Source organism: Rhinolophus ferrumequinum, chromosome 6, assembly GCF_004115265.2.
Source record: "Rhinolophus ferrumequinum isolate MPI-CBG mRhiFer1 chromosome 6, mRhiFer1_v1.p, whole genome shotgun sequence".
Taxonomy (NCBI): Eukaryota; Metazoa; Chordata; class Mammalia; order Chiroptera; family Rhinolophidae; genus Rhinolophus; species Rhinolophus ferrumequinum.
The window spans coordinates 15,204,068-15,348,246 of NC_046289.1; the positions used below are offsets into that span (position 1 = coordinate 15,204,068).

The window sequence follows — 144,179 nt, forward strand, 5'->3', positions numbered from 1 at the left end:
TCATGGGTAGCATCTATACCTTCATTTCTGTCAAAAAATGGCCAGTCCTCATCAAAGTATTGCTAAATGCCTTGGTGAAAGAAATACCTCTGGATTCTCTTAGGAGATTAATTAGAGGTTAAAGTGAGTCATATGATAGATAAATTGCTCCAATATTCCTCTCCTCCCAAGTCTCAGATTCTACAATATGCCAAGGAATTCTTGCATTTCAATTTAGTTTGGCATTAACCATCATTGAGTTCAGGTTTCAGTCAACCAATCCAACAAGCAGTTACAATAACTCTGGGCTGTTTGAGCAAGCACATTAGAGGCATAATCTGGCAGTTGCACCCACAGTGGTTAATTTGGACCAATGTTTATGATTTTTCCTATTTGGTACAGTTCCCTTCAAATCCACTGCCACACATATCCCCCAGGTTTCTGCTGATGAAAAACCAACAAACTCTTGACATTTTTTTTATGTCTTAGCATTTTCCTCCTGGTTCACACTTTGACCTCTACTCAGCCCACATTATAATTCAGCAATAAACAAGATCAGACACTGTGTACCATTTTTTGCCAACAGCAGCCCTGCAGCTATAAGATATAAAAGATTTCAGGAAACAGTCATGGATGCTCCCTGGGCCTCTGAATTGCCTTGAGCAAAATATTTAAAACCTTGAGCTTGTTGTTTTCTTTCTCTACACTCTTCAGTTTAGTCAGAATGAGTTAACCTACCCCACAATTATTATATTTATATTCCCATCATAAAATTCTATTGAAGCAATCACAATCCACCAAAACCTTGCTTTAATAGGTATTTCATTTCAGGTGGCCTCAGGTAACTATTTCAGTAGCTGACATTTTTTTTTCATTGCTATCCAAGAATTACCAGTGTTACATTATGCACTACTAATCTGAGTGTCTCTCTCTCTCTCTCTCTCTCTCTTTTAAATAACTATTTTATTCGTGTGCTTTTTAAAATTAAATTTATTGAGGGTGACATTGGTTAGTAAAGTTATATAGGTTTAAAATGTACTTTTCTATACTAAATCATCTATGTATTGCATTATGTGCTCACCATCCAAATTCAGTTCTCCTTCCATCACCATATATTTGAACCCCTTTACCCTCATGTACCACCTCCCCTCCCCACTTGGCCCTCTGGTAACCACTAAACTATTGTCTGCGTCTATGAGTTTTTGTTCATTTGTTTGTTCGTCTTGTTCCTTTGTTGTTTTCAGTTTTATATCCCACATATGGGTGAAATCATATGATACTTGACTTTTTCTGTCTGACTTATTTTGCTTACATGATAATCTCAAAATCTATCCATGTTGTCGCAAATGGCAGTATTTCATCTTTCTTCTGGCCGGGTAATATTCCATTGTGTATATATATATATATACCACATCTTCTTTATCCAATCATCTATCAAAGGACATTTTGGTTGTTTCTATGTCTTGGCCACTGTGAATAATGCTGCAATGAACATCAGGTTCCTCTTTCATACTCAACTACATTAGGCAACAAATAACCAAATTCATATCCTTGAGTAAAGAGACCTACCCCCAGTTTGGGTACCAAATACTTTATCTAACAAGATAAAATGCAAAAACAAAAGGAAATTATTCCAGTTATTCTAAGCAAGAAGAGATTTAATTCAAATATTAGGTTGCTCAAAATCAGTGAAATGGCTAAGGGAGGAGAATCTGGGACCACTCCTAACCTTGTGTGTGCAAGGACATTCTGTTGCAGCCTTTATCCAGATCAAGGCTCTCCAGCTCCTGCCTCTTGACCCCAGTGAAGTTAGTGACCAGACACTAGAATACTGATGGTGGCTCCCTTGCCTGGCTGCCTTTTATATTTAAGCCCAAACATTAATAGGCATCCACTTCACTTCTGCCTTGGAAATTTTGCACACATGCATATAATTGGCAGAACCTAATTCACATGTGGAAACCCACATGCAAAGAGGTCTGGCCAATGTGGTTGATTCCTTCCAGAAAGAAGGGTCTATAGAAGGAAGTAGGAATACCAAACACCAACTAGGCTTTGTCTAAAAAGTTGACTCTCACAGCTTGCCACTCTAGCATTCAATACTGGGTTCACTTTTTTTGTTCTTGGAGGTTGTTACGTTTCTAAAAGCCCTCTCTACTGTTACTTTCCACTTTAGTGGGTTTTAGCAGAAATAAGTCATAGACTAAATACATTGTGGGAGGAATTAGAATACTGCTTACCCACACTATGAAGAACTGCACTAGATTTCATACATGCTATACATACATTTAAGCTCATTTAGTACTTACACCAAATCTACAAGGAAATTATGGCTACAGTTTAAGCAACTTACCCAAGGTCCAGTGACTAGTAAAAAGCCAGGTCAGGGTTTCCACACAGACCCACATCTGTTCTGTACTGCAGAAAACCCTAAGATAAGATCTGTACTTTAAAAACGTTTATGCTCTCAAGCTATTCGTTAGAGAGAATAGGAGGTGGCTTTTAACATTGTGTTTGCCAGGTAGTCTGAGGACTTTCTTATGTTCTCATCAAGAGGCTAAATCTTTTTGCAGAGACACTAGACTCTAATAAAAAAGATTGAGCCTGACCAGTGAGAATTCAGCACATGTATATAGACATAATAATATTCACAAAGCACAATTATTAAAAACTCAGAAATTTATAGTAGCAATGGTTCTGTAATGCAGACACCTAATGAGAAAAATTATTATTATTATTATTATTATTGTTATTATCATTATTAATGAATTCTGTCTCTTCTTATTTTCCTCTGGAGAGAAGGAAGTCAGTGGCTTTCTCAAGGATTAAAAAAAAACTCTCACGATATCTAATACTTGCTATATGAGTCTATACTTTGGTGACTACATTTACTTCCCAAGGGAAGCTGGGACGTGATCTGCATTACAAACTAGTAATCACATGATTCTAAATGTAGTCAGTAGATTGGTCGGGTCATTAGTCCACTGAGTGCTTTGCTATCCTGACAATAAACAATTTGGGGAATTAAGTGCTCAGATTGCTCATTTCCAGATTGCCTTGGCTTTAGCTGCAGAATGGACCAACAGAAGCTCACAGCAGAGTAGGCACGAGTTAGGGAGTTAGCAAATAACAATAACTGAAAGAAAATCTACAAGTGAAGCAATATGCTACACCTGATTTGAAATCCTAAGCCTTGTATTTGAATCTTCCTCTATCACTTCCTGTCAGATCTTTGCTAGTCCTTTCAGGGGGCTTAAACCTATTCATTTTTAAAATGGGTGATGAATTTAAGGCCAGCAAAAGTGTCTATAAATATAAACTCCATCAACGCACACGCTAATCCTCACCAAAATCATAAGAGCAATTCAGAAGCTATCCAACAGGATTGAGACATATCATTCACGGCTACCCTTCTTTGGGCACATTAAAAAGTAAAGGAGCCGATAGAATCAGAAGTCTCGGACTTACTGGTGGGGCCCCTCAGCGACATGCATTATCAAAAGTAAATTTGGCATCTTGAATATCTGGTGGCCTTACTATTCATCCTCTTTTCGCCCACGTGGGGTAAACTGCATTCGAGAAAAGCTGCTTATTTAGAAACCATAAACCACTTCAGAAAGAGAATTCAATTCTCTTTCACGCCTGTCAAGATTTTTGTCGACTAAACAAGAAGGCATGCTCATAAACAACTTGCCATCTGGTTAACTGCATTTGTCAAGGAGTATTAGGGCTGGCAGAAGGGAACAGGGCCACAGTGAATGGGAGTCCCAAATTTCAGCCAATGCTTGAGAAATTCTGTAGGATCCTGCAGCAATAGTTAAAATAACTGGATCATGAGAGACAATTGTTCCAGAATAGACACTGCCCGCTCTGGAAGTGCTTTTGGCTTTATTTCAGCTTTTATCTATCCACAGGAGACACTTGTCCTACCACATGAATCATTTTGAGTGCTTTTTTCTTAGACATTTTTATTTTCATATAGAGTTGATATACTTGGTTTCACTTGGCTTCAAAGAACTAAATGTTAACTTTTATTTTTTTGTACTTCAGATTTTTTTTTTTAATTTTTATGTTTAGGATATATTGTGGTTATTTCTTTAGAAATTTGACAATAATCAGAGAAGGGGGAAGGTTAACACAGGTTAACCAAAATGGGTTTGCCATAAACATGCAGCAAAATTTAGGCTTCACACATGTTCTTGTATGTCATTCAAATTTATAGAATTCTGCAGTCAGAGGTTATAACATGAAATTTACTTCACTTTGTTCAATAGTTGGGGAAAACTTGGGGTTCAGTCTTTCCTTTTCACATACTTATAGTCCGATCTTTGGGGAAATTTAAGACAGCCTTGAGCAGAAATTCTGTGTAGGCTTTGGCAGATTGGGTTCCCAAGGAAGCAGACTCTGAGACAGAAATTAGCAGGCAAGAGGCTTACTAAGGAGGGCTCTTGCAATGAACACCTGTGAAAGGGATGGGAAGGAAGAAGAGGATAGAGGGAAAAGTGAAGCATGATGATGTCTCAAAAGAAGCCTAAACTGAGCCTGCCGACTATTTGTGGGGTGCCATGACCATTCAGAGCTGATCCAAGTTGGGGTAAGATATCCAGGCCTTCATCCCACCCCACAGCAGCAGTCATCATATAAGGATATATCGTGGTTACATAGGAAGAGGACAGAACCTTGGTGAATACTGTCAGTTCAGCCTCAAGCTTTCCTCAATAGCACAAGAGCACTTCCTGGAATGCTAACCACATAGGCAAAGTTTGCTGTCCTGGTACTGCCTCCACATTTGGGATCTTTTCTGGTGGCCATCCATCCTCATGGCCTGCACTCCAAACTCTTCCATTTCTCCTTTCTCTACCCACACTCAATTTTCTGTTGTTCCATCTTCTACTGGTAATTGTTATATTGGATAAGACACAAATTCTCAGCTCTCATCATAATGGCTAGTAAACTTCACTTGAAACTCTAGGTAACATGTACACATTTTGGTAATGAGACCCAGAATCAAAGGTATGAAGACACTGGTGGGAATTTGAAGCCTCGTGAAGGGAATTTGAAGAGCAAAGAGTAAGGACAATAAGGAATTCAAGCTCCTTTTAAATGACATAATTATGTGGGTTCATACAGTTAGCCCTACTATTAGTAATCATGAAAAAGTTGTAACAGTGTGTGCCTCACCAGCTCGTCCAGAGACAGAAGAAGCTCAAGAGGAAACTACTATGTTTTAAATCTTAAGTTAAGTCAAGCAACAGATGAGCATTCCCAAAGTATGGCAGGATTGGTGGAGCCACGCTCTAGGCTACATCATTCCTGGTCACGCGAAGCAGCATCACCCTCTGAGGATCTCGTGAAAGAGCAGACGGAGAGATGTTTGTACACATTACAGGCGGACAGGAAAGTGATAGAAAAGGAAAGAGATGGGAATGACAGCAAGAAATTGGGTGGAGGTAAGACAGCTAAGCAATGGCTGTGCGCTAGGCACTGTAATGGTAACTGTGAATTAATTCTCACACCAACACTATGGCAGGTGTTTTTATTACATCATATTGAAGATAAGAAACCAAATATTAAAGGTGTTAGTTATTTAGCTAGGAAACACAGCTGGTAAGTGAATAAGCCAATATTTAACTCCAAAGGCAAGGCTATTTCCACCAGCCCATATATCCTAGGCATTCTTGAATAATTTTTAATAATAGCAGTTCAACTTTCTAGTCCTTGGACAGTTCATAGTTTAAACTAATTGTTAATGCTTTTGATAACATCTTGATTAGATGTAATTATTTTTTCATATTTTCTAAACTAAACCTGATTATTGAAATCATATTTATGCCAAAAATGACTTATATGTTTAAATGTATTTATTCATATACCTGCAAAACATGTTGTTTATTTTTCTCTAAAAATGTATGTCACACCACAATTAACTTGCCAGCACTTTGATCAGTTCTCTGTAAAACTTGTTTTTTATTTTGTCTCTGTTGTTTTGTTTTGTTTTAGTTGTTTATTTTGTATAAACATTTTATTTATGTTTTTCTCTCTTCTTTATGATAGATAGTTATTTACTTTCAATTTACTTTCTAAAAAAAACTCACTTTATAGTAATTCTTTCATTAGTTAAAGCTTTCTTTATTAAAGTAAATTATTTCAAAAACAACTCTCTGAAGTTTTGAATTTTCCTCACTCTAGAAAAATAGTTAAGATTATTAAGAATGTGTTTTTACCCCAGGAGACTTCACCTTTGATTTACTTGTATTTAAGCAGTATTAGGGATATTCCTGAACTGCCAGGTAGAATTTTAATGTTTAAAAAAACATTAAATAATTTCATGACATATACTTTGATAAATTCCCTTTAAAATGCTATTTTGGTCTTTTATAGAAGTAGCATAATACTTAATTAACTTTAAAAAATAATTATTGTACTAATTTGGTTACATTTTATTAAATTCCCTTTAAAGAATTAATTAACTTTTAACATTTTCATAACAAAGAGTTAGTGAAAGACTGCCATACATAACAGTTTGTAAAAGAGGTGAATAGATAATGATACCTCAATCTGAGTTCCAATGAGCATTTTCTACTACACAATTAAAAGCCATTCATTTAAAATATCAATCATTGGACTGTTGTAAATTATTGGAAAGTCTGCATTATATACACATCTTTAATAAAACTGTTTCATTATTAAATTCAGGTATATCATGTAAGCACATGAAGCTATTATTAACTGGCAGGGATACTTAGGCAACAATTTTAAGACTAAACATTTTGCAATTAACATCCATTGTTATCTGTTAAGTAGTAATTTTGTAAATGCTTTGAAGGTCCTGGAAAGAAGTATTTTCTAATTATCCTAAAAACTTGTCCCTTATTTATTTAAGACCAAAATTGTATACTTTTTCAAGGTCCAATGATAAGAAGTGTCAGAGTCAAGAGTTGAAATCTGTTCTCTTTCATCAAAAATAAGCCACATTTAGCATTTTCCTGGATATTCTTTTCATAATTCCTTTTCTGTTGACTAAAGTTTAATAGCTAATGCATACAAGGCCTATAAAAATAGAAGATGCATTCGATATTTTAAGGAACAATTTTGCTTTATAAAATTGTTATTGTAGGGAAATCTATCTTTGATACGTTTTATAGAAATAATGTTTTATAAATATGTCTACCTAGTAATATGGCTTGAATTTCCCTAGTTTGAGGGAAAGGTAATTGAGTTAATAAGAATGAGTTTTGTTTCACTTGCTTGTCTTTCTATTCATTTGCAATTTTTCAGCCATAATGGATTTAAATGAATCACATTCACTGTACTGAACACTTGACATAAATTATCCCACTGACTTCTCAGGAGTATTAGTATTCCATTTTACATATGAGGAAACTGAGGCTTAGGCACATTCAATAATAGCACACAGGTACAAAGTGGGAGTTCTTTACCATTCCACACATCCTGCTTTTAATGAATAGGCATGTTGCTTCCCAAACATCGCCTTTATTGGTGCTATAACTTACGGAGAACATGTCAGTCTTTATAATAAAGTCAATGAAATTAAGTGTTTGAATGCTTTCTCTTTTCTATCCCATACACATCATCCTGAAATTTATAAGAACATAAGAACATAGGACATAAGTCAGCCCAAGTTACTAAAGCTAAACTTCATGGAAAATTAACAAGGATGAAATAGAATTTAAAGTCCAAAAGAACTTAAGAAATCAACCGAACTCCTATGCTTTGGGCTAGAAGAAACAAGCCAGAGAGATGAATGGTTTTATCCAAGATCCAAGGGAGACATGAGGTATGTAGCCCAACTTTTTGGACATTAATTCCATATAATATCAGAAAGCAGCTGACATCTATTGAGCATTTGGTATTGGTGAGGCCCTATGCTGTATTGTTTTCGCTGAGGTAAGTTTTGTAATTTCCTTTGTACAGGTGAGGAAAAATTGAAGCAAAAATATGCCCAAGGCTGAAGGTTAGAATGGAGCAAAAATGAATCCAACTCTAGACAACTTTGAACTCAGAATCAAAGGAATTTATCATGTTTCAATAATTTAGTTCCTCATCCAATGAGCTACATAGAAACGGCCATTCTCAGATGGGAGTGACCTCCATTCCAAAGCAATTGGTTTCTTCTTACTTCAGATACACCAGTGGAGAATACTATATTCCACCTATGAGAGCTAATATGTAAAGTATTTAACAATACAAACATCTAGGGGCCAACTTTTCAAAACAGACACTGGCCCAAATGAATAGTAATTGGTTATGGACCACGGGAATGCCAGTAGTGATTTCTAACTACCCTGAAACCAATTAAACTCTGCAGACAAGGACTAGAAGAGAAAGGATATTTCCCCACTACCATTCAAATATCTGATATTCTGCATTTATTGAGCAAGAATAAAAAGGGAAATAATGTTAATATAGACCCAGTGAGGGAGGTGCTTTGAGGCTATTTTACCTACCAGCAACAGAAAGTGTACAAAAGGGGGAAACACAACACTACCCAGCTGAAGAGGATGCGTGCCTCTTAATTACAGCTAGATTACAAGATTAAGAATGGTATCGATTGTAAAAAGTGACTGCATGACAGCTGGTAGACTATTACATCTGCATTGCAGAGCCATTAAAATGCTCTTCCATTTGGTAGCTACGATCCCCACTATCTGTCAACCAAATGTGGATGTACATCGTATGTTTGGTCATGTAGAATGAAATAAAACTATGTCATTTAACAGAGAACTCTGAAACAAAGTTACTATCTTGATTTTAAAATGTTTTCCGTTTCCTAATGTCTTCTGAACACTCCTTCTCAGGACCATTTGATACTCACAGTCCCTGAATAAATGTTCAGCAATAACCACACCTGTATGTGCTCGGCAGATCAGAGAGGAAACATACTACACCACAAAGGAGTCTATTATCTTCCTCTTCAATAATGCTGTTCAGTGGTGTCATGCGGGATGTCATGGCAGGTGGCCTGCGGGGTCTCTAGTCCCGCTCCGCACATAAGAACACAGGACATGGTGAGGCCAAAAAGGAACACCCACGGAGCCATAGGTAGGGGAGACCACTATAGTCTCGCTGGTGGCTGGGTTGGAGACACAGGAAGCAAACATCTGCCATCACCCCAATAATGGGTCTTCCTGCACCAGTCTCGCTTGCTAGCTGCAATTGCCGTGCTAACTGCAATCCGCTCTTGCCAGCCACCATCCTCTTGCTAGCCCCCATTTTTTGCTAGCGTAGCCACAGCAGTTATATTAGTGGCCAATGGCTCACTGGTTACAGCTGACGGCCAACTAGCCACAGCTGATGGCCATCCAATCACAGTTAATGGCCATTTACTACCTGAGCCAGCACCTTTCCATGTGAGGGCAAGAGCCTGGAAACTGCACTCCTGGCTCTGTCCCTACAAATGGTCTCACTTACTTGGACAGAGGGCCTGGTATTATTCTGCGTTAACCTGTGATTCCTCACTTTCCGCAATGTTTCCAGAAACAGAGAATAGGGAAAATGGAAAACTCCCTGTAAGACTTGTATGGGAAATGGTTGTACAGGTATGTGGAATTGGAGATGCAAATTACCTTTAAATAGATGATCCTTTGTCACGCAGGGACCCTGGTCCGGCTCCCACTCTTGGCAGGTGGACACAGAGTATCATGAAGCCAAAAAGGAACACCAACGGAGCCATAGGTAGGGGAGTCACCACTATAATCTCACTGGCAGCTGGGTTGGAGACACAGGAAGCAGGAGCCACATGATCTGCGACCTGCCGTCCGCTTCTCTGCCAACCAACCCACTCCACTCGTTAGCTGCAATCCGCACTTGCTAGCTCAGCCACGGTAGTTATATTAGTGGGTAATGGCTACCTGGTTACAGCTGATGGCCAACTTGTCACAGCTGATGGCCATTAACCACCCGAGCCAGCACCTTTCCACATGAGGCAGAGAGCCTGGAAACTGCTCTCTGGGGCTCTGTCCCCACATCTTTACATATAATTCTGATCTTAATATGCAAGAAGTTTGTTTTCCTCACATAAAGTTGGCAGTGTGTCACCCTGTGCCTGTGAGTTGGGTTTGGCTGAAAAATATATGGTGCTTGATTTTATAAATTCAGTCACAGCTACTGTGTTAACTGTTCTACATGCCTTCAATTCTGACAACCACTATATGTTACACTTCACTGTCTCCATTTACAGCAAAATAATCCAATGCCTATAAACTATAGATTATTAACAATGCCAATTGGCAGGTCAATGGCAAAGGCACGTTCCCAAAATAAGTCAGCCTGAGTTGTCTGACTTCTTCATAACCACCACTCTCCACAGCCTCCCTCTTTATAGGATTATCCTTTCTAGAAGAGAACTATTTATTTTCATGGTAATCACCAAGATAATACAATCTGAACCTTTAAATGATGTGTGCCATATTTTAGACATAGGATATGACACAGTGAATGACTGTCCCTTTTGATATTGCTGATAGAAACAAACAAAAAATAATAATCTGCCACCGCTTTTACATGTGAAGAATTCATTTTGACGAGCAACCTGTCAAAATGTTTTACTTTGACTTTGTGTCTACCCATACTTTTCATGATAATGACATTTTGTTGCAAGACAATTCTTTATTTCTTTATATGCCTGGCTCAGGGCTTTGAGATTGTCTGTAAAATGTGAAAAGGATGTTCTTCAAGTCATTTAAATAGCTCTCTCAGCTTCCCTTGTGGGTGTAGACATGTCTTGATTCCCTCTAAAGCTTTCGAATCAGATTATTGTGTGGCCAGCAAATAATCACAGAAATAAAAGTTCTGGAAAAAATAGCAATGGGTAAACCAAAAGATTTTAAAGAAAATATACATGTTCTGCTGCTTCTTGTAAAATGCATATTGTGGTGTTTGAGCAAGGCCTGTTCCACATAATTCAGAATTCCGCAGCTCTCTCTGAGGCTTATTTTTAAGTCATCCAGCCACAGGGACAAAGTAGCTGTTATTTGAGCTGCTGCTCTGGGTGGGTGGAGACCTCACCCCACAAGGAGCCTGATATCACTGCAGGGCCTCATGTGCTCCATTCATACTGTCTCTAAAAGCAGGTATTGGGCATCTGCCAGGGACTGGATACCATATTCAGCTTTGAATGAAACACAACAATTGATAGAATGTGTGCTCTGTCTCAAGCGGTGTCAGAGAACAGCCATGAAACAGACCCATGAAAACATGTAACATAGAGGTGCTATAAATAGAAGTATTTTAAAGTTAAACTGCACCGGAGGAGTCAGATGGTTGACAGGTGTGATTCAAGAAGCTTTCTCAGCCAGGTTGTGGGGGAGGTATTTGAGTTGTATCTTGAAGGAGGAACATGCCAGGCAAAGGGCAAAGTGAATGTCATAGAATGAAAAGACCTTGAGCAGAATTACAGTCTGAGAAGCTTGAGATCTCTTGGAGATGATAGACTGAAAGCTTTTTGTTTGTCTATTCATTTTAAATATATATCTAAGATAGAGCACATATGACTGAGGAAATACTGGTAAGGAATGCCAGGGAGAATGTGTCGTATGGCGTACACTCGTATGTCACACGAGGAGATTGATTTGTGTCTTGAAAATACGACGATGCCATAGTCAGGTATGCTTTTTAGGTTACCTTTGTCCCACGGTGGGTAGTAAAGGTTGAAGTGGGAACAGACTAGAGGAAGGGTCTTAACCATGTCTGAGTTAGGAAACATAGAAGCAAATGTATGTGAGAGAGCGCGAAAGTGCTGGAGCTAGGATGACTGGCTGATTATCTAAATACTGGAGCGTAAGTATTCAAAGGTAAAGAGGGAGGAATAGCCTAGACCTTGGGTTGAATACCAGCAGCCTCTTGGAAGGACTTTTGATGATGTACAGTTTACTTTCCTGGAAAAGTCTTATTCAGCACCAAAACTAACCAGGTTTCCGCAAATATTTGCTCAATAAAAACAAAACTAACAAAGGCCCATACTACCCAAACCAGAGAGTTTGGCAGACTCTGAGCCAGCACAGTTTCATATTCGATTAGGAAAAGATTGACACAATATGGAGGTTTAATATGTCATTGAAATGATAAGAATCCCCCTCAGGGTATATTGAACTATATTTTCATCTAGTTTAGACTACATATAAGGAAAATGGACAAATGCAATCATCAGTCGGTATGTGTCTGCTAAAATGACATCTGGTTTGGAATATAACATTAAAAATGTTTTATCCTTAACTTTCTGTATAACTAATGAAAATAAAGCTTGTATAATATTCTCTAAAGTACACATTCTTTATTTGTGCTACAAAAAAAAAAGTGTAAGTGCAGAAATCAGTCTGCTAATGCCCTAATAGATTCTGACATATGCGCTTCTTCAGCAGGATCTACAAAATACTTAGAGCAACCTCTCAAGTATAAAAATATTCATTACTAAAAATAACCTGACTCAAGTCCTTTTAATAGTTCTCTTAGCTGACCCTATGGGTGTAGACATATCTGGATTCCATCTGAAGCTTTCAAATCAGATAAATGTGCAGCCATCAAATAATCACAAAAACAGAATTTCTATTACAAAATGGGAATGGCTGACCAAGGGATTTTAAACACATAAATATGTTGAGGTTTATAAAAATATTACCTTGGTTTGTGACAGTAATTAATCTATGCATCTGGAGTGAAGTTATGATATATCCATCATCAAAAAATCTTAAGCCATTGATTAAGAATTTGTCCTAAAGGCTAATCAGCCTTAAGTCAAGTCAATTTATTAATAGGCAAGAAAACAGCTAAGAATCCATGTTGTCATGCTTGGGGTTAATTCCTGACTCTGTCATTTACAGGGTTTGTGATTATGGACCAATCATTTCACTTCTCAGGAAGCTGAGTTTGAAAATCTGAAAAATTAAGAGAGTGCACCTTACAAGATCAAAGACAAAATGCAATCAAGTGTATCAAAAAGCATTTGGAATACAGTCTTACATACACATAAGTGCTCAGCAATTGTCAGGTGCCATTATTATTATTTTAGATTGATTCCTATTCTTGTGCATAATGGAAATTTAAGAGGTTGCCTGTGTAATTACCAAATACAATTCTTAAATTTTCAATTACTTGGTATAAATTTGAAACTTTAATTCAAATTGAGTTCTGATTTTATCAACGCACTGTGATGGCTTCATCTATTAAACACCAAGATCATCTAATATATACAACAGATGCATCATCAAATTTACCAACACGTAAGTATGTCTCTTTTGTCACCTTAGATACTCTGTTGAGTTTAATGAGAACATGTTAAGTCATTACATGGGCTCTGAGACTCTAGAATGTGTTAGAACACGAGTTTATTACACAATCTGTAAACTTCTTAGCAGTGGAATCCTATTTTTCTCTGAATCCCTAGTAGACCATAAGATCATCCTCTGTAGAAACTGGATGAGGAGGAAATACATTGATACAAAGAAACAAATTTCTTCAGGAACACTGTAGAGTAGAAAGTATGCTTGAGCTGGCTAAGACTGTATTTTATTCATCTATGAGACCTCTGAACTCAGCTCACTGCCTGGAACAGAGTAGGAGTTTAATAAACTTCTTTGAATGAATGTTATTCCTTGACTAAGGGTCTGGTCTTTATAGAATAAGGTTTGTAACTCTTGGCAAAAGTAACAAAAAAATACACGGACATTATTTTACATGAGTTCTCCCAAATGTAATATGAATCACCTGTTACCACTGTCTTTCATAGTGAATTTTCCAACAGAGATTCTACAAATAATTAATACTAGTTAACTGAAACGTCATGATTTTATTTCCTGATTCAATCTCTGTCAAATATATTATTAGTGAAATGGCCAAGAGGGGCTAGAAAAAGGGGTTTCTGGAAAATCATGAGATTAATCCAGAGTTGAACTTGAATTGATACATTTTCATGAGTGTTCTTTAAAAGTATGGGTGGATGACCTATAAAAAATTCTGAGTTTGAAAAAGACCATAAGAATTCTTGAGGAAAATTGACATTTAAAACCAAGAGTGTATATTATGAAATAGGAAACAAAGACTATTCTGATTAGATAACTACATTGGTATTTATATCCTAAACATATATTTCACAAATACAAAATAACATGCTCAATGTATGTGTGTTATACTTAAAAGATATCATAGGAATAAACAATTTAGTGGGGACATGAAGATTTCATATAACTCCCTCACAGGAAAAGGATCAAATGGCCTTAAAACACCAAAGTTGTCTTCAAGGTAAGAGAAAATGAAAAATCCTTCATGCTTATCATCCTCCTGCATCATCAGGAGGATCTCTCATTTCTCTTTCACACTTAAGAGTATTGCCTATAACCCAATAAACTTACTCAGATAAACACAATGTGGTTTTCTTTTAAAATAAGCCTTTACTGAATATATCAACAAGGTACTGTATAGTGTAGAGTGAAATTTGTAGTTAACAACGTGTGCGACATGGTAGGTCTCAGAGGATGTGTAATGCAGAATCTTCCAGCCCCTTGCAGTCCCTTGTCAGCGAGAACGCACTAAACACAAACCAGAAGCAAATCAACATATGGTTTAAACAGTAACAAATCATTAGGATTAACTTTCAGTGAAGATATACTGGTCCTATGAGGGACACACAGTGGCAATGCTTTCTTCACCTTGCCTTGAAAAGGTTTCAGTCTTACATCCCATAGATATCTTTACAAATGTCCCAGCGTGTGTGTGTGTGTGTGTGTGTGTGTGTGCACATGCACGTGTTTTATTTTATACTAGTTTAAAAACGTCTGTTGCGATGGCCTTGCTTTGTGCTCTTCTGGTGAGTGTGCTGCTAGAAAAACAAAAACTTTAGCAAAATAATCTGAATTGTGTGTTATAACAACAGTATCATATGTGTACAAAAGTTTCTCCCCACAATCAGTGGCAAGCATCCCCCATCGCCAACAATTGTAATTCGACCTTCTCGAAGAAATTAGAGAAGGAGGTAAGCTACAGCTTCCTACATGAGCATTTTGACTTTAAAAAAAAAAAAATAAGAGCATTGGCAAGATTCGACAAGACTAAGAACTAGAACGGGTTCTTTTTGTTTGTTTTATGTATGTATGTATCTCTTTCCCATTTGGGCACTCTTTTCTGCTTTGCTTTCCCACGCAGCTGGAAATGTAAGTCATGAGCAAAACCATTCTTCTCACGTTCTAAAAGCAAAACTTAATGTCTCCTTGTTCTAGGTTAGAGAAAAATGCTATAAGCAAAGACATCAATGGAAATGAACCACTTCACTGTCAAAAGTTGCAATCGCCTCTGCAGCTAAGGTTGGTTGGTCAAGGCCACCTCTGTCCCCTGTGGGTTACAACAATATCGCCTTTTGTTGAGAATGGATGCTCTGCGGACAATATGAAGAGCGTGTCCTCCTCAGTGGGGAAGGAAATTCTGACTTCTGTGAAATGACTAAGACCTTTAAGGTCTGCGCTAGTAGGAAATGGAGCAATAATATTAGCTACTTCATTACTACCTTTTACCAGACTGGTCACATTACATGTCTTTTTGTTTTTAACCTCAGGGAAAAAAATGTCTAATATATTTTAACCAATATCCAGAAAATTAGAAATCGCACTGTTTCTCACAGGGTAGAATGTTTTCCACTTGTTACACAAGGACAATAGGCACGGGAACACACTCTTTGTCTCTCCCTGCGATTGTCCCCTGTGATGGGCCACTAACGCATTTGATGGTTTTGAGGAAAGCCCAGGGTCTGTCCATGATGGAACACATCTTTCCAAACAAGTAGGTATAAATGACAGCCCTGGGTATGAATAACGGTCAATAATATGTGTGATCATGGCTATGCCTTTTCCTCTTAGAATTTCCTCTGCAGTGGTCACATACTGTCTCAGAGGTCACCTCATTTGGTCAGCATCAAGTTCTTTATAAACCAGTGAGGATGGCTTTGTTCATGCTCTTGGCCTGCACCTTCAACCTTGACTCCTGACCTCAAAATAAATAGTAATGCCAGCAAGAAAGGCCCAAAGACAGTGCAGATGTATTAACAAAAGTCATTCTCATGACTACAAATGTCAATCAAAACATAATCCACCACTGATGGTTGTTCAGTGATTTTCCTAAGACACATCAGACATTACAAATCCCAGAATGTGCTTTTTATCCTGGTGTAGGTGAGAGCCTCGGGGATGCTATGACAAATGGGGGATTTTCATTTTAGCCATCTTTGTCATGTTGTGCACAAGATCAAACTAAAGTGTGTAACTAGATTCTACCTCTTTAGGAACACCTTCTAGCAAAGGAACCTCTTCAGATCACCCTAACCATTTCACATGACTAGATCCCCGTGGTCCCACTTAAGTCCCAAATAGTTCTGTGAATCCCACAAAACATTTAGAAACCTCCCCAACCTTGATCTTCTTGGCTTAGAGCAAAGATATTTCAGCAACCAAGTATCCTACTAGGGGTTATACACAGAACACTAATAAATGAGAAAAGCTATTTTGTGGATAAAAGTGGGGAGAAAACTGTCAAAAATCAGAGTACCATCATTTGAACACTTAGTTTTATCTATACAGCCCAGGGGAAGAGGACAGTGGAAGGGAATTATCCCGTTAAATACACAAAACCCCATGTCATTGTCCTGAATTTTAGATGGCTTACTGATACACTGATCACCTTCATGGATTGCCTTATCCCTTCACTATGTGGACCCAGCTTTAAAAAAGCAAAGGCCAAAACTAACTAGCTAATAGACTAAAATGGAAATCAAAATCACTGTAGAATTAATTCAAATTAATTCATAGCTAATTTCAGCTCAACTGACTGCACAGTTTCAATTCTTGTGTCTACAACATTATATCCTCAGTTATATTTCCTGCTTATTCTGAGGGACAAGGGAGATTAAAACATATAAGCTGGGGCTATATTATTAAGGAAAATAAAGCTCTTACTATAAAGAAAAACTTGCATAGCGTTTCATACCTAAACTTTTACAAAGAAGACAAATCACAGTTCTATTTTGTTGAGAGAGAGAGAGAGAGAGAGAGAGAGAGAGAGAGAACAAAACGACTGTGACATTAACTTCATGAGCCCCTAAAATAATGTCCAATGGTAAAGGAAATAGGCAACACAGAGTGAAATGTCTAAATTTGATGTTGAAAAGAATTCAAGGGTGTCTTTTTTAGATAATGTATGTAATCTATAGCCCTTCTACATCTCAGGGATGAAAAGGAATAAATTATATATGCTTTCCGAAGATTGGCATTGCTTCAAAAATATTTGGAATAAAGCAGGGACTTCCCTCTCTTCTCTCTGCCCTTTGCTCTGTGTCCACTCTGCCAAGACGAGGGCAACAAACCCTGGCTCTCTCACTTGGTCATTTTTCATCTGGTATCCTGTTATTATAAGATCAATGATCCCTCCACAATTCCCAAAGAAAAGGAACATCCAAGATTGAAAAGGAATAAATGAAATTTCAAAATTAGGACAGGATCAAAGTCAGTCCAAGGTGGAAACTCAATATTGCTCTTAAAACAAACAAACAAACAAACAAAAACATTATTTCGGCCAGCTTTGATGTGTCCTTACAGGATTATTACCAGTGAAAATTAGTATACATTTTAAAGTATGTAAATGTAGATAGGTATTTTGTGCAACCAAGACTGGCATCTGTAATTTTCTTTCAAATTTTGAGCAGAAGGGGGGAGAAAAAACAAATGAAGCATAACACAGCTAATTATGAAAATATATGTGAGGTGATTGGAAGACAAGAATTTGCGAGGGAATAAAGGTATTAATTCAAGCTATTTCAACATGATACTAACAAAGGCAGTTGACATAGTATAGTAGAACCACTGATCACTTGCTTTTGTCTAAATGGTATCAATAATTTTTAAATAATAAGTGGTTTTAGTATATTGCAAACATTAATCCCTTGTCGGTCTAAACATCATGTTGACATAGCTGCAATGAAGCTACCCAAATAATTCTCATTATCAAAAATAATTCCATTCAATATAATCTTCCCATTATTTTATTAGCCTCTTCTAAAAAAAAGTATTCTAGAATATATCTCTGTTGAAGGTGATTCAACCTGACATATACTTTGAACAGTAACGCTTTTAAAGGGAGTTTTCTTGCTGGGACATCATTCCTGTCCCGGAAGATGACTAAAATCAGACCCACATTTCTAACTCTGTTATCACATAGGGCTGGGGAAACATGAGGAATGATTTTTAAGTTCCCAGTCGGAAAGCCAACACCCAGGTTTAAGGGTCTTTTCAAAGCTCATGCCATTTTCTTGATTCTGTCAGGTTGGGTTAATTTATCTCACAGGAACTGACTTCCTTGTGATGCTTTCTCCATTTCCTGTTTTGGGTCAAGTCAGGGTAAACTACCTCCTTTCTTATATTTTGGAATTTTTAACTTTTCTTCCAGATCAGGAAGTATAGAAATAGCATGAAGATATCTGGGCCATTTCTTGTTTGAACCCTATTATTTATCCTACCTTGATGAGTCCATTTTAATCCGCCCTCTCAACTTACTACCAGCTCTAGGAAAGGAATTTTTTCTGACAGCTTCGACAGCAAAGTGGTTAGTGGGCATCATAAGGAAGAATCACTCGTTCTTTTGCCTTGGCGTTGGGTTCTCTTTGTACAACCCTGTACAGTACTTCAGCAACTATTTTTTTTTTAAGATTTAAAAAGCAAAGAGTTACAAAACTGTTTGTAATTAACTTGAAATAGAAAAGATAGCACTTTTTTTAAATCCCATTATATAGTACACCGTATAAATTACAGAGTATTCAAATGCACAAATGCATCTGTGTAACATTTATCAAATGTAATTTGCGTGTCTTTACGTGCACACACGTGTGTGTTCTCCAGAGTGTTACTGTCCACCTTGACAACGCTGGACCTCGGGCTGTCACGTATGGCAGTGCTCCAGGTCTGGCACACTGCTGTTGCAGTATCGCATGTTATTGGGGATATGGCAGTCTGTGTAATTAATGCCCCCGTTCGGGGTGTAAATGGGCTGCAGTCTGAAATCTCCTTTAAGGAGCTGATCGTTATTTAAAGAGACGATCTGAAAGCTGGTTTCTGTCATCTCCAGGATGGAATTGTCCTTCTTCGTGCCTGCCTCGCAGTAGTCATCTTTCCGCCGGCCTCGGTTGTATTTCCACTTCTGGGAGGTGTAGCGCCCCTTTTTGTGCATGTGCCAGCAAAAGACGCTGAGCAAGACCACGAGCACAAATATCACTGCACCCCCGATCAGGCCCGCCAGCAGAAAGGGGGAGCCCATGCTGTGGGAAGTCGTCTGCTCGTGGCTGGAAGCCGTGTTGCTGCCATTGTTCAAATAGGAGGCATGGGTGGTGGCCTCAGAACAAATGGTATCTTCTACAGCTCGGTAGTTAAAAGCATCCAGTGGCACTAAACAAATTCGATAGGTGGATCTGGGCTCCAAATTGACCAGGCTCAAATGTTGCTTCTCACCACTGAGTATGCGTTCCTGAACGATGCCCCCTACTAAACTGTGGCCCATTTTCACCCATGTGAGTTTGTATGCCATCACAGTAAAAAGAGAGAGCCAACTGACTTGAATGGACGTGTCATTCACAAAATGGATAGACAATTGGATCCGTTCGGAAATAGGTGGGGTCACTCTCTCTCTACCATCCCAGTCAGGAATCGTGGGAAGTTTCGAGGTGGTAGGCGTTGGAGGCGGATAGCTTCTGCTAGGGGTTGGGACAGAGAGTGTGGGAGGCTGAGATGTTGGAGAAGCTGTACTTGGGGCTGGGGTGAAGAGAGGCAGGCCAGGGGTCGTGGTGGGACATGACAAAAGATTCATATTCAACTCCCTGACAGCCATCCCCCGGACTTGTTCAGGACCTTGGCACATGAAACCTCGCACGTTGAGAGATGAAGGGATGTATTTGAGCCATTCTGTGACCCACTTAATACTGCAGTCACAAAACCAAGGGTTATTCCGAGCAGTGAGCTGCTTTAGGTTGGAGAGATTATCGAAGACCCCTTGCGTCAACATGCGCAGTTGGTTGTTGGATATATCCAGCCGTTCCAGCTTACGGAGATTTGAGAAGGCCGTCAAAGGGATGTGGTTGATCTGGTTGTCCTGCAGACAGAGGCGGATCAGATGCGTACCTGGGAGGTCAGGTGGGGGGTGGGAGAGTGAATTCCTCACGATTGAAAATTCCTTGAGCTTGGTAAGATGGCTGAAGGTGCCCTCAGCAATGCCCTTGTTGGTCAGGAGGTTCCCGTCCACAATCAGACGCTCCAAGCTCGTGAGGTTCTGAAAGGCCATGTCTGATATGACAGCAATTCTATTTTCATCCACTCTCAGTTCTTGCAAGTCCACAGGAAGCCCAACAGGCACACTGCTCAGGTGATTCTTGGATAGAAACAACAACTTGAGGCTAATAGCCTCCCGGAAGGCCCCGTCTTCCACCCCCACTGTGGATATAGAATTGTCATCCAGGTGTAGCTCCTCGAGCTTCAAGAGCTGGGCCAGGGCTGCTCGTGAAATGGTCTGAATATTGTTTTCCTGCAAATGGAGAACTCGGACGTTCTTGGGAAGGTTCATGGGGAACTCATCCAGTTGGTTGCCGTAAAGGTAGACCGTGTGCACCGACTGTACGTTGTGCAGTTCTGCAGGAAATCCAGCATTATTAATTTGGTTGTTGTGGAGGTAGAGTACGGTTACGCCCTCCGGGATCCCAAGAGGCACTGAGGTCAAGCTTCGCTCGTTACAGTAGACAAAGTTCTTGTCGCAGCGACACACGCTGGGGCAAGCCAGGAGTTTGGACACTTGTGAGTAGAGCCCCAGGGAAATGACAAGCCAAGATTTCAGGAAAAAAGCCCCATGGCTGGGCCACTGTGTGGTCTGTAGGCCCATTTCTGATGTACAGAAAGAAAATACAATGTGGTGTGGAAAAGAAAAAAGAAAAAAAAATAGATAGCAAAACCAAAATGACTGGATGAGGTTCTGTCAAAGTCCAGAACTCCAACTAGAGGAAAAGTCCCGAAGGCCCACGGTAAAGAATCTTCCTGTGGTCTCTGGTCTTATCAGCCTGTATTGCTCTCCTTGTTATTGTCCTCCATGTGCCAAAAAAAAAAAAAAATATATATATATATATATATATATTCAATAGAGAGAATTTTCCACACGGGCAATGAATGAAGCCAAGTTATCAGTGGTCAACAGGGACCCAGCTGGGCACGCAGAACTCCCTTCTTCTATTGTAGGTCAGGTCAGTGTTGATCAGCCTATGAACTTCTTGGTTTAGCTCAATGTGCAATCTGTTGTAGAAAGTAGAAAGAAAAGAGTCAGTTCAGGGCAGTAATGGAAGGAGTGCTGATCTGACTGTTCACCTTTCAAGAACCATGTGACTGGGTCTAAATGACCAGAGGCATGTGATTTGTGTTAAGTGATACTTTAAGTTTAGTTGAAAAGGTATTCAAGAAATGAAAATGACTCAATTACCTTCAAAAGAAAACCGTACTGTTACCTCTCACTATCAGTGATCCTATTGTGAATTTTACAATCCCAATCAGTACTTTCTCTTATGTATGCATTTGCATAACCAAATAGACAGGCGCACCAGGCACATTGCTGAATCAATCCACTGAATCAAACAATGATGATCACCCAAAAATCCAACTGGTTGCAGTCTTGTGTCAAGATGAAACAAGTGACTTAATGTCTAATAAAATTTAAGGGAAAAAAATGTGAAACACTTCCCAGTTATAAATTAACAAATACAAAATAGGGGCTGACAAAGTCATTTCAAAGACACACCCCTTTAATCTGACACTGACTAAGCAGTATAAACTTAATGCACAGAAAAAAGCATGTGTGAAAGCAGAGAGAAGACTTCCCCCCCCCACGTTTTGCTTCCTCTCATCTTCATCTTCCTCCAAAATAGCTTACACTCCAGTTACCAAATAGAATAACCAAATTGCAGTCCATCCCGTATTTCCACTTATCCCCTCTTTCGGGACCTCCAGGTACACATGAGATACACCGATGTGGTCCCTTTGAGAGTTGCCAAGCTCATGACTGGGAATACATTGTTTTTCGACAACACAACCTTTCTCCTATCTGTGAGTTTCTTCTGCTTTTAAAGAAGGACTTGCAGCAAACTTTGAAATGATAGAAAACATAGTTGGGGAAGTAAAGGCAACCCACAGACAGTAATCGTGCCTTCTTGCTCCAGAACGTGTTCCATCTGTTTTTAGATTAAAGAGGTAAAGAAGTTAATTGAAAGGTGCCAGATTTGATTTTCCTACAAAATAAGCTAACATGATAGGACATGGCAAGCTACGAGTCTCTTAATTCTCACCAATACCTAGAGATTGAAATAACTTATATCTAAAAGCACAGAGGAACTATTTGAAACTGTCCCCTTAACTATCTTTAGAAACATAATTTAAAAAGAGAAAAAAAAAATTAAGTGTCAAGGATATTTTAAATTTGTTCTATAAAATATTGTGAACCATCTAAAAAAATGCCTTTGATAACCAGACATGGTAAAATCCATTTTTTATTATTCAGAAACCTTAAAGGGGGGGCAGTCTCTTACCAGGAAAAAAACAGATACATGTGATACTTTATAATAATCAAGCATTATCTGTTAGACTTACAAATGTATGGTTTGTCACCGACCAGGAGCCATCCCCTTTGGTAAAATCCCTGTATGTAATTTATAATACAACCAAGGGAGGTATAGGAAAAACAGGTGAAATGCCATCAGCTTGATGCCATCCATAGCTTTCAAAGTTTCACACCATCTCAATATTCCTAGTAGCTTGCTACTCAGGTGTGACCCCTGGGCCGGCAGCATAAGCTTGACCTCGGAAGTTGTTGGAAACCCAGAATCTTCATGTTAGTGAGAGCCTAGGGTGTGCACATTAAAATTTGAGAAGCACTACTCTAAACAGTGCCATTTTATTTGATCACTGAAATGTTCTAATTAATGTGAAATGTGTGTAAGAGCATGTCAAATGACTCTTTTGTGAGGAAAAAGGCATATAAGGCATACAAATCACTTTTGTCTCTAAGAAATAGTCTCAAATCATGTATGTCAATGACATCTTATAGGTGGAGCAGTGCTATGACTATGTATGTCCGTTGGCCTCAGTGGACTCTTGAAAAATGTTTGAATGACAAGCACTGATGTCTGGTAGGAGCTTCAAGAGCTGTTTGTAATCAGAGGAGCCCATTTTTATAAAACATGATTTATTTGAGAACAAAAAACTGTCTGATGCTATTCCCATTCACTCTTCAAAAGAGGGAGGAGAGTGTGACCAAAAGAATAGAACTTAATACATTTTTTAGTATTCCACAGTAATCTTCAAAGTGTGATGGTAGCACAAAGGGAACAGAATTAGCTGTTCTGGGGGGAAAACAGCTGTTCCAGGTTCTCTAAGTGCCTAAGTAAAAATAATAGATGTTTAACTGTGTTTACACGCCAAGTTTTAGGGCCTAGAAAACAGTAAACCAATACTTGAGGACGACAGAATTGACTTGGAAAGTTAGTCAGCTGGCAACTTCAAGGCAATAATCATTGGAAGTTAACAAAGTGTCAGGGAGGGACCTGGGGACTCGACATATCCAAACTGTCAATTTTCCACTTGCCTGAGATGTGTCCTGTGGAGGAGGAGAGAGAAAGGCCCATCAGCCACCCCTCTGTCCCAGGTAGTCCTTATCCCCTTGCAGGTGTATTTTACTTAGGAGTGGTTCCTTTATAGTTATGTAATAAAAGGCTGTGGTCCTGAAGAAAGCTCCTCATAGGATTCCATGGGCCAAACTGTCACTGTTTATCCACCTTCATAGGAAAAAAGTCCCATCTAGATCACAGTTGGGTTGATCAGCTACGTGACAAGTGCAATTTCTTCCTTGCTTCCTTCCCCTCCTTCTTTTTCTTTTTTTTTACAAAATATATTCTGTTCCTTTTCTTAAAGTTAGGTATGCCCCCCCATACCTTTTTACATTCGTTGTACTTGTAAAAATATTTTAAAATATATGTATGTATATTTGTTTGTGCACAGAAAATATTTACAAATACGAGTCGATTACAGAAAGTTGGACAATTATGAATGAAAACCAACTCTCAGAGTTTTCTTTGAGCTTTCTTTGGGAACCCCACAAAATAATTGTGCATGGTAGATTTGTTCTCATCCTTGGATCAACAGCAACCTCTATATTATGTCAACCAATATATTGTATCTTTCTTCAAATTATTGCTAGATGGGCGGGAGGGGTGGGGGGTGGGGGGGAGGGTGAGGGGATTGGAGGGCAGTCGGTGACCACAGGATGGCCATGGGTTTGAAAATTAATCTGGGGAACGTAATTTAGTGGTTACCAGAGGGTAAGGGGGTTGGGGGGTGAGAGATGAGGGTGAGGGGGATCAAATGTATGGTGATGGAAGGGGAACTGACTCTGGGTGGTGAACACACAGTGTAATTTATGGATGATGTGATACAGAATTGCACACCTGAAATCTATGTAATTTTACTAATTGTCACCCCAATAAATTTAAAAAATAAAATTAAAAAACAAACAAACAAAAAATTAGTGCAAGTGTAAAATTATAAACACATAGGGAAAAAAAACATTTTTAAATTTCAGTATTCACAATGTCCTCTGTATTTTCAGCTCTAATTCCTACTGCATACTGAGGGCAGATATCCTTTTATACCTTAAGCTGAAAACTGTATTTAGAGAGAAAGTAGTATAGTGTAATTGTCAAAAGCCTGAGCCCTGAGTTCTCATCCTACCTCTGACACTTGGTTAACTGTAGGATTTTAGGTAAATTACTTAAACTTTTAAGTCTTAGTCTCCTCATATAAGAAATGAGGATAATGATAGATCCTAATTCACAACACTCTTGAGAGGATTAAGTAGGATAATATTTGTGAAAAGCTTATATGGTGTCTGACACACGGCAAGAATGTGATAATTATAAACTGTTATTCTCTGTGTACCTGTTACTGTTCGTAATATCCAAAGAGGTGAATCCCAACATGTAGAGCAAGAATAAAATCACCATTGACCTGCCAAGTTCTGTGCACTTTCACCTACCTCAGGATGTTTCAACCTCAGCACTATTGACATTGTGGGCCCAATAATTCCTTTGTTGTGGGGCTGCCATGAGCACCCAAACATATCTGCAGACATTGCCATATGAGGTCTGACACTTAAGTTCGTGAACTCATCTTAGAAAAAGTGCTACATACCTAATTGCTGAATATCACTACGGTCACCTTCAAAGTACTCCCCTTGGGAAGCTATGCACCAATGCCAGTGCCTAGTCCACCCTTCAAAGCAATTTTGGAGCTCTTTTTCTGGAATGGCCATCAGAGCTGTCATCGTATGATGCTTGATATCCTGAATATCATCCAAATGTCTTCGTTTCAATATTTCCTTTATCTTTGGGTAAAGAAAGAAGTCATTGGGGGCGAAATCAAGTGAGTAGGGAGGGTGTTCCAATACAGGTATTTGTTTACTGGCTAAAAAACTCCCTCACAGACAGTGTCCTATGAGCTGGTGCATTGTCGTGACGCAAGAGCTTTGAATTGTTGGCAAAAACTTCAGGTCTTCTAACTTTTTCATGCAGCCTTTTCAGCACTTCCAAGTAGTAAACTTGGTTAACTGTTTGTCCAGTTGGTACAAATTCATAATGAATAAAAAAGGTTAGCAACATCATTGCAACAAGTTCGCGAACTTAATTATCAGACCTCGTATATGTCCCCTGGGATGGCAAAACCTCCCCCAAGTTGAAAGCCAGGGACCTGTACCGTCTCCTAAGTACCTTAGAAGGTTAACATTATTATTCTGATTTTATAGAGAACATTGCAGATAAATTTCTAATAAACAGAACCTAAAAATGCTCCTTGCGACGGACACCAGAAAAGCATGAAAATGCAATGTTTTTCATTCATTTATTCAACCTGTATTTTTTGGGCACTAGAATGAGGACACAGTCTTTTGCGGAGCTGATGTGATTTTTGGGCTTCGTGAGGCTTAGTTTCGAGAGGGGAGATAAATGACTAAGCAGGGGATTATGGTACTGTGTGAAACGCTTTTAGTCCACCGGGTATCAGGAAAAAAGCTAAGGGGAAGCACTGTCTACGTGATGATCTGAAGGACAAGAAAGTGCAAGCCCAGGAAGAGATCCAAGAAGCTCTGCACAAAGATCCAAGCTGGATGTGATGTGGATCAAGATGCGAAACCCAGCTCAGCCGAGAGAAGGAACTAAACTTTGACTGCACAGGACTTGCCCCCGTCTGCTTTGCACTGAGGTAGTCCTTCCTGTTCCTAGTAAATAATAAACAAACCTATGTTTCAAAATAATTAGCCATTTCATTTGTAAGTCCCTAACTGTTGGGAATAAAAAGATTTTACTTTACAAGATGAATTTCAAATATTAAGAGCAAAAGTTTTTGTTGTTGTTGTTGTTGTTGTTGTTTTTCTTTCTTTCCTATTTGTTTCAATGCTGCATTGAATACATTTCCCCTGCAGGAAACTGGAGATTATGAAGAATGGCTTAATGGAAGGTGCTCGGTAAAAATAGAAATTTTCATTTAAAAGCTGAAAACACAGTTTGAAAAGCCTGAGTGTAAGTCAACATGTAAGAAACGCTTTTTGGAGACAGCGAGACCCTGGCCCTGCCAGTCTGTTCAAGATGACAGGACCAGCAGAGGTTATTCCAGGCTACTTTACTTTAACTCTTTTCATAGGAAACAAGACTCAAAGCACAAATCATGTAAAGGCTTTTTGCAAAGTGTTTCTCTCCTAGTACTTCCTAAGAAGGGGTGTTTTTTTTTTTTTTTGTGTGTGTGTGTGTGTGTGTGTGTGTGTGTTGTTGTTGTTTTTTTTTAATTAATTCCAGGAGCTCGTATTGCAGGAGTGCTTAGTAAACTCAGACTATAAAAACCATAGTATAGAAAATCGGAACTGTCAATAAGCATGCCTGGTTGCATAATATAATGATACTAGGACAAAACTAATAAAACCTTAATGTTTTCAGCATTGGCTAGATTGTGACAAGACAGCACATTGTATGAAGTGACACAAATGAGAAAGCTAACATGAAGAGGGGTTCTCCTACAAAAGTATTCTGGGGTACATCCCACTTAGAGCTTCTGGAGTTAGGCAGTTCATGCTTAAAATCCGACACACACAGGTGCAGGATCCATAAGCCTAAGTTTACTACAAATATCTTTATTACAATCTGGAAACACTAAAGCAATTTATAGATCTTGTACACATTTCCACATTCCTGAAGATAGGTTATAAATACTGTTCGTACAACAATCAGGAGAGTTGAATGGTTAGCTGGCCAAGATGTGGGGATTCGCAAAGGAATTTGGGGGGAAACATAAAAGTAGACACCCCCTAACTTGAAACCGTTTTTCCATCTCATTCACTGAAACTCAACCAAGCCCCTTAAAGTTTCTCATTAGTCAAATATTTTTTCTTTGCTAAAACAAAGAGAGAAAGAAGGGAAGAGAGAAGGAGGTAAGGAAAGAAAGGAAACACTTTAACAGTTGACAATTTCCTGGCTCCAGTCCGTCTAGAATTGAAAACATTAAAATTGAACTTACAAAAAAAAAAAAAGCTATTCTCCTGGCAAGCATAAAGCTCTCTAACACATTTGAAGAGTTGTTCTCACAAGATTTCCAATGCAGTTGGTTCAAATAATAGGGATAAGTTTAGAACAAGCAACTAGTGTTACAAACTCAAATGCATAACCTTTGAAGACACGTTCATTACTGCCACAGACTGCTCTCAATTTCTTAATCCACCGGGGAGCTTGCACTGACCATCCCTTGGGTCCATTAAAATCTGCATAATTTAGGACTGCCAAACTGGGCCTTCAGGGTGTTCAATACACCCAGTGGTGGGCAGACACTAATAGAGAAGAATTTTATTAAGACAGCACCAACAGAATTAAAGAAAAAAGTGGATGGTCCACAAAGGATGAACTCCCTACAGCTCACATCTATATACTTTCAGTACATTTCGAAGGGTTCATTGAAGTTCACTCATTCATTGTTCAGACAAACAGATACGGAACACCTCACGTTTCAGGCATAGAAAATAGCTGATTTATAAACTCTTATTTTGGGGAGAGATCTTTCCCACCATCTCATGCAGTGATTCCCCCAAACCCAAGGGTAGTCCAAAGCACCAGGGGAAGGTGATTAAAAAAAGAAGGTTTCTAGGTCCCACCCTTGCAGATTCTGATCCGACAGGTCTGCAAAGAAGGCTGGCATGTACATTTTGTCAGCTTTCCCCATTTCTGTCTGTTGATCAGCCACTTTAAGTTTCGACTACCCACGCACTCACTATCAGGAATTGCTTTCAGAGCATTGAGACAACGGGTCCTTCTCTCTCTGGGGTCAAACCAACATGTGGGAGGTGGCGTGGTGGCATGGTGGTGTATACAGAGCAAAGAATTTAGCTTTGACCTCAGCTCAGCCACTCATAGATGGCATGACTACGGGCACCTGAGTTGACCTTTCTGAACCTCACTTTATTTTGTCTCAAGAGAGGATAGTAAGTCGTGCTTACAAAATTGTTGGGAAGACAAGATAATGCATGTTGAGTTACTAAGAGTGCCACGTAGTGATTAAATACGTTCCATACACTGATTTAAGAGAGGTGGAGATGGTGCAGTGAGCATGAGCTGGGATCTGGGGACAGGTGTCCTGAACATCTTTCTCACTTACAAGCTGTGCTAACTTGGGAAATAACACCTTCCTGTGCCCCAGATAACTCACATGTAAGTAGAGAAAAGGACGTATTAATCACTTGTGGATGTTGTAGGACTACAAATCACTTAGAATATTATCTAACACATAGAAAACAGAAACTCATTGTGTGCTGGTCATTCCTATTATTAGCTATCATTAGCTTAACAACAACAATGGAATACTACTCAGCCATAAAAAAAAAGAATGAAATCATGCATTTCCGACAACATGGATGGACTGTGAAGGTATTAAGTTAAGGAAATAAGTCAGAGAAAGACACCTACAACATGTTTTTACTCATAGGTGGAATTTAAAACAAAACACAAACAAATTCATGGAGACAGAGAACACTGGTGGTTATCAGAAGGGAGGAGGGTTGAAGGAGAAAAAAATGGGTGGAGTCAACTGTATGGAGAAAGACGGTAAATAGAATTTTAGTGATGATCAGTTTGTAGTGAACACAGATGTCAAATTACATGTTATAACCCTGAAAGTTATATAATATTATATACCAATTTTACTGCAGTAAAGAAAATAAGAATAACAAATAATGAAAAGTCTCCTGCTCCAGGCAGCTTTTGTCCCTAAATTTGGTAGAGTCTCGGTTCTTTTGAATCCATCAAATTTCACTTTCCTCTAACTTTCATTCATTAGTTTGATCACAATTTCTTTCCTTTGGAGATACACACATACAACTTCCCAGCCATCAATCCTGCAAATATGTGGACACATTTATTGGCTTTCTGTGATCTTTTCCTTTCCTGTGCAAATGTCCCATTTCTTTAATTTCCTCCAGACTCTTGGCAATTCTGATGCCTTCACTGGTAACACTTTCTTGATACATATGGCCCAGAACGGAAAACAAGACTCACAATGTAGTCTGATCAGCACTAAGGACAGCCTAGCATATACTTGGGGAATGACCTCTCCCTGCTATGGAGCTAATTACTAAAACGGTAACTATGGCATGGCCCCTTGTGTTGAGTACAAATTCATTTCAGATCAAATAACTCTTTGCACAAAGCTCTTTACAATTCCAAAAGCATTTTAATATTTCATTTCATTCAATCTCATAACAACCAACAGGAAACATGTATATCGACTTTGAATGAAGTCCATAGAGATAAAGCAATTTGCCTGAAGCCGTGTAGATAGTTTGGATAGAAGATGGTATTGTACATTTTCCATAAGAAAATACTGGCTTTGGGTATGATTTTTTATGAATGGTATTAAAACCAACATCAACTTCTCTGAAAAATGAAAGTTCCCCCTACTGCTTCAATTTACAAAACTAGCAATAGCCTAGTACTTGAAACAGGTAACACTTCCAAGCTAGACCGGTGCATAGGTAAAGGATAATTAGCCAGGGACCTGCGATCCACTCTCCTCACGTTATGACAAGGCTCCGGGAGTAGAAAACCAAGGGGCTGCCCAGCTGATGAGCAGCATTGAGGTGCCAAGAATTGAGGGTGTTTGAAAGACTTGACAGCTACTTACAGGATGGTAGCTAGACAGACAACAAAGCCTCCTTGCCTACTGCAGTGTCAAAGAGTCCCAGATCAGTTGCCATCACATTGTACAGCTTGGGAAGGTCTTTATGTGGGGCCGCTGTGGGAAAAGCTATTGCAGGTGAAAATAATTGCCAACTGCCCAACACACGACCTCTTTATGCATACGCATTGTTTGGGATGAGGTGCCGTAGGTATCATGAGTTCCATGAATTCCATGGGGAAAAAGAAATCCATAGAAAGTGGAATCAGTAACCCACCAAACAGTAAATTTAAGGAAAATCTTGCTAGAACTCTTTTTTCTCTACAAAAGACAAGATCCATGCAATCCCGTAAGAGCACTTAACTCCAGAAAGCCTGAAAGGTTTCTTCTTCCATCATCGACCCTATAATTCAAATTTGCAGAGCTCATTCCAGCATTCACCTGGAATGGGGAGGAGATAAGTCAATTTCCATCATCCCTTTTTCCCGCCCTTTCCTTTTTGGAAGGCAACCTATGCTGGGATAGAATAAGAGATTTGAGCACAATGTTTATACAATTTTGACAACTCAAAAGAAGGAATAAGCAGATAATTATACTCATTATTCATTCCTAGGCTCCTGTACGTTTCCAACTTGAGTTCAGATGCAGATAAATATTCAAATATCTATTGAGCATTAGCCACTGCTAGTATTGTGAAATATGTACAGAGCTATAAAGAATAATATTTTATTATACCTAATTTACAAATGAGGAAATGACCTTGGAGAAATGTGTGACTTACTCAAGTTCCAATAGTAGCAAATCCTAGAGATAGAATTGCAACTCAGTTTTCCTGGTTTAAAAAAATCAGTGCCCTTCCCTCTCCTTTTCAGTTTAGACTTTACAATCTATCATTTCAAAAATTCTGCCAACACCCAAGATTCCCTGACCTTCTGTTCTTTCATTGCACCCATTCAACCAACCGCTCACCCAATCACAAGCTCCATCTCCCCAGTGCCTGCCTGAGTTTCAGATTCCCACTACAGAAAGTCATCTAACAGACTAGGTCTACCTTAAACCAGAAATCATCTATCTAAAGTGAGACCTCACCCCATCTAGCAATCCTTTTATACTTCTCTGGAAAAACCCCTCCCCTATTCTGCTCAAAGATGGCTTCAATCTTCACTTTCCTTAGACCTCCAAACCTTTTCCCCTCACTCTCAGCAGAAAACCTGATTTGAATATGCAGTGAACTAGAAGACATGAGACAGGATCGCCCATGTCTTTCTGTTGTGAAACATATGAGTCCACCTTCATTCTTACCTACTTTCTTTTCCTTAAACGTTGACCATATCATGTCTTCCTTGGAACCCTTGCCCTACAGGCCTCTCTAGAACATAATTCCTTATCTTTTCCTTCCCTTTGTGTGTATGCAACTTCTGACTGTCAAACTTTTCAACATTCTCCAGTATTTTTCCTTTAAAAAAATAAAAATCACCTTGACCAAAATCCTCCCCACCCCAGCTGTTGTCGTATTTCTCTCCTGACTTTTAGCCGAATTCCTAAAATGAATAGTCCATCATAAATGTCTGTTCTCTCACCTCCCACCCATCTCTCATCATCACACTCCACACTGCTTCCTGCCTGACTTTCCCACAAGCATCTCTCCCTGATGTCAACAGTCAGCCCCAGGTTGCTAAATCCAAAAGGCTCTGCCTGTCTCCCTCCTACTTGATCTCACAGCATCATTTCGACTTGTTGTGCATGCCCTTCTAGAAACATTCTCAGTCCTTGGTTACCATGACACCAGTGTCTACTGGTTTTCTTCCAATTCCTCCTTCTATTTCCTATTCTTCAGGCTCTCCTTCTTTAATTCTAGCCACTCAGTGTGAATCCAGTAAGCTCAGGTCTAGGTATTGGTATTCTTTGCTCTCCATAGGATATGGAATTCAAGCCTTAAGCTTAAATTATCATCTCTATGCAAATGAATCATATATGTAAATCTCCATCCTACACTGTACTTTTAATTCCTTATCTTGACTTGCTTCAGTACTTCAAGATCACTTACAACAGAGGTATCAAAACTGCGGCCCGTAGGCCAACTGCAGTCCACAATACATTGTTAACTGGCCCACAGCAAATTCCAAAAATATATTTAGTTTACTTAAATAAACTGGGGGGGGGGGGGCAATAAGTACTTCACCTCGAGTGAGGGGCCCGGCTGTTTGTGTATTTTACTGCATATGGTCCTTGGTGAAAAACGTTGAAAACAGTTTGGGCACTCCTAACTTAACAATTTAGCATTTATAATTTTAGATACTTTTTAAGAAAAAGACTCATATGCATTGACTCATAATAAAGCAATGTATTTTTATACTCTTATTACCCCCAAAGAAGGAATGAGTGCTCCAGGTGAAGGAGCTTCTCCAAGGCCAATCAGAAGATAAGTGACAGGCATGGGATTTGAACTTGGGCATGGATGGAGAGCCTTGCTCCTAACTCATGTCCTGCCTCCCTGTAAGCTACACGCAGCCAGAGATGAGTCTGCTTTTGCTCACTATTGTTTCCTCAGAGATGAGAGAAGCACGTGGCGGAGATTCAAGAAGTGTTTGTGGAATAAACGAACGGAGCAAAGAACGACCTTCACATGATGACTTTGTTTGAAGAGACCGTCTGTAGAAACGCTCCAGCATCTTCAGTGCGAGGTCTCTCAAGGAATCAATCACCAAGATAATATTTCAGAACAGGCTTTAAGGGGTTTAAGCTACAATATCCTACCCGAAGAGATTGAGGTATAGATAGATGAATGAAGTGTCCCCAAACACAAAGAAGCTCGATGACCTTACAAAAAAGGGCGTAGAACATGCAGCTAGAAAGTAATTGCAATTACGACAGCACTAGACTTGTTTTACAAAAATAACATCAAATTATGTATTCTCATTGACTGACAGCACTACTGAAATAGGGTCAGTCTGACCCACTGTTACCAACTTCATCTGATGAACGGCAAGTCTGATCACACTAGATACCTAACAGTTCAGTTCCATGCTGCTTATGACCTGACTGCAGGTAAGTCTTTAGGACCTACCATATAAAAATATAGATATTTCTCCTGTAACACCGATGACTTATAAATATTTCCATAAGTTCAGTGTGACAGTTCAACTGTGCTTTAATTGCACACCACTTTACCATTCCACAGAGTTAGAATCAATACAAAATAGGCCAACATCTTTGAGAGATATAAAAACACTTATGAAAAAAATAAACTGACTCCCTAAATATAAACATGGCCTATTTTCCCACCAAAATATTGTACCATCTATGTAATATGCATAATGAAACAGAAAATCGGATGTCTCCTTCACAAGGAGAATACAGATTTCAGTCAGCGATATTGATTAGCACATAGAGTGAAATTACATAGTGTGTATTACCAGGTGAGTTATCTGGTTTTGAGTCTAAAAAATGAAAAATTCATTGCTTATGCCTATTTTGGTATCATAGGGACAGTTCTGAATGTAAATGGTGTAAAAATTCCTCACTGAATAAATAGGTTTTACAATGCACCTTCTCGTCTTCAGAGTACCTGTCATGCTGAAGTGTCAGGCTATGTTCAGGCGACTATTTCTGGATTTAGGGGATGAGCAGGGACAGGAAACAGAATAAAGATGATCATTTCTTTTCCTTGACCCTCTCCTTCTCTCAAGGACATTTCTCCACCCTGAAACATGATCAGATGTGGGTTAAGATAAAAATCAAGTGATTTCCAAGACATGAAATAAAACCACAGATGACAAACCTCAGCATCATACCCAGGTAGCTACAAAGAGCACATAGGGGGTAATTGAAAAGAAAATAGTAACAAATACAATAGATTTTAAAAGCTACCTTAAAAAAAAAATCTATGCTGGTGGCTTTTCTCATTTGAATAAATTTTGAGATATGTCTCCCAAACACAAAAGAATTTAAACATATAAGGAGATCCTTTCAGAGGTTTATATACAGTCAGGGCACTGTTTTCATTTATGGACATTGCAGGTTTCCAAATTTACCAGAAAACAAGAAGATATTTTCTTAAGTGTATTTTGTTTCTAAAAAAGAGCTCTTGCAAAAAAAAAAAAAAGAAGAAGGAAAAAAAGGAAGAGACATAACTTCTTTTTCTTTTTGTTTTGAGTAGATTTTTGAGTTTTATTGAAATCTTACATGAACAAGTAATTTAAAATATAATCCCATCAGAGAACAAATCATCACGGCTTTAATGTTTAAGCCAAATAAATTTTGTAAGGGAGATTTCAAAATGGTGGGAAGTTATAACAATTTAAAAACAGTTAACCTGCTTCTAGGAATGCAAAACATACAATCATAGGTTATTTTCAATACAAGAAAACTTAAAGTTGTTTGCTTTAATTTCTTAAAACTACTAAGACAAAGCACTAGCTTGTATTTTTATTTACAGCATACTCCATACTCCTCTGTAATCTATCTCAAATCCAAAAAAATGAAACTGTCCAAAACCAAAGGTTCTGCAAAATCATGATTTAACAGTGTGCTCAGCTTGTTTTGAAGCTAAAATGATGCCTGAAATGATAAAAGCATTGTAACCCCCAGGAAAGCAAACTATAGTCTTACTCAGTCCATTCCACCCAGGCCAACGTGCACATAGCTGCCACCAGAGGGAGGCAACACAGCTAAAAAATGGCCCCAGTGAAAGAGAGAGAGGGAGAGAGAGGGAAAGAGAGGGAGAGAGGAGTCACATGAGAAGCTAGTTTTGACTGATTTTTCATCTTTGTCTCAGTTACTTGATGGTTGTCCGGAAAACAGTTCTAATCTTTACTTGCAAATAAAATTTAAAAACTGAAGTATGAGTGTGATGTGAAATTTGGGATGATAAGCAGATTTAAAATACTGAGATTGATAAGGGGAGGACCATCTGTTCGAAATCAGATCACATTACTCATCCTTCCTTAGCTACACCCTCACAATCAACTGCAGTGCAAGGACCCCAGTCCTCAGGAGTACTGTGGTGTGTCTAACAAGGTTCATCTTCTAAAATACTACGTGGAAATGGCAGGTCTGCTCTCGAAACACTCAAGTAATAGGGCAAGGAAGAAGACACATGACTGGGCAGACACTTAACGTGATGTGGATTACCAGTGGGCCGCGTCTCCTCCAACACCTTTCTACCAGTTTCCTGACAATTAAAATTTTATAATGATGAACCAGTCCCTGTGGATAAAATGCTACCCTCTCTAGACAGGCCAATATTCTTGGCAGACATTCTAAATCACGAAGTGTATCAGACCATTTCCAAAAGCCAGTGTGGCTGAATGGCTAGGTTACTCTGTGCCCGATACCGTGCAAGACCCTTGTGATGCAAGGTGAACAAGGCAAAGTCTCTATAGTCAGGAAGGTGGTATGTTTAAAAACCAAGACAGAAAAAAACGATCAAATAAAAACTACAAACCGGAAGTTAGAAAAAAATAAGATGGTGAGCCATGTCATGAAGGACCTATCAAAGGGTCCTGAAGAATATTGGGAGGCTGTGGATATGGGTTTGGATATGGTGGTCATGGATCTTGGAGAATGGGATTCCCAAAGAATGAGGAATCATTACGGATGGGGGACCCCGGACAAGGGAGGGCACTGCATGGGAGGACAGCGGCTAACACAATAGGCTGAGTAATAGCAGACACAAAGGGGGAAGGGAAGAAGAGTCGGATTTCTTCCAAGAACTGAAAGACCAATGTGGCTGGAGACATTCTGTGAGGAATGGGGTGACTGGAGGAAGACCAAGGTTTCTGTTGGGCCTGGACAAGCAAAGCCTTGTGGTTTTGGCAAGCCATTCTTATTCTTAGGGCAATAGAAAGCCTACGATCAATGGGCCAGAGCAAGGAGAGTATGGTGAGGGGAGGTGAAGATCAAAAGGGATGACCTGAATCCATACAGCAAGATGTTGAAAGAACATTTGGGGGAGAGAAAAGAATGATGACGGAGAACGGGACATTTTATCAAGAAAAGGAGCTTGGGGAGGAAAAGCAAGGTCCGAACTACTCCTGTCAGAATTTTCTCTTCAAGTGTCGTGTTTCAGAAAGCCTCCCAAATGTACCCCCCAGCACACACATTTTTTTCCAGCTGTCGCAAATTCTCTTTAGAAATAGATGATGTGTGAATAATAAACAAATGCAAGAAATACAGTTTTTACTAAACAAGAACTTTGATGACAAAGTGAGATACCCATGCTAGGTAAAGACAGCCATGTAATTAATTTGAAGGGTCTCGCCCCTTCTGTGAGCAGGGACGCCTGCCACCCTGCTTAGCATAATGTCCCTTCCATTGGGAAAGGCGCAGACCACCCGCTGTTCCCTAGCAAGTAAATTGGACCCTACCTATAAATTATTCTATGTGGTGAAGAAAAGCATTGGCTTTTTTTCTTTTTTTCTTTTCTGAAGCTATAAGCACAGGCTGGCAAACCACCATAGATAATTTGAAAAAGCAGCTTTCAGTGACCCTAGTGACAAAAACATTGCTAGGGCAGTCCAGGGATTGTTGGGGCTGCATCATTCATGAGTGGCTGTGTTGTGTCCCCTGAGCACAGGGATGGGGGCTGCTGTCCAGGCTGTGGCAGGTGAGGGTGGGCCCCCCTCGAGGGGTGCAGGAGCTCGTGCAGTCTCTGCTTCTGTCTGAAACCCGCTCACACACTTTAAGACTAAAGTCTCCTCACAAGCAGTGAAATGGTCTTTTGGGGAAACTCATGGGTATGGAAACTGGGTATTTAGGGTCAAGACTTAATGACGTGAATTCCCACCTGAAACAGCTGCCTCCCTTAGCTACCTTTGGGTGTCGCTAAGCCCTGACCCTGGTGTTTCCTCAGAATGTTCTGTCCCTCTGACTCTCTTGCTCACTCTTCAGGGAAGTTAGAGAATGGGGAAAAAAAAAATCTCAAAACTTATGGGAGTTCCTGAAGGAGCTGAAACTAACCACAGTACCACCGTCAGATCTGCAACCCACCCCCTCCCATCAGGGCAAGGTGTGCACAGGGTCAGGGGCGTGACTGTGGGAGCGTGGATGGCCCCGTCTCTGTGATGATCTGAGTAACCAGGTTCCAGTGTTTCCTGCCCCAAACCTTCTCCCAGTGCCTGTGTGGGCTTCTCCACTGGGCCTGTCCTCCTGTGGTTCTGACACCTCTAGCCCATTTATCTGGGGACGGGAGAGTGCAGATCAGGTGTGTGTCGTGCAAGGCCCTAAACTTAGGGTTCAGGAAGGAACCCCTGGGGGAAGAGAAGAGGCTGGGAACTAGTTCTCTCTGTACTGCCACTTTCCACGCAGATCTTGGTAGAGTTTGAGAATTCTAAAGTCAAACCTGCCTGGCCTTCCAGGACATTCTGAAAAGCAGATCAGTTATAGGCTAACTATGCACACTTTTAAAATAATTTGTTAATAAGATTTAAAACTTTTGAAAGATTAGAGCTGTGGTGGGCCTTGTCAGGTCTGCTAATGGCAGTGACTCTTCACCTGACGACTTACTGAATAAATAGAAACAGCACCATGAAATTTTATCTCCTAAGCATATCTCCAGGGTGAAAGAAATATAAAAATTTTAAGAAACGTATTAATAACACAAGTATTGGTAGAATTGCTAATTTAAGAAACATAGCAAAAAATCATTCATTCATTCATTCATTCATTGTTGAGTGCCCACTACATGACAGGTTTTTATAGACTGAACTGTGCCCCCCAAAACTTATCAGTTGAAGTCCTAGTCCCCAATACCTCAGAATGTGACCCTACGTGAAGATGGGGTCTCTAGTGTCAAGTTAAAATGATGCATTAGGGTAGGCCCTAATCCAATATGACTGGTGTCCTTCTAAAAATACAGAAATACACTCACTTCAGTAGTTCATCATAGAATGGAAAAGAAAGATATGCCACAACTAAATGTAAGACAAAGTGATTAAGAAGCAGCTCACTTACATCCAACTCTCGTAGCAGGACTGAAAAGCAGACTTGTTTGTAAACTGAAGGAAAGACTTTCTTCTGAATGCCTACTTGGAAGCTAAGTTCAGCTTCCAGACTTCCCAAAAGTATTTCTTATTCTTGGGGCTGAAAACCTTCTATCCCCAGGTAAGGTGGTCAAACCTCCAGTGTTTCCAAGAATCCATCTACCCCTTACTTTTCAGGCCAATGAATAATGACTTCACACTTTCAATGACAATCCACTAACAAAAAATGAAAATTGCTAGGTGGTTATTAAGAAAAGTATTAATAAGAACAAAAGCATTAATTAGAACAACTTCTCAGACTCATTTTTAAAATCACTGATGTGCTTCAATTCTTCACAGAGTCCTCCACTTCAGTAACTCCCAAATCTAGGCATCTGTCTCAGAGGGAAGCATCCATGGGAGAAGGGAACAGACTCCCAGGTGAAAGCTTACCCCAACCCCATACTATAATGAGTCAAGCCCACTCTAACTAACATAGCCCCCTGATATCTTGGGTTGGGGAGAACACTACCACCTGAAATACAATAGATTGTGCATTCTCAGTGAGGGCGTAGCACCCCCAGGGGAATAAAAATCAGGACTTGGGGAAAGAAGGAGAACACCTTAGATATGAGAGTTGACAGCCCTCCAAGTGGTCACGGTACATAAAGAGATATGCAGTATTATTTATGGTATTAAAATGTCATAAGTGAAGGGGATCTTTGGGGAATAAAAAGCAACCTCTTTAGAAGGGGCCAAGGAGGAAAAGAAGTTTGAGAAACGCTGCCATAGCCTACCAAGCACAGCAGTGAGGATAATAGCTAACATGTGCTGAGTGCCGTGTGACATTGTGAAACGCACAATGTCACATGCTTGAGATCTGCCAACTCATTTAATTCTCATGGCAGCCTTCAGAGAGAGGTATTATTATTATTATCATCATTATCATTATTATATTACCATTTTAGTGTTGTAGAAACTGAATCATAAAGTGTCTAAGTCATTTTCTCAAGATTACACAGCTTAGATATATAGTAGCCGGCATACATAGGCAGCAGTAAGGTCTTTACCAATACTCCACCTGATCAATATATGAGAAAGTACTGTGTTCTAGCAGCTACGCAGGGTTTCTTCTAGCACCTTCACACATGTTCTTGACTGTCGAACTCTATGCCTACCAAAAGCTCCAAACCATATTATGCCAGTCATGCTTTTATACTGTAATTATATCATGAGAACAAATATTTTGTCAAGTAATGAAATTAGAGTACAAAAAGGGAGTAATTCATATGGAAAACCTAGTTGAATGGCTTAGAAAAACATTGATGGCAAGTCAGTTAAATTTGCTGGCAAATTGGGTGGGGAATGGACAAGGCAGCCTCTTAAAGATCCATTAGGATTCTACATGCAAATTACTCTCCAAGTGTTGAAATGTTTTCATTCTAACACAAGAAAGTGAATGGGAATCAGAATTTGGTGAAGAGTATCAATTCAATCACTGGTTCCCAATGCAGACGAAAACCTGGGCAAATTCAAAAGCTTGGCAAATTCATGTCCACTTACAATTTTGTGTGTGTATAAGTTATTAGTGAATATTTTTAGGATTTCTTAATTTAACTGAAATAACTTCCCAATTATGTGTGATTGATATTAGATAACTTGTACACAATGCAAATTTTCAAACGTGTATCCCAGTTGTATCAGCCTTAAGACCTGGAAACCCTGTGACTTATTATTGAGGCCAAACCCCAGGCTAAAGTGATGAGCACATCCAATCCTGAGAGCTACCATTACCGAAATAAATAACGCTCCATATTTCTGAGTTATCAAAAGCAAAATGTACCTGAGAGAAAAAACAAACACTGGACTCCGGAAACTCTTTCTTGACAAGAGAGAGAGACATACAGAAAGAGATAGAGATGATATAAAGAGAAAGGGAGAGAAAGAGAGAAGGAGATAGGGAAAAAAGGGAGGAAAGAGAGGGGAGGAAAGAAGGAAGAGAAAAGTGGGTAGGTTTAAATAGAATACCATGGAAATGCTTGGGATGATATTAAAGGAAAAGATGAAATAACGTAGTTGAAGTCCGGCATTTCTGACTACCTGAATTTTTACTTATCAGGTGCACTATAGTTCGGCCCCAAAGGCTATGGATTCTTAGTGGTGTCTTCTTTGTGACCTGTGATGATTCTGAACCTTCCCAGTAAAAGAACCACGTCTTTGCTAACCAACACTGCCAGCAGAGGAGGCTGGGAAGGCCACTGCAGGGCCTTGTCTTCACATTTTCTTTCCTAATCCCCACATTCCATCGCTCCATGCAAACACAGCAGGAAAGACTAATTTCTTCCCATTTTCTAAGCTCGCTTTGAAGACATTTCTCTAGCACTGCTCTGATCTGAAGCTATTCAGAGCAATTTAGTTTATCTGCACCCTCTTATTCCCTCTACCATTAGTCCAATTTCAAAAACAGTAAGAACCAAAAAAAAAATGTCTTCTCAGTTTTAAAAACAATCCTTTGTCTTATTTATCTTGCTCCTAATGTTTTTGTTGTTTTTTTTTCCCTCCCTTTTTAGTGCAGTTTTTCGGCGATCTCTCAACTTCTTCACCCACAGCAATTTGTGCAAACAAATGCTGCCCACAGCCATCATTAATCCTTAAAATGTGACCTACTGTGAATAATAATGTTCAAAGACTTGGGCTTCTTTGTGAGAGATCAAAAAAAGTCAAAGATATAACTGAGTTCTTGAAAAATTTACAATTTAGTTGGGTAAATAAAATACCCACATTAGAGATCACCAGGCAACAGATAAACATGTGGAAAAAACATAAAACAAGGTATAATTAAAGGAGGGCCTGGGTAAAAGTTTGGAAACATCTCACTCCTGAAAGGTCCACTCATACAGGCATATTACTTAACATACCTGAGCGTCATATCACGCCTCTTTATGGAAAGAGACGGATTCAATTATACCTAAGCTCCTTTCCAATTTTAAATAACTGATAGTTTTCCAACCCACCCCAACCCCAGCCCCCCAAACAACAAAAAACTCCACAAGAAATGTCTTTTTAAAACTAACAAGATGAGGTGGGATTAATTTAGAAAGGATAGCATTTGAAGTTCTTGAGTTTACAGAAATATATTAAAGAAAGTAATACATGCAGGCTTCACCAAACGCAGTACATTTTGGCACGTCAAAATGGTGCCATCAAGATAGAATGAAAAGCTATTCATTTTGTTACCCAGAAAGCCACACAATTTTAACCTGTGAAGTTTTCTCTTTGCTCAACCCAGGTCTCAGTTACAGACGGAGATCCGACAAAAAAGAACAGAGAGGAAAAAATAAAGACGGAACCCCTTCATCTTCACTGAGAAGTTCTTTATCTGTCCTTATCTTGTCCTCAGCGGAAAGCGTCACTCATCAATGAACAGTTAAGACAGGGTCATTCTTTATATGTTGTTTTGAGCTGATCAGTCAATGTCATCATTCTAGAAACCATTATGACACAAGTCTTTTTTTTCCTCCTTTAATAATAAATGCCCCAAACCTCAACTTTCCTCTTCTTCAAGGGAAGGGGCCTCCATCTGCTGTTCTCTGGCGTTTATATCATTGAACAACTGCAGCAGTTACCAAGTAAGCACTAAGTGAAGGGCTCCGTCGTAACTGATTTTAGGAAATTCAGAAATACATCAGTTCAAGTCCTTGCCCTCATGTTCCTTAGGAGAGAGGAAGACAAAGAAGATGGGTAGATAAATAACTGAAGGCAGAAGGTCATAAATGTCATAAATAGAGGTATCTACAAAATTATACCGAGGCAGAAAAGAGAAGGAATATTTGGGAAGATCTGAAAGATTTGAAAAGAAAGTGGCACTTGAGTTATACAGAAGAAAATTACCTCAAGACCTCTCCCAACCCCTCAAAATAAACCAAGAAGAGAGATGATCATTATTAATCTGGGGTGATGGCAGATTTTTTCTGCAATATGTCTTCCAAATGGTTATTAGTTTTATTTTATACAAGAATGAAGAGTCCCCACGCAGAATTCTCATGCATCAAAGGATACACCACCCACTTACGATCTTCTAGCAACTTGGTTCCTAATAAATAAATAGCCAGATTCATTCAGCTACCAGGAAAATAGGTCACTGGAGTGGAAACAAAAGGTTCCCCAAACCAAATTACACCTGCCTTTTCCATTTCGTACTTCATAAGGGAACATTTGCCAAATCATTGTTTTCTGTACTGAATGTAGAGCCCCCTTAAGCGACTCTCGCTCTGGAAACTCTAACTTGGCTTTGAGCAAACCCTGACTAAGACAGAGAGAGCACAGGATGTAATCAATCCTGATTTCTCCAATTTGTCCTCCAAGGCTACAGAGTGCTTTAATGACATCAGAAGTGCCATCTCACCTTCCAATGGAGAAGATGGGTAGGGAGAGGAGCCGGGAGCATACCAGGAATGATTCTGCAATAGTAACTCCAAATCGGAGCCCAGGGAATAGGTTGTTTCAGCAAGAAGCTAACACTGAGAAACTGAAATAAATGCATCCTCACCAGAAAAGACAGTTGTGTTAGGATGGAGCAAACATAAATAAATAAATAAACCCTCAAGGCAGAAAGAAGGTAGTTATATATGTGTTTTCGTGTATATACATATACATGACATTTTTATATGCAATTACAGGATAATGTGTGTTTTAAATATATACATATATATATACATATATATATATACACACACATACATATACACTATATATATGTAAAATACACACACACACACACACACACACATACATTTATACCTACAAAACACATTTCACTACCCTTTACTATAAAGTAAGTATGTAATGACAAATTTTAGTTGTTATTTTTTAAGTGTCTATTGTGAAAAGGACCTTTACTCCACACAGACCAAGAAGCATTGTTTGTCATAGTCAATGAACCCTTCTACCTGACCTCCAGGAGCAAACACTTGTATAACTTGGTATTCAAAACATTCCATGGTGGACTCAGGGACAAATCTCCCATTTCTGAGTACTATATGCTGGATATAGAGCAATTCTTCTGCTAGTTCTGTTTTGTAGACATCTACCTCTCTTTGGCTTTACCAATAATAACAGTAATTACTAAAGATCTAATATTTGCATAGAATTTACAAAGTATTCACCTATACATCTCAACGAGGCAAGTTTTTATTGTTGGTCCCATTTTATAAGAGACAAAATTGACGCTCAAGCAGTTCCATAGATTTGCTCAAGCTTACCTAGGCAGTGGGTAGCAGAGCTGGGGTTTAAGTCCAAGTGTTCTGATTCCAGGGCTTGTGCTCCTTCCTTTGGGGTGATAAGTTCTTTATGGCTTTTCTTCCCAGGCCACTAATCCACTGCAGCTTGCCATTCACCAGCAGCTAGGACGGCCTGCTGTCTTCTGTTATCCAGAGGCCAGCCGTCTCTTTGGGGAGCTGGTGATGTTGGGCATAATTTTAGTCCTGGCAGCCTGGCTGTGCTCCAAGACCTCTTTATTAGGATCACGCTGCGTCATTTAAAGTTCAAAGGGGCTTGTAAACAATGCTGACAAAATGGCTCAACAATGGTCTATGAGTCCATGGCCATTCAAGTTGGCCCTGATGGGTCGGAACTGCCAGTTTACTGCCTACCCTGGGCCACTTGCTGTCAGTTGGTCTCTTCCGCATTTCGCTTCCCTTCAATCTCATCCTACAATTCCTTCAGCACTTCAGCCTCTACCTCTGCATCCTCAGAGCCTTCGCCCCTGCCTGGCCTTCAGCTGAAACTTCTTCTTTATGAAGTTAACCTGTGTTCCTCCTTCAACCTCTTCCTCACCCTCCTGCCTACTAGGAGACATATAGCTTCCATTTGATTCCACGGTTTTTAATATATAAAACGGGGGCAACATCTATCTTTGTGGAGTGATAAGACTAAATTAGTCATTCAACAAACATCTACTAAGCACCTGGACGGGATAAGGTGTGCAGCATGTGCATAAGTCAAGGACTTGACCCCAAACTTGGTCTCCCCGATAACAAAGATGATCAGGTCCTCTTTGGCAGCACAGAGTCTACCAAGCTCCCACTCCATCTCTCTCCCTGCATTCATGTAAATGACATTATCTCTATGTCTTACCCTCTGGCTCCTCTTAATCCATCTTACACTATTCTGAAATATTTTTGAAACTTCTCTCTAAAAAGTCCACAATATGATTTCAAAAATCCAAAATCCAATGGTCTCTTTCAACCTTCCTTCACGCTGACCTCTCTACAAGGACTGATACTCTGGACCACTTTTCCTTTCCCTAAACTCTCCCTTCCATCAGTTTCTCTGATATCCTGCCAGTCTTCCTCTTACTTTTCTGACCATATCTGTTTTCTTCTCAACCCCTCACCACGGACAGTCCTCACAGTTCCATCCTCATGCACCTTCTCTTCCATACGTGATGAAATGCTGCTGCTTTCATCTTACAAAGCTGGATCCCAAACCTTCAAACCAGTTCCAACATCTGATCTGAAATTCAGTCCTGTGTTTCTACAACTGTGGATATTAACAGCCACACATCCATCTGGAACTTCAAACCAAATTTCTCAGGCCCTTCTGACTTCTCCATTCTAACTAGGGGCACTGACATCCTCTCAGTCACTCCCAGTAAAGGAGTTACCATTTCTCTTATGTCCTCCTAACCTACCACCCAAATGAGTCATTAGTGACGTCAATTCTTTCTTCACAACTCCCTCTCCATATATTTACTGCTTCCCCCATAAATAAGCTGACATGCACTCGCCCCATACCTCATTGTCTCTCTTGTCTAATCACCCTGAACTACTTGTGGATAAACATCCTGAAAGTATCATTGTATGGCCCTACTCAAAATTTTATTTGTACTGCCTGTGAGGATAATGCCATTTAAACTTTTCTATTGCTGGATGCAGCCTATCTTTTTATTTGAGTCTTGGATTTAAATCTCAGATTTGCCCCTTCCTAGCTGTGTGACCTTGAGGAAGTTACTTAATCTTCCTGTGACCTGGTTTCCTCATTTATAAAATACAAATGCATTTGTTAACTCACTGATGAAAGGACGAATGAATGAATGATTAAACTAAATGCCTAAGGTGCTATGTAAGAAAGAGACGATAAATTTGTTGTGCTTGGTATTTTAAACCTACTTGGTAAGTCTTCAACTTTAATTATTTAACTTTGCTAGTCCAAAGTGGTACATAGAAGGGGGAAACATAGAAGCTTCACAATTAGAGAAACCAGTGTTCGATTCCTTAATAGTCTAATGGATAGCCATATGACATTGCGAAATTCATTCAACTTCACTGAGTCAAGGTTTTCTTTTGGTAAATAGGAATAATGATACCTACTTTAGAGGGTTACTTTAAAAATTGGGAGTAGCAGCATGTTGTATCTATGGTGGCCATTGGGCCACCAACCCAATGGTATTTATTAAGATATTCTTGAGAATGATCTGGGAAGGTAGCGGCCAGAACACAGCCAACTGTGACATTATTTTTAGCTCATTGGGTCAAAAGTGTTTCATGGGACCAAAAGCTATTTGCATTTGTCAACTGAATTTAAAACAAATGAATAAAAAAATTCACGTTATTTCATCCTAATGCATAGCTGCATAAAATATGCTGTATATGATTAAATCAACTACTCAACACTACTCTTTAAAGAGAGGCTGTCTCAATAGTAGAAAGCAGTGAATCCATGGATTCCAGAGACCTGAGTCTTGGTCTGAGTTTTGTCACTAACTAAATGTGTGGCCTTGGGGAAAGTAATTTCATTTCTCAGGCTTGAGTATTAAAACCATAATGGGAAGATGGTTTTTATAATGCCTAAGGTCTCTTTCAACTTGAAAACCCCCTGAGTTCCAAGAATGGAGTGCCACCTATTGGGTCCAATTGAGAAGTGGCTTAAGAGTTTAAGAACTTCTCAGAGCATCTGAATGTTAAAGTTATTTAATTTCCCTGAGTCATCAGAAGCCAGCCAAGACTTACGATGAATAGGGTAGAAACAAAGTGTTGAGAGGATGACACAGAAGACTTGGTTTCCTGCATCTGCTTCCAGTATCTGGTTTACAGTAACTATCACTTGTACATTGCAAACCAAAACCATTTGAAAATCTAAGCAAGTTTAGAGTTCCAGTATAATGCCTTTACTCAATTAAAACAAACAAAAAACAAACAAACAAACAAACAAAACACCTGTTTAATTCCAAGATGAATAAACGTAGTCAGACTTGTGTACACAGTTCATCAATGGCAGACTTGTGTCCATTTTCTCTGCCATTGATGAACTGTGGACAGATATTAAGCAAATTACTTAACTTCTTTAATCCAAACATTCCTTACAACACGGTTGTAAAGATTAAATGAGGGCCCTCATGCAAAACCTTCACTTAGTAAATGGCTTGAATGGAGTGAAAAATGGTGATCATTATTTTCATCATTAGACTTAGGTTGTGTCTATCTGAAGTAACTAGATTAACCATTTTGAGTGAAACAACTGAAGTGAAATAGTGACGAGTGTAGACAAGCCATTAAAGAGAGTTTAAAACTGAGCAGATCAAGGATTTATTTCCCAACTACAGGCGATTATGTTTATGACTGTAAATAAGTTAATTTTGCTGGTGTAAAAAAATACCAAGAGAGCATATCGTCTCTACAGTCCCACTCGGCAGTAACATCCTCTCCGTCAGTATATAATTTTAAGGCACACATCTTACTATATAACTCACTAAGGCCTTTACGTTTCTGCACAGGCAGAGATGACGGAACTGTAGAGAAGCATGGGGTCTCTGTCAACAGACCAGACTTCTCACACGTTTTTTTAAACCTTCTGAATATCTTTAAGTCAACTGTACTTTGTTATTTCTGGTATTAAGCTTTTAACTATGAAAATAGTGCAGCTTAAGAAAAAATAATCTCAGAGAGTTTGGTCATTTAGCTGGGAATGGCAGCCAGCAAAATCTAATAAAATAAATAAAAAAGACAAACTTATAATGGCACCTCTGTGATGTCTTTTACCGTAAAGAAATCAAGTATCTCCTAATTGCTCATCCCATTTACTCACATATTACTCTCGGTTAATAACAGACCATGTAGTGAGTAATTTGTATAAATGTAGTTCATGCCTAAATAGCTAATATTTCTCTTCATCTTTCTTTCATGCCTTGACACATCTTCTCTCATTTTCCAGCTCCTTGAACTACATTTTTCCTTATTATATTTTAATTGACTTTTCATATTAAATTTTGCTTGAAAGGATGATTTGAGTTTAAAAGCACCAAAGTAGTCATACCTTCTGAGCAAAGTCTTATGTCATGTTTAATTTGATCCAAATTTTGATAGCAAACTCTGGCTTTCTTCTTTATTTTTTCCTATCAACACAATACAATCTAATAAAGGCATAGCTAAAAATAATAGAGAGAAGAAATAGTCTCTGTCATTCAAACACTCTGATTTCACCTTGATTTTCTCTATCATGAAACTCTGTCATTTTTAAATGTTTGCTTGCTTTCTTAGAATCAAATCGTTAAAAGCCATATGCTATTTCCAAGCTCTGCATTCTCATTACCATTTAAAGTGTGCTTAAAATCAATTGAAAGTCAACACATCACATAACAAGGCACAGCTAGCATGTTCTGATCTGTGCAGTTGCATGGTAACTGCTCTCCTATGAAACATCTGAATTCTCCCAGGTACCACGGTGATAGGCAGAAAGAGTTTAAACAATGAAAATAAAAAAATAAAAAAATAAAAAAATAAAAAAAAAACAAGATGGAAGAAGGAAAAAAAAAAAGAAAAAAGATAAAAAAAGTCTTTCAAAAGATGATGGGTTCAGTTACTTTAGAATTTCTAAACCTGAAATTATTTTATCTCTTGCACATTGGACAATTCCAGAAAACAAATTCTCACATTGAAGTCCTTTTTCCACATTGAAAAAGAGCAAGTTACTTCAAAAAAAGCCTGCCTTATGTTCGTGTCAATCTCTAGTTTAGTCAATGATTCTACAAGGCACACGCATGACAAACCGCAAACAAAGGTGCTGGAGCTTCTCAAAAAATAAAACCTACATGAAAAGCATGTGTCCAACTGTTTTAATATTTACCAAAAGGCGCGATTCATTTAAGTTTACGTTTCTTGTGAAGATGAGGGCTAGTGGTTACTTAATGGACCCCCACCTAAACCCAGGAGAGCAGGTTCTGTCATTCTCCAGATCTGGGAGAGAAGATAACGTGTGAAAACTAACCACTGAAAAGTTCAGGGGAGCCTTGTTTCCTGGCCCGCGGGTGAGATGCGGCCTCCCAGTCTTGTGCTGGGAGGGAGACTGTTTGTTTGTTGGACACCAGGATTTTAAAAGTCCCTTCCTGAATAGTCAAAAAATGAACTGTAATTTCCTGAGAGATGCAGCCACAATCCTGTCCAAAGATGAATGAAAACGTGCCCAATCCCAAATGCAGAAATCTCAAAGACCTCCAAACCTGCCCCAGGGGACTTGTGCAGTTCGACTCTGAGACAAAGCAAGCAAGGAACATGTTCACCTCTTGCTAGTCAATTGAACCGTTCTAATTCTTCTTCATGGTACCAAGAAAATATGTACGAAGACAGGAAAATACAGCAAATCACAAATGGCCTAAGTTTCTCACCGGGCCTGTTATTTCATATTGAGAACATACTCCCCTACAGAAATAGCTATGCAGTTTACTTCCAGGCTCTTCTATATTAGAACTTCAAAAAAGTTCTGAATATTAATCCTACTGATGACCTTTGAACATGGTAGGTACTTATAACTTGGATAAAATATCCAGGACATTAATTCCTAAGCCCTTTCCGTATATAGTTCAAAAGGTTCTTCCAGAACTTTGAAAGGAATCCATGATTCTCATAGCTATGTGCATATATACACATATGTAATAAACAAGCATAAATACACATTCAAAATGTGTGCCTACACATTTCTTTACATTGTGTCACTAATCCTCACAAAATATGTGCAAGTCATTAATGCTAACCCATTATTGAGATTTAAGAAAAAAAAAATCTAAATTTAAGAAAAGTAAAATAATTTGCTCAAATTCACACAGATTATAAACATCAGCTCTTGAGCCTAGGACTCAAGACCCAGAGTCGTTGTGACATATCACACATTTCTAGTAGTTAATTATTGTGGGTGTTTATAGAACTATTAAGAAAAATTTAGTTCTTATCAGGATTACATAAAAACTGAATGGAGAAGGGCATAGGATCAACTAAAAACGGCTCAGATGGGGACAATTCTAAAGGCTCAAATTCGGAGCTCAGGAACAACTTCGGAGCTCAGGGGACAATTCTAAAGGCTCAACTTCGGAGCTCAGGGGACAATTCTAAAGGCTCAATTTTCTTCGGATTTCAGGAAGAAAATTGTCCAATATTTATTGAGCACCTACTGAAGGAAGAGGGATTTAGGATATGTGATGAAGGGCCAAGTGGGTACCATTTTAAACAGGGCATTTGAGAGGAGACTTGCAGGATGGAGGGAGCTGGGCACATGAATACCTGGGAGAAGCAGCTGGATGAAGTTCTGATCATGTACACACACACGCACACACACAGGCGCCACACACGACACAAATCCCCAGACCTTCCCCAGTTTTAGTGATCATAGCCTATATTTCTCCTCGCCTCCCTTCACTGAGGGCAAACTTGAAATACAGATAAGACTTGGACAAGATCCCTGCACCCATCTTCAGTCACTCCATCACCACCTGCCTTTCCAACCTCCTGTTCAAGTGCCATATCCTTTTACAGACTTGTAAATTTCCTTAGGGTCAAACCTCTGCCTCTTGTGTCTGTGGAATTTCTTTTGTTATTACTCTGCTGTCCCTTCCTTGAGTCAGACGGTTTGTTCCATCTGTCCTCTCCTTTCTGCAGACACCTTTCCCGGGCCTATTCTTATTCTCAGTTAGAAGTTAATATCATCCTATTTTAACAGCTCATTAATATTAGGAGACCCTCTCTAATCAAGATAAATTACTGTAAACTGTATTCTTATCTACAGAAAAGCCCTGGGGATCCTAAAGCAGGAAGCCATGCTGATGGGGAAAAGACAGTGGGCCTGGTGTTTGGGGCAGAACATACAGCCCCATGTGTTTCCTCCCACCAGTCCATGCTTCATGCTCTCAACCACCGGAAGGTGCTCATCTTGGTCATGTCAAGACAAGAGCTTAATCTATTTTCACATGACTGCTGAATTACCGGGGTGTACCAACTGCAAGTTGAATTTTTCTAGAGAAACTGGATTAAGGAGCTTAAATCGAGAGTCGGTTCATTAAAATATTCAGAAGACCACAATTTGAGCAGACTTAAGGTCTCATTATTGTTGAAAACATAAATTTTAGCTTACGTAAATTATTTTACGTAAAAAAATATTTGTGGTCAGCGTCAACAGTTTCATTACTTCTTTACTTAATATTATTTAATAACAATATTTAATCATATACTTAACATGAAACACTATTGTTTTTAGATAAATTTAGGAACACATTAATAACAGACACTTGTGACCTGAATATTCTAAATAAGCAGAGAAATTATGGGATCCACGGTATGTACGGTGAACAGGAATTTTTAAGAGATTATTTTAAAAAATCATATGCAGAGTACCTTTAACACTCAGAGCAAGATGTAAAATTATTTCAATTCAAGAAAAAAAAAAAAAACAGGAAACTAAGACCTACGTAAACAATGCTAAACAACCAAAAGAAATTGTTAGCATTGGCAATGACGTAAAGAGTCCAGGATCTATAAAACATTAATTGGTCCCCATGTAGACTGTAAACACCCAACAGCATCCTTTGGTTCTAGGCCCCAAAAAGTACAAGACATATTTAAAATCCTACCAGCACCATATGAAAGGTATAATAAGTCTTAAATTAACCTACTGGCTGGCCATGAAGCCAGGAGATGAGGCACAGAAAAAGCATTTGAATCTCATGTGTGACAGACAGCCGGTGACTTCATGGAATTTCAAAAATAACACAGAAGGGATCTGCAAAGACATCACAGAAAAATTTAGTAATTTTAGGAAAAATTTAAAATCTCATTGATTAACCATTTGAGAGTCACACTCAAAGAAACGAAAAAGTTAAACTAGAGATATTATATAGACATCTAGTCAAATGATCTTTTTCTTCTTCTGAAGTTAACCTAAGTGTTCTTAAATAATCACAATATAACCCACTGGCAAGTACACACAGAAGAAAATGTTATCCAGGTGTGAACTGAGATTTAATGTACAGTGGATAAAGGTGTATTTTGTGTATTTCCCAGCTACTGATTTGAAAATATGCATAATATTTATGCTATTTGAAATGTTATGGATTGACTACAAAGAAAGCCCTGTGCTCATGGCACTGACAACATAGCATGTCCTCCACCTCTGGGCCACTCACACACTCTGATAGCATCCTGCATGAACAGAGGCAGAAGGGATGTGTTAGTCTTTGGTGAAACCAGTAATTCCAATACTTTTTTGCACACATCAGACCCTATTTATTCTTAGAATCGATACCCTTTTATCACGAAAGGGAAAAGGGTGTACCAGTTCTTCTTATCTCATAAACAAGGACGGGAAGGTGCAGGTCTCCACTTACTGTGTGCCACAATTTGCAGCCCAATTGCTACCAGATTGAGAGAGATACCAGGATGTGGCTATTGGGATGTAAAGAGCAAGGAAAAAAAAAAAAAAAGGATCTATATCATCTTCCTTCTCTAGGTCATTTTCTACCTTTTCTATTGTTTTCCATCATCACAGAATATATTGATTATCATTAAGAAATATGAAAGCCATCTTTATCTTATCACTTGTTCTTTCTTAATCTTATGTACGATTTTTGTTCTCTTCCTGTCACATCTATTTTAATGACCCATCTCAGGCAGGGTGAAATCAATTATGTAGAGAAATATTTAACTGGACGCTTTAAAAATCAACTTGTAATTTACTTTACTATTTCAATTTACTGGAGTGAGTCATTCATTTCTTGACTGTTTCATGTGTTTAAAACAATAAGATAAATGTATATTAAATTTATATAGCATTCCATGTAAGTATAATGCCTCTTTATTCTCCACATATGTAAGAGTCAGGCCTTAGCTCACAAAATATTGATTAAGCAATAAAAATGCTACATATTCAGCAGACAAAACTCAACTCATTTATAAATTAGGTAGCCATGTACTCTTGTCACTCACTAACACAAAACTAATTAAAAACCATTTAGTTGCCTACTAACATAGATATATGTTTTATGCTCAGTGAACCAGTTTTTGTGCTAATTGGCAAAAACAATTGGATGGCTATTCTGCAGGCCCAAGGTGATGGGATTGCAGGTCCTCTAAGCATTCACCAAAGTTACTTTTCAAGTGTCTAATCAGAACCTGCACCATAACATCCTGAAGCAATGGGCAGGGCTGGGGTCTGTGCCCTGTCTGTGCATCTTCAGATCTTCAGGTCAAGCTCTTTTCCACTACAAACTTCCTAACCTGGAGAATGAATTCCCACAAGACAATGCATTTCAAACACACTTACACTAAGAGCGGGCAAGGTATGTCCTCAGCTTCTGGAAAAGAATGGATGGCACCAACGTCAAGACACTACCGATGTGTGCTTTTCATTTTGTTTTTTCAAAATGGTTTTGTATTTACCCAAATGCTCGGTGACTAGAAAGTGTACACCACTGAGAAAATCAAAACCAACCTGAGGGTGGCTGGGGAAAGACTTGTGTTGCTCCCTTCTGACTTTCTGTTTACAGTATTTTATATACTGATGGCTGACAAAGGGACTATTTCACCTTGAAAATTAATCCAAATAAATAGTGCTTTTTTTCCCCTAAAAATTAAACTTACTTTTAAATAAATTGAATATCTTAGAATTAAGTGTTTGACAGTTAATATCCCACCACTCTCCCAAGTCAAAGGTCAGAGGACTTATGATAGAAAGATGGTTCTCATTTTATCAATAAGGGGAAAAGAGCGCACATGGTTCACTCACTTGCTCAAGGCCACTCAGCAATTCAGAGGAAACCGCAATGAGAGGTCTGTCTCAGGGAACACATGACTGCATAACCCAGGCACACATTGTGTAAGGGGAGAGAGATGAATGAGCCATTTAAAAATGCTTACTGTATGGTTCTTCACTTGGTTCATTCTAGAATGTTTAATCTAATCTCATCACCACCAATAATAAAGGAAGCTGAAATAAAAACAATCTCCCAGAACATTCCCTCATCATACACCGTGGAAGAGCTCCAGAAGGTCTCAGTAGGGTAACTAAGATAATACAGCCGTGTGGGTAGAGTTTAACCATGAGACATGTATGCCAAAGGGGGTGTGTTAAAAATTATTATCATTTTAATATCATCTTTGAAATAGGAGCTCTTATTCTAAGGATGAGTTTTTGTTTCAAGTCTTAAGGGTTTGGATTTCGTTCTTTTGAACTGTCAACTGTGACGACCACATCTAAAGAGACACTTTACATTTGTCTGCTGAACGTGTGGTCTGGTTTGAGTAATAGCAAAGTGTTCACTTAAAAAAAAAAAAATCCACACTCAGGTCCTTTAATTTGTTGAAATAGTTAGAACTTGAAGAGCAAGTTCTAGTTCAAACGACCTAAGAATCAAATATGTTTTTCTGCTGTAGGTGGTGAAGAGGGACAGAAACCACAAGATTATACATCAAATGAGCAAACAAAACAAATCAGGAAAATCTCGGAGAGCAGAAGTAGTTCTTCCACAGGAATTCTTTGGAACTGTTGGCACATTGATGTCTGCTGTCCATACCAATTAAAATGACCAAGATGAGCTCTTTTTCTTTTTTTTCATTCCTTTAGGCAGCTACCAACTGATGACAAAGCAATTTCAAGGCTAAAATCTACTCTTGCCCATTTCCTGAAACACTGAAAGAATGCAAATGTAGTGGGGTTTTTTTAATATTCTTTTGAAAACAGAGTAAAATCAAGCTTCCTCATTTGATGGTAAAACTGGAAATTACAACACCTTCTCTAAGACATAACCAAGATACTGATTATATAAAATAGTGTAAATTTCCCTATGCCAAACCAGAGATGACTGATCTATAAAGGAAAGCCAACTTCAAAAATTAAAAAAAAAAATCTTTACTATTTTTAATATTCACACGCTACCTTTCATATTCACATGCTACCATGAGTTCCTTTGACTCACCTAAAATCTATTAGAGCTAACTTACCTTCCTATGTTGACCTTTTAGATATGAACTTATTGTGACTTTGAAAAATACCATGGCCCCACTGTACACATGATGGGGTCATTACTAAATTGATTCCATGTCTACCAAGGCCATGAAAATTTGCCTGACTGGTATTCTACCTTCAATTGTTTTAATATAATATTAACCAAAGAGCCCTTTTGAAAGGGCTCTTTTATATCTATATATGGACACCATATTTTCAATTCCTAAATTGTGAAAGACTTGGCACATAAACAGAGGTGACTTTTATCAGGATTATGAAACACCAATTTTGGGTATCATTTATTTTCTTCTTTTTTAAAATTTGATTTCATTGTGATAAGCGTACTTAAGATCTACTTTCGTAACATATTTTTCAAGTGTACAATATTGTTAACTACAGGCAGAATGTTGTACAGCAGATGTCTAGAATTTATTCATCTTGTATAATGGAAAATTTTGCCTACTGATTGAGCGTTATTTCTTACTCCAGCACTGTCAATAAAGTAAGCAGAGGAGATAAAAAAGCACAAGCTCTACAACCCCTGGGATTGAAGCCTGGCACCACTATTTACTGTGTGACTTGCAGGCAAGTTACTTAACTTCTCTGTGCTTCCTTTTCCTCTTCTACTAAAAGAATTAAATAAATCGTATATGTATGTTTACATGTACAGATAGCAAATATGTGTGTATGTATGTATTATATAGATATGTGCGTGTGACATGTAGAACCAACGCCAATGAGGTAAATTATATAAAAAGTATCTGCTATCATTTATCACTGACAACCAGCAGAACTAGCATTGGTTCTCCTGAAGAACATTAAGAAAGGAAAATGTATGTACAATTACATTTTTCAATTATTCCTCAATAAAGCTAGAGAAAGGACAAAAGGAAAAGGCACCACTCATTTTCAGTTTCCCAGCTTTTTATGTAGAGCTTCTAGAAGGTTCCGGAACCAGATGGAATTGTCAAATCTCCTGTGATTTAGATATATCTAAATAATGAGAAGAAAAAATCCATCCAACCTCAATCTCAATAAACTTAATTTTGCAGAATCCAGAACCCTGAATAATATATACAGTACTATAACACACAATAAAATACCAGCCATATTAACACTCATGCATATATAATTACACATAAACACAGTGAGTCTTTCTGTGTACTGAGATTATAATTACTGGTTATTTTACTCCTTAACTTTGGATTTTACAAATTATCTACAATAAGCTTGCCTTACATTTGTGATCAGAAATAAAAAGGTTTGCATTTTTTAAATTGTGGTATTTAGGAGACACTTTTTGGTATTCTCAGTATAACTGAATACTACTGAGACCCCTTTGAGTGGGAAAAGGAGGATGAGCATACTGACAACATAAATACTACCCTAAACAAAATGACAGTCTGGGATAAACCGAATGTGAAAAAGATTAGTAAGAAAAATAAAACATTTGAGCAAACAATCTTGTTCTTTCATCACAGAGGGCAGATACTCAACTCAGTCAAACCTGAGCAGGGGTGGCTTCGAAAGGCTTAGTGACTTGAGGACACTTATTGAGTGTTGATGACAGATGACTTGACAAGCATCATCTCCACTAATCTCATCTCCACTTTGTAGGGAGCTATTTGGACCACCGTTTTACAAATAACCAAACCAGGGTTCAAGGTCACTCAGCCAGTCAGCCGCCTCGGTGGAATGCCAACCACATTTCCTGGCTCAAAGTTAAATATCCTTTCACCATGCCACAGAGGCCCTCATCTGCGTCTTGCCTTTCCTCAGCCCTCTCATATCGTTATTCATTGCCTCTACCAGGCTCCCAGCTTCAAGCCCACCCCCTTCCACGCTTTTTGGATGCTGCCCCATTTGCAATGAAAAGTAAGCAAGAGTACAAAAGCCTCATATAGCTCCCACACAGAAAGCCTGACTAAGGTGGGGCCAGCGATGCCGGAACCCACCAGTATTCTCGCAAACTTGCAGCTGCAGACATGCACACCGGCTCTGCAAGGCTCATAAAGCAGCTTTCAGCACCACTTAGAACCCTGTGTGAGCCGGCATCTGCAGCGGCGGCCAGCTACTGCACAGTAAGTAATTCTCTGCTGAACCCAGGCAGGACTGCTGTGTGAGCAGAGAAGCGGGCATGGGAGCCCAGAGAAGAATGTCTGTCCTCTGTGAGGGCATATTGTCATGTCCTGAAAGGCAGGAAGGGGAGACAGAGCTGCAGAGATGTCTAAGCACTGCTAGGCTGACTGTCTTGACTCACGCAACCTAAGCACTCAATGTCTCCTGCAAATACAGAATTAAGACACCAACCATCAAAAGGGTCTTTCACGGCTTTCATTAGCCCCTACATTTTTCTCATTTGTACTTTTCAGCACTTCTTTTTTCTTATGTCATTATTTAAACAAGGAAATAAGTGCGAAGCTCTGAGTCAATACTATATGGCCTGGTCGGTGCACAGCCCGTTCATAAATGACATTTCCTAGTCCTGGGCAAATATTAATGAACTCCTGCATTTTGCGGTACAAGTAGCTAAGGAGCCCTAGTTCACCAGTGCTTAAATCGAGAGGTGAAGACAACAGAGCAACTTATTAGTGGAGCCTTCCTGAGACTGGGAGCTCTCAGGTGAGAGAAGGGGGAGCCCGCATTCCCTGAGGGATAAATAAAGAAATCCGATTGCAGGGATAAAGACAGTGCATTTCACCACAGGCGCCAATCAATAACAAAAAACGAATGCCAATCACCACCTATCTTAAAACACCCATATATCCATTGTCAGACTCTGATTAGCTTAAGAAAGGCCCATTTTCCCTTTCTTCTCCCTGATTTTCAGGAGTTTAGCTGCTGCTATCAGAGCATTATAATCAACACGCAGCTCTCATGTTATATAAAGGGAGTTGTATTTTCTTCCTTGAACAATCCCTTGAAGAAATATCCTTACCTGGTGCAGGAGTCTGATTTTGCCTTTATCCTTACAAAAATGTGCTTGGAGTTTCTCCCTGTGACATCTGCTGCCTGGTTCTGGGTTTATCTGGGGCTTCACGTAACTGTTGCCAAAACGGGATTGTTCTGCTCCTAAAATCCATTGCTTTAAACCACATTTGAACTCTGTTCATGGGACACAGCACCCACCAGTTGCCCCAATGGATTAATTCCTTGATTGCTGTTGGGGAACTCTGTCCACTCCAGGTAACCAGCAGCAAGGATTTCGAATGGGTTCAAAGTGTTTCCTTAGTTTTTGATTCAACAAAATGGATGAACTTTATATATTCTTTATCATCCCCTCTGTTTCTTTAAGAATTATGATATAGCATAAAAATTAAATGAATTAAAATGAATCATCATAAATAAATAAATGTCCCTTAAGTATATACTATTGGAAGTGTTGGGAGAGACAGTCTAACCTTCGGGGTTGATCCCTCCCAGTAATTTTCAGCATCTATAGAGATTATCTTTCAATGATTTTCCTCACACAGTTCCTAGATCCCTAACCCTTCCCAAGGACAATCTGACTCCTCACATGGGAATTTTCCTTAGGTCCTTCCCTTTCAGACGGCTTTCTAGCTGAAGTAAGGGGAAGGATGTGGGAGTAGAGAGGATACTTAGCTTTAACCTCCAATTGTGCAGTGAAACAATGTGAACATTTTTAATCTGAAAAATTATGAAGATTATAGAAATACATAGCAAAAAAACCTAAAATATATCTAATATACACACCTCCGTGAAATAAACACTAACTACAAATGAAAATCAGTAAGTGGGCTGGAAAAGACCTCTAAGAGTTATTGAGCAAATAATTTCTACCTTTAGGTTCCCAACTGAAGCTCTCTATCTCTCTCATGGAGATACAAACCACGATTACCCTTTAAACACACACACATACACACACCGACATCATATAATGAGAAGGCTGTATTACATATATATCAGAATAATGTTCCTCTGGCTATTAAATACAATGGTATCAAAACTCCCTTCATTTTGCCTTACCACCAGCTTATAGATCTAAGAGCAGATTCTAAGTATACCTTAAACCTAGTATATCCCACAGAGTATGGAGTAGTAGCTGTTATTAAGTATGTTCTATTGTTAGAGGGTACTGTTCCCTATAAACAACCTCTCATAAACCTTGAGAACATGCCAGAAAGACTTCTTATATACAGTTTGGAGACACAAAAACCTAGATTCAGAAAAATAATGGTCAAATAAATATTTAAGATTAGTTCTTCCTCCAAAGCGTGTGCTTCTTCCACTGACAGACTGCACTGATGATGTTCCCTATTTGCCACCACCCCAAGAAAAGAAATAGCCAGTGTGAACTATGAACTCCATGAAAAGAAAACCATAACACATAAAAGGAAACACACAAGTTAATGCCAAACGGCAACCATCTTTGCAGGGATGGCTGTCATCCGTATCCAAGACCTCATCCCTCCAAAGGCTGTGACCCAGGGTGAAATGAAGTGACAGAATCGCATCTGTCACACATCCTAATTACACTGCAAAATGACCCCAAGTATTAGACCTATTTTCATCCAAGTGAAATGTGGAAAAGGAACTTTTGGGTACCAACCATCCTTAAAACCTCCATAAATAAACACATTGTTTTCTGGATGAAATTTTTTAAAAATTACTAAAACTCTTTTTCTCTCAATTATTTTAAAATAATTGATACTGCAAAACACACTTTGTAAAATGCATGCAATGTCACCATTGCATACGGAGAATTTAACACGTTATTCCAGAAGAACACGGAAATCTTCACCCTGGGATCCATCTCCAACACCACCATCCTTGTACTCACAACTACGTATGAGTGCCCTTGAGGACTGGGGTTTTGAACCTAAAAGACAATTACAACCAACAGTTTGTTCCCAAAAGTGGAGACGTGGTAGAATTTTCTAAGCTGTTTGAACTAGGACTCAATGGTACTGTCAAACTATTGTTTTCCTTTCTTTGACCACTAAATGTAGAGGCCAGTCTTTTCTGGGAATAAGTGGTATCCTATAATGTGCCATGTGAAGCCATGGGCTTGTCATGCAGAGCACTGCTTGCTCTGTTCTAGAATCCTGGAATACTGGACAGACGGCTGCTGCCTCCGGACCATCTCCAAACAAATGGGAAGCTAATTTGCATAAGCCTCATTTTGATTTTATTCATCCTCTGCCCAAGTCTAGATCAGGATGCCTAATACCATCCCACTGTGGGAGGTCGCAGGCATTTAAAGGGCATTTGTGGTCAACGATTAGAAAGCATGGATTCCAGAGTTGAGTTTCTGTTTGAAATTAAAAGCTGAAATGAGAGGAAGTCTGTTGTAAGATACAATGGAAAAAAAACAACAAAAACTCAACTGAAGTATAAACATGGAAGAAACCAGAACCGTCGCTATAATTTTCTCTCTCTACTTAGGAGCTAGAAAGCCACCACTTAAGGAGTGCTTATGATATTCTCCAGACACTTTACCTGCACGTCCACATTTAACCTTTTTTTTTTTTTTTTTTAACTCTCTGATATACAAGTAATGACCCAGAGGAAAAAGAAAGTCAAAAGGCAGGTGGTTTTCTCAATGTTAAACATCCTCGAAGCAGCAGAAGCAAGATTCACGCCGTAGTGTCTGGCTCCAGTCCCATTCCCTCAACCCAGCACCCAGGTGACCTCCCTTCTGTTCACCTGTTGTTTTCTGACATTAGCCCATCGTATAACAGGAATGTGTCCTAATAAGTGTAGACAAAAATCTTCAGCAGTTCACTCAGTTTTTGAGTGTTTTATTCTCCTTGAACATTAAATAGCCTGAGACAAACTGTTAACTTCAACGAAACTCTATTTAGGGCTATGATCCAGGTTTGTAGGTGTGTGTGAATATTATTTTCCAAGAATAAATCGGCTCAATGTCATAATAAATGCATGCACACAAACAATCACGCACACACACATATATAGGAACATGTATTTCTTGAGCAAACATGATCCCATTACAAGAAAAAAACAAAATTACTTCTGAAAACTCTACAAAAATTCTGCAACACTGACAGCACCTTCCCCAGCTCATTAATTCTGGCCTGAAGTTGCTACTGTCAGGCAATCCAGGCGTACTGGCCAGCAGACACCCACCTGCTATTAGGCTGAATGGGCCTGGCATCTTGACATTCTATTGATTCCAATCCAAAGCTTATGTAAAAAAAGGCAGCACAGAGTCCAAAAGGAATTTTAGCCACAAATACTTTGGGAGAAATCCAAACAACTAAAAACAGAAAGAAAGACAAGATGCAAATCTGAGTGACAAAATTGAGACAATCCAAGCCAGACTGGTGAATGTTCAAGGACAAATCTACAAATGACCCAGATATCCTCTTTTGATAACTACTTATTTGAGGAAATTCCAACAGCCTATGCACTGAGTGACCATTCCCTCCTAACCTGGACTATTGGTATATATGTTCACAAGAGTATTTGTTATTATGCCAGCATGTTGTATGCCAGTATTATGCCAGTATGTTGCTTTCCATTTTTGCCCTCTGACATCTGTACACATTCAGTAGAAATTTGCTGTACAGTCCTAATCACGACAAACAATTCAGGTTCCTAAGCAGTTAAGAAGAACCAGAAACTATATAAAGTGGTTAAGAATACTGCATCCTTTAATCTTCAACACAACCCTACCAGCTGAGAGTTTTATTTCCATTTTACAGATAAGGAAAATTGAGGTTCTGGGAGGTAAAGTCATTTTCTCCACGTAATTGGGAAATGAGATACTGGGGAAGAAAAAGCAGCAGGATTCATTTATAAATTCTCTGACACCTCCCAGTCCTCCACCACCTCCCAGATCACCTAAGCCTAAATGAAATGGGTATCCGTTCAATTTCCAAATCCTGGCACTCATGGCTTTGGTAGCAGCTGTTTGTCACAGTCAACTCTACATAAATAGATTGGCTCTGGAGGTGTTCTTTAAAAACCAGACCAATTCTGTGTTACTTTAGCCAAGGGAAGACATACACTTCAAAATAAAAGTGAACATACAATTTTTGAAGGAGGAGAAAGAGAAACCTGTAATCCTATCAAGCAGCGTATATTTCAACTGGCCCCACTCCTAGCGTCCCACTCCCCGCTCCCACCAGCCACTGCACAGCTCCCACTGACTTCAAAGACAGCTCCAGGAGAAAGGAGCGTGAGGTCTGTCAGCGCCAGCTGGAAGGAGGACCTTATGCCTAGGGGAGGGTGGGAGAGGAGGACGACTTCACTGCAGACGCCAGTCATCTCAAAAAAAGAATGCCAGTGTTTTCCAAGAGCTGATTGCTATCAGGGCTGCCGGGGAGGATCAGAGGGTATGAGGTTCCAACTGGGAGGAATGTGTTTCTGCTGCCCAGATATTTCCCAGGTTGGTCAGATGGTTCCAGGTTTCTGAGTGCTTGTCTGGGTTTGAGGAGCAGGGACAGCCGTCTAGATGTCAATTAGACTCAACGTACCCCTTTTACCATGACAAGGCAGCAGTATTTCACCCTCCAAGAGAGCTAGCCGTCTGTGACTTTGTGCATCTCTATCCTTTGAAGCAATGCTCTTTTTATAAAAGAATGCTCCTGAATTGAGCTACATAAAGTAAGTCAGATAACCAAAAAGTTCCTTAAAATCGTTTGTTACATGCCCCAAGCCCCATTTGCCCCACACTGTTGCGGTGTCTATTTTCTTTGCCTGTGTCAGGGGTTGGAGGGGAAGTCAGGCAGATGCATTCTTCCCTCTGTTCTGCCTCTGATTTACAAGGTGACTTCTCAGAGAAAGCCACTTAGCCAACTACTCTTGGTTTATCATCCGTCGGTTATCATTGTTACTGCCGCCATTATCATTCAAAATGATTATAGACTTATAAAGATGTTCTCATCTTATAATAATGTTCACAATATGCTTTTACACTGCCGAGTTAACAGTGCGCCCATGATTTTTGTTCTGGCACAAATCACAAAAGCTGCTGCAATAGAATGTTTAACAGTTTTCTAAATGGTTATATGAAGAACTGGGGGGGGAAGGTGCTAATGCATTTTTTTTAAACAACAAACTGGACGTCCTTTTGTGCATAGATGACATTTAAAATATCCGGCCTTTTCCTCAACTCACAGTTTGACAAACTCTTGAAGGGTAATGATTGCCATTTGCTGAATAAAGGCCCAAGTCTGACCATGACCTTCTTACTCAAGTCCTATTGACAGCAGGGAAAGTAAAACAAACATATTGAAAGCAGGGCAAGATCCTCGGAAGCTAATAAACTGACTAAAAAAAAGTATGCTGCCCAGAAAGCAGACCAGCAGAGGAGTGCTGCAGCACGAAATTAATAAAACTCCAGGCATCTCCTTTGTAGTCACAGCAGCCTTGGGCTTGTGACTACAATTCTCTTCATGCATGCACTCAACTCTCCTTAATGTCAATAGGGCTTCTGTAATAGTGCTGCAGGAGAAAATGGATTCCTACGTCATTTAAAATGAATCATTTCACTTCCTCTCCTCCATTTTCATACATATTGACAAAATATAAAAATACATTTTCTTAAAATCAATTCCACTTTGTAGTTTTCTACTCCAACAGCAACAGCAGACATCAAAATTACAAGATCTGATAGCCTTTGAATAATTATTTAAATAGGGTCACCCACAATGGAACTCCGTGGATCGCAGATTCGCCAACCCAGAAGGAAAAACGCAAATGGCAATGTGTTACAAATCACTCCTTATTTATTTTGAGATTTGAATTTCCATTTTATTTTTAACAAGAGCTTCACAGTTCACTGACAAATGTCCTGAGCTATATTTAGAGGAGTAACAATATTTAAGATCAGGCGCACACATGGGCAGAGGTGGCTTTTCACTCTTTCTAAAGAGAAATACAAAGCAGGTGCACACTGGGTGAATTTCATGTCAAGGATTGGGGTCTGCCACCAGAATTTCTGCTCCCCTCTGAGCGCAAGGGTGTTCCTGATCTTGGCAGCACATCTGGAACATTCCCAAGGTGGGTTTCTAGTACCCTGCCTCCCATGCAATAGAATATTTCCACCATCAAGCAAGCAATTAGTTTTAATATGGAGAACTGCAAATCCGAAATGAGTGTGAAAACAGAAGAACAAATGGCTTGTTAACCTACCCACAAAAGGTACAACCAGTTTGTCCTGCCATTGCTTTAGGAATTAGATTTTCAGAAATTGGAACACACAAGTCTTTGGCTTTCCTTGAAAAAATGCCGGAGGCAAGGAATATGCTGATTGCTTTTCAAAGGAGGAAAAGGAAGTGTTGAAAGCTTTTAATAACCTATAAAGTTCCAAGTTTGCAAGCACCAAACACACAACAATGATAATGTTTTAGCACTTTATAAATGTAAGTCACTCTGTCTACTGTTTGGAGAAAGCAAATACTTTTAGACAAATTATAATGCCGCTGCCTCTGTGCCCAAAGAGAAGAAAACAGCCAAATACTTGGAGACATCAGCAGATAACCACGGTGATAAAAATACACAGCTCAAGTTCTAAAAGGAAAATAAGAAAACACTAATAATTAAAATAGCAACCAATCTGAAAGAAACCTGAATAACTGAGGGTTTGGTCAGGAATTTCTGAGGCTGCCTCTGACCGCCACAATGTTAAATATAGCATAACAAACTTCCAGTTATAAAATAAATAAGTTATGGGAATGTAATGTACAGCATAAAGAGTATGGTCAATATCATGATAATAACTTTGCATGATGACAGATGGTGGCGACACCTATTGTGGTGATCATTTCATAAGGTATATAAATATTGAATCTCTATGAGGTACACCTGCAACTAATAGGATACTGTATGCCAATTATACTTCAATACAAATTTTTAAAAGAAATGTGTATTACAAAAGAAAATAAAATGTTATTCATTGTCTCCAGCGATAAAAAAAACAGATAAATAAATGTAGCACAGATTTTGAGTAAAGGAAGATCATTTTATCTCAAGACTGGTCACGGGGAAACTCGATGCTAGATTATCAATCAAAGGGAACACAGAGTATAAGTAAACAAGCTCACAGATCATCTCTTACAGAGTTAGTGCAAATAAGCATCCTTCCCAATTCTAGAATATGCCCTCACAAATGGGAGTGTTTTTACAGGCACGAGGGAATTAAGGTTTACTGAGCTCCTTAAAAGCCGTGTCCCTCCCAGACACTGTGCTAAGCACTTAACATATATTACTTGCTTTAATCTTCTGGATAACCCAGCCAAGTAGGTAGCATTATCACTTCTTTACAGATGAACCATCTGACACTCAGAAGTGGAGGAGCTTAGGAGCAGAACTAAGGCTAGAAGGTGGCTGAAGGGGACAGATGCAGTCCCATTTCCACTGGTGTTAAACTGCATCTCTTTGGTCCCCTTTGGAAAACATTTACCCAGGACATGCCAGGCAAGGTACGAAACCTGTCTTCGCTCCTACACACGCTCAGTCTCCACAGCTTGAAATTGCTGCTGCACAGTGCCCATTCATTTTAGCCCATTGGACCTACGGGAAAAAGTATGGTCTGGGGTAGGATTTTCAATACTTGTTATAAACACCATTGTTTTGGGGCCTCAGGGATCCAACCTGTTCATCTCTCATAACTCCACTTAGCTACTCTTTGTATGAGATTACCAATGGAGAGGCTCTCTGCCAATCTCAAGGCAGTGAACTATTCCATTTCCCCAGTTCTAACCAAGCATGGACTTACTAAAAAGGTGAGCCAATCTGGAGGCATTTATTATTTCTTTCTTGAGCTGCAAAACCCTGAATCCATTGCAAAACCATGTTTTGAGGGGAAACAGAGGGATTGGTAAATATTTTTGAAGTTTGAAGAAATCTTTCAATAATCAAATTGTCATCAGCCCCAGAAAGTGGGAAATGGGATTCTAAGTCACACCGTCTCCTATTCTACCCACTCCAAGGTACTGAGAAGTATCAGATATACATATTCTGTATTTACCTGCAATGTCATGTAGGGCCTGTTTTAGACATAAGAATTGTGTAGGACGATCTGGGTTCAGGTTTCAAAATGTCAAAGAGATAGTTAAAAGTCTAGGAGCAAAGGTTGGGAAAAAACAACCCTCAGACAGATGACACGGTTTGGTCTAATTAGCTGAACTTGGCAATCACCACCAGCTATCACAGGGTCTGTGCTAGTATCTACCATATTCACAAGAAAAGTGTGCCCATTAAGTGCATAGAAAATCACATCAGATAACTTATTAGTAAGAGCTTAAGCAAAAATGTTTGCTTATCTAATGGCTATAGGTCTTTTCAGCTGAATCAGTCTACAATAAGTGAGGGAGGTACCCAGAGATCAATTTCAGTGAAAATGACTCTTGTAAGCTCTGACCTGGTTTGCTCCTAAACAACGGCTGATGCCTTTGTTTCTTACCTTACTTGGTACGTACTGGGTAAATGTTTTCCAAAGGGGACGAAAGCAATGCAGTTTAACGCCAGTGGAAAATATTCCATTTGGAAGAATAATTATTTGGGAAGACAACAAATTGGTCAATGGGGAGGTCACAGATTCCTCTTCAAGCCTCACATCAAAATAGAGTTGTGCAATTTAGGAGTAGGTGGCTGTACCCACATGAGAAACTGGAACAAATTTCCATATGAAGTGATGACTTAATAGGAGCCATGTGGCTAAATTCCTTTTCACTCTTAAAAAAAAAAAAAGAGAAAAAAAATCTTCTGTTTAAGAAATAGTGAATGCAGCACTGGCAAAATGCAGTAGAAAGGGAAGAAAACGAATGAAAGATTAAAAAAAATAAAGCATCTCCGAAATTTCTTTCTAATATAATGGTCCTGAAAAGGATCAAGATACACATCACAGTGCAGCACCAAAACCTCCACAAACATCTCTTTGTCTCAGATCCTTTCTGACCCCTCAGTATTAACACTTGTGAAAGAACCAGAGAGTTCTTGGCTCTCTATAGCATGAAAGGTTGTAAGGTGAAAGAAAATAAGATGCAAATGGTGCATAGACATATGTATGCAACAGAATAGTCACTGTTGATCAGAAATTCAAATTTAACTGGGCATCGTGTATTTTTACTTATTAAATCTATTATCCCCATAACAGAACAATCAAGCAGTCCTGAGCAAATTTTGAATGAACTATTTTTAAGCTTGGTTAATGGTGCAACCAGAGGTCCTTGGTCCATATTGTGCTTCATGGTTTCCTAGGAGGCTCTCTGAAAAAACAGACTCCTGAGACCTTCCCCTAGAGATTCTTTCTCCTAGGGGCCAAACATCACTGCATTTACAAGCTCTCAGGTGATTCCTAATGCATGCACATTTGTGAATGACTGTTTTAACCCAGAGTAATAAAAAGAAATGAGGAAGATAAAGAAGCCAGATTTCTCTGATGGCTCAAATCACTCCATTAGGTCTTTAAAGGTGGCTCAGATGTCTTAAACTTAAGACAGGGTTAACATGAGAATGTCAAAAAGAGATCATGTAAACTCAAATATTGGTTAAGAAAATATTGTCACAGACCACTTCTTCATTACCCAGATGAGGACGCCGAGGGAAAATCACTCACTCTAAATTAGCAATCCAGAAGCACGACCAAGAATAGAATCCCCGACACCTGATGCCAGAATTTACCCTATGCTGTCATTTCTAAACAATTCCTTCTTACATCCTGTTTCTTGAACAGCTGCAAGAGTTGACACACCCAACAGAAGGAGCTGAGACATTTTTCTGCCCTCAGCTAATGTGTAACCGCCTTCGTTACAAAGTTAACTGTCCAATCAAAACATAACATAAAGAAATCTACATTTGAGTCAGGAATTACCTTAACAGATGTAAGCTGCTTCTTCACTGTATCAGTAGATGCTAATAGAGCATTCAAAGAGAGTAAAGAAAAATCTAATTGCACTTCAATGAAAATAAAACTCAATCACTTTTTGATTCCAAGGATGTGTGTGGGTGTGTGTGTGTGTGTGTGTGTGTGCTGCGTCTGTGGTAGGAGTGATAAAGAAGGGAGTGTTGAGTGTTTCATTCTCTTACCATCAGCAAAATTTCTTCTCTGTGATATACTGGTCATCTAAATGACTCCCCACCACCCTTTCATTTACGATTGAAATGAACTTCTCTCCCAGGAAGGCTACATCTGACAATTCCGGGTTCTTAATTCTGAGGTCCAAATGTCCAAAAAGATGATTCAGCCCAGGAAAGACGTCAACACAGAAACTGTGGCTACTCAGTGATAAAAATGACCAAAAACTGGGAAGGTCAAACTGAAGCACGGGCCTGCATGCAATGGGAATTCAGTAGAGTGAGAACTGCTGTATGTGTGATGTACCCAGCACAGGGCGTGGTACAAGTCTTACTAAAGGGTAAGAATGAGAAAGAAGAGCATGCATGCATTTCCGTGGGCCCAATACGTCAGCAAGTCACCATACATTTGCCAGTACTTAGGTACAAACTACTCCGCGCCTAGCTACGTGCAGAACAAATGAGCTATAAAATAATATCACGACTACTGTCTGCACATAATTGTCTTATAATCAATTAATCAATGCATGCTTAATAACAACCCCCACTGTGAACATGGGACCTGATTGATGTAAAAAATACAAAAAATTCTAAGGTGTGCTCCCCTGCTCCCCAGGTCTTGTTTGAAAAGATAACAGATACCTTCTTGAGAAGCTAATGAAAATGATATAAATAACAATAAAAGGACAACATAAAAGTATGAGTGGCAGGTGATGAATAACTGATGAATATTCAGAGAAGTGATCATTCCTCTGAGCTCTGAGGAAAGGGAACCGCCATGAGTTAAAGCAGTCTGGGAATTCTTCATGGAAGATAAGCCACTGGGGTTTGGCCTCGAAAGAGGAGTAGGATTTAGATAAATAGAGAAGAGGAAATCCTAGGTTTATGATACAAGTAAAGCCACAGAAATGATGAAATATGGCTAAGTGATGACTTAGAGATCTCTAGTACATTCTCCATGACCTTTATAGCCCTGAATGCCGGGCACAAAAGTTGGACCATTGCTATTAATACTTAGGCCTACGGTTCTAAACATTTCATTCGTCCTGCCACTATAGCACCGTCAGATAATGACAGTGATCATTATCAAGGCACCGCCACACAAAAATGTGGCGGATTTCATTACATTGGTTGTCGATGATACAAAATCCTAGCAAATTGGCACTAACACCCTCCTCCCACCACACACACACGCACACGCACACGCACACGCACACGCACACTTCCTTTTCACTGACTGCAAAACAATGGTGGCTCTTGGCTGCCTTGGGAAACAGAAGCCACCAAGAGTTTTGATAAGCTGAATCAAGAGATACTGATAAGGAAAGAAGGTGCTAACTGTGTTCTTCTAACATCACACGCAGAGTCTGATAAACAGAGTCCCTCTGCGGCCCCAGTGGACTCACCCCAGCCCACCTTGTTACAATTCTTCCCACTGCGCCATGGTAAGAAAGTCAAGGAAATATTCAGTGCCCATGATTAGTAATCCCTTTTGATTCTCTTTTTTGGAATCAGTTTTGATCTAGCCTTTGGGCATGGCAATGGAAGGGAGGAGCCCAGAGTTTAGACAAACCATTTCTCCTTTCTTATGCCCACACCAACTACCCAATCCATTGGGTTATACTCTTTTCAATTGCCAATTTTGAGCTGTGAAATGAAAATGTCACTTTCTGCACTATTTGGCCACCTAACAATTTCATAATCCTCCCTACCCCACAACATTCTTTATGTTTATAGTTTGTTCAAGTTTCTGAAACTAATATATGGGTGTGATGATTTCCGTTTTTAAAAGAATTTCTAGAATAGAAAAATTTTAAGGCAGATCCAAATACACACACACACACACACACACACACACACACACACACACACACTTTACAGCTGTCAACATAAGAAACGTCCCAACCTGTAGGGAATTTTTATAAGGGTTTATTTGAGCCAAGCTGACGACACATACCAGGGAACAAGATCCCAAATGCTCCCAAGAGTAATAATTTTCTAACTTCTTTTATGCATTTGAAATTAAGGAGGGAAAGCAAGGAAGATTGGAGAAAGCAAGGCGGGGACTGGATTACAGGGTAGTTACAAGATTATGTGCTTTTTAGAAAGAGGGGTCTCAAAGGGTTGTCAGTTATTAGAAGGTAGGGGCTGAAAAGACGCATGTCAAAGGTGTGTGAACCTAGATACACAGACACAATGGACAGGGCTTGCTTAAGGCAAAGATAAGCCTTTCACTAAAGAATTTATAGGCCTGAGGTGTGACTACCCACCCTGACCTGCCCAGTTAGGAGTTTATGATTTATTACAGTACCCTTTTTCATCCACATGGCTGACCCAAGCTAACCTCATGGTGACTTAAAACGATGTACTCTTCGGGAGAAACACATTAGCAGACAGCATCCTGTGCTGAAGTGTAGTATATCCATTTTAAACCACTTCAGCAAAACAGATGAAGAAAAGCCCTGGGTTTCAAATCCTAGGGCCATCACCAGGGCCCAAGATACACTATTATTACCTTACACTCCTCAAACACAATACCACTGAGAACCACAAACAGACACAGTCTTAAGAAACAGGTTGTACAAACACTAAAAGCAACAAATGCTTTAAAAATCTAAACTCTTGACTCAGTGTAGAATGCAATGAAAAGTATAATGGAATACACTTAGTTACCAGAAATGTTTTCAAAGAAATAATGAGAATTTAAAGGAAAACAAAACATAAAGCATTCCTTAAAAAACACACACTTCACTCTTTGCTTTTTCATTAAGTATACAAATTAAAGCACATCTATGCAATGTTTTAAAAATAATTGACCGCTAAATGTGAATTCATTTAGCTGCTTCCAATACTGTGGTCAGGTTGAGGTAAGAAAGTAAAATTATGAATCCTAATGCCTAAAATGAAAAAGGAGTTGAATTCTTACATGTTTAATTTTCCTGTGTATCTACTGACTGACTTAGTTACAATATCCTCACATAAATTCTAATCTAGGAAAACCAAGAGCTTTCGTCTTTAATACTCAATGCAAACTAGGCAAAAGAACGAGAAACCATCTTTGAAGGAGCTAAGACATAATTTATGTGTCAAAATGACAACCCTACCCTCTTGGGTGACGGCTGTCAACACCAGGAGGATGATGGAGATATACAGCCTTATTTGGTGTGAAAGCTTGTCACTTTCTGTTCCTGATTTTTTCCTAAGGCTTAAAGATGATATGCCCATTTGGAAAAAGCCTATTTAAAGAATACTGTGGTAAATGAAATGGACATACCGACTTCTTATAAATGCCACTAATAGTCACTGTCACATCTAATTAGCATGGTCCCAAAACTGAACTGGCCAAGAAAACATCTTGGTAATGACAACGCTTGTGATCATTTTTATGGCTAATGCAAAATCGCTCCAAAAGTACAGGGAAAAAAATGCTTTAATAACATATTTCAGGTTTGGTAGTCTGCCATTGTATCATTGGCGCTTAGCAAGATAAATGTATTTTTTAGTAGCACTGATAAAACCAAAACAAACCATGGTAACCAAAGAGCTTGGGGACAAAATAAACCTCATCTGAAATTCTCAAAACGCACTCCTTATTGTGACTGTCTCCAGACTTTCATTAGAACTCTAAAGTGAGCCCACAATGTCCTGGTTCCTAATGGGTCCCCGTCTCTGACGTGTACCTCTAAGGGCCAAGTTGAAGGCATCCAAGTCGCTGTTTGCTGCAGGAAATGATCTCTTGTTCCCACAGTGCTTACCCTGTCCTCGGGGCCACAGTCCCAGCACAAAGGACTCCATACTGGGTTCTGCATACTGGTTGCTCCTGGTGCTATTTCTTGATCAGCCCAGAGAGCCAGCAGACCTCAAATTTCCCTTTCACTCCACCCCAGGCAAGAAAAAGGAAATCTGCGTGGGCAATGGTTGCCTTAACAATAGATGGTTAGCTGCCAAGGATGTGGCATAATGACAAAGCTCCTTTGGACAGACACCGTTCCTCTTTTCTTTCTAGGAGGAATCTAAGAACAGTGCTCAAAGGCAAAATGACAATCACATGTTCAGGATAAAATGCCCTCTGTTTGTCCCACAGAACTGTCACTAGTTGGCCTCAATGCCCAAAAGTTCCACCATTAATACAGTCTTTTTCAGTGACCATTGTAGTTGCTAGAAAATTACTATTAAAATACTACTATATATCATGAAAGGGTTAACTGATCAATTTTCAACATAGCTGGAATTACCAAAATAAAGGCAAATTGAGCTGCGAATCCTTAAGGGAATAGTAGATTAGGGAAAAGGGATGGAACACATGAAAGGCAGGGAGAGGTGACTAATATATACCAGGCATTGTGCTAGATATTTCTATATCATGTCCGTTAATCTCTGAGGTCGGTAATGGGTTTTCCACTTCACAGTGAAACCAGGTTTCAAAAGATTAAGTAACTGACAAGAGAAAGGTAATGATCTCAAGACTAGCAGGAGAGAACAGCTAAGATGAACCTCCACAGTGAGGTGTCCTCATTAATTAGGAGGGTATGGGGGGCAAACAGGATTGGGACACTGGCTCCCTGAGGCAGTTCATGGAAACAACGAAGAAAAGACAAAAGATACAGCGCGGTAAATGGGGTGTGATTCTCAATCACCATCTTTTGAGCCATTTAGTCCACAGCTGCTCCAAGCTTCCTGAATGTGAGCACATTTTTAAGGAAAATCACCACCAATATTATATAACAGAAGGAAAATGAAATTCATTTGCAAATATACACAACAATAACTGTTGTCTTGGTACTAGTGCCTCACACATGGTCATCAGAGTTTTCCAATCATCTTCTAACTTCAGTGTTCATTCTCCTTATAATAAACCTTTTAATTGCCCAAGCAGGGCAGAGATACTCTTCCTATCCAGTGAGAAACTGAGGAACTTGCCAAGGGTAGAACTAGAGCAAACCATGTGTTCTGCCTCAAAGGCCCATGATCTTCCCCCAGCACCCTCCTTCCCGCAAGTCAACACAGTTCTATGAATAGAGGATGTCCTCACTACCCTTTCACTCTCTCGTCTTTATTAGTCCCCTTGTGAGACAGGAAAGGGGCCAAATTCTCAAGAGACCCACCATTAGGAAAGCAGGGAGGACTAATTTCCAAATAAGTCGTAACACTCTTTGCCAGTCGTTCTGTACAAGCCTTCTGTTACTCACCTGCCGGGAGAAGAGTAAACCATGCTCTTCCTAGAAATTAATCGAGGTAAATGATCCCATCATCTCTATAGGAAAACAAAATTCACTTATAAGTTATTTGGTCGGTGGTAGACCCTATTCTAAGCCTTTTACAGACATTGACTCATTCAATCTTCACATCAACCCTATGAGCATGTACTGTAATTATATGCATTGTACAGAGAACGATGCTGAGGGAGAGTGATAACAAAACCTGCCCAAGCTTCTAGATAATAAAACTTGCCCAAGTGGCAGAGCTGAGGTGTGAGCCCAGGTGGTCTGGCTCTGGAATCCATGCTCTTAATCTATATAATATGACAACAGAGCAAACACACGCAGCATATAGAGACAGTGCATGCTTTCCTAGAAAGCTCCATTGTGATCTAACAGAGGAAGTGTGCAGAAGGAAGCTTAGAGGCTCCAAATACCTTTGGAGTTTGCATTATGTGCAGACATCATGCCAGGGAGGAGAATATATCAGTGTTCAAGACACAGCAAACGTGCCCACAGGGTCCTGAGGGAACATATCAAATGTGGTGGCTGAACTGGGATGGTTCCAACCATCACTGTAATGCTCAACTCTTCTATCCTGCTCCCAATTTATTCATGTGTTTTCCAGATCCCAGCTCTTTAAAAACAAAACAAAACAAAAGGCCACTAAGCACAAGCATAATCACATTTTTTCATTTGAACAGGTTCCAATAGCTGTGTCCTTCCTCCAACTTTCAACAATACTGGTTGAATCATGAAAAATTTTGTGTGACCTGTGGAAACTATTTTCATTACTTTTTAGTCACAACACAAACATCAGTACTGTTTGAAAGGACTACACTGGATTACCCTTCATCTGGCAGAAGCGGACTGTTTTTTCATCATGAGTAATTCACAAGCGATCAAACTGAAAAATATTTACGTTTGCTTCATTCCTGGGAAGCTGAGACATAGAAGGAATATGTTCCTTGTTATTTGTGCCAAAGATTTGATATCAATACTGAGACTATTTTTCAGCCACCAGATGACATTCTCTTTCCCTGCAACTAGGCCAGGAATATAAACCCTGTGTATTCTACCATACATACTGGGATCAACTATGAAAAAATACCAAATATTGAATTTTCCAAAATGCTTTCACCAAAACAGCAGCAGAAATGTCCCATCTTTCTTTCATATACACGCGCGCACGAGAGCACAGCTACTTCATGATTATTTACCAAGTGCTGAAAAATCAAGCCGATCCCCTGGATTCCTTGAAGAAGCCATTTTATTCTTGGAGAACAGCCCCTGATTTCAGTCTCAAATGGAGTAATGTGTTACATTTATTTGTCAATGAAACTTTCCTTTGTAAGTTTCTATAAATCAGACTCAGTAATCGCCCAGTGAATACCATCTTCCCGGACCTGTGCATGCATGCGTGGCTCACTGGGGTACTTCAGGCTACAATACCTGTGACTTGTTTTCCCTCTAACACATCTAGAAACTACAAATCTGTTGGTTCATGTGCAAGTCCCCCAACAAGAGTGAATTAAGCAAGTGCCAATATGGAAGTGGATCTCCCAGGTCTCTCCTGCGTTGTCCTCAAGTCTCCATTGTGACAATCATCAGGATAATTCATGAGAAAACTACTGCTGGCATAGTCGCATTTGCAAATTCCCCTAAATCTGTCATTTTTCCTATTCTGGTTTATCTGTCATCATGGCCTAGGTTTGGCAGAGGACAGACTCATCTTTCTTATTCTACTGATTGGGGTGGGGGAGAATCCTACAAAAACTGGTCCATTTTGCTTGTTCATCCTCTACTGAAAGGACTCCCCCAGCAGTGAAATTTCTGTCTGGAGGACTAACAAAGAAATGGCTTTTCACCCTGAAGTTATAGCCTGTTGGTAGGCGTGTTGTAATAAATTCCATTATAGGTTCTAACCCTTCCAAGGGCCCTATGGATTCAACAGGTGTGAACGCAGCAGTGTCTCCTCAATTTCCTCTCATAACTTGCAACAGCTCTTTCAATCTAAGAGTCTTTTTATGATGTTTCCAAGTACCTTTTAAGCATGACAGACAACGCAAAATAGCAACTCGTTTTAAAAAGCAAACAGCCTGTATTTTAAAACCACTAATAATACCCTGAGCACCAGGATTCTCAAGCATATACATTTTAATACTTCTCCATGTATTTGGTTCCTGAAATCATCTGAGAATTTAAAAAAACAAATAAATTTGGTCATTAGCCATGCACGTACTAAAGAGGTGGTAATATTTCTATTAATAAAATTAAGAAACTACTGGGGTACCAGATGCTACATATTACTCTAGTTCCATCAAGGTCATTATTTTTACAACCAACCCATTAAAACAACTGCAGAATCTACTTCTCTCATATCTACAATGTAACTGAAAACAAATGTGACAGATTTCTTATGAGAAAAGTAGTAGCACACAAGAAATATTATGACAAAAGCTATCTTTATGACTCTATACATACTGAGGATATTACTATCACTCTTCCTATGCAAAAACAATACATGACACACCAGTCTGCACACCATTTGTGTCAGGAAGATGTTCGTTATCCTCACCTCCAAAATCAAAAAGCAACAAGTTTTTAAAGTAAGGTATTTCATTCATACTTCCTAAGAACCCTGGGGGGAGGGGGAATGGAGTTGACAGAAATTGAAGTCTAATTTAAAATAAAACTTCACGATTTCTGTGGCTTTGAACCTTGACTGTTCTTATGAATTCTGTTCCTAAGACTGGCATCGTTCATAACTCCACTACTCTTCCCTTGCTGTCATAGAATTGGCAAGACAGAGACAACATAAAACCAGTAATCATATGATAAATATCTTATCTTTTTCTTACTACGAAATGACTAGTGTACATTCAACAGCTTCCCTTTTAATATTACATACAGAGGGTGCCAAAAAATGTATACATATTTTAAGAAAGGAAAACTGTATTAAAATTGTAATACTCAATATATACCGATAACAAAAGTTGCATACCAGTCACGTTTGACTTCTGCAATTCCAAGTGACAATCAAAGCGGTTACTATCAGCGTCCAGACGCTTCTGATTATGGCAAACTACTGCTTGAGCAACGTTGACCAAAGGGTCCAATTGTATACATTGTTTTGGTACCACTGGTAAGTTAGGCGGAACACATCAATTCAGGAGCTTTAATTCTCTTTAATGTTGAGGAAGCAACATTTTAAAATCCCAAAGACTTGATTGAATTGTAAAATTAAATTGTTTGGTAAGCCCAGAATTGCACTGGAGAACTAATCCATGGCTACACAGGAAATGTGAGAGAGTAATTTAGTGAAACAAAAGGAAACACATTTAAGTTGGGTATTATTATATACACTTAAGATAAGACAAGATAAGCCCCATGAAATATATCTAAATGTATGAACTATCACATAGAATCAGAATAATCACCACCACTAGGACTTACAGATGACTAGTAGTCTTCAACGTGCAAACTACTTTTAGATATAGTCTCACAACTGATCACTACAAAAAACCCTTTGAGATTAGGCCTACCATAAATCATATAATGAAGAAGCCTATTTGCAGAAATATAGAAATGCATAATTTAAGAACTATTACATTGACTTACATGTCATTTGTTTCAATCACAATAGGGATAGTAGCATCTTTTGTAGTCGCATTACCCATGTCTATAAAAGACATAGAAAATGGTTTCTGCGATAGAACCTTACGAGCCTAATGGCACATTCACAAAAACCAGTCCTTTTTGCCCAAGTCAAAATGTCTTCACATAGATCCTCCAATAAATACATTTGGAATTGTCTTGGTTGGCCCAATGGAGTTCTAGTGATTTAGGATTTAATTACCTAAATGTATTTCTAACTTAGGTTGTTAGTAATGGTTTTTGTTTGTTCAGTTTTTTTATTATATGCTATTTTTCTAAGACAATTCATTTGTACTAAAATAAGGTAAACCAGTGTCTCTTTTAACATTCCCAAATCGCTACTCACCATAAGGGTTAAAAAAAAGAAAAATCACTAAAACTTGTAAACCTATCCATCCACTTCAAGCAATATGTAGTCATTGGCGAAATCAATTCATGAGACATGAAAAAAACAAAACAAAACAAAAATACCCCACGTCATTTGGCTATACTATTCTCCATATACAGGCAGAGAAGCTCAGGTAGCCAAGTGTCACTCTGGTTTTGTGCCATGTAAACACTGAAAATAGAGCCAGTGAAGAGCAAAACTCCCTGTCTGCCTTACTTTTCCCTTGATAAGATCAGCTTATGAATCAATCAAAAAAAGGGATCAATGCCCTGACTTCTGGCTGGTTCATTTAAATGTAATATGTCGGACTGCCTTTCTTAAAGGACTTTGTCATCCTAGGATTTTTACACATGTCAACACCATCTCCTTTTTTAAACTCTAGCATCTTCAGTGAGTGTGAGAGTCAACTATCATCTATTAAGTTATGTACACGAGTAAATACCAGACACATCCATGCTCTCCATCTAGGAGGAAATGGATACAACATTTTTTAAGAGATAAGTCCACTCTATCTGTGTTTGTTTTTCTTCCCCAAGATCACACAAAGTAAGGAGGGGTGCGGGTGAGGGTACATTCAGTGCATCTGGCATTTGATTAATGGCACAAACTTTGGAATCAGATACAGCTGGCCCAGCTCCAATCTCATCACTTCCTGGTTGCGTGGCCCTGCTGAGAGGGGTAACTGCTGTAATATTACTTGGACATAACCACGATGATTTATAAATTTTAAGGTTTCTATAATGATTAAATCGAGTAAGGCAACATTATCCAGAAAACCGTAATTCTCAAAAACCATGTTTCTTTCAAGGAGTAGCTATCTTATAGATGCTTCCGGATGTCTAACTTTCTGTAAGAAAAAAAGAAAAAAGATTTTAAAAATGCATTTCTTTAGTATTTATCTTTATATTTAACACTGTGGAAATAGTCTTGGAAAGGCAGACCAAGAAGCCCGGGCAGGCTCTAGGGCACACATTGCCTGTAGGCCTCTGGGACTCAGGGGCCTTCCTTGTCTCTTCTTGCAGGTTCCTGTTACAACCCATTGATTTTTCCTCACAGTATAAAATTTCCTCTGCTTAATTTCATCGGGCTATTCCCCCTGGGTCATTCTGACCAATTATGTTCCTTGTTGTTTATACTGTTCAACCATCAATAGATTTCATTTTGAAGAACCCAATGCAATCATGCGATGGCATTCTTTTCTGTTATTGAACTGTTGTTGCCTGAAGAATATCCTAAAAAAAAAACAAGAAAATAATTGATGCCCACGAACAAAAAAAACCTTTAAGACAACTATGAAATAAATTAGGATAGTTGGGAACGAGCCTCAAGCAGCTGACATTATATACCCATCCACTTTCTCCCTTACTCCAATACTCATCTTATTTGATCCTCAGAACAAATCCACAAGTTAGTATTATTAACCTCAGTTTATAGAGGAGGAGTCTGCATTTCCAGAACGTCATATAACCTGCATTAAATCCTCACAACCAAACAAGGGTAGAGAATACCCTCGTTGGTTTTCTGAATGCTAGCTGCCACACATCCTCCATGGAAAATCCAGAAATCACATAGAGAAATTAAAATTTTTAATAGCATTCCAATTATTTTGGTTTGAACTGAAGAAATATCTATGTCTGTATGAAGTGAAATGTCCTAAGTCAGATGGACACTAGAAGCTGACCGAGTAAGTAGTAAACTCTCAGGAGAACATGATGCTTCTCCTTCCATGGACATTCTCTCGCGTTGCTCGTGAGCTGCCAAACATTCCATTTCAGAAACTACTTGCAGTTGGTCCAAGGAGTTACTCATAGTTTTAAAAAGTAAATACTTTTGAAAACACACTTAGCATTGGTGTCAGTCATTGTCACTGTAGTAAAGATGTTTCCAACTTATCTCGACATCAGTTTTATTGGCAAGACAGCTTGAGGACAGAAAAGAAATGTGGTGACAGAAGTGTCCCATATAAGTGAGGATAGGGAGCGCTGGAATATTAGGGACACTAAAGCCAAATAATGGCAACAAAATACAAAGGCGACAATGACAACAATAGAAACAATTTCGTAATTTTTACCAGAGGCTGGGGCTGTCTAAAGAACTAATGATTTTCAGGACAACGTTACTGTACGTTTTAAAATCAGGGAAATTTACTATTCTATTTGGAAAGGCTTCTGTTTTATCCCACACCTGCTTTATCATTGTATACTAGGCAGCTTATTCTGCAACTTTATTGGTTGTCAACAATATCATCTGTTGTAATAATAGAGGGAGAATTTCCATGCCGGCAAGAGCCATGCATCAGGATGCCTTGTCGTCTACCTGCCAGGGTTCTCTGAGGGTCCCCGTATATTTCCAGCACTCATTCTGTAGAACTCATAATCTAACAGATGGCACCATTAAGCAAGTGTCCCTGGTAGTCAGTCTCTTTGAAAATAAGGGCAAAGAAATGCAGAATCAAATTAAGTTGACTAGAACAATACACATCCTCCTTTCTTACAGTATGCTGACAATAGCTGACAAATTTCTAGCGGATATAATCTCACAGAACATGCACAGTAACGTTTTACAACAACATAAACTGAGATTGTAAGATACCTTGATAAATAGCTACTTTCTCACCCCAGGCTGTACTCTACTCTCTCCAGATACTTGCACAGCTCCCATTACCATCAAACAACCAGGGAAGAATTACGCACTGCTCAGGAGATAGCTTCTGAAACTGTGAGATGTTAAAAAGCCGCATTCAAATCCTGGGATGGAGGAACACAAACATGCTGAACAGAGAGTAGTATCGTTTTCTAAGGCAAAGAAATATACTGTACACTGTGCAACAGAAAGGTAATGGGGGGAAAATGTAGTGTTCTCTGCACTGACAGCGAGCTGCTAACAAGGTAAAATTACCAAATATTGGTGCAGTTCGGAGCTTGCATTTTCTGTTTGGGGAATTATCATAATGTGACAAGGTTATCGTTATAATTAGGAGGGTAATTAAAGTAACAGAGTAAATGCTCTTTAGCATTTTTCTTATTCAGAAAGATACAATTGTAGATAAAAAGAAGAGAATATTCTTTTTTTTTTTAAATTTCTCACAAGTTTCACAGAACCCAAAAGCAGCCAGATTAGTTACACTGCTACATAGCACCTTTCATTTTCCTTCTCATGAACTTTTTTTTTCTTTTAGCTGTTACAAATTCCTTGTCACATAGCATGGATTCTACGTTTGAAGACTGGCTTCGAGAAGTCAGTCCTTTATTTATGTGATACCATTTCTAATTCTGATAGGTTAAAATGTTTTTTCTCTCTCATGCCTCCTGATTCTGGACTTAGTCTCAATGAACTGTATGTTCACACTGTCTCACCGATAAAGAGGAGGAAAACCCAAATCGTTTTACCCAGACGGCTCCAAATCCACGTGCAGACAAGTGAAAAAATCGTAAATAAATAAATAAAACCTACCCATCCCTGAAGAGTCAGAGCTGGAACAGACGAGGTCTGTCTGGCAGAAACACTTTGAAGTACAGAAATGAGGAAGTGGCAGTAAGAGATTTGTTTAAATTCCTGGAGGGAGAAAGGAGTGGACTGGGCAGAGCTGTGAGAAAGTCAACATTTTTGCTCAAATCCTTTGGGTATCCTGAGACAGATTAAAAGCTTCACCCACTTGACATGAAGTGAGAGTGATGGAGACAGGCCCTGGAAAGTCACTGACTACACTCTGCTAATACCAGGGAAACCCTGGGGTCAGAGATCTAACCTGTAACCTGCCATCTAACCTCAGGGTGGCACCAAACAGCACAGACCAGGGTCAGAGTAGTGAGGCTCAGGAACATCACTGCAGGGGGACTGAGCCACGTGACTTTGTGCAAGTGACACCGAGTCTGTGAGCCTCCCTTTCCTTACCTGAAAAAAGGACCCTATTCCTCTAACTTGCTGAGCTGCTACAAGGGAAAAAGGAAAAAGAAAAAAAGTGTAAAAGGCCGTTATCAACAGCATCACATACATTACACGTATTCGTATGTACATGTTATCAAAATACTGGAAATCACATAGAAACGTTACTACAAGCAACTGTGGTTTAGCTCCCTGGCTCCCTTTCCTCTGGGCAGTACAAACAGTGCATTCAAAGAACATCTGAACTATCTGGAAACAAAAGAACTCATATTCACGTTGCTGTAAATAAGGCCCCGAAGTGATTACTTACTGCATCTGGTAGACCTCTTTTTGCTTATCTGCTTATTCCTGTTTCTTCATCAGGAATCAGCTCAAAGGTCACCTCCTCATGGAGCCTTTGCAGGGTCCCAGAGGGGAAATGAGCCCCAGGTCAATTCTGCTCCAGGTCACTGCCTACACCCCCACCATCACAGCTTATGACACCTACTCCCTTGTCTGCCCAGCATCAGACCGGGAACAACTTGACAGTGGCTGAATCCTCTGTACCCATAGGCTGGGCACACGCTCAGAAAGTATGGGTTCATTGGGCTGAATAACAAAGGATTTAGCATGGGTAATTATGACAGTTACATAAGTGTATATGTACATATGTATGCATATGCATGTGAACATATCTACGTGTATGCGTGTGCTTAGATGTTCATGCATCTGTGCGCAGACATAGATTTTAAATAGTTTTCTTTGATTAGGATACTAAACCCTTAGGAAGCCGCTAGCCACCCCCATTACCCGATCCAGAGAAGGTGACGTGAATAACCGCTCCTTTATTTCAGAATACATTATTTCCCGAAGCTTATTATCTGCTCTGGCAGTGGCAGAATCACAGTAATCACTCTAAAGAAACACTGTGTCCAATATGCATGATACAAAAGCCCTGGCAAAACAAAATGGAAATCTAGAAAGGAATCATGTAGCAGGAACTCCCTGGTGAATAAACACCTCAACGCTGATGCTCTTGATGCTATGGCTGCTGTTCCTCTGAGCATATGCATCTTCCCCTCTCTTTTGTGATGTGATTTTAAACTGAAAGCATTAGGTAGCAAGGAGCACTGTAATTAAAGCTTCAAACAGAAAATGATTGAATACTGAAAGAGACTTCTCCTTTGAAAGTGCATTTCAATTCTCTCCGTGTCTCTAGAAGAAAAATGCTTCTGACAGTCTATATTTTACCCCTGTTTCATTTAATAATGCATATCGACATTTACCCAGGAACATCGGCCGTTGCTTTACTTCTCATTTTAAATCAGCTAGCCACCTGCCCATCCCCATAACTCCAGCTCTCCACTCCCCGCACCTACCCAGTCTGTTTTCTCTGTTCCCCTTCGCTTATTTTTCAAATTAATTTTTGAAGCAAAGATAACGGTGGCAGGGTAAAAACACAAATTCCCTGGCAACCTTAAATATAACTCGAGGGGCAAATGAGAGCCTTTTGCCTCTTTTTCTGCTGACAAAATGTCCATGTCCTCACCCAGTTGAAAACACACAGGACATACAATATATTCCACGAACCAAACAGACCACACAGAGGCTTCATTATGCTTGTGTTCTGTAAGGGACACTTTCTACAGAAGTCCATTACCTGCTTTCCAGAAAAGGGCACCAGCTTAACTATTTCTGCAATCCGCATTTTCCCTCTAATATGAACTAGTGCTGTACAAAACACAGTTCTCAGAAATGTCTTTTTTTTGTTTTGCTTTTACTTTTATATTGTCTGGGTCTGTATAGGGACACAACCTAGTCTATCTCCCTTTTGGAAATCTAGGTACACTTCTCATGAAATCTAATATTCATAATGTAAACTTAGGGAAGACAAATTTATGCATCACTTCATTGAGTACGCATTGAGAAGCTGCATAGGTATTTATGAAACTTGCTCTCAAGGTATCTGCAAACTAGTAACAGAGCTACCCAATTAAAAATAAAATTCTTTTAAAAAGAACTGTAAATTAGTCATGGCTTTAAAGTTTCCAATTGAGTAAGGGGATCTGTGTTTTTTCTTTGTTTGTTTTGGGGGGGTTATCACTTAGAAAACAGGAAGAGTTCACAAAGTCATTTACTAGACCAATTACAAATAGGACAGAAATTGCACAGCATTATTTATAAGCCACAGGAATAGCTAATACTTAATGTGCGTGTATTACCTGCCAGGCTCTGTCCTGAGCACAGTGTGTGTAGAAAGTCATTCAATCCTCTCAATAGCTTTATAAGGGAGACTTGACCTCCATACTCTAGAGGAGAGAATTAAGGCCCAAGGAGACAAGTGACTTGTCTGAGGCAGTAGCTGAGTAATGGGAAGAGGCGGTCTTTGGACCTCAGGTATCTGGCTTCTGGATGAGCTTACCCATTTTCCCTTAGTGCCCCTAGGAATAGGTGCTTCCTGCAGAGTAGAGCACATGCAATGTTACCACGCTTAACATGGATGCTCTCCAAGGGTGGTCCCCAGACCAAGCTCAGCTCTGGTTCCATTTTTAAAGCTAACAGAACTTGATCACTGATGTTGTGAAATTAATAGACCACCGCTTGTAGGTGAAATTTTGGGAAAGAAAGCAGGGTATCTGGAATGTAGGATAGAGCTTGTCAAAGGTAAATAACTAGCGAAAATAAAGCCCCTATCAGGGAAATTCCGGGGCCTTCACTGACCCCTTGCACAACCCAATGGGCACTGTCTCAGAAGGGAGACTATTGTGGATGAAATCTATGTAATTGTCCATAGAATACCAAACTTTGTAAAAAATGTTAAATGTCTAGACAGCGTTGCGTATTACTACTGCTTTGATTTAATTTTAAAGGAACGAGCTATATAGTCCAGACGGTTTAGTGTAAGTACAAAACATCTATATTCACACAGCTGAATTTATCAACTTAATGGTAAATTTCTTAATTGTATGTATGCTATCCATATTGTATTAACATCTCACGGCTAGAAAACAGAAATGTGTACATCTGAATGCTTATTTCTTCCTCTAATGTGAAAAGCTTACACAGTCATTTCTTTTCTAGTTTTTAATAGTTGCCTTTATTCCCAGTGTCTTCTCTCCTTACCGGATTCATTTTAAGGTTTTAGATAGGGGCAATACTTATGTTGCTGGCCTATAGCATCTTGTAGGTATCTAGGCATCTTCTCACAGACTGATGAGTCATTTCCGAAGGTATAGCAAGATTATTAGGGCTGTTCACTTCCTTTGTCCCCTTATACCAGGATCTCAATCTCCCATGAAATTTGGAGTAAAAAGCCTACAATACTTTGCCACCTGTAGACTCTCCGTCTCTCTGTTTCAATAAAGATAGCTTTTACACAAAGAGGAAAATCAAATTTCTAACTTGCATACCAAGTCTCTAAGGACCCAAATTACATTACCAGAATGATGCCTATCTCCATTAGACAGGCATTATTAGATGTTATAGGTCTTTAATCCACATTAGTGCCTTTTGCAGAGTGTGATGTATACCCAAGGGGTGAGGGTGGATGAGGGTGGCATGTGACAGAGCATCACCTCCGACTCTGCAGGACAGCAAATCCCCTTCAGGGAAAAGGGACCTCTAAATCAGACCTTAAGGGGCCTCCTGCTGTGATGGTGAACTGTTCTCTGAACTAGGCCGAGTTTATTGAAATTCATAGCAGCAGCTCTCTGTTTTTACAGAGAGGAATGGCTAAAAGGACACAATCATTCCTTGAATTGGGTTAAACACCAAACCCATATTCACAATGCTAATGGTTTTGGTCAAAGTCAGTAAGTTCAATTTTACCAATAATGGTTCAAGTAGAAATATCAGGATTTTAAAGAGGGTGAGATTGTCAGCTCTATGAGGTAAGTGGAATCTGTTGTCAGCTGTAACTGGAACGTCAGGTATCTGTTAAGAAATGGGGTGGAAGATTCAGAATAGGTATTCATACCACACGGAAGTATTCTGATAGGATCTCAGAGTTATCTGCATGCCCCTGGCAAGCTTCAAAAAAATGAAAGTGTTGTTCATCCTGGACTGTATTTCTCAGGTGTACTAACATGTCAGGAAATGAAGCACATAATACTTCCACTCCGTAGGAGGGTATGTGCAGCCTGTGATCACTCACTGTCAAACGTTTATCGGCTACAATGTCTTTTTGTAAGATGATGGTTTATTAAATCCCTCAGGAAGACCACTATACTAGCACTTAGAACTTTCTGGTATTTGGGACTTCAATAAATACTTGATAGCTGGCCCTATTATGAATCATTTTTACTTAAATCTATGTGGTGTCCTGCAGAGCATAATGAAGCCCTTTAATAAGCTGAGCTCTTTGAAAAGAATAAAGTAAAATGTTTTCCCCCTTTTTTCTATATGAGAATGAAAAGAGAAGGGAGGCTTGGCTTTCTATTCCTGTTGAGAATGTCTTTCCAATTTAAACCCCCAAAAACCACCTTTGAAAAGTATCTGCCCTATCCTATCAGCTAATGAATATAAAATTTAGTCTATTCTGTTTTTGTAGAAATCTGGACAATTGTGTCAATTACATAGGCAGAGCTGAGTTCAACACACTTCAAAACTCATCTGTTACGCAATTTCTTCCATTGGGACAAAGAGGCTCTGCCTCTTCCAAAATTACAATGCAGAACCACCACCGTCACCACCGACAAAACTATTTACCGTCACCTATTGGATGTAAACTGAAATCTTCTTCCCTCTTTCCTTCACCCTCAATCTTTCCATCTCTCCTGCTCCCTCTCTCACTACTTCTTTCCAACAGTATTTGTTGAATCGCTACTGTATACCTGATTAGTCCTGGAATCTGATGTAAAAGTATGAATCAGATGGCCATAGTCCCAAGGGGTTCGATGTGGAGAAGTGACCCTTAGATGATCCCAGTAGCATAGCCCCCTAGGAGGGGCAGGGGGCTGGGGAAGAGAGAGAGAGACAGAGAGAGAGAGAGAGAGAGAGAGAGAGAGAGAGAGAGAGAGAGAGAGAGAAATGAATGTGTATTATTGGAGGCGAGGCATTTAAAAGGTGGCCACTACTAAACACTCTTTTTGCCTTTCAAGAAGATTTTATCATCACATCTGTCCTGATTTCATGTGTCTTGACCACTAAACCTTTATTGCTGCATTATCCACTGCATCCTTTTGCTCTGTCTGAAAGCTGGAAAGGAGAGTATGTGCCCATTTCCTAGCAACAACTACTGCAGATACCTGTACAATCTTACCAGAATCAAAAGAAAAGAGCCAACAGGTGGAAGGTGGCTGCTCTCTAAGTATTCCATGCTTTCTTCACTGTATCTGTGGTTATTGCATGTCTTTAATTTGCAAAACTCCCATAGTTAAAATTTAACATGGGAATCTTATACTGAACACTGCATCAAATAACACCATTACCCTGTAGTCTTCTAAAACTAGATCCTGGAGGTTAGGCTGGTAAAGTTTTTAGAGACAATGCAGTGCCAGGAGCATCAGATATATGAGCAACAAGACTCATTAGTTACAGCAGTTTAAGCTTCTTAGAAGGATTTCTGGAATAGCTCCCTTTTATCAAAGGTTTCACAATTAGCTTTCCAAGTCCTGCCATAAACCAAAAGGTCTCCGTGTTTTACCTGTCTGTACCAGGAAACGCCATGCTATCGATGACAAAATCATCAATATTATCATCATGAAACATTTTCTGAGCTCCTAGAGGGACCCACGTCTCTTCTCTGAGGGGGTATGTGGGATGTTCCTTTGCGATCATCTGCCCTTGGTAGCTTTGAAGGGCATGACTTAGGCTGTTGGGTCAGCAATACAGACATACATTAATGCCTATTGCTTTCTGAAAACATCATTGATACTTACCTCACCTATTTCTGAATAAGCCATATCGAAAGACTTGTTAATATTTCCTGAGCACTTAATCGCACCAGGTTAAGTGCTTCCCAAGTATTACCTCATTTAATCCTCCTGGCCTCTCTTTAAGGAGATTTTGATTTTACTATCCCCACTGCACAGATGAGAAAAGTGAGGTTTACATAGATTAAGTGCCTTGCCAAGATGCCAGAGCCGGGAAGCAGTGAAGGCAGCTCAAGCCCAAGCAGACGAAATCCAGAGCCAAGCTCCTAACCACTAATATTAGCTCCCTAGATTCTGATAATTAGAGAGTTACTGGAACCTCCCAGTCTTGCACAGATGGAGAAACTGAGGCTCAAATATGTTGAGTAATTTGATAAAAATCAACAATTTTTTTAGAGACAGCTCAAAAACGAGAACTCAGACCTTCTGTCCACCAGCTTGCTGATCTTTTGAGCATCCCACACTGCTTGTCCAATCCAATTCAGGGCATCGGTTGTTAATAAGATGACTATTTGGTACATAGCTCCACAAAACAGAAAGGGACAGGACCTTCAGCATTTCACTTTCCTCTCTGGGAATCTATGGGATAGAAATAATTACACATGTCTTACCTACTAGGAGATAAGAATGTAAAATGATACCCCAAAATACAAGCTTTAAGAAATAAGAGAAATACGAGTTACAAAATTGGAAAAGATTATGAAAAACGGTACCAATCTTCAAGTTTTACAAGTCATATCATAATTTCTCTCTGGCAACAATTAAATTAGGTCTTCAGTTATTCGATTAGGGTCGACTGCAATCTTAAATAAAATGAATCTTTTAGGCATTTGAGGGCAGAACCACTATGCATATTCATCCATTCCATGCATCCATGCATGCATGCATGCATTCATCCATTCATTTATTAAAGAATTTAGTATTCAGTGGAAAGAAACCAACAACAATATACTAAGATCGTACTATGCATAATACTTTCCATAACTTATTTCACTTAAGCTTTATAAGAACTCTGTAAGATATTAATGTATTCATTTGACAAAAGAGGCTGATAAAATTTATAATTTGCCAAAAATTTCACAGTCAGGTAATAATAGCAGGGCTGGAATTCAACCTCAGTCTCACCTAATATCATTCCAATATTGAACAACCACACTGTTCTGGAGATTCCATTTACCTGGAATCATGTGTGGATGTGCGCATGACAACAAGGTACTGACCCTCCCACCACTTCCTGTCCAACAGGACAAGTGGAAGAGACACTGGAGCCTCTGTTGCTCTCACATGGGTGTTACAGAGTTAAATCATAGAGCGACATAAAAAAAGGAAACATTTCACTTTTTCTATGAACTCCCAATAAATATCCATTAGAGAAGTCTAAGAGCCACTGTACACACAAAAAAGGAGATTCTAGAAGATTATTCTACCCATGGCATGCCTGTGCCTTTCTTAATCTTCTCCCCCATGGCCATTTCCTAATTTTTCCAATGTCATTGCTTCTATCATTTCAGTTATGACCTAGTGGTCCTGTTCACCACATTTCACAGATACCAACTACCACTCCTCCATCAGCAACAAGGAAACGGGACTTGAAGTTTAAATCCTTTCACCTTTCCTGTTAAGAGTTCAGTATAAAGGTGGTGTCAGAATCAAACCCAATTACCAGTTAAATTAAATTAGGGAGCTGCCTCTAGATTTCATTACTTACAATTCTCTCCATCACTTAAGGACCAAGAATTATCTGAATAGTCATTTTTTTCGGGAATCTATTTGCTATATATTTCCATAGCAATTCCATTAATTATTTAGAAATATAGAATCATGGAACAGGAAGTGGCAATGACAAGCCAGTTTGTTTGCACACCTGTCATAAAGACCAGATTTAAGCTAAACCATCAAGACAATTGTTCTCATTCTTTCAAAAATCGCTAATGAAGGCAATGGTACAATTTTCCCATGAAACCTTTTCCAGATTCCCAAAGCATTTTGTACAAGGAGATCAATATTTCCACACGTAGGAAAATACAAGCAAGGGAAAGCTCTAATGTCTGTTTGTTAAAGGTAAAAAAAAAAAAAAAAAAAATCAGGTTGTATTCTCGATCCTTCTTTGTCTTATAACATTGTGTTTTCAGAGGATAGCTAAGCCTTTAAACCAAAATCTAGATAAAGACTAAAAGAACACTGACTTTTCACCAGAAAAGAAGACTACAAATATAATTATGCATGACTGTGGGGTTTTGATGTGCAAAACAACTTCATCATTTTAGATGACACTAATATTATGCAGAAAAAGAAAAAAATATTCATTAGCCAATTATAATTACATTGGCCATTCATGCTAAATGAAATGTGTCTCATATCGCATCGTATTTTCCACACTGTGGTCTGCAATGAAATTATTTACTTGATTTGCCTTTTTTTGCTTCCCTCTTTGTAATGGCTTTTGCTTGTGGTTCACCTGTTTCCTAATAGACATTCCCTAGGGTTCTCTAAGAGTAAATGTTCATTCTTAGAAGCTCTCACTTGAGAATTTCACCTAGTGGAAACACTCACAGCATTTTCCCCATAGAATATATTATGAGCATTGCAATTTTCATGTTTATAGTGACAAGTTGAAATTTAGTAGAAAAAATTCTTTTGTGCCCGTTGATACGCCAGACTCCTCTGCAGGCAGTTGTTTTTAAGAGCACTTTCTTTGGGTAATTCTTTTCTAATAATCCATGATGCCCACTGTTTTTGAGGCGATCAGACTGCTGGAAAGATTTCCTTTTTGCCCAGAAAGTAAAGTGATTTTAAGAGTTCTTCAACAGTGAGTGTCCTGAGACCAGTGACGCCTATTTCTAATGTATCCTATCCTCTTCTGGACCCCAGAAATAAATGCTGTTATAGACTAACCAGGCAAAGGTACTGTGGCCCCACAGAGAGCCCCTTTGGGTAAAGTGACAAAGTATTACAGAACTGCCTTATCCAGGAAGGAAAAAGAAAACAGCCATTTATAAGCCACAACATTCATATTATTTCACGTTGGAAGGGAAAAGGGAAGGGAGTTAAGGCTCGTTAGTACTTCATGTGTGGCAGGCATTACCTAATCTATTCATCACAGCGACCCTATGAGATACACATTTTTCCTCTGTGTAAAAATTGAGGAAGTAGACACAGAGACTAAGAAACATGCTTAAGGTACCCTAGCTGGCTGAAGCAGAACAAATCCAGTATGTCTGAATCCACACTTCATGGCCTTCCCAATCACCTCAGCCTAAATCTTCATGCAGCTCCTTTTTAAAAAGGAATACAATTATGGAGATAATGAACAGTAACAAAAAGCACGGGATTATTGTATTTCTCAAAATATCCAGATGTCTTCAAAGATTCCAGCAAGCCAGAGTCTATGGTTTTGCAATATTGCAAGTATTTTTTTCAGTATAAACTACCAAGCCACAAATTTTGGCTATCAAGCCTCTGCTATAAGAATCCAATTCGACATAATCATGCCTCTGATTATTTCTATTTGCTCTTGCCTAGAGGTCTGGAAAGACTACAGGTTTTACAAACATAAACACAGGGCTCATGATGCTGTTGGAATGTTCTACCTTCCTGTTTTCAAAGCAAGGGCGCCCTGCTTTGACAGGATTCCACAGAGGGAACAAAGGAAGCTTCTATGAGATAACTTTCGAACTCAAACTCATAAGAGTTAGTTGTGCAAACTTTGATAATATTAATTTGCTCAATATTTAAAATCTGATGGGAAGTGGACCATAGAAAGGAGACATAGACTCCTGCCGTATGTGAGTTCCACAGAGGTAGGCAGGCTGGGGTCCAGTTTATCTCCTCAAACATTTACTGAGCGTGGCCTTTGCCCTAAATGAGCTCACAGATAATGGAGACAAAGCATTTGGTAATGAGACCACAATAAAGATAAAAGTAAGGAAACACCCTAAATTTAGTTCCTAGTTCCTAAGAAAAGACTGACTTTTGGGCTGGAAGATTAGAGAAAGATACAGAAGGAATGGCCTTGAGTGTCAAGCTAAGATGTTGAGACTTGATCTTGTAAATAATGGAGAGGAAGAGGAAGAGTAACTTAAGTACAGTGTGAAGGTCAGGGGTGGAAAGACACACCTGAGCTTAACTACCATGGACACAAAAGAACCAAAGTGAAAGGACAAGGACAGAATTTTTTCAAGATGCATAAAGCTAGTGACAGAATAGTTGAAAACGAATGAAAGGGTGTAATCAAAGATGACTCAAAATAGTGGTTCTAGACAGCATATCTTGTTTAATAAAGAATATGAATTACTCATAAGCGGAATGGGATTTACTGAGAATGATTAGTTCATTCTAATACATACCCATACCAAAGCACAGCAGAAAATCCAAGCGAATTCAGCACTCAGGGTGGAGAGGGATAGTGACACTGAGTAACCGGTTGATCATTTACAGATGCATGTGGTCCAGACAAACCAGGCAGCCACTTCCAATAAGCGTGACACTGATGTGTGCAGCCGGATGGCTCAGTTGGTTAGAGAGTGAGCTCTGAACAACAGCGTTGCCAGTTCAATTCCTACATGGATCAGGGAGCTGCGCCCTCCACAACTAGATTGAAGACAACTAGCTGCCGCTGAGCTTCCAGAAGGGCGGCCGGATGGCTGTTGGTTAGAGCTCGAGCTCTCAACAACAAGGTTGCCTGTTAAATTCCCACATGGGATGGTGGGAATTTAGTTGCCCCCTGCAACTAAAGATTGAAAACGGCAACTGGACTTGGAGCTGAGCTGCGCCCTCCACAACTAGACTGAAGGACAACGACTTGGAGCTGATGGGCCCTGGAGAAAAACACTGTTCCCCAATATTCCCCAATAAAAATTTTTTTTAAAAAAGTGACATTGGCATGTTTAGGTTTCTTTCACATGGCCTGATCACTTCTCAGTTGCAAAATGCAGAGTGCAAGTGTTTCTGATTCCATCCAACTCAGCTAGACTCCCACTGTCATAAGCAGAAACACCACAGAATTCACCAGAGGGCCAAATGGAGCTGGTGTTTTCATGTGGTCGTGGATCTGGTTGGCTATGGAGCCATTCACCAAACTGCTACCACACCTAGGCAGAGCCTGCTTTCATCAGCAACCACATCAATGAGCCCATCTAGACTGACCTAAAAATCAGCAATAATCTTACGCCACCCCATCCACAGTTGTCTCATGACAGGTAATGGGCATATGATGACAAAAGAACGTAGAAATAACACTAGCCATAGTCTAGCTGCCTAAGGGGAAACGAAGAAATTAAGGAATGGCTCACTTAATGTAGACAGTATCAATAATATTTACATGGAACTAGGAAGGACAAATCATTGAAGGGTCTTAATTATAATCTCTGAATTCATAAAACACAACCTTGACACATGCCGAGATGAGTGAATCAGCAGAAAGTGGGGAAAGAGAGCTGTGGTCAAAAATCAAACTGTACATGGTGAAAACTTGCAAGCACATACTGCACTTATTTTCAAATTATCAATGTGGAACAGCCTTTCCCAACCCATCTCTGGGTCATTTTTTTTCACCCAATAAAGTCTACCGCCTGAGCAATTACATAGATTTAGAAGAGAAGAGAATCTGACCTATTTATAACACAGTCGATTCTCCATTATTTCCAGGCTCTCTCAGAGGCCATTTGCTTTATGTTATTATCTGACCTCTGGGCATTCCATTGTCCATTATCACCTCCACAGGGAAAAATAGGTGAATCTCAAATTCATCCATTTAACTATTTATTAGTAGTGCTGCTGGTAAAGGGGTAAAGGCAGAAAATGGCGAGTGTACTGTACAACAAATGCACTCCTTAATCATTAGGCACTTATCCACAGACTTCGTTCTTTCAGTGAGCAATCACCCTGAATTAGATTTTTTTAGGGCATGGAAAAATTTACAGTTGAGTTTGGAAATTACCCAAAGTTCACCTGCCCTCTAAAGGTAATTAACGACTGCTACAAAATAAGATAAGCAACCCGAAGCAATTTTCTCCCGTGTGTAAAACGGGGTTATGAGCAATATTACTAAACAGAACCAACTTAGCAGGGTTTTTGTGAAGATGTAAATGTAATAATATACATGAACTGCATAAGCAAAACTTTAAACAAACTCTATGATCAATGCAATTATTATCATTGTTGCTAATTACTGTTCTATCATTAATTCCCCTGGATGAGAATGTGGCCTTACTAATATTCACTGTGATTCAAGGATCAGGAGATATACTGTTTCTAAACAGTCTCATAAATCATAAATTGACATTATAAAATCTTTCAGGGTGGTGTTATAAGACCCCAGCATTAAAGCATAGTAACATCTGAGGAACATCTCAGATGTTTCCCATCGGCATGGAAAGTGTTGCCAAGGTATAGACATCCCAGAAGGGACTAAGGGTTAAGATGGGGACATATCAAAATATTTTCCACCATCATCTACTCCTTGCAGCCACTGAAAATTTTGCTGAAAACTGGGGAGGAGAGACTGAAGTGTATTTATAGGTACACACACACACTCCACATGCATGCCGTCATCTCTGTCCATGAATCGATAATCCACCATGCAGGTAGCCAGGTGTTGTTAGAGTTGTTTCTTGGCCAACAAGAAGGATTTAAAGTCCAACTTCTGCCACCATCATGATCACATCAAACCCTAGCAGTTTAGAATTATTGTGGCCTTTCAATGCTCTTTGCTGCATTCAGTGTGCAAACCATGAAGACTAAGGTGGGTCCTGCTTTATGGAGACAGAGTGACTAAGGCGTTATGATTTCTAGTCTTCTTTTCTCCTCTCTGAAGGGCCATGGCTCCTCAGATGTCACCATCTGGAAATAATGTGCCTAGGATGAGATAAACAAAATAAAAACAAAGAGCAAAAAAATGAAAATGAGAGCAAATGCATGAATCTTTCACAAGTTCTTTGCTTTGCTCTCTTTCATTACGCCAAGAAAGATACACAAAGTTAATGTGATGAGTTAAATTTCTCATGCCATGGAAACCACATCTGTGTGAATATCTACTTCACTGATGGTTTTACTTGATGCCAAGAAAGAGATATCATCAAGTGAAATTATTTCTTCTTTAAACAGATCTTCCAGTGTGGCATCGGAATTGCCTCATGTGTGGTTTGGAGAGCTTGATGCTGATCTGGGTTGGGTTACCAGCAGGCATTTGCCTGACAAACCTGCTTAGAGTAAGGTAGGAAGGTGGTGGTTGTATTGTTTCCCCCATATGGGAATGCAAAAGCACTTCTGAGGAACCACTCCCTTTCACTAGATTATGAATCCCCTTGTCTCCCAGGTGGGCCAGCCTGAGTATGCATTTATTCATTCTATTCATTGGTACAGAACCTGATGCATTGGGCTGTGATGTTAGCACTGGGGAGATGGAACGAACGAGCCAACGTTCTTAGAGTCTACTGGGGTAAACAGACATGTGAACAGTCCAGTTATAATACAACACGAAGAGGGAACTAATAAAGGTACAGAACAAATGCTGTAGAAGCCCAGAGTAAGGAATGATTGACTGGAAGAAAGGTGAATTTCATGTTGGTCTTAAAGGAAAAGAGTCTGCCAAAAAGAGAGTAAGCAGGTGATATTCTAAGGGTATGCGAAGAGTATAAGCATGGGAAAGGCCAAGTGTGAAGAGGAACACGCCTTCCCATCTTTGGGACATGGTTGCAGAGGGTATGTGCTTAAGAATAAGGCCTGTGTGAAGGTTTGAGATCCAGATCGTCACATCTCACATGTCATGATAACAAGTTTGAGCTTTATCCAGAGGAACAAGGAATCTAAGCAGTAGGTGACAGAGGCAATATGATGCTATTTATCTTTTGTAGGGAATTACCTCCGGGGACACCAACAACAATCCAGTCTGGCGGTTTAGGGCGTACTGATAGACGGTAGAAAGATCACACAGAAGACTGTGGCTACCGAGAGCGAAGCCAGCCCTGAGGTTTGGCCCCATTGAAGGTTCTTTCCTAGAAGAGTGGGGTTAAACTGAGCAATATTTCCCAAAATGGAAATATTGCAAAATGCATAGAAAAAAATACTCTCAGAAACTCACAAATGACTATAAACCAGAGAAACGTTTATAAAACCACTGAGTCTCTGGGTGGGAAAAATTTTTAAAAATTCTCTAAGTCAGCAGTCTCCAAATCTGGCAGCTTTTGAGCATCTACATTCAAAGGCTTCATCATAGACTTAATAAATCAGAATCTCCAGGCCTAGAGCCTAGGAACCTGCATATTTAACCACCTTCTCCAATTAATTCAGATGGATAAGTCAAGTTTGGAAAAGGACAACTCTAGGCCAACCCATCAGATTTCTTGGTGAGCAGAGACAAGTTCTTCTTTGAAAGAATAGCCCAAATGTCCAGCAGGAAACAGCATGGTGCCTCGTGCAAGGTAAGGAACCAACCTTTGTCAATCCTCAGTTCCAAGCGCGTGACTTGAACGGCTGTTTGCCTTGCATTCCTTTAAGACTCAGAGATTACTAGAGCTGGGTTTTAAATTCCATTGCTGTCAGCACTACTGGACTTGTTCTTACCGATTAGGGTAAAAACAATTTTTTAAACCACTTCCCAAGGAATTTTAATCTCTCTTACATGTGCTAAAGCTGTAAACAAGGTTTTATTGTTTTATAGTGGATGAAATGTTGGTTCAAAAGATACTAAGATGTGAACAGTCTACAAAATACACCCTAGTGTCTGCTTCTCTCTTCTCCAATTTGATTCATTGTATGTATCTACATAACATTATTTATTACGTGATCTTAACAGAAGCTTCTCTGCTTCCAATCTTGGAGGTCTGGGGCATGCCTAAAATCTTGTTAAACATAACTCTCCTACATCAATAAATTTACAGATTCATAGTATCAAAAAAAAAAAGAAGAACCAAATCTCAATTGTTAAGTAAAATGCAAATGTCATACTATGTATTCATGCAATTATAATGATAATTGAAAAATTATCCCAATATTGCATATTTTGACCAGTGCCTCTGAGCACTGTATTTGTTCAGAAGTATCTGTGGTAGAAGCAGTAAGAAGCTCCTGTACTTAAATTAATTGAAAATTACTTTCTAAAAGAAATATTTTCATGCTGAACTGATAACCCAAGAGCATTATTTTGACTCTAATATCTATCATTAAACAAGCAAGGTATAACCATTCTCTAAGTACAGAAGGCTTATATAAACCTAACAATAATTTACATGTTAATTTTCTACATTAAAATATCTTCATGACTCTGCCAAGAGTCATGTGTGAGATGAACTGTGTGAAGGAAGTGTGGAAAATTCACTCGGGAAAAAAAATCTCTGAACACTGACAAAGGCATAAGAACAGCTCCCTGCGACCAGTATCATAGCCCAGACCAGAACTTGGTACAAGCCGCCAGTCACCAGTGGAAGGATGCATGGAGGTGTGTGGGAGTGTATGCAGAGGCACCGCTCAAATGCCAAAGGCTATGCTGTCGATTGTTAGGGAAACTACCTTTAAGCAGGACCCAGCTGACACCACTGTCTGATTCCCCAGACTTAGACAAGTTCTCATTTCTGCCCTCCCTCCCCTCTCTGCCCCCTCTGTCACCATCAGCCTATACTGTGCACCACCAGCAATGAGCTCATTCTGCCAACTGCATGGAGTGCTTATTTCCTTTGCTGTCCTTTCATGCTCCATTACACGCATAAATAATGAAATTTTGTTTTGCAGGAGAGGCTGCATCCTGTTAGTGAACAGGTTCAAGGAGTCAAAAGCTTTCTTTGGGATTCCAGAGAAATGGCAAAAATATTTGTAGAGGGAGAGAGTAACATAATGGAATCATTATCATGTTGGAGACAGAATGATCTGCAGTCAGCATTTATTAAGCTTCTACTGTGTGCCAGACAGGTAGACATTTTACATACTTATCTCAAACCTCAGAAGAACAGCTCCGTGCGTGGAAAGTATTTCCTCCCATTTTATACTTGAGGAGACAAAGACTAAACGACACTGAAAATTTTGTCTAAGTGTCCAAAACTAACAAGGAGCAGAGCTAGGATTAGAACCCGAGACTCTCCCTTTCCAGAAACATAAGGCTCTTTTCATTAATACAGTGTATTCCGACTGCACTGTTTTCAATCATGTATAAAACTGGAATGCAATTAGGTTTTGTATTTCCCTCTCTCCTCACCAACCCAGATAGCCTCCGTGGAAGGATCCGGCCTCGTTTATGTTTGTCTCTCCAGTCTTATTCTTTGCCTGGTACATAGTGAGTGTTAAAAATCATCAACTGAATGAATGAAAAAGCTTTCTTCATCATGTGGTGAATACCTTCTGCCTGCACAAGAATAACTATATCCTTCATGAATACTAAGACATTCACACAAAAATGTTCCCTCACTGCCTTTTGTGTGTTTCTTTACTTAAGAGTTCCCCTAGGGCTTTCTTGGAAAAGTATACCTCCAATTAAAAATAAACGTTATCGCAGTCTATCATATCAGTGACATATGGATTAAATTGGCACCATCTAGCTTAAAGGTATAACTGTACCCCCGCCCCATAGTATCAAAGACTTAGATTTGTTTGTGCATTTGAAAGATGCATACAAACTCCCCACACATATACCTACAGATTTTTCTCATTGTATTAACAAAACTCTTCAGAGGAGTAGTAAACATTTTCCTTCTTCAAATATTATTATTATGTCATTCAACACCAAATTCTGTGAAAGTAACTTGTCATGTTAAAACACAGTTCTATGGCCAGATACTACTCAAATACTAATCAACTTAAAAAAAAAAAAAAAAAAAAAAGCAACTGTCAGACCTCTGACAAATAGTAAATCAGAAACTGAAAAGAACGTTGCAAGCTACGGACTGTCATACATTCAAACCACCGATAGACATATTCCTTCTGACCAAGAATTGTGATCTAACCACACACACTTCACAGGAATGTTTTCTGCAGGCTTCCATTAAGTAACCTTAAAACTATTAGAAGTTAACCTTTATAAGCACTCACATGTATACAAATTAGGAACATAAAATCAACTTGGAACATTTAAAATTAAGTGTCTCAGGTATGGCAATTATAAAAATAATAACTGAACAAAATATGGAGAAATAAGTTGTAAAGAACTGTCCCACAATGTTTTGTGACACTAACAAAGTCAAAATGAGGCTGAGCTTCAGAGATTATGTCAGTGTCAGAATAAATCAGGTCTTTCCATTTATCGATAATGAGCTCAGGACATTTGCCAAACTACTAAAAAAGCAGTCCTTTGCACTAGCCTGCCTTACTTTGCGAAACAAATGTTTTATAAATCATCATATATCTTATTAACGACTGTGTTTTTGTAAAAGGTAACTTGTTTGGCTAACGTAAAAACCCAGTGAAAAGGGGAAACAACCTTACTTCATGGAACATTGATGGTTTCTTCCCCAAAGATCCTCAATGGAGTCCATCTGTGACAAATTCCGTTTCCAACATCAAGCCAAGCTTTCAGGAAAGGCAAGTTTGGCCCTCGCACCCAACTCACCCCAATTACACTTGATCCTTGAAAAGAATACTTGTAATAAAATAGAGCAAACTCACAGAAGGAAACAATGCACCATTAAATGAATGGAAGAAGTGAAGAAGAGGGCCACCAGACAATTTCCTGGTTGGGTGATATCCCACAGTACCCAAAAAAGCTCCTGCAGAGCAGAGCACTCTGGTTACCATGTTATTTATATAAACCCTAGAACTATTCTAGCACATGACAATCATGAAGTGATAAATGTCATCAATTCGAATAATGTCTCTGTATGGGAATATAAAACTTGATTGTGATCAGGGTATTTTCACACACATTAATCTTATCTGACCCCACAACAACCCTGTTGAACTCTGCAGAGAGAAAATTAAGTCTCCAGGAGATTGAGCAATTTGTCCAAGGTCATAAATGTAGAGAGGAGTGTGCTGACACGAGAAGACAGGTTTTCTTTATAAAAATACATCTTTTCTTTCCCCTCAAACAACCTCCCCATTACTTAGTCCCCGCCACAGTTAAGTTGCCCACATCATAAAATTATCCTCATCCAGAACAGGCAAACTTGTAAATAATATAATATTAGAGAGAGTGAAATTCTACTTTTTTAATCTAAATATTTATATGATTGCCATATTTTTTTTACTGTTTTAGTAAAAAAAAACCAAATCCAACGCTGATCATTTTGGGTGGGTTTATAAAGAAAGAAACTTCTAAACTGTATCTGGAGAATTCAACATCTATGTAATAAAATGTAATGGCCATCATTTGGTACAAAGTCAGATGGTGTCAATGAGAACTCTGTCAGCCTTAGGCAGCCCTCAACTTCTTTCTGGCTCCAGTTACCCAATGAGAGGCTAGGCGAGCAAGGCTTTCTCATACCAACTCACAGAGGCAGTTGTGAGGAATAAATGAAATTCTGTGTGTGAGAATCAGAAAATGTAATAGAGGGGAGGCACATAAATGCTAGGTAGGTGTGAATGTACCTTAAAATCAATTTCATTCCTCAGGGCCTAAACAGAATTTCCTGGAATCTCTATGGCAAATGCTTAGCCAATCTCCTCTCCTAAGCTTCACCTCCTCTTTAATATCGACGAAGAAGATTACTATCTCCTGCATTAGTTCTTCTTCAAAATATTTGAGTCCCAGCTCTGGAGCACAGTGGGAGAGGAAACCATCACAGAGGCTATTTTGACACTGGATTTCATAAACGTGATGCCCATAAGCAGCTGGGCTAAGAGTGACACCAACATGTGGACCTATTTCGGGACTGATAAGAGTCTAATGTTTTCCATTCAGCCACATGACCCCTGTTGACTTCAATGGACAATAAATTTGTGAACCGATCTTAGGAGCCACTGTTCTTTTATTCCCTGTTGAAGTAGGTTTCAGTATTCTGCGGCCTAATGGCATATATGAACTTGGGTACCTGACATTTTTCGGTAGGTTTAAATCCAAAAGCCCTCAGGTTCTTAAAAGGTTCAGCTGGAAGAGCATTTTATCTGTGCCTTGAAAGCTCTAAAAGAGAGAACTGAAATACGCATATAACATATGACCTGTGACCTGAGGGGAACAGAGGACCTTTTGCCAAGTTTCTTGCACATTTCCTTAAAAGCAACCTTGTAAGAAAGTGAGAAAAAACAGCTCAGTTCTAATGAGCACCTAATAGGTAGGAGCACCAGAGATTTATTTTGTGAATGCTTCAAAAAATGGCTGAGGTCTTTAACCACTAAACTTCCAGAAAACGTGTGCCCTTATTAAGTATCAGCAGAATAACCGACCAGTGTTTGAGAATCATGAATGTGGCCTTTTGACTTCCCAAATTATATGAGGATATTTTCTTTGACCTTCCCTTATTACAGATCCGTAAAAACGACACTGCTTTGTTCAGGCGACTCAGGACACATGGTGCTGCATGCTTCTGTAGAAACACATCCCACGTTAAATTAAGTTAGAGGTGGTATTTGAAAAATAAATAAATAACGAAGTTCCAATTCACTGCAAATGGTACAGGAGGCCAGTAAGTGGGAAGCCTGCAAGAAAAGGACTTCTTTTAGAAAGATGTTTTACAGGACTTTTTCTGCATCATTAACTCTTCTGGAATCCTGAACATAGCATGATGAATTTCCCTAAAGAAGTAGCTACTGTTTAATTTTGAATCACTTCAAAGAGCCACAGCAGAAGAAATCAAAGAAAACCAAAAAGGCCAGTAGATGTGAAATTCGCCAAGGGGGGAAAAAGAAAAACCATGAAGGTTCTAACAGATTTTGACCATGTACTGAAAATACCACTGATTATTTTGCTACTACAGTGTTTTACTGTTCCATGTGACTGAAATAAGCCTCTGTATTCTTAGGAACACAGGATATTTTTATTACAATATTTGTGTCATAGCTTTTTAAAAGGGAACATATTTTAAAACTTTGAAAAGAATCTCTGTCTTAAAATGGTTCTTGATATTATATGTGAGTGTGTGTTTTACTATAAACAGATACTTAATTGGGAGGTCCCATTGCTGAAAAGAGTAAAAAAGTACTGATAGTCTTACTCCTATCCCCAACATGTAGTTTTTAGAAGAAAAATATAATTAAAAAAAAAAAAAGAGCAAAGAAATTTGGAAGGTGGAGAAAAATAAGAAAGTTGGCTGGGGTACTATAATGGTTATTTAACTGTAATAATAAGAAAATAATAATAATAATTGGTCTTCAAAATGTCTTGCACAAAACCTACGTAAGGTTTTACAGATTTGTAGAAAGAAAACCTCCTAAAAATTCCGTATCTCCAAATACCACTAAAATCAAAAACCATCTGGAAAATGTCTGATAATGGGTATCCACCCACCTAAAAAATTCAGTAAACTTTGTCTTCAATTACGGTTTAGAATAATCAACTCAAATTGAAATTCCGATGTGAATACTCTGAGAAGACAAAGCTGGATTAGGAATCAGATTTTAGGTCTCCTTAAAAGACTATCTGTTTATAGACACCCTCTTCATACCCCACTTTGCCTTTGATCCGTACAGTAAGTCACAGAAGCACAGCTGAATTTAAAGACACACACACACTGCTGCTGCTAGGAAGTCCAGTTACCACATATATGTTCTGAGCTTGAATCAAGTTTCCCTGAAGGGCAATAAAATTTCACTAACATCCAGCAGCACTGTGAGTCTCAAAACATTAGTCTACCTGACTGTACAATCCTTTTATTGGCAGAGGAGAGCACGGGTTTTATTGATGTGGATTGTATTGTCAGTGCTCTATGGAAGAACCATTTAGCAGGCTATTAGCCTGTAACATTTTTATTACTGTTGTTAAATATCATTCCCCATACTGAACGCTGAAATAGAAAAATCAAGCCCAAAAATCTAAATATCCAGAAAGAACTACAGAGCTGTTGGCTTCCCCGCCCCCCACATAATCTGTAGACTCTGATGAGAAGAAAGGAAAACAATGAGTATTCACTTCTCGCAGACAGAGGTCACTAATGGACTGAATTCAAATCACCATGGCAGTAACCACAAAGTTATTAAAGTAATCTAGTGAAAAATGAACTTGAATTGAAATGAAAGACACCAAAAGATGACTATCCTGGAAGATCTGACCTGAATAGAAATAAAATGACATCACCTTGACCTTTTCGGAATCTTCCAAAACCAAGAGCCACCCTGTCAGTCACATTTGCTGTTTTTTGACTTCGGTAGAAGCAGCAATTCTTCCTTGTAGAATACAAAGCTGAAGAGTCAAACTACATCCGATGCTCGTGCTGGGTCTCTACAGATTAAGACTCTGGACTTGTACATATTTGAACCTTTCTTGAAACCACAGCCTCAAACTGGGAAGATATAAGGTTGCTTTAGGGAGCTATGTCTAAATCCTAAATCAAACTCTCCCACAGGCCAGAATATAAATGTAACAGACATCAGAGGAGGTTCAAATTAGATCCAGCCTGTCAAAATCAAACTCAGGTAAGATCACATCATCTGAAATCTAGCACACAGGAAAAATCATGACAGTCTTGGGGACCCCAAGGTGCCCAGCATGGAGTCATTTGGGAATCTACTTTCTTCTGTTAAAAGTGTCCCCTGGAATTTCTAAACCCACAATGAAACTACTTACATGTTAAGACATGGGCATTAAAAAAAAAAACAAAAAAAACCCAGCATTCCTTCCACGCTACATGCTAGCTTTGTAATAGTTTCTGCTATAGTACAGCTAGCCCAATTCTTTTTACAATTTCTTGTACCTACTGGCAGAGACAGAGAATCGTGTTTGAAATTCCATCTTGCAACCTCCTCCAGTTACAGATATTTGCAACTCAACCTGACAGTGTGGTGTTGAACTGTCCACTGTGATTATTAAAAATCCTAAATGGTTTAACCCTATCCTGTTCGGGGCCTTTGAGGAGGGGAGGAAGAAAGGTTGTATTTGGGGGAGCAATAACGTTGTAAAGAAATAAGCAACTTTTCATGGTACGTGTATTACCCAACGATTTATTGTCTTCTAATATGGTGGCCTGTCGATCTTATGGATCTGGCGCATGTTGCTTAGCGATTAAAAAAAAATGTCCAGTTCTAACACTGTAGATACTGACCTAAAATTATACATTAATACTGCAACCACCAAATATGTCTCTGGACAAATACCAAACTGCATTCTATTTACCTCAAAATGTTTGGGGAATCCTTTCACTGTAGATTTAAGAAGGTCATGCCACTTATATCTACAGACAATATCTTCCCGATATGGAAGCTAGCCTTCATATTAGCTATTTGGCTAGGAGAAAAGTTAGACATAATAAATTTAGCAATAAGCCTGAGAGTAAGTGGACATGCCCCAAAGCTCCCTGAAACTCTGGGTGATAAAAGAGCCTCCCAGCTGAGTGGGGAGCAATAGTTCCCACTTACGAGAGGCTTTGCATAGCAAATGCAGCATGCAAAGAAATCTAATCAGCACCTTGCACTCCTGCGCAAGCCTTTACACGGAGTTGTGCCTTGCACCTGATTAGCTTACTGTAAGCTTTACAAGAGATTCCCTACACTAAAATTAATCAAAAGCTCTTGAAGACTGATTTCCATTTACAAGAAGTCACTACGAGTTTCCAGGTGAATAAATAATGATCATAATAAAGATGATCGCAGCAAACGTTGAGCTGCTTGGAAACCCAAAAACTCGACTGTGCGAGAGGCGGCGAGAGGGGACGTTGGGGAGTTGGGGCTAGAATCTTTTAGCTCTCGGAGTGAAAAGCAGGAGCTATTTTATTTTCTTTACTTAGCCTTAATAACGCGGCTATTCCGGAAACGAGAGCTTCTTCTCTCCGCTGCCCCCACCTCAGTGAACACCTGCGACCACTGACCGCCCCCGCACTACCGTGCCTCAGGCCACCGTGGAAAAACCGGCCTCTGCAACACCATTACCCCACACACGAGCGCGCGCGCGCGCACACACACACACACACACACACGCACGCACAAGCATTGCAAATCTCACCCTTCAATCAAAATGTGACTTCTAAAGTTCCTGTTTTATAACGCCAGAAGGTGAATGGAAGGAGGGAGGCAGAGCCCCAGGGATGTCAAAACCAGGAAGGATAATTTTCCCCCTACTTTGAAATTTTTACGCACATCTACCCCGCCCCCATTTGCTTTCCTGCGCCAGCCGAACGCGGTGGGCGAATGCGAGTGGGTTTATATAATTTTTAAAAGATGTTAAATAAGGGTAAGAGGGTGAGGGTGGGAGTGAGTGAAATCCACGCATTATTTCCCTGGATTGAAGAATGCTAAAAGCCGGTGACTCCACATTCTAAATTTCCAACGAGCTACAAGAGGAGGCACCAGCTGGGGCCGAGGGTTATCATCCATTCCCAGGAGAGATTCGCTTCCTTGCACAGCTGCCCCCGGTACTCAGAGCAGCGCCACGGGCCCCTCTAACATTACTGTAGATCTCTCCGCGCTAGGTGCCTGTCCCCGGGATCTTGAACTTCGCCTCCCTCTCACTTTCAGCCAGAACTGGAGAGAGTCAGGAAAGGCGCTGGGAGGGAGCAGAAGCCCAGCAGAGGGGCTAGAAGGAGAAGTTTGGGGGTGCCTGTTACCTGCGAAGGTTCTCGAGGTCTCCTTTCAGCCTTGGTAGTAATCCCGGTCAGCGCCGCGTCCTCCCCCAAATCCAAACTTTTGCTTGGTCCTCCAGGTGGCGGGGGCGGCGACGGTGGCTGCTGCCGGAGCCCGGCCCTTTCGCCCGCTGCGTCGGGGCGCGAGGGTGCGGAGGCCGAAGGCTCAGAGCGGCGCGAGCCTCCCCGTAGCCGGCCGGTGCCCGGGCGCCCCGCTCGCCTCTCTCGCTCTCGCCGTTCTCCCCTACGGAGTCGCGGCATCGTCTTCCCCCGTCCTCCGCCACCTCCGCCTCCAGGACTCGAGCATGCCACTTTCTCTCGGCTCCGGCCGCCGCGGCCCACTCCCCTCCTCCTCTGCCTCCCCCTCTCTGCCTCAGCCACGCCAACGAGTCCCGAAAGGCGGGCAAGCGAGGAAGGCAGCGGAAAGAGGCCCCGCGGCGCCGGGGCTCCTCGGAGACAGAGGACCCCGGGGGGCGTCTGGAGAGCCGGGCGAGCGCGCCTCCGACGCCCGGGTGCCCACCTCGCAGAGCCCTGCGCGGGGCGCTGCGCGGGGCTCGCTCGAGTGCTGCACCGGCTCCGCGTGGGTCGGAAGGCTGCTCAGACCTCACTGCTGCCTGGATCCGACGCGGCCCGGCTAATGTAGGCGCCGCGGCCCCCACCCCCACCCTCCTGACACCCCCGGGAGATGTTTACAGTAATGAATTCGCGGGATCGCCTCCGCGGCTCCCGCGCTCCTCTGCTCCCCCAGTTCCTCGCGCTCTGGCGCGCTCCCCACCTCTAGCCCTCTTTCTCTCCCACCCTCGCTTACTCCCTCCCTTTCGGAGTCCCTCCCACATTTCTGGTTTAAAGAATGCTTGGGAGGCGCGGCCGCAACCCAAAGCTTTCCAAGAGGCCAAGTCAGACTCGGCTCTTAACCCTGTCCTCCCTGAAGAGAGTTGCCAAGCGCGGGGCTAACACCGCGGATGACATCGAGACTGTGCATGCCGCCTCTTTTTACCCAGCACCATCTCACCCACCCCCAACTCTTAGGGATAATGCGACCACCTGAACACTGAAAGCCTATTTACCCCCTTCCCACTTGGTGTTGTACTTCCAATATCTATTACTTAGGTACTAAGAAATGATCGAAGCGTGAGAATAGAGGGGGAAAATATTACAAGTCTCTCAACCAAGATGGCGTTATTTCAAATGCAAGTAACTTTGGTGGTTTGCCTCCCACCCCATCATGAGTTCCCCGATCCCGGACCTTCTTAAATAACTCTACTTGGGAATACAATCCAAAATTGAATATGATTATTTTACACACTCCATTGTTTTTCTCCCTTCACGCTGGCCTCTGGAAAGAGCGTTGTTCACTTTCCCCAAATATTACAACGGACAACCAAATTCAGCCTCACAGATTTAGGAAACAGGCTTGACAGCTAAAGAAGCCTGATTTAAATACAGGCAACATTTCCAATTCCCAATCTCTTTGCAAAAGTGAAAAAGTAATGTAAGAAAACCAGGTGCACGTCTCTTTGGGGGGTGGGGGGTGGTGTCTTGTTTTCTCCTCTAATTTCATTGCCGCAGCTCCTGCCTACAGTAAGCTGCTGTCATGTTCTAACTAGTCTGTACAGAGGCCGAATCTGAACAGAAGAGGGAGAGCGAGCTCGCGCCAAGTGCTGGGCTGCGCAGATACGCGCCGTTGGTGGGGGCCAGGCCGAAAGTACCCACGAGCTTGAAACTAGCACAGGACAAACTCCCGAAGGATCCGTTCTGATAGCGCAGCAGAAGAGTTGGGCAGGGGCGGTGGCCACAACCAGCCGGCTAGGTATGATTTCTCGGTCCTCAGTTCAAAGCCTGAGTCACTTGGCACCACTTTCCCAATTGTTTTCATTTCCTTCGCATCCCTGTTGGGTCTACCGCCTCCACGCACTTGAGCGCTTAAATCGTGTTAAAACGACTTGGAGAAACGCCCGATTTGCCTCCCAGGCACAAGCCACGCACAGATCCACCCAGACGCACACCGGAGAGGTACACTGGCACAGACGCAGACACGACCCGGGCAAATAATGCATAAGGCAAAGATGGCTAGGAAAATGCTTTGACTGACATATACATAGCCAGCTTCTCCCCAAACTCAGTGTGTGACTAATATCCGGAGGGTGGGGCACATGGCTGGGGGAGTTAATTGGACTAGGACAGTGAGTGCCATCTTGCTAAGAGGTTCCAGGAGCAAAACACCAGCGACGACAGCAGCGGTGGCTTCCGCCTCCACCAGCAGCTGCCGCCGGCGAGAGCACCACGCGCTCCCGGAATTTCCCGGGCATCGAGTGTGGGTCCAGCCCGCCCCAGTTACCCCCTTCCCGATACTTTCTTTCCCTGGTTAGTGCCCAGACTTCAACCTTGGTCTTGTCTGGGGGTTACAAAGGAGAAGGGACCGCGGCGGCGCTGAAACCGAGGAAACTAGCTAGAACCGGTGAGCGCGGTGGAGGGATCTTTACAGCCGGCTCCGAGCCCGCGCGGGGATGAATTGGCAGCTAGCGAGGCTCTGCTCCCGCCCTCCTCACTGTCACCTTGCCCCCCTGCACTCAGCGCCTAGAGGTGTTAACCACCCCCTCCCCGCGTCCCACGCAGGCGGCGCAGGGAACTCAATCGGTTCAGCTTGGTGAGCTGCCCGCGTCCTCACCGCCCCCGCTGGCGCGCGGAGAGGACGCGCTGGTCCTAGCTCAGTGCCAGGCCACTGATGACCAGACGGGCTGGAGAAGGACTTGGCTTGGGAGAAAGTAATGCCCTCCCTAACTCGAAGGAAAACGAATTAGCATCCCCCGCATGTTCTTAGCCACTAATCGATCCCGGATTGCGGGCAGGGGGCGTGCTGGTGGCTTTAGACGCTTGCTCTTGATAAAAACGCTGGTGATATTAACAGCAGATGGAGCGGGCTCGGGGTGGGGACGTAGGGACGTTCACATTCATTCTTGGGATGTGAGAGGCTGGATTCCGGCAAGTTTAGTGGCTCTAGAAACTTAATTTAGGATGATGCTCCCAGCAGGCTAGCAAATTTGCGTTTTGACTCAGAGCTCAGTTACAAAACTCCTTAGAGGAAGTGTATTCGACCTGCAAATAGACCTCCCTAAAGTCGGGGGAGAGTTAAGCAGCCTATTTTCTCTCTGGATGAAAGATAAAGACTAAAACATCCCACCCATCCGATGATCACCCCTGCTGGTTAACAACACCCCCCCCCCCAAAAAAAAAGAAAAGAAAAGAAAAAAGAAAGAAACCGCGTGGTGCTCGCGTAGTGGCAGCCCCGGCAGCTACTGGAAACTCCACCTGGCACCACAGCCCCTTTACCTGGCGGCGCGTCTCCTTGCAATGGGCTCATCCAAATCCGACAGGGTCAGGGAGGTGGAAAGGGAAGAAGCTGGCGCGACAACAGCGGGGATCCCGGGGCATGGTATTGTTTTAGGGGTCGCCGCCGAGGTCCCTCCTGCCCATCGTTGAGAACTGCCAACTTGGTCCCGGAGCTGGGTGGACACGCGGCAGCCCTGGAGCAGCCGCCTCGCCGCTGCTGGACTACCAGGACCGAGACGCACCCTGCGCGGTAGCTGCTCAACGCCTCCGCGCCGAGATTGCGGCTAAGGATATCTCCCAGAGCTGGTTCCTCTGTGGTGACAATGGAAGATGCCAAAATTGCGAGTGACGGCGACAGGTTTCGAACGTACAACTAACTAGAAGGTACCCTGCTTCAGACTGGAAGCTACTTTCCCCCTCCCCCTCATCTCCCTCCTACAGGGGAGGGAATTAATTTAACCCTGTATGCGCCCTACACTCCCTGGAGAAGCTGGAATCGACTAGGAAACCGCAGGCGGCGGCTCCCGGGGCAAGAGCTTTGTTCACGTGCGTTTCCAGTGGGTGTGTTGCTATCTGGGGGCACTCGCGTGGCAAGACGCCAGTGGCAGGCTTCCAGCGCCAGACTCCGACATGGGAAGGAGCCCTAGCATTTCATCCGGACCAGACCCAGCCCTCGGAATCTATTTTTCGCCTCCGGTTACCAGATTTGTTGAAGTTGCCAGGGAAGTTGGGTTTTATTCCTTTATTTCTTCCCCCCTTCCTGTCCCCCGTATCATTTCCTTTCCTAGCGGCTCTTTGAATATGTGGAACTCTCTGCTTGTTCTAACTCGAGCTTTTAACTGTTTTGCGTGTGCGAGACGAATTGTGTAAGGAACCCACCTACCCACGCCAAATTTAAATGAAATAGCAAGGAAAACTGCCTCCCACCCGTGCATCCAGTGCCCGCATAAGTCAAATGACCACGTATTCAAATAAGACTAAAACACGGGAAAATGGAGAGGGGTAGAGTTTGAGGGAGTCTGAGATGTGAATAGAGAGATGGAAAGGTGGGGAAGGAGGGGGGCACAGAGCCTTAGAATGGTATAAACAGAACTACAAACAAGAATGACGATGCAGAAAATATAGGAGTTTCAACATTGGAAGCAGCAGGCTAACTTTATGCGCCTAGATTTTGATTGGCATTATTTCCCCGGCTCCTTTGGGAGCGGTTCAAGGAAAACATCAGAGAATACAGGAGCGTCCACCTCAGTCACACAGATGCTTTGCATTTTGTAGCAGCTTCGTTTAAGTGCCCTGGACTCCCAAGAAGTTAACTGGAGTTGGAGAGGAGTCTTTTCGTGGACGCGGATGTAAGCTTAGAAAAGAGAAAACTGACAGCAGAATGCTTCTGCTATCACCGTCACACCCCAATGAGCCAGAGCGTCGCCCAGAGCGCCAACTCAGACACCTTCAACCGACCGGTTCTTTCTCGGAAAAAAAAGAAAAATACCGAGTCTTTAATAATAATTCAGAGGGTAACACGTGGATCTTGCGGAAACTGGGTTATTTTAAAAAGAGAAAAGGTGTTTCTCCACCAGAAAGATGTCCTGATTTCTCTCTGCAACGTACCCCAGTCAGTGAGAATCTGCAATAGCCATTTCAAAAGCCTCCCCAGCCAGGCCAGCCCGCAGAGGCGGTGGGTGGGAAAGCTGTTTACAGCCGCCGGGTGCAGAATTCCGTTGTAAATCCTTCTAGTGTGCCAAGGGGGCAGCAAAGCATAGGGATAGCTTGTCAGGCTCCAGAATCAACGCGAAAGGCCGCGTTTGAGAACAAATACTCATCTACCTGCTTTTAAACATCCATCTTCCTGTGTGTGTCAGTTACATAAGCATCCACATGATACCTTTGATACCTTGATCTAAGATAACAGTATATTATTTTATCTTTAAGAATACATTTTTGATTAAAGGCAAAACAGAACCCTGTACAGGTTTACCTTTCTGATTTATGCTCCTGGAAAATGAGTAAGACTGAAAAAGGAAGAGGGGATGGTTGCAGATGTACAGAATTTGTGTTTTATTACTGCTATTTCCAAATTATAAGAAAACAGTATCATGTGGATGTGCTCCCTCTGTGAGTATGTTGGTGCGATTACTGTAATCTGGATGAGGAAAATGAAGTATGGAACAATATCACACCAAATGTAGGAACATAATCTCTGTAACAAATTTCTTATCCACATGATCTATGAGTCAGCTTTAGAAATACGTGATGATGGGGCCAGAGGAAGCAAAGGAATAGCAAATGTGGTTCCAGGGCTCCAGAGTATGATAATTTTTCAGACTCACAAAACTGTGATACTAAGATTATTTTCATTGAGAAATTATCACTTATCCATAAGGGTAGGGAAGTATAGAGACAAAAAAACACATCTGTGAGCTTCGAAAAAGAGAAAGTCAGCTCAGTAGTTATGCTTAGGCCTTCAATCCTCAATGGGGTTTTCACTTCAATTGAAATTTGACTTCCCTTTCAAATCCTTTAACACCCTCTCTCCATGTTTCTTGTACCCTCCTCCATCTGTACGTGCACACTGTACATTGGCCTGTCTTTCTCATACTTGGTGAAAGGAAAAATAACACAGGATTCTGAATCACAAGATCATGGTTTAAGCCCAGAGCCCTGAAAATTTTGATCTTGGATAAGTTCCGTTTCGAGCCACTGTCTACTCATTTATAAAATGAGCATAAAGATACCTGTTTGACCAGCCTCATATTGTCGTCACATACACTGAGTCAGTGTACGTGAACAGTGCTTTAGAAATCTGAGTGGTGGTTGCTAAGGATATTATCTTTGCATCACCCAGTCCCAGCCTTCAAAACAGAGGAAAATTATATCAATCTGAACATAGTTTCCCGTGAACTTATCATCTTCGAACACTTATCAAAAGGAAGAAACCAACACTGCTACATTGCCATTAACTGAACTGCAGACTTCATTCATACTTTATCAGTTTTTTACACCAATGCCCTTGTTTCTGTTTCAGGATCCCATCTAGGACACTGCATTGCCTTCAGTCAGTACATCTCCTGTGCTCTGTGACAGATCTTCAGTCTTTCCTTGCTTTTTGTGACCCTGAGAGTTTTGAGGAGTAATGGTCAGGTATTTTGTCTCTCAGTTTTGGTTTGTCTGATGTTTTCTCGTGATTGAGCGCTAATTATGGGTTTGGGGAAGTAATACCATGGAGGTGTAGTGTGTTCTCAACACATCATGTCAGGCAGTACAGGATGTCAGCATGACCTCCTCACTCTCTAGATATTGTGTGCAGGGTTCCTCCACTGTAAAGTTACTTGTCCTTTTACATAATCTATTCTTTGGAGGTAAATCAATAAGCCCTGCCCACCCTCATGAATTTAGAATTTTTAAATGAGCCAAATAAGCAGTTAGTGCAATTTGTAAACATCACCCCACCTCACCCCAGATATCAAATTCACCCAGGAATAATCTCCCAGGAAATTCCTCCTGTACGTTGCTATATCCTTAGGAAAGTGTTCAACAGTCTCTTCTTGGCTATGTATTTTGAATCATCTTTAACTACCGCATGTTTTACAATCCCCAAACACAGAAATTCCCAAATCATGTTGATTCTTTTATGAAATGCCCCCTTCTTTTTCAATCCTCATTGTCATATCGGGTCGATTTAGAATTCCAACTTCCCTATGAAAAGATGACATCCATGACTTCTTATCCCTCTTCCTCTTTCTTGGTTTTCTGACAGAATAGTGTTCACTTCATTCTCCTTTAAAGTGATGATAGCTGTCTACATGATTGTTTCTGGACTAGATCTAAGAGCCTCAAAGAACTGAGTCAGTCTTAGTTTTCTCTTCTCCCGGTAAATGCTCAAAATATGCTTGTTGACTTCATGAGTAAGCTCCTCCAGCAGGTAGAGAGACATAAATCCTTTCTCTAAGAAGAGAATCTTTGTAATGAAGTCCATGGTGAACACACTGGAGAGGAGGCTTTTCATTTCTCTCATGAGTATAAACTACTTCTACTAATGCATGGTACCCTTTTGGTGAATGTGGCTTGATTTATGTGAATCCATGACATTGAAATACATACCCTTCTGATTTTGAAACACCACTCTACAGTATATAATTCATCTATTCACTTAATAATCATTTGTAGAAAACACAAAACATGTGTCTGGAATGTGATGAATATATTGAGTCCCTATTCGGTCCACACTCTCAGTCTAATGGAGTCACAAAGACAAACAATTATACACTCATTAGGGAAATATAACAATTTAGTTATAGGCAATGTAGTTTAGTGCCCTGAAATAGTTTTTCTCTAGAGGGAAGACCCCATCCAAGTGATGATGTAGCTCTTTTGACAACGTACGGATTTTACCAGGGAATTTGCAACATCATTTTTATATCCAGCCTTCTCTACAGCATAGCCCCAGGTACCAACTGGAGTCCTCTGTCTCATGGAAAGCTCTTTGGGCCAAGAATTGGAAAAATCAGTGTGGAAGTAATTGCATGAATATCCATTTCCCCAAGCCTTGGTTTCTTTGCCTTTCCATGCAGGTTACAAGATGATTATGCGTGAACAGAAACAGAAGGTACATACTGACAGGAAACAAATGCACGTTAAACCATGGAGATTTCCTTTTACATAAACCTGCCATTTGTTAAGCAGTTGCTCTCTGTTCCAAAGGGAAGCTGGCAAAAACTTGAAGCAAATATTCTGCAACAGCACTGGGGAAGAATAAGTAAGAGAAATGCTTTCTAAAAAAGGGTATAGGCAAGATATAAAGATGTAAGCCGTTTTAAGAAGAGATGAATGATATACCCAAGGATTTATTCAAACCTGGATGCTACCATTGTAGAAATGTTACTGAGCTTTCTATATTTGACAGTAGTTCTGATGAAGAGGGTGGTGCCATTTTAAGCTGAGAAAACACATTTATTTGACTGGCTATATAAGATTCTGAATTAGTATGTGTGTGTGTGTGTGATATATATATATATATATATATATATATATATGTATATATATAAAATTTCCCACTACACTATACACACATACACACATGTATTAGAATAATAAAATTGCATTATATAGAAAATCAAAAATAGTTTTCGAGACTGACTCATTATGAGAAAAAAATATTGTATCTATTAAATTTTGTATAGTTGCAAGAGCCTTAAACTTGGACTTGAAAGATGGTACTTCAAGTTTTCTTTACATTATCAGGGAAATCAACTAAGTTGCAGGAAGCCTCAGTTTCTCTTATGTCAAAAGAGCAAAACCAAAATTATTTTCCAAGGTTGATATATAAAGAATAAGTGAGGTACTTCCAAGTTCAAAATAAGAATAAACTGTCATTATTTATATAATGATTGTGTTTTACATCATTTAATGTGAGATATATTTTATTATGTATAACCTTAAGCCATGGGTTTACTTGTGTTGCTATTTTTTGCTTTTCTGGGAACCTTGTTTTACACACTGTCCCAGAGTTTCAAAGATATAGAGCTGCCTAGTTTCTGCAAAGTTGCTCTGAACAATACTTTCAGGTGCCACTCTTCACTACCAAGCTTTTAACTACCCAAAAGATAAACTTCCTCAGCTTAAGGCATTGTTACTTTATTTTCTCACTGTATCATTTAAAAAATTCATATAAATTGCTATTGGCCAATTTCTTCCACAGTTCCTCCACTTAGCTGTAACTAAATTAACTAAAAGAAAGTAACTAAAGTTTTTCAAGTGATTATTTTTTTAATCTTCTTGTTGGATTATTTTAGCCCTTGAGTTTTCGGGACGTAGTCACCTATTTACCTACTCAGTCGGAACAACTTGTATTTCACGTTTTCCACTTTCTCTACTTGAAACATTTTTGAAAAATAAAATGAACACTAAATTTAAAGACATAGTTCCTCACAGATAGTGTCTTTTTCTCTATCTCTCTCTCTCACCTTTGAAAATTTCTATTAGTACAATATTTTGTAAACATGCTAGAAAATCATGTACTATGAATGCGACTGAGCTTACTAGCATTTGGTTTTTACTCTTTATCAATAATACAGAAGCAGGAGTTAAAGTCTCCTTCCTGAAAACTGAAAAGCCACTGTGGATGACTATTTTTTTATATATATATAGGATGACAAAAGCCATGAGGCTCCTTTCTCTGAAGGTCATTTAAAGCTTGATTTTGAAAGGCTTTCCCATTTTCCTTGCTGTTTTGAAGGGATGTCAAGTGAATTTCAAACACAATATCAAACCACAGAAAGACGTGAATTGTTCTGTTTTTGGATTATGTATTTATTTTTATTTCCAGAGATTCTGCATTTTTTAATATAGCATGATTTCCTCTTCCTTTCACTCCAATGCTTTACAAATGGTCCAGTGTTAGATTAAGTGCAGCAGATGTAATCATATGGATTCTAAGTTAGAGTTATTAGAAAGTCAAGCAGTGAACATTAAAAGTACCTCTATTTGTAGCACCTTTATTCCTGACAGTATTCCTAAGTGAATTACTTTATCTGAACTCCCTAACCCCACCCACATGTACCAAGGCACAGAAATAGTGAAGCAGCTTGTAGCAGATGCCATGTCCCCAGAAGCCTCTCCAGAGTTTAGCCCAGTGTCCTGCTGTACATTTTATCCTCTCATCAGTAAGATATTCTTTTCTTGTCACTGTGGAAAAAGCCCAAGGTATTTAATTATTTTTTTCTAACTGTTTATGAATGAAAAGCCAGATTCCTTCAAAGACACGTGTATTCCTCATACGTCTGTCCTAAACAGACAGCCTTGAAAATGATAGAAGTAAGTCGGTAAAAGCTAAGGCCTCAACATCTTTAGGGAAATGCAAATCAAAGCCACAATGAGATATCACTTTACTCACCCTTGAATGGCTATGATAAAAAAGACAGACAATAATCACTGTTGTTGAGTAAGTAGAGAAATTGGAACCCTCATACACCGCTGATGGGAATGTAAAATCGTACCACCACTTTGAAAAACAGTTTGGTGTGAAGTTTCCTTTCCATGTTAAACATACATTTATCATATGACCCAGAAATTCCATTCCTAGGTACAGCTACCCAAGAGAAATGAAAACATGTCCACACAAACACTTTCACACAAATGTTCTTAGCAGCGGTATTCATAATAGCCCTAAATTGGAAACAACCTAAATGTCCATTAACTGGTAGAAAACATGTAGCATATCTATGCAACGGAATAATACGATTTGGCAATGAAAAGGAATAGAGATTGGATACCTGCTAAGGTATGGAGGAACCTCCAAAACATTTTGTTCAGTCAAAGAAGCCATAATAGAAGAGAACACATATTGTATGATTTAATTCATAGAAATGTACAGTAAAAGCAAAGTTTATGAAGACAGAAAGTAGATTAGTGGGTGACAAGGGGGGAAGAAACTGGAGGAGGGAAGAAAGAACAAGGATTAATAGTAAACATGCGTGAAAGATCATAATGTGAAGATAAAAATGTTTTAAAATCGATTCATGGTAATGGATGTATATGTTGGCAAATTCACTACAAGGATCATTGAATTATACACTTGAAATGAGTGAATTATGTGATACGCAAAATATGTCTAAATAAAATTATTTTTTAAAAGCTAAGAGGGTTGGTGTCAATGTCTATGAATATATAAGCTGGGTAATAATGTTGTTATATCCCCTCCGTTAAAAAAAATTGTAATCTTGTTAGATCCCCTCAGTAAATAGGACTTGAATTATCTCAAGAGTGATAAATAAAGACTATGGAGAGTATTAGAAATAGTAAACTAATATGTAAGTCGGAACAATTCCTCTTATTCTCTACTTCTTCAAAACAGCAGGTAATTTGCAATCTGATTAAATCCACGTGTGTGATCCGTAAAATTCAGAAATAGAATAAACAAAATGCAAAGTGGCATATTCTTTCCACTCCATTCTCTAAAAAAAAGCAAATGAAATAACATTTAAAAAATGTCTATGAATCAAAGGGAAAACAAATTTTCTGCTTTTGTATTAAGTTCTCTGCTCACCAGACTCCTCTGCCCAAACAGTGTTCTATTTTTACAACACATGGTACATTTTTTTTTTACTGTGGCTCAAGGAAACATGATGTTTTATTAATAAAAATCTATTTTTGATATTAGAATTATTGATTATTTTAACACATACCTTGAACAGTTTAGTTCTTTCAGATGTTTATCAACCAGGAATCTTCTTTCTTTCCTGTCCAGCTAGGGCAATATAAATATCATTTTGTAAGGATGTCAAATTTTTTTCTAGAAAAATAAGAAACCACAAGACAGATGGGTTAAGAAGAAAGTCAGACACAGTATCAGTTGCCAAAAGAAAAAAAAAAAAAAAGACAACATCTTGTCCATCAAAGAGTTCAGATCAAGAGTCTTTCTTTTCTCAAATGATGACAGCTCCAGAGTTCCAAGCAACCAGAAAATAAACAAGCAAACCTACTGAAGGTGTTTCTCCATGGTTTCCACTGTAATGTCTACTATAGATAAACATGTCATTTTACTAGGAGGATTACCTGGGGAAAAAAATAGCTACAGCAGACAAAGAAAAAAGAAGAAAATTGATTAAGGGCATGTCATGCGTGTTACACTGGGATGAACTGTCATCATGCTTTTCTGGGTGCTGCTGACGAAAATGTCCAGAAAGAATAATATACCTTCAACAATATAAAAGGATCCAAAGTACAAATTTGTAATCTTCACCTGAGTAGCTTCAGGACAACCAACATAGCTGCTCTCAGCTGAAAATGGGCCCTTTTTGGTATTCTGCATTCATTTTTCTCAAACAGGAGTTTACCCACTAGATGTGGTGAAATCGAGTTTGTGTGATCTTTAATGGCCTTTTTACAGCCAGGAAGACCTTGTTTTTCAGGCTTCAGGAAACTGTTGATAGAAAGAAGGAGGTTGGAACTGTGAATGGATCTACTGGACCTGCGAGTCATCCATCACCTAGTCACAACAGTATCCCAGATGGGAGAGCGTGGAGGGTGGGCATATTTAAGGAGGTGTGAACTTTGAATGGACAGAAAAACACAGTTCTCAAGGTTTTGAGATCAACTTCTTAAACTGACTCAATGAAAAATTATTTTATCATGGATATAAATCATTATATATGTGTGTGTGTGTGTGTGTATATATATGTATATATATATATATATATATATATATATATGCATATATATATATATGTAAAATTTTCCATATTACTCTCAAGTTTTAGGATAAGAGTAGAGACTAGGTTGGAAGGGATTGAGAAAATTTGCTAACTGGCCAAGTTCTTTGCCAATGCGTTATAGGATGTGTTTACATATAAGAACATGTTGTGGTCTATTTGGAATAGAATCAGTCTGAGTTCTGGTATCAAACATATTCCCAACTAACTGAGTATTTAGGAAAGTCACTCAATTTTCTTAGGCCCCAGATGTCTCATCTCATAGGTGATAATAATTTCTGGCAAACTTGCTCTCCATCATTTTGTAAGCATAGAATAAAATGATAAATGTAAAAGTAAGAGAAAGGCATTTCTGTAAGCAAAGGTGTCATTCTTATTTAAAAATAAGACTGTCTCCTCTTTAACCCCTTAGTTTGCTTGAGGATGAAAGCCAGGGTAACTCCTCTAGGAAATAATCGGGTTCTGGTTTACATTTCTTATGTTATGAGGGCGATAAAGGGCTGATCTTTAGATGTGAAGAGTACAAAGTCCTATGCTTGGGCTGGAGTTTGCAAAGCCTCATTAATCATGCTCCATTGTGTTATAGGTTCTGTAAACATTGCAAAAGCATAAAGTACAGCCCTTCTATTAGTGACATCTTTCCAACCTAACTCCAGGAAGCCTTTGAGATTTCCTTAAATGACTGGATTTCATTTCAGTCATTAGTTAACCCTGCCTAGTGGGTGATTCTGAATCCCACCAGGCAGGAGTAAGGGGATATGTATTCAAACAGTACAAACATGGCTTGTCCCAGTCACATAACCATTAAGAACAGCAGGGAGCCTTTCCTTTCTCAGGATAAGTTAAATCATTTATGTGAATCCCATAATATATATATATATATATATATATATATATATATATATATATATATATATTTTATTGCCTTTGGAAACAAATGCTATGAAATTGTAGTTAGAAAAAGAATGCTGATAATCTTTTCCTACGGATATTGTGGGTGAAATTAAAAGGCAAATATTAATTCTTACAAATTTATACATTCTACTGGCAAAATCTTTTTAGGTATGAATGGGCCACCCTAAACAACTAAGAAGCCAGTCCACTCTTGGGACTATGAATCAGAGGACATTTGGTACTCACTAGGACTCATATACTCAAGATTCCTCCTGATGTTTTGGTTACACTTAGTTTCCAAAGTCTGTAAAATCCACTATGTGTAAATATTTTATTTATTTATTTATTTATTTATTTATATTTTATTAATATTTTCCTAAATGGAAATGTTTTAAAGCACATCTATCAGATGGAATGTAGTTTTTTTGTTTTGTTGTGTTTTGTTTTAGCTATAATAACAAAACCCCAACAGAATTAATGTAAATGAGATTGTTTAAATTACTGTGTGGGTAAAACTCATACAAAAACATATCAATGTATATTTTATTATTAATTTTGCAACTTAGTTGAAGAAGAATATATTAAGTCCCAATTTCCAAATTATTTGGGGAGGTCCAGATGTAGTAAATTGAATAAAATCATTAATTTCTTGGCTGTTTTTCTTGCCTTTGATACCCTTTATTCATTTACACCCCAGGAAAAGCCATGGATGTGGTGGTTGATCTAATAAGGGAAATGTTGCTTTTTCTATAGTAAGCAAGCTATTTTCCTTCCATATAGATCGCAAGGAAAACTTCCTGAGTCTCATACGGAAAGAGCAAATGGCAGGATCTGAGACAATCCATAAATACCTGTGTATAAACAACTCAAGATATATGACATTCTTACAATGGGTCACAATTAATAAAATGTTTATGGAAAATAAAGCATGTGTTTCCTATACCTATAACTTTGTTGAGATTCATTGAGCTTTGTCTCTTTCTATCTCCTAAAAGTTTTGCCTTTCATACTAATAAAGACTTTGCACATATTTCAAAATAGTGAAATTCAAACTAAGCAATTACTAAGAATAATAAGAATTAATCAACATGCATATCTAAATAATTGCAGATTCCAAATTAGAATCATTAATAACAATATGGATGTGATAATGTCAACATACTTATAACAAAGGACTCCGCAGCATTAAACACAGTTATGCAATTATTCCATTTCTTGCGTATCATAACCAGTGTACATGTCTAATACTACATTATCTTTCTCATAGCTGTAGTATATTACCTCCTCAAATTTAGCTAATTTTCCAACAAAAATCCGTATTCTTTCTACATACTTGGGCCTTATTGACCTCTCTTTAAATTGAGTGTTCTCTTTCTACTTTTTCAAACTTCACTTTTTTCTCTTTTTTTTTGGTATGTTCATGGTATCCATGTTTTATTGCTTACCTTACTAAATATTTCTGAAACCCAATGATGTGCCAAGCACTGTATTTAATGCTGGTAAAGTAGCAGCAAGATGTAGATTATTGCAAACAAATAGACAAGGAAGTGAAATTACAGTACATTTGTAGTAGTAAGAGCTAGATTAGGGAAAACATAAAGTTTTATGGGAGAACATATAAAAGACACCTAACTCAGTCTTTTGGAGTCAAGAGTCCTTTCTTGTAGGGTGTGGAATATTACAGAAACTTAAAGTTGTTAAGAAAGAGGGAATAGAGAACCAACAGAGGCAGTCATGGGGCTTGCAAGTTGTGTTTCAAAAGTTGAGCTTCACATTGAAGGAAACTGGGAGCCTTTGAAGGTTTCCAACTAGGGGAATAGTAAGACCCAGTTCGTTCTGTTGCTACTCACTCAGCCATAGACAATATGTAAACATGAGTGTGAATGTATTCCAATAAAACTATTTACAATACAAGGCTGCTGGCAGGAATTGATCCACAAGCCACAGTTTGCAAAACTAGAGAGCTGCTGATGACGTAAAATGGCACAGGTTTGCTCCCTGGTTAGAAGTAAGGGAGAGGGAGATTTCTGGCTTGGTCAATGTGTGAGAGATAACTGTTACCAGTGGGTGACCCTAAGTCTGATTAAAGGTACATGATTTATATTATATATCACGTAGAATTTTGCAGAAGGCAATTACACAGTTAGAAAAGTGATTCTAATTTGGAGAATATCTTTAAAATGGCTGTACAAATGAGTTAGATTAAGCAATGTAGAATCAAAGTGTGAGCTAGTCATTCCATCTTTTTAAAAAATTACGACACCACTTTATACCTGAAAAATGAATAATCATTGTTTAAAACATGGTAATTAGGAAGACAGAATTTGTTTGAGCACTACTGAGTTCTAAGAATATAGGTGCTAGATATGGGTAAAGTATTAGGACGCAGTAACATGTAATATTTTGAAATGCTTAACAAAGAGTCCCACATAAGCTGCAGAAAGAGGTGGTAAATATGGAATCATTTAAAGAAAGGAAATGACTCACAGGAAGAGAGCCAATCTGAAAATTCAGAGAAATATAGGGAGGAGACCAAGGAAAAATCCAGAGTGAAATGAAGTAACTGGGGAGCAGATGGTGCAATATCTCATTCTTAAGAGATAAGAGGAGTGAAGAATCTGCCTTTTCTCCTCAAAAAGTTTCATTAGTTATATTTGTGCTCCATTTCTTTCATTTTGGGAGTAGTTTCATTGGTGATTTATCTTTATTCAAGATTGGAATTTTACCAATTTCCCATATAATGTCACTGCTTTCACCTAAAGATCTAGGATGCTCATGCCATTTTTTTTTTACCCTCTCCATCTCCATTTTTGCTTCCATCTTTCATATTCTATGGATGAACATGAAGTCAGTGAGGTTTCACCCTAATGTGATGTTAAAATATTTTGGCAACACCTAATTACTGGTTTCTGCAAGACATTTGGGAGATATTATATACTATGAGTAAAGGAAATCCCTTCACCCTTCCTTTTTGGCATGCTTTTCTTCAGCTATCATAGTTAGACCATCAATGGGAGAAGATGTAGCTTTTAAATTCTTGGCAAGTATAACTTGGCACTTCAACCTTTTATTGGTTTTAACATCCACAATCCAGATATCCTGCCCATCCCCCCCTCCCCTTGCCCCTTCACCCATCCCCATTCTCTGAAAATTTTGTGTCAGTGTCTGGAAACTTTTGGCATGGAAACCACCACCAAACAATGAAACATTTCCTTTTCATGTACATTGAGTCACGTCAATGTGCTTTAGATCTTGAAAACCCCTCCCAGAACTGTCTAAATGCCCCCATTTTAAAGGAGGGCATTGATACAAATGTCAAAAACCTATGACAGCAAGGTTGATGCCATCCCAAGTGCTTAATTCCAACATGACAAGCCCTGAGTACGTCCAGATGTATGTGGATAAGGTTTCGTTTAACTTGCCTAGAAAAAGAACTTGGAGGAATACAATTGAAGGCTATTTATTTAGAGCCTATATGTACATACAGGCTATATATACTATATATGTGTGTATATAGTAGTTTACATCTCGAGAGGGAAAAAATATCCGTTGTCCAGGAAGTAAAGCAAAATGCATGGATTCTCTATGTTCCAAAAAGCAGATCCTAAGGCTTACTATATTTTTATTTTCATCAACTTTAAAAGATCCTCCTAGTTATACTGTCCACCACACAAGCCTAAGAACAGATCCTGAAGCTTTTTTCTTTAATGATAGTTCATTTTAATGATACAAGGTATAGGTTTTTTAAATTAAAAAAAGAAAGAAAAGAAAGGAAAGAAAGAAAAAGTACTAGCTTTCTACCAAGTATATTGTTAGAATAAGGTTGCGTCTATCCAGGTTTAACTCCAAGTTCCCTGAAGATGGTCCACTGTATTCAAGTGTAAGGAATATTTCCATTCTATCACATCTAAATTAGAGCTATAAAGAGTATTATATGTTTACTGGAAAAAGTCTGAAGATTCATATTTGACATTGCTTTATTTGTCTTAAATTATATTACTATATCCATTACTCTGACTAAATAATGAAGATTAATATGGCTTAATCCTAATTTAATTTTCTAACAACTAAGTGTCTGCAGAGAAGAGGCAAATTACCATATCTCTTTATTAGGTTCATTAAAACCACTGAAAGGTGATATTTACAATTTGTTGTAAAAACTTATATCTTTGGCTGAAACAAATCCAGAGTAGGTGATCAAGATTGTAGCTCTTCAAAATGTCATAGCCATCGTGCATGGAATAGATTTTAGATAATTCAAAACACGAAATCAATGCTTGAAAAACAACATGTTAAAAAGTCGTGTTTCAGGAAGTAACTACTCACGTCACTGGATAATGTCCAGAGTGTTTAAAATATGCTTATTAATCTGTATTACAACAGGTTGAATTTTTTAATGCAGCAAAAATTACCCCATCCCTGTCAACTTACTAATTATACCAGTCTGTGGATGGAAATGCTTTCCCAACAACCTCTAACCCCTTTGCTCAAAAATCACCAGAAAGCATAGTCGACATGCATCCCAGGCTTTGCATCTAATTAAAGGTAGGTCTTAACTCCTCAGATATATCTAAGAGGTCTCCAAAAAGAAGACTGGAGTTTTTCAGTCTCTTTCTTGTTCAAGCCTCTCAGAAGTAACAAATCTGTTGCAATTGCACATAATCTAGATACTCATAAAGCAATAACTTTATCTCAGCAAATAACTTACTACACATGTGCCAGATGTCTGTGACTGGTGGGGGGTGCAAAGCTGGATAAGAAAGTCTCCTAGCTGTGATCCTTCAAAGTTTGTTTAGTTGAAATTGGAACAGAGATCATTAAGTTGTTTTAGCTGACAAGAATGGTATGTATATATATGTATGTATTGGATAAAAAAAAAATCCCATCAATTAAGGTCTTACTCCAAATTATTGGTTTGCTCTTCTTCTAGGTCTAATCTCTTTTTTATTAAGCAGGTCTCTGCTAATTTTATTAGCAATCTGAAGTTTGTCAAAGTGACAGATTCTTTTTTTTTATTTAGTTAAAATTTATTGGGTTGACAATTGTTAGTAATGTTACGTAGATTTCAGATGTACAATTCTGTAATACGTAATCTATACATTACATTGGGTGCTCACCACCCAGAGTCAGTTCTCCTTCCATCACCATATATTTGATCCCTCTTTACCCTCATCTACCACTCCCCTCCCCGCTTACCCTCTGGTAACCACTAAACTGTTGTCCGTGTCTATGAATTTTGTTTCTTCATTTGTCTTGTTCTTTTGTTTTTTTCAGTTTCATATACCACATATCAGTGAAATCATGGTTCTCGACTTTTTCTGTCTGACTTATTTCGCTCAGCATAATAATCTCAAGATCCATCCATGTTGTCGCAAATGGTACTATTTCATCTTTTCTTATGGCAGAATAGTATTCCATTGTGTATATGATCCAACAAGTTATTTTTGTACTACTTTTCTGTTGATTTAACTAAAATATGGTTTTAAAATATGTCATTCCTGTGCTTGTACTTTCCTGTGAGTTTACAGGACAAACCATTAAGTTAACAACTGAAGCAGCAAAGAAACCACTCCCCAGTAATTAAATAAGTTTCAAAACCTCTAAGATTCAGCACAGGTACCTGCCAGAGAGAGAGGACATGATCAGCTGCCTGCCACAGAACACCTTTCTCTTCGGATTTTCCCACTTTCAATACTGCTGCCAATTTACCCCCAACACCCATTGGGTCCCTCAGTTGTAAACTTGAATATTTTACCTTAATTTAAAAAGACCATAATCCCTCCCTTTGATTGTCTGTTGATCAAACTTTCTCAAATCTTTCCTGAATGGTCATAGAGAATAAATAGGAACTGAATGCAGAAAATAAAAAAAGAAAGAGAAATATTTCCCCTGATAAAGCAGAAGAGTTTGAGTATTCCATATCTAGCTTCCTGTAGCATCTGCTAGCTTTATCTTGTTTAACTAGCTAATTAGCTCTAGAAGCTATCATGGGTACTGATGTCAAGGGAGAGGAAAGTCTGGAGAAAGAATAGAGTGGGTGGAGTTTCAGGCATTAGACCGCTTTGCTTTTATCTATTCTATTTATATTTTCAGGTGAGGTTTCCTTTCACGGGCTCAGAAATTTTAAAACCATTACACAAATCGGGTTGAGCTACCTGCTTTCTGGTCCATGTGTGACAAATGCATGGCATGAGTACTGCTGATTATACCCCACTGTATCCATAGAAGGGATCACTATATTCATGTAACCCTCTCTGATTCCCGATAGAGCCTCAGAATCCTTCTCAAGCCAGCGTTTCAGATCGTTGCAATACTAATTGGTCAGTATTAGCACATAGTTTAAACCCAAGTATCATCACTCCTGTGTTAGCCCTTTTTTGGAGTTTCTTACTTTCTAACTCCAGGCCTATTGTGATGTGTTCAAGAACGTCTTAATTCCTGAGGGTTTTTCTTACAGAATCATTGTCTGCTCAGTGTCTTAAGTTGGAAGTTGAAAAGTGAATTCTATCATCGCAATAGCTCTTGGATTAATCCCCCGTCATCATTTTTTTTCTAATTTTCTAAACATTACTTATAAAGTGTTCTTTGGAACATAATTCCTGTTGGATATGCCATGAAAAGTATTCCCTAGGCACATATACGTGGAGAATGCTACATACTGTAGCATGAAGAGTAACAACATGTAAGAGCTAAGAAAGATTCCAAGAAGCGCGAGAGAACCCAGTGTGCTTTAATTTAATCAAGTGTTTCCCAAACTTATTTGACCACAGAAAACTTTTATCCAATGATACTTTTTAACAAATCTGGGAACACATTTTGGGAAATGCTCCAAACACTTGGCCCCTTTCTTAACTCAAACTTCTCCCTTCAAGCCATCTTATTTTCTGCCACAAGAATTATCTTTCTAAAATTACATAGTTGATTATATCCTCCCTGGGTTCAAAAACCCTAAATGGCTTCATATGAGCTACAGAACAAATCCAAGCTCTCGGTTATTGTGTCCAAAGGTTGAGGTTCCTTCTGCAATTCATATTTGTTGTATTGGCAAAGCAGAGAGTATTTCTTTGCACATGGTAGGTGTTTTATCAAGGAATCTGCCTCTCCTTATCTCTAGGTCTTTTTTTTTGTCATACAGCAGACACTGACATTCTCGTTCACATTTATGTCTTCCTGCTTTGGATCAGTTAATTCCCTCGGTCTGGAATAGCCTTTTTCTTTACCTTTGCCAACCAAAATTCTTATTTAAAGTGCAGCTCAAAGATCATTGTAGGTTAAAGTACTTCCTTTACCTTCCGCAACCCTAAAAGAAACTAAGTAAACCCTCAGACATGTTCCTAGTATATATACTCTGAATGTCCTTCTCTACCTGTTTCATTCATGAACATGGATAGCAACTTCTTTACAGTACTAGTCCAGAGTTTCTCAGCCTTGGCACTGTTGGTGTTTTAGACTGGAGAACTCTTTGTTGTGTAGAACAATGAACTGTTCTGTGCATTGTAGGATGTTTACACCATTCCTGGCCTCTACCCACAAATGCCAGGAGTACCCATACCCTCCCTATAGTTCTGACAATCAAAAAAGGTCTCCAGATATTGCCAAATGTCTCTTGAGGGGCAAAACTGCCTATGGTCAAGAACCCCTCTTCCGAATCAACCTGTGCATCTCCCTGACCTTCCTCCCATTCTTATAACCTGTGGGTAGAAATGCATTCTTAGCAACCTCTAGCCCTATTGCTAAAATTGATGAATTCATTGAATTCAAAGAATTCAATTGTTCTAATTTGCCCCTTGAGCATTTGATTATAGTTGACAGGAGGGGAAAAAAGGAAAAGTGAAAAGAAAAAAAAGAAGGAAATAATATATTCTAAAAATGCTGTCATTTGGGAAATCTTGTGAGCATCATTATTTTCTAATTTTAGATTTATCAGAGTCAAGCCTGAGAGATGCAGGAGGGATCCTGCCCATTCAAAGATTACCCAGACCTTCAAAGTCTATTTCTCATTGCCAGGATATTGTTATTCAAAAGTCGTCTTTTGTTTTGTGTCCTCTCAAGTATTCACATTTGGTGATGTGAATACACAATTGAGCCATTAAGACTCTTTAACTGCATTGATTTGTCTTTTTCTTTCTGTTTCTCTTTCACTAATGATACATAGTGATTTGTCTCCAGACACTTTTCTTATCCTTTAGGAAAAAAAAAAAACACACACACACAAAAAAAATCTCATATTTATTTCTTACAAAGAGATGTCTTGTGGCGTGAAGACTCATCAAAGTCATAATTACATTTCATTTGTCTGCATTGAGCTGTCTTTCATGCACGCCTCTCTCTGCATTCTTACTACATTTTCTGACTTTCCAATCTGAGATGTCTCTCTGCCTTTAATTTTTTGGGCTACATAACAAGGTTGTTTATCATTTTCTGGATGTCCTCAAGCCAAAAAATAATGTTGATGCTATTTGTATTTTTATTTACAAAAATTGCTAAAACATATAATTTGTCATTAACCTTGATATTTTTCTACATACTCCATCAACACAAGCAATTTCTATGCTTTATTCACAAGTACCCAATTCCCACCTTAGATGGAGGGGCTGAATGTAAGAGGTTTCAAATTCACTAAAATATTAAGATCTTTATCTGCAACTTATCTGAATGATCTGGGCTTCCTGAATCTCAAATCTGAAATACAGACCTGGCATTAGAGAGCAACCTCTCTCACTAGGCTTCTTGCTTTTAAGAAAACTAGCTAATTCAGGGTGAATTGCTACATGCAGGGAACCTCTGTTCCAGAGCCTCTGGTATTTAGTAAAAATTACGACAGACATCTTGTCACTTGGATTTGTTTAGCATGACATATTATTTTGTACCCAGGGGAATCTTAATTTAGGATCCATTTGAGAATCTTCAGTCTACAAATGGGGAAACCCTGGTTGAGAGACACTAAGTAGTTTGCACTTTTAAAAGAAAGATGAAAATGAAGTTAAAAAGAAAAAGTCTTAAAACTATTTTTTTACTCCTCTAACTTGACTCTCCAAGTCCAGATTGAGATTTCACAATCAGATACTTTTCATTTCATCTGATTTTTGCCCCAGCAGATGGGCAAATGTAATTTTAACCTAAACACAAATAATAGCAAAGGAATTGGCATAGAGTCAGTCTTTCTCCTCCCCTCTCTTATTTCTGCTTTTAGCTTAATTTCTATATTGCCCATTGATTCCATCTATTAAGACACTGAAATATATCTTCCCAGATATCCACCTTCTATATTCACTGGAAGAAGACAGCATTAGTTGTAGTCGCTCACCACTTACCTCCACAGTTGTACACTTAGAAATAAAGATTATCTTCTATATGTTTTCCCCTATTTTAGAACCAAAATGCAATATTTGTCTCAGGATTTGCACTGACTTTTTCTAGTTTAATTGCATTTCTTCCAAGTATGCTAAAAATGTTGAAAATGTCACCCCAAGAAACACGGTAGATCAGTATTTCTTGAAGGGTGCTTGTGTAGACCACCTGTGCCAGAATCATCTAGAATGCCTGGCAAAAATGCAGATTCCTGGGAGGGGAGGCAGAGTTGGTCATCCCCGAAACATGCCTTTTGGGATATTGATTATTTTAAGGTGGTTGTCAAGAAACAAAACATTCAGGAAAAACCTTTGACCTTCCCCTAACAGCCTCAAAGGAATTCAGACAAAGGACCTGCTCCAGGAAGGGAGCCATCATCACAGATAACTACAGTTTAATCTGAACTAGGTGTGACAGACATGGAAGAACCTAGCCTGGCCTCCTTGATCAAAGTCCTCTCTGTGTCCCATTGTTTCAGAAGGCTCAGCAAACATTTATTTACCAAACTTTTGCTTTTCCATCTCCATGTGAATCGCCTTCCTGCGCTTTGATGTCCCAAACTACATCCACCCCCTTCTCTTAGCTCCTGATGGAATATAAGTCTTCACTGCCCAATGTATCCTAGGATTCCATATTCCTATGGCACCCCCGTATGCCATACATAATAAGTAGTTTGGTTATTTCCCTCTTGTTAATCTATCTCATGTTAATTTGATTATTATTCCAGCCTAAGTTTTTTGAAAAAAAATTCGAAGGTGGGAGGAAAATTAAACTTCCTCCCCCACACCTGAGCGGGCTCAGCTTGATATACTGAATGAAATAGTTCTGAGCATAGGTCCCAGGATTCTGCATTTTAATAAGACTTTCTCCATGGGGTTGTGGTGGAAACGAATGTTTAAGGTGACTGCCTTAGAAAGTGACTTCTAGATTCCAAGTGTTGGGCTAGGTGTCTTGCACGGTATTCTGAATACCTCTCTTTCTTTCACACTCCACATAGAAATTTGTTAGCATATTCAAAACAGATGCGGCATCTGACTCTTTCACTATCTCTGCCACCAGTACCTCTTGCTGAGATCCTCGCAAGGTTATTCTCCTGCTTCCGTCTCCTCTCTACTTCAGCCTGTCTCAACCCAGCACTCAGAACGGTTTATTTTAAAGTAAGTCAAGTTATATCCCTCCTTTGTTCAGATCCTCCCCTAGAGGCTGCCTGTCTCTCTCAGAGTAGAAGTCAAAAGTCATTACAAAGTCATTACATTGTAATCTGGATGCTCTCAACTCCCGCGGCTCATCAGCTACTGCTTTCCCCTGGCTCAGTGCTCTACAGCACACTGATACTTTGCTCTTCCTGGACATGTCAGACTAGCTTCCACCTCATGCTCACCAGGATTGATTATGCTTCTCCCAATTACCTGCTGGGCCTACTCCCTTTACTCCCTTACTTTCTCCAGATCTTTGTTTAAAACTCTCAGCGAGGCTTTTCCCAACAACAATCCTATTTGAAATGGAATTGCTATGGACACTTCCTATCCACCTTCTCTGTTTTTGCCTCACACAAATCAAACGTCTATTTTTCTGGACGTTTGGCTTATTTTCTTTATTGTCATCCCTTCTTCAACTATAATCCACAAGGACTAGACATTTTTTTAAAAAACTTGTTTTGTTCACTGCTATAACTCAGCCCCCAGAATGGTGGACTAAGACAGAGACTCAATAAATATTTGTGGAATGAAATGAAGAAATCATCTCATCTTAACAATTCTGAATTTCAAGTGTTATTATCTCTATTAACAGATAAGGAAACCAAAGTTTATAAAGCAAAAATAAATGACCCATTCAAAGTCATGTGACCTGTAGAGAGCTGGGCGAAGCTTTACTCTGATGCCAAAGCATCCATTCTTTCCATGCCTCCACAATACTTCTGAAAGATATTCTCTGAATTCAGTTTCTTCATTCTCCAAATAGAAAAGTGCTTTCAGCCCCAAATTACTACATTATAAGAATGAAAGCGAGAACCTGGGACAGCACATGGTTCTAGTGGATACAACTGGTAAAGCTCTTCCCTGTTTCCTGCCCCTTCCTTAGTCCCGTGGGTATCCACAGCCTCTCACAGGAGCTCCTTATTATCACATAAGCCAAGGTAGATGTACCTGAATCTAAAGCAGACTTTTTAGTTCTCTTCATTTTATTTTATTTTATTTTATTTTGTTCTTCAAGTGATTTGTGTCAATCGTACTTCTCCACTTGTGCCATATTATCATTGTAGTTCAAGCAAAATCTCTCTCTTATTTTACTTACCTTTAGTTTTCTCCTTTGATCCCTGATCTCCATTCCCATGGCTGTTACCCTATAGATATTTACTACTATGTGTTTGATAAATGTCTTTAAATATGTATGTATCCTTGTAAAAAAAATTTTAAAAAAGAATGTGATATTGTTGTTGTGTATATATGTGTTAAATTTACATAAATGGTATTATATATACTAAAATATTACTTTTTCACTTTTTTTACTAAGCATTCTTTTTTTGTTTTGTTTCTGAGAAACGTCTGTTTCTTGCTTCTGAAATGTAGTAATCCCATAGCATGCATCCCTGACATTTTGTTATCCTTTTTAATCTAGTTATGTCTCCCAACGCATTCCCTCAAACAATGCCATGGAGAATATTTATATACTTGGACACTTACAGACATGTAGGAACAGCATGTTGTAGGTGATAGGGTATGTGCTCACTTATTTCGCAAAGTATTACCAGACTGCTTTCCGGATCTGGTTTACACACTCACCAGTGAGCAAAAGGAAGCTTAGCTCTATACATCTTCACCAAAACTAAGTGTTGTGATTTGAATGAATATAAAGCAGCATCATTATAACATAAAATTATCTGATTACTTCTTAAGTTTGGATTTCATAGAATTAGTATTTGACAATAGCGTATTTTAATATTTTTAACATTTTAAAAAATGGATTTCTGTCTTTCTTTAAAATTTGGAGTTCTTTGTATATTAAAGATAGTAACAGTATATTTGTTTTAGACCTTTTAAATACCTTTAATCTCTTATCTGTCTGTTAGCTTTATTTATATAGCTAAAAATTTATTTATTAGATAAAAGTTCTTATTTAAGAAGTTTTTTTTATTTTTTTCTAAGTCAAGAAATATTTCAAGGGTATTCATGAGCTTTCTCGTCTATTGGTTAGAACGCACTACTGCTAATTGCTTTTGTAATCTTTATTCAGTATGTTTCTGCATTTTGTGTAAGGTTAAACAGCGGTCGAAACTTTCTCTATAAAAGGAACCTCTTTCCCCCATACCATGCATCAAAGAATCCATCCTGTCCTCTTTGCTTTGAAGTACCATCTTTATCACATATGTATGTATATTTTTATATAACATGACTTTCTTTGTAGAAACTGGTCTATTTATAAGCTGTATATTTCTGTTTCATTGACATTATTGTTCTTGCACCTATGCCATTCTCTTTGTCTTATTGTAATCATGTAATGTATCTTAAAATTTGGTGAAGTAACTCAACCTAAACCAACCTTGGTTCACCGTTTACAAACTAACATAATTACTTTAGAACCACTGTTTTTCTATATTAATTGTAGAAGTTTTATCAATTTTCTAAAAAACAAAATCAGCTGAAAAAAATTTTCTGAACAAAAAAATTTTCTGAACAAAAAGAATTTGTTTTGCATTTGTAGAAAAATTGGGAAAGATTTGACATCATTACCATGATGTAATGCCTCATCCATATAAATGCTTAATCATTTCTTTTATTCAGATTTCTCCTATGATTCTGTACATGTCTTTGCTTATTTGTTACCTAAAAGTTTCGGTGTTATTATAAAGAGCATTTATCTTTTAGTTGTTTATTAGTAGTAATCACTAGTTCTTGACCAGTGGGCAGGACTTGGAATGGTAGAGATGGGCAAAGAGCATTCTAGTGAGAGGGACAAACCTTAGTGAAACGCCACAGCCTGCAAAGACTAGAGATAAATTGGGAATGGAAAACAGATTCATTGTCTGGAGCTAAAGCTATCTGAAGAGAGCTGTTGGAGAATAAGGATAAAGCAAGTGGTAGAAGGAGATAAATGGTCTGTTAGGAAGTTTAGCTTTTGGAGGTAGTGTAGCATGCTGATTGAAAGCATGGGTTCTAGCCAGAGTCAAACTACCCATATCCTGGCTCTGCCACTTATTAGGTGCGGGATCCTGCGTCTCTCTGTGCTTCAGTTTTCTCATTGGTAAATAGGGATTGTGATAGTCCTGACTTCATTAGAGGATAGTGAAGATTAAATGAGTTAAGACATGTAGAACCTGGTGTGGAATAAACATTCAATAAATGTTAACTTTAATTGTTATTCTAGTTATTATTGGTAGGAAATGGGAAAACATTATAGATTTATATGTGATTTTCCCAAGGTCAGAAAAGAGGCCAGCGATATAGCAGAGTAGAGACTTAGGTCTCCAGATTCTTAGTATACGATTTGGCTGTTAACATTTTGTGGAAACAAATAAATATATTTTAAAATCTTTGAAAACCATGGCCATTTATTGAAATTTTTTTTAAGGGTTGGTGCCTGATTATTGAAATATTTTAAAGGGCCCAATAACATCAAAAGTATGAATGCTATAGTGCTCTTAATGAATGAACTAGCATGATAAACCCAAATGCTGCCTGCCTACATCTAAAAACACAAATGATGTTTGTGTAGCCAACCATTGAATTTACATAAACACCATAAAAATAATTTAATACATACTTGTTCTGACAAGTAAAGACGAGGAAGGTATAATTTTAAAAATCTATTTAAATATGCCATCATGTATTATATTATGAATAAAAATAAATTCTTAATCAAGTATTTACTTTAAACCATAAAAAAGATTTCAGTGGCACCTTTGGAAATTGATGGCCTCTTGGAAACTGAGACCGAAGCCATAAAGAAGGATTTAAAGTGAGATTTACTCACCCTCGACATGACCACGTCATTAAAATTAGACTAATAATGGAGACTTTTACTGAAGGCAGCATATCAAGAAAAGCTGGTTAGCACTGACTGGCTATGAAGTAGGTTTTTGTTTCTTTTTCAAATTTAAAAAATGTAAATTCTTTTAGCTTTTCTAAGGAGTTCCATAAACATGGGCAAAATTAACTTCTATTTTACTATCATAGTACCCCATATTCACTTACATATGAATGATTTTAGAATTCAGGGATCAATAACAAGAGAATTTCTTTTGCTTCTTAAGTCAGCATCACAGTTTGTCCCATTCCGTTTCCCCCTTCCCTCTCCAAGCCCCCCTCCCCACACACACACACTTTGTTATTTCTTATGTACAAGCCTACCTCCAGTGGAGGCCTGTAGATGACAGACTTCTTTGAAGACAGGAAATGTGACTTTCAAACACTGGACCCTCCAGAATGTACTGTACAGGATGGTTGGTTAGTGGTCAATCCTCAAAAAAAAAAAAAAAAAAAAAAAAAGAAATGGCTCGTGCCAGAAAAGGCTGAAATGATTTGTTTTCAGTGAGAAATGACTACTGTTTTGATTGAAGAGGCTTTCATTTAGTTTAAGATCCAAGATCCAGCAAGGAGACTGGTGGAGTGTTTTTTCTTATTGGGAATCACAGAAACATGTGGGTTAGTATAGGAAGTAGCTAGTGGCAATTGATTTGCTGGTCTACCAGATAAGGCTTTGAGTTCTATAAACTATATGATTCAACATCTCACAAGGTCTAACATTTCCCAAGAATCCACTGAATATAAATTCCACCAATGCATCTCTTTTTTGGGTTCAGAACACTCAAATCCCAACTACCCTACTCCTACCGTCCCAAACGCATGCACAGTGTTAAACCTTTTTTGTTGTTGTTGGTGTGGGGGGGAGGGTTGTTCCCACTAAAACATTGATAAAATGAAGAAAGTTCAAAGTCTGAATGGCTTGCTTTGAACAGAACAGCATAGATTCATACACAAAAATTGCTCTCCCTGGTTTCTAGGACCTCTATTCTTTGCATAATAACTCTAATTTGGTTAATTACTCGAATAGAAATAGAAAGAAAAAAATTCAGAAAAAATAACCACCTCCCCTAAAACATATCTTTTAATGATTTGAAATCGGATGTCCGTGGACAACATTTTTATTCCGTTCTTTTTCACATTCTACTTCCTTTATTACTCTCAATAGGAAATGTAAACCATGTGTACACAAAAATATATATCAACTTGGCTTTACATAAAACTTATTTACCTCGGTCTAATACTTAAATTTTAACTCAAGATAACAACAGCAGTGTAGCGCACCATGCTGTTTCAAAGATGTACAGAATAAGTACTATGGATCACATTTTCAAAAAATTAAAAAAACACAAAAAACCAACAAGTGTTTTGTGTCCCCCCAGAAATGAATATAGTCCATTGATAAATGTCTCTGTTGCAAATGGAGAAAATAGACTCTTAGTCTGCCTTGGCTCCAGTAGTTAGCAGTTTGCATCTAATTAATTAGTTATCAGGGGTGGAATCACAAGGAGAAGCAACTCCCTTTCTCCTGATTATGGATTGCATTTTGATGGTAAAATTGTTGGTTGTGTCTTTCCTCAGTGACAGGTTTTGTGTGATTAATGCCTGTAGTATCTATTTTTCTTTGTCCCTTTCACACAAAAGATGCCACAAAATCATCACCCATCAAAAGATAACTTCTATTTAAAAACAAAAAACAAGAAACAAAAAACAAACACCCTTCATCTCCTCTTGTTAGTTAACCTTTAGCTTCGTGCATGTCTTTAGCAATTAAGAGCAAAATGAAAGACCACAAAGTTGCTCTACCTAGTACTGCCAGTTCAACTTCAACTATAGCTACATAGCTCTAAGCTTCACTAGGTTTCCACACAAATATCATCATTTACAAGGAGTAGTTCGTTAAGTGTATTTGTTTTAACAAAATGTCATTCAACAGAACGCTGTTTTTTGCAATTGACCTAAATACCTAATAATTTAACAGTGGTTCTGTACATTGTTGTTTGTTGACACCCTCAGGCAAATACACCTGATTTAACAACCATTTGTTCAAATGCATGCGTGAAATACATTTTTTTTATATAGTGAATATAAATATAACCTCATGGTGCACTTAACTGATAAATTTGTTAGACTAGCTTGTTTGTACGGAAATGAGATCTATTCAAGTTACTTTAAAAACAGTGATTTAGAAACCAATTGATCTATTGAGGAAGCTCGTTGTTTTATTATCACAGTTATGGTGCTTTTCTTTTATGCCAGTTAAATTTCCCTACAAAATAACTTCCTCTGCATATTTACACATTGTACTATGCTTTTTCCTACCTTTTCTGTGTGTATGGACATTTATTGTCATCTCTGGGGCATTTTCTGCCTTAACTCTCTCAGGCAATTCCATCTTGTAGCTACCCAAAACCAAATGTTGAGGAGAGGACTCTTACTGGCACATCTCACTTTCTTAAACAAGGCTACAGTGATGAAAAGTTAGTTAAAACTGCTGTGATTTTCCCTGCACTGAGTTGTGGCTCACTCCTGATCTAATCAGTTAGGTCCAGAAGGAACATTATTAGCATGTGAGCTAAAACATGGCTTCCCTAACCAACTCTTTAGAGTTTTGTGGATAATAGGTGTCGCTTTAGAAGAAGGATTTAGGAATATGGATGATGCTGACTATTAAATGTTTGTGTCCCCCATTAAAATTCTTTTTTTGAAGCCAAATTCCCAATGTGACAATGTTTGGAGGTAGGGTGTTGGCGAGGTAATTAGGTCATAAGCATAGAGGCCTCATGAATGGGAGTAGTGGCCTTATGAGAAGAGACACAAGAGGGATAGCTTCTCATCTCTCTCCTCCTTTGCTTTATACCACGTGAAAGTACGATGAGATGATGACCACCTGCAGACCAGGAAGCAGGTCTTTACCAGGCACTGGATCTGTCAGCGCCTTGATCTTGAATTTCCCAGCCTCTAAAATGAGAAATAAATGCATGCTGTTTAGGCCACCCACTCTATGGTATATTAGTCATGACAGCCCAAACTAAGACAGATGACACCATAAACTGTGTACGGTATAACTGATTAGTTGGTTGGTCTGTTCTAATTAAGTTTTCTTTATTTTGTAAACAGGTTCAATGGCATAGTTTGAAGGTAGAACCAACAAATTTACTGATGGAAAAAATCTGGGTTGTGAGTAAAATATAATTGTCTTGGCTGAAACGGTGGTGTTCAGTTTGTGTTAACTGAGAGGGAAAAACTGCCTGAGACTTAGGTTAATTGGAAGGTGGTAGTTAATCAGAAGCCCAGTTTGTGATATGTAAATTTGAGTTGTCTGTTAGATGCTCAGATGCAAATATTTTGCAGGAAATTTGATATTTAGGTCTGGAGGTCAGGGGAGAGTTACAGGTTGGTGGCACAAATTTGGTAGTCATCAGCATGCCAGTGATAACTAAAGCCAGGAAAACAGGTGAGATCACCTAGGGTCTGAGATTAGTTAGTAAAGAGAATGGGTTGGTCTGTGTGGAGCACATCAACATTTAGAAACAGAGACATACATGAGAAGAGGAGCCTATGAAAGAGCGGTAGGAAGGTAAGAGGAAAATCTTATTGATTGTGGTGACCCTAAAGGCACTTTTTAAGAGAATGCTCAAGTGTATTAAATGATGCTGATAGATAAAAATAAGTGGGGATAAAGAAAAAAAAACACCATTGGATTTAGTAGTGTGGAAGTTATATTAGTCATCTCAGGCTGCTATACAAAAATCCCAGACTATATGGATTAAACAATGGAAATTTATTTTCTCATAATCCTGGAGGCTGGATGTCCTAAATCAAGGTGCTAGCAGGGTTGGTTTCTCATGAGGCCTTTCCTTGGCTTGCATATGGTACCTTCTCACTTTGTCTTCACATGGCCTTTTCTCTGTGCTTGCCCAATCCTGTTGTCCCTTCCTTTTATCATAAGGACACCAGTCATTGGATTAGGGTCCCCCAATTGGTATTGGTCCAAAGTCTGTGTGCCTGATGCTTCAAATGGCCAAAACTCAAAACATTAGAGTTTGGAGAAAAGAACATTTTTTTGATTGGCAAGGCACCAACCAAAAAGATGAGAGAACAAATTCTCAAATCTGTCTTAAGAAAGTACAGAGTGTAGGCTCCTTTGATGTCAAGAGAAGGGGAAATGGGAAGGGAAAGAGATGATTGAGGACTGCAGATATCTGTGTGGCAGCAGGGGTCCAAGGAAGATTGTACCAGTTGATGTGAGCCTGGTCATGAGGTTCCTGTGAATCTTTGATAAAGAATCATTATTTGAGTACATGCCTCTCGTATCTCCTTGGGAGAGGCAGCTCCTGGTGAGGGGCTCTTTTTGTAAAACGTAAGCCACGAACAGAATTCCTCTAGTGATTATGGCATGTCCATATGCAAGACTAGGCAGAAGCTCTTAGCTTGATGGCTACAGGAACAAAGCAGGTTTGCACAGACGGAGTCAGAGATACCGAGAATTTCACTCTGCTGTACCCTTATGACTTCATTTACTCTTAATTACCTCCTTAAGGTCCTGTCTCTCAATACTATCACATTCAACATATGGATTTGGGAGGGGTGGGAAACAATTCAGTCTATATCGGAAGTCACTGATGAATTGATAACTATAGTTTTGGTGCCGTGGAGTTGTATTAGTGACCACCTGACTTGAGTGGTTTGAAGATAGAACGGAAGGAGAGAATTAGAGACAGTGCATATAGACAACAACTATAAAGAAGTTTTGCCATTAAAGAAGGCAAGAAGTGGAGAAGGACCTGGAGAGAGAAATGATGGAAAGGAAGGGCGGGGGAAATACACACACACACACACACACACACACACAACCACACACAAACACACACATAAAACTAGGTGGCAAAAATACAGCTAGATATTGGTGCTCTCAAGGGTGAACTGTCTCTTGTGTTGCAGAATGTTCTGCTTTTGTGCTGGGTTGAACTTGAAGTGACCAACAGAGCTGCTGGAGGCTGCAGGAAACCTGAGATGAGGGTTAAGGAGGTGGGTAGAGGACAACTGATGGGTTTTATAATTCTTTGGAGTATTTCAAATTTTAGTTATTTATAAGACACTATAAGATATTATAATATACAATTCGGCTAATTGATTTATATAAACATAATATAACGTTTATTAATATTAGCACAGTCCTTTTGTATTATTTTTGCTATTGGGGATCCTAAAAGAGGAACATTTTTGAAATGTTTATACAGGTTCTTACCTATAACCACCTCAACTCCAATGTAAATAACTGCCATATGTTTGAGTTCTTCAACTGCCTTCATTTATCATTCATAGTGAATCCATCAATACTTGATTAACTATATATCCTCGAAGAACTCCAAACTATTATTGCTGTGTGCTACTTTTCATACTGAAAAGAGAAAGGAAGTATCTGCTTACCTGGTATGTCGGGTACTGACTGTTCTCAATGAGCATTTCTCTCTAGAGATAAAGTGATTTTACAGCGTGGTATATGAAGACGGCCATTGTGTTTGGAGTCAGCAAACCCAGGTCTGCATTGTACTAGCTTTATAATCCCAGGTATCCTATTTTATCTCGTCCTCAGGTTTTGCATGTGTACAATGAAGATCATATTACACTTATAAATATTATTTGAAACTACACTTGTCTGGCCCACACTTAGGCCAAATTTCCCCAGAAATAAAACCAACCTTGATATAGATGGGCCTTAGTATTCTGGATCCATTTGTAAATAATATGGTCTGGGAATTCCTGTGCATTTCTGGTCATCTCAGGAATATAAACCAGGGTCCTGAAGTCAGAAGTTGCCATTGAAAAGGAAAAGGAACAGCAAAAAGCTCAGCGTTTACTTCAGAAACTGAGATCTAATGGGGATCAGAGCTTTTAGCCAATAAAGAATATAGATACAGAAAGGCCAGTTCTATAAAGACAAAGTAAACCAGAGACCTCAGCTAACTCTTTTACTGTAAGGTGGCAAATCTGACGGGTTTCGACCTTGGTTTTTGCCATCTTATAAAACTAAAATAGTATATTTAGAAGAACTTGAATGAAATCACTCTTATTCTTTGCTTTTATAGACAAAGGAGTGCTTGGCTGGGGAAAAAAAAAAAAACCTGGGAAAATGCTTCGTAACAAAAGGAACCCTTGTATTATACTTATTCCTCCTCTAGTTTTTGGATGTAGAAAAAAGTAACTATAGAGAAAAAAGCAGAATATAAATCAAAGATCTTTAAGAGAATAAAATTATTCAGGTTTTTCTATTATCCCATCATTATTTTCTCTAGTTATAAAATATCAAGTTTCTTAATTATTTAGGTAGCTAAAATATATGACATGCTTTCTACGCATATACAACATCTATGGCAATATACAAATAATAGACAAAGCTAATTGGCAAACTATCACTCTTATTTAGACCAGAAGCCACCTCTATTGAGCTCTCTACCTTGTGAATATAACCTAGCTCTAGGACTGTTAATTATTCTGTTCTTTAAAGCCATACATTTTTAAAAGGTAAGGTTAGTGTATTGTTACAGAGCACAATGGTTCTTGTTGCCCTTTCTCAGAAGGATTGGAAGCATTGCATTGCATATTTTTATAGGGTTTGTTAAAGAACAACTATTCGTATGTCTTTAAAAGCTGAGAAATTCGGAAGGTTTTTAAAAACTGAGAAATCTAGAGGTTTCTGGCTTATATGTGAATGGCAAAGAAGGAAAATGCCATATGTTGATGAAAGTTAGAGTCTTATGATATAACAAGGTAAATAATTCATCTAAGTGTTATTTAGGGCACAAAAGAGGTGGTCTTCCAACCAGGCTCCATGTACTTTTAAGACATGTAGACTTTCAGGGTGGATAAAAGAGATGGGAGAGTTCTAGGGACACCAGTGTCTAGACAGCCTAGTTCATCCGCATGCTTTCCTGAAAGTAATCTGCCTGAGATGGAAGTTTAAAACCATCTCTTTCACGTTACAAAAATCATCTTCCTCCATGTTACAAAGTAGTCTCTAGTGTTTTACCTGAAGGTGTTAGACCTTCCAGCTGCCAAACAATAATAAGAAAATAAATAATTAAGGACTATGTGACAAAATCCTTTGCAAGTCTGTTTCCCCCACCCCCAATTATTTTAATTGCTTAAAAAAAAAAAAAGAACAGGACTCTGATTGAGTTGAAGAATGATAGATCATAAAAAACATTTTTAGATGGTAGGTTACTATGTAATTTGAGTCATAAAACTCAAAAGATGGGTCTATGAATTGAGTCTCTCAAATCTCTTCCATTCCCAACTACTTATTTATGATAACACTTTTTCTCAGTACCACATCCATCTAAAACCAAAGATAATAATGAAAAATAGCAGGGGGGGATCTTGACGCCCAGCCCCGTGTTATTTTATCGACAATTAGCGTTCATTCATGACACATGAGCCTAGGGAAATAGCAGAGTAAAATATCCCAGTCCATCTTGTTATGGATCTTTTTATAATAAAGTTTCCCTTTTTATTTTAATAATTTTAATCAAAATATATAAAGTAATCACATTGGTCAGTTGAACACTGTTCATGTCTGTAATGATTAATAATCATTACAACCCACCAGAAAAAAAAAATTGTGATATTTACAGATTTAGAGATACTCGAAATTTTGAAATAAATTTCAATTTTATCTATATATTTTTGTTGTAGGCTCATATTATTGGGCAATGAATAAAAGATTCTCATTCATAAAACATATTACATTCAGATCACATTCTGCAAGGGAAGAGAGATGGAATTATCCATTTAAAGATAAATAATGGAATGATTTTAAATGAATGTGGGAGGTATCAAATTGCAGTATTTAGGTTGTACTGGATACATTTAAAAGATATATTGTAATACAACAAAAATTACACACTTTGCAACTATAAATTCATGTTGGAAAACTTTAGATGCCATCTTAAAATTGTGTGCGGTTTATATGGCTTTGCAAATTATTGAATGGGGCACAAGAGCAAAAGATTAGAAGACCATTTCAGGATAGAGAATGCAGACCAATGAACAATCAATTTCTGTATGTGCAGTGGGGTTTAAGCCTAAAAAGTTAGGCACAATGAGTGTCAGGGGTCATTGGCATGGCATGAAGTCCAGTTTACAGACTAAGAGACAGTCTCCTAAAACAGGTGGTGAGCAGGATTTAGCTAACAAGTGAGCGGGTGAGGAAGCAGAAGGGAAAAGTGCTCCAGGGAGGCAAGAGCATGACCAGAAATTCAAAGTAGATGAACATCAAGTTCTAGGCCCTAAAAGCAACTGAGTGTAGCCAGGATTGAGAATGTTTATTACAAATGGGGAAACAGGGAAGGAGAGGTGAGATGGGAGGGATTCCCCCATCAATTTGAAAGCTGAAGTGTATTCATTTGCCACTAGGGTCACTTTTTCAGGAGTTATGAACAATGGACTTGAATTATGATTTTCCATTTTTCATTTAGAGCAAAGGTCACAAATGTCTTCTGTAAAAGGCAAGGGAATAAATATTTTAGACATTGAGGTCCCAGCCACAACTATTCACCTCTGATGTTGTGTCATGAAAGCAGTCATAGGCAATATGTAAATAAATGAATGAGTGTAGCCCTGTTCCAATAAAATTTTAGTTAAGGACATTGAATTTTAAATTTCATATTATTTTCACATTTCTTGAAATATTATTTTGTGTGTGTGTGTTTGTTTTTTATTTCAGATGTTTCAAAATTTAAAAACCATTCTTAGTTCACAGACTGTTCAAAAACACAGGCAGTAGACAGGATTTGGCCCCCAGCCGTGGTTTCCCCATCCCATTTGGAGTATTTCAAGAATTTTGTGATCTAGTCTAACTCAAATCTTGAGCTCTGACCCCAATGGAGCCTCGTGAATCCAGCTTTTTTTCTTCCCTCTTAACATCTGAATTGCATAAAAACCAGGCACATGGTTTACAATTTAAGAGAGTTGAGTTTTATTGATTTATTGGTGCTTTTGTGTAGGAAAACCTTAGTGATACTGAAGTCTTCCTCCATTTTAGTAACAGTCTACCAAAAGGGCTTAATTACTCTCCTTACCTGCTTGCATTTTGAATTCAATAGCTTTTCATCCTATGTAGTCAGCATCTAAAATTTTGTTATTTGGGGGCTAAGAAATTCATTTGAATAACATAATATAGTGAAAAGACCATGGGCTGCAACGTCAATGACTTCAGCTTGAGTCTTATTTTTACTAGCTAGTTCTTGAGCAAACTATATCACATCACTGGGCCTCAGTTTCCTCATGTGTAATAATAGATGTGATAATAATAAGCTTTCTTATTATTGAACATAATCAGTGCTCAATAAATAATAGCTATTCTTGTTGAGCTGTGGTGAGAATTGAGATAACGGATGTAAAATGTGCAGCCTGTGCCACATGGTAAGTATATCATATTCAATTATTAATATTAATAGCATTTATATGAGTATATTTACTTTTTCCTTATAATCAATGGAGAGATCTGGCTAAATAACATATTTTTTTATAAAATTCCCCATGCTTTATTATTTTTGAACCATAACCTGGAAGTCCAAATAATCTAGCTATTTGCAACTTGCCAGTGATTCCATATTAATTACTATTGAAGGGAAAGAGGAAGTTGTTCTCCTGGGTACTGAATCTTTTCCCTCTACCTGACTGAAACAAATAATCGAGGAATTTGTTTTAAAATTTTTATTAAATTAATTGGGGTAACATTTGTTAGTGAAATTACATAGGTTTCAAGCGTACATTTCTATAATGCAGCATCTGTATACCGCATTGTGTGCTCACTACCCAAAGTCAATTCTCCTTCCATCACCATATATTTGACCCCCCTTTACCATCTTTACTATCCCCCATCACCCCTTGCCCTCTGGTAACCATTAGACTGTTGTCTTCGTGAGTTTTTGTTTGTTTGTCTCGTTTGTTCATTTGTTGCTTTTAGTTTTATATGCCACATCTGAGTGAAATCACATGGTTCTCGACTTTGAACACATTTCTAGCTGATTTTGGTCCTGCCTGATCCTCCAGTCTCCGTAGCCTCTCACTGCTCACAAATGTGTCTTCTTCATCTATCTCTTCTTACAAGATAGTCATTTCCCTAGTTCCAGGATCAGTTTGAACCTGAAGCTGAGTAACTGTGTAGCAGTTCCAAGCCACTTCCTGGTTCTTGGTGGGGAGAATTCCAAACAATCACTTTTTCGTTACCCCCAAAGCATTTCCCCAAGTGCTCCTTATGCAGGTCTATCATATGTACATCTGGATTTCCACTTTGGTCCTTTTCCTTATTTTTTATTCTAGGAACTTTTCTAAGTGCCCCATTTCCCTCTTGGAACGGAGGTCCTGATTCTTAGAAGTTTCATTTCCAGAGTGTTTGTGTCTTGCTCATGAATTCCAGCCATGTGGCTAAAATCCTGCCATTTGCTAACAGAATTTCTGTCTCTAACAGGCTATTGAGCGTCCACTTCTGGGTATTGACTTTGCCAAATTCCTTCATGGTTGCGCTTCAATCGTGTGCTTTCTCACATCATTTTAGATTCCTGTTGCAGACTTCTCTGCTGGGACTGAGACTTGAGGTTATATCACATTGCCTAAGTTTTCTCATCTGTAAAATGAGGCCAATAGTATTGTTTACCTCATGGGATCAAAGTGAGATTAAATGAATTAATTAATACACACAATTACTTAGTGGAACACCTGCATAATCAGTGCTTAACAAATAATAGCTATTCTTGTTGTTGTTGTTGCTGTTGTTAAAGTGTTTGGAGCAGTGTTTCTAAACTTGTCACTTGCACCATGTCATTATTTTGCCCACTGGCATACTTCCTGCACTACTGTTTTTTAAAATTTATTTTTCATAGACTTAGAAAAATGTAAATATAGCCTACTCCTAAACAATGATTAGATCCAGGTTGCTTTGAAGTGCCATTCTATTTCATTGAACCTAAGATGTCATTGATTATAAGATACAATTATTTTTTAGTAACACAAAGAAAAAGCATTGTCAGTTAAACTATGATTTTTCCATTAATTTTAAGAGGCATTCTGATATCAGAGATGTTCAAATGTCAACGCATGTTTTTGGAATTACGGGATCATCAGATTTTTCTTAGAATCCCTCCTTCGTAATTTTTGTAGCACTATACATACGATCTATAGGAGTTCTTAATCATGCTTGCAACTCAAAAACCATTTGCATTCTGATGACTCCCAGCTCTATATGTCTGGGGCAACCTCTGAACTTCCAAAAGAGTTCTTTTTATCAACTTGTTCGACATGGCTGCACAGAGACACACCAGACTGAGCATGTTCAAAGTTAATTCCTTTTATTTCCCCTCATTTCTGCCCCTTAGTCTCTAATTGCTTATCTTAATGAATAACAGCACCAGTCAATAGTTGCTCAAACCTGAAAACTAGGTTTCATGTCTGACTCCATCCTGTCATTTATTCCTCCATCTCATCAGGCTCCAGGTATTGTGGATTCCATCTGTGGGGACAGAGTCCCAGGGGGCAGTTTCCTGGCTCTCGGCCTCACGTGGAAAGGGGCTGGCTCGGTTATTAGACGGCCATCGGCTGTAATCAGATGGTCATCTGCTGTGGCTGGGTGGCCATCAGCTGTTACTGGTTAGCCATTAGCCACTAACATAACTGCTGTGGCTATGCTAGTTGGTTGGTTGGTTGGCAGAGAAGCAGATGGCGGATTGTGGCTAGCAAGTGGGGTTAGCAAGCGTGGATGGTGGATTGCGGATCGTGTGGATCCTACTTCCTGTGTCTCGCACGGCCACCAGCGAGACTGGGGTGCAGGAAGACCCCCTGTTGGGGTATTGGCAGATGTTTGTTTTTGTGTCTCGATCAACCGCCCTCGAGAATATAGTGGTATGACTCCCCGATCCATGGCTCGGTTGTTGTTCCTTTTTGGCCTCACCATATCTTGTGTTCTTGTGCGGGGAGCAGGAGCTGAGTCCCTGCATGACACCATCTCTTTTTTCTGAACCACCTCCTCCACGTCCTCACGACTGCAACTTTAGTTTCACTCCTTCTCTGTCTTTCAGGATTTATGGATTTACCTCCTGAGAGAATGCCCTTCCTTCACTGTAGCTACCTTTTCCTATCACTCGTTCCACACCGTAACCAGATAGACTATAGACTTACCATCGCCTCGCAAATAAATGCTCAGGTTCTTTTTTTTTTATTGATTGTTTTTTGTTTGTTTGTTTGTTTTTTTATCACAGATTCAGTGGCTCCCTATTTCTTTCAGCAGAAAGTCA

The 144,179-nt window shown here is 39.1% G+C and overlaps 1 protein-coding gene across 4 annotated transcripts; it reads right to left on the bottom strand.

Annotated features, from left to right (window-relative positions):
- Positions 1–17,021: 17,021 nt before the first annotated feature.
- FLRT2 (fibronectin leucine rich transmembrane protein 2) lies at positions 17,022–107,819 on the bottom strand. 4 transcript variants are annotated; one of them, XM_033108674.1, is made up of 3 exons: positions 107,412–107,819; positions 72,664–72,728; positions 17,022–21,296 (listed from the first exon to the last, which is right to left on the bottom strand). In XM_033108674.1, the coding sequence occupies exon 3, from the start codon at positions 20,890–20,892 to the stop codon at positions 18,910–18,912; it is 1,983 nt and encodes a 660-aa protein (XP_032964565.1). In that variant the 5' UTR covers positions 20,893–21,296; positions 72,664–72,728; positions 107,412–107,819; the 3' UTR covers positions 17,022–18,909. The 4 variants fall into 4 exon arrangements, with proteins under 4 accessions (XP_032964565.1, XP_032964564.1, XP_032964563.1 ...); XM_033108673.1 differs by lacking the exon at positions 72,664–72,728; XM_033108672.1 differs by lacking the exons at positions 72,664–72,728; positions 107,412–107,819 and adding an exon at positions 104,067–104,200.
- Between the last annotated feature and the right edge of the window lie 36,360 nt (positions 107,820–144,179).

What these genes read in the sequence shown, in the direction of transcription:
- FLRT2 (XM_033108673.1), bottom strand. Translation starts at nt 20,892, where the DNA reads ATGGGCCTACAGACCACACAGTGGCCCAGCCATGGGGCTTTTTTCCTG.